The sequence below is a fragment of the Ictidomys tridecemlineatus genome, chromosome 3 (genome assembly GCF_052094955.1).
Source record: "Ictidomys tridecemlineatus isolate mIctTri1 chromosome 3, mIctTri1.hap1, whole genome shotgun sequence".
NCBI classification, from domain to species: Eukaryota; Metazoa; Chordata; class Mammalia; order Rodentia; family Sciuridae; genus Ictidomys; species Ictidomys tridecemlineatus.
In genome coordinates, this window is record NC_135479.1 from 71967060 (window position 1) to 72111238 (window position 144179).

The 144179-nt window shown below is 34.0% G+C and overlaps 2 protein-coding genes and 1 non-coding gene across 17 annotated transcripts; 2 read left to right on the forward strand and 1 right to left on the reverse strand.

The window, feature by feature from the left end:
• Window positions 1-23394: 23394 nt before the first annotated feature.
• Window positions 23395-67284, reverse strand: LOC144376238 (transport and Golgi organization protein 1 homolog). 5 transcript variants are annotated; one of them, XM_078043121.1, is made up of 23 exons: window positions 67146-67284; window positions 58349-58485; window positions 42499-42630; window positions 40215-40236; window positions 39203-39291; window positions 38885-38959; window positions 38686-38796; window positions 37403-37474; window positions 37118-37222; window positions 36148-36253; window positions 35081-35136; window positions 34902-34992; window positions 34592-34730; window positions 29785-29886; window positions 28882-28942; window positions 28733-28768; window positions 28590-28657; window positions 28374-28474; window positions 28055-28192; window positions 27012-27088; window positions 26812-26883; window positions 25240-25402; window positions 23395-24225 (listed from the first exon to the last, which is right to left on the reverse strand). In XM_078043121.1, exons 2-23 carry the CDS (start codon window positions 58349-58351, stop codon window positions 23906-23908), a joined length of 2139 nt encoding a protein of 712 aa, XP_077899247.1. In that variant the 5' UTR covers window positions 58352-58485; window positions 67146-67284; the 3' UTR covers window positions 23395-23905. The 5 variants fall into 5 exon arrangements, with proteins under 5 accessions (XP_077899247.1, XP_077899245.1, XP_077899248.1 ...); XM_078043119.1 differs by lacking the exon at window positions 58349-58485; XM_078043122.1 differs by lacking the exons at window positions 58349-58485; window positions 67146-67284 and adding an exon at window positions 43728-44027.
• LOC144376558 (U6 spliceosomal RNA) lies at window positions 55204-55310 on the forward strand. The gene has a single exon (XR_013437143.1). It is a non-coding gene; the product is annotated as a U6 spliceosomal RNA (small nuclear RNA).
• Window positions 67285-67443: 159 nt separating the features above from the next.
• Window positions 67444-110274, forward strand: LOC120892872 (TATA box-binding protein-associated factor RNA polymerase I subunit A-like). 11 transcript variants are annotated; one of them, XM_078043132.1, is made up of 11 exons: window positions 67444-67583; window positions 69125-69257; window positions 72279-72448; window positions 76470-76583; window positions 78127-78325; window positions 83659-83789; window positions 86589-86627; window positions 105185-105399; window positions 106030-106130; window positions 107170-107284; window positions 109864-110274. In XM_078043132.1, exons 2-6 carry the CDS (start codon window positions 69137-69139, stop codon window positions 83712-83714), a joined length of 660 nt encoding a protein of 219 aa, XP_077899258.1. In that variant the 5' UTR covers window positions 67444-67583; window positions 69125-69136; the 3' UTR covers window positions 83715-83789; window positions 86589-86627; window positions 105185-105399; window positions 106030-106130; window positions 107170-107284; window positions 109864-110274. The 11 variants fall into 11 exon arrangements, with proteins under 11 accessions (XP_077899258.1, XP_077899259.1, XP_077899254.1 ...); XM_078043133.1 differs by having other exon boundaries at window positions 105185-105323; XM_078043128.1 differs by having other exon boundaries at window positions 105185-106194.
• The last annotated feature ends 33905 nt before the right edge of the window (window positions 110275-144179 follow it).

A 144179-nucleotide genomic window follows, 5' to 3' on the forward strand; every position in this document is an offset into this window, starting at 1 on the left:
CAATTTCACACCTTCTAAGCATAAGGTGAATACTAAGTAAAATCACTACTCTAATATCCTCACATAGGTCACTTTTATTACCTATAATGGAACAATGAGATGAACTTGTAGTTTCAAATTCAAATACTCCATTACCTGCACTAATGGAGGGGATAAGAACAACAGATAATCTGAGACAGTGTCATTTAGGATTAGCTATGGAATATGTTTTGTATTTTCATTCCTTTATGTTTGATAGTGTAGGAATACATATCAATTCAAATAATAAAATTATCATATTTAAAACAACTACCCAACCTCTGAATCCTACCATTGTATGTCTATGCCTAATAGTCTTCATAATATTCTCCTTGCAGTGAATTGAATAATACAATATATTTTAATTGGCATATTTTATCAATTTAATTTTAGTAATATTGGTATTATTTAAATGACATATGTCATTTATCAGACCACTCCAGGTCCCAGGGCTCCAATAGATATTCATTGCTTAATTGTTGCTAGTGCCAGTCAGTTGATTTCCCAGCATTAGAGTTACTGATCTTAGTTAAAAACAGGAAAGGTCATTATTTACTGAGACTCAAATGTCTTTCTCACCTCTTTCATAGCACAAATTAGCATACACATTAGTTATTAATGCTAGAAAATAATGAGGTGACTGCTTCCAGGGAAACAGGATGCATGTTTAGTAAGTTATAGTAAGAAGTATGGGCAACTGTAATTTTTTGGTAAAACAAATCTAAGGTTCAATTGCAGCACTGATCTTAAACCTCACTCTCAAGATCTTCTCCATAGAGTATCCACTGAAATAAACATCAAACACCTGACCTATTCTGTGATTCCCTTCTTTGAACCTATAAATGACTTCATTGCACTTAACAACAACAAAAATAATAAAAATAATATTGAAGTTTTTCTTTGGCAAATTTCTATTTAATATAACCTCTGAATATTTGTAAACCAACTTTGTTTTGTTTATTCTTGTTTGTATTCATTTACTGATAATTATTGAGTATCCTGAGTACCAGATTTCAGAAATACAAAAAAATGTGTACAAAAGTGACATTGGACCCATAATACTTACACTTAAGAATGGGACATGATGATTGTGCAAGGCAAAATATTTTAAGTGCAATGGTAGTCCTGAAGAGGGAAAAATTACAACTATTCCAAAGTTCTGTGAAAGAGGTGGCTTAATGAGGATTCTAATAAGAAATGTGAGAAACAGAGATATTTAGATAAGAAGGCAATTTAGGTTGCAGCAACCATTTGAACAAGGATAATGAGACCCAAAAATATTGTGAATAACTTTCCTAGATTGGCTACACCATACTAGTAAATGCTAGCATTATGTAAGCACTGTGCTCAATTTTCATATGTGATATTCTTTAACTTAATAATAACCAAGTTAGTTAAGTATTATCTTCAACTTGCAGATAAGTAAACTAAATAAAACATGAAAGATTTAAGTGCTCTCTTATTCCAGGTTTTTCAAGAAGCAAGAATCAAGAAAGGATTACATGTGTTAAAAAAAATTATCAGGGGCTGGGGATGTTGCTCAAGCGGTAGCGCGCTCGCCTGGCATGCGTGCGGCCCGGGTTCGATCCTCAGCACCACATACCAACAAAGATGTTGTATCCGCCGAGAACTAGAAAATAAATATTAAAAATTCTCTCTCTCTCTCTCTCTCTCTCTCTCTCTCTCTCTCTCTCTCTCTCTCTCCTCTCTCACTCTCTCTTTAAAAAAATTATCAGTGGAAATATGTGTCAGTTAAGGAGGTGGGGGACTAAAGAGGGGGACTGTCAAATTTGAAGGCAGTTTCTACCCTGAGTGAAGGGAAAATTAAAGGAAGAAACGTCAAGTGAAACTCTCAAAATGCAGAGCAGTTGGAGAAACTTTGGCAAAACCATGGGGTATTCTTTAAGCCAGAACCACACCAGAGAAGTCACATATCTTCCAACAATGGACCTGCTTCAATTTCCCAATTTTTTCAGTTACTGGCTGAAGCAGCCAGTGGGAAACTGGCCAGCACACCCACCACAGGGAAGGGTCTCTTGAGCACAGCAGCTAGGATCTAAGTCAGTTAGTTCCCTTCAAACCCTGGCAGAAGTATTCCCAAACTCTCTAAGGTAAGAGACCCAACAAGTGACCAGTCTAATCTTCAAACCAAGTCTATGCAATGACTTTAACCAAAATACAGAAATATAAATAAAAACAGCATTATGTAAGTACTTTCCTCACATGGACTACATATGTCAATAATAATCTTGGTCATAAGTATTTTCTTCACCATTAACTTAATCATGATAAAATATTGATCATCTTATTAAAATTTCTTCTTACATGGCACTTCCTATATTTTGCATTTAAAGTCTTATCAAACAGCAATAGATTTTAAGATTTTGAAATGTATCTACAGTTCAATTAATCCAATCCACTCATGGTACAAATGAACTAATTCAAGGTTATGACTTGCTTAGGGTTATTTAAAGAGTTAGTGACAATTAGAATTGACTGTACATGTCCTAACTCGTGTTTACAGGGTTATCGTAACTAGTACCAGTTTTCTCCCATTTTTTTTCTCCCATTTGTTCCTTTTATTTGGCTTCAAGTTTCTTTATATATAATTATCCACATCATAGCATTCATATGAATTCATTTGCAATACCTGCTTGCAATTACATAAAACTAGTAGCCATAAAAATGCACTATAACTTCCTTAGTATTCTCCAATTTTCAGAACTTTGACAATTATTAGCTTATCTGATTTTTGTTTGATATTTGATTTGGTTATTGTTTGTTTCTCTATGGGACCAACAAGGTATGGGAAATCAAACAAGGTATAGGGAATTTGGAGTATTGGCAATTAGCATTATTTACTTTTATATTTTATGGTTAATCTGACTAATTATGAAATAAATATGACCTCCTGAATTGTATTAACAACAGTACTAGCAGAGCAAGTACTAAGGAGATGCATGTTCCCCTCCTCATTTCTATCCTCTTTCGGACATTAGAGAACTATGAATGTTAAGGTAAACACATGAAATTTCTGTGACTCAACAATTTTGGACCTACAAAACTGGCAATTTTGTACAGTTTAATATAATGGATTCCTGTCTTGAACATTGAAACATTGAGGCATTTTGAAAATAGTTTATCATGAGGAAATATCTTAAATTCACAGTCTGTCAAAATTATGGGAATCTATAGGGTTTCATCATTCAATTCTGTACTCTGGTCATGAATCTTCAACAATTTCTCAAGCAGGTTGTTTCACCTCCCCCGCCCGCCTTCTTTAAGGCATCTAACAATGGGAAAACATTCTAATTTCAGACAGCTATAGTTCTCAGGGAATTCCATCTCATACTGAGTTTCCTAGTAACATTATCCTCTAATCTTAGTGGTTTCTTGTGCTTTCTAGACTCAGTTTAAGTATCAACCACAGGATAATGTGTTCAATATCTTAAACCAACTATTCTCTTTTTAAATTGGAAATTTAAATCTGATCATTTATTCTATGGTGTTCTGTATGTTTTTTCACTGTCCCAGTCATTTTCCTATGGGTATACTCCAATTTCTGTGAGAATGTAAGTACAATGATTAAACATAATATTCCAGATATGATTTTACCTGTGAAGATTTTAATTCAATACAACCGTTAACTTCCTTACCATGACACATAACTGTTGTCACAGTTTATTATAAACATATACCCTAAATGTTCAACTAGTCAGACACCAAGATACTTCCAAGGATTTGAACTGTGTGTTTGACATTACAGAGACAAACATAAAAGGGATTGAGTCTTCACTTCTGATTTCAATATGTTAGCATTGACAGACCATGGCACATTGAGATGGTGGTATACAACACTGCACAGATTGGTCTTTGTCTATATCCTGAGGAAACATGTCACCAATTTCCTCCAAAAAATATATTATGTTAGAGACTACATCATGTATAACATCAACAAAATTGAAACTAATTGGCACTTTTCACAGTTAAAATCTCAGGAACTAAAAATGACCTTGAGATTGCCTCAAGCTTAAAGACAACATCTTAAAAATATACTAGTATTTTGTTAGAAAACATAAATTTCCAGTGGGTTTCAGAAGTGTGGAAAACAAGTGCATATATTTTAAAAAAACAGTCAAAATCTGGGGCTAAACAAACATAATATGATTTTTTATTTCAGCCATCTTTAATATAATTATTAATATTTCAGGGTGGAGATACTATTTAATAGAACACCCATTTATTCAAAATTCCATGAAGCTGAGGATGAATTTAAGAGAATCCATGTGCCTCAAGCTTTAAGTAGTTGTATTAGTATAATATCATGTTTCTACCTCCATTAAAATCCCAGTTACTAAAGTGTTCTTGGCCAATATGTTCTTTCTCTTACTGTCAAATGAAATATAGTTTCTTTATGGAGGTGAGGTTGTGAAACAGTAGTTGTTTTGGTATCACACAGTTTATAAGAATATTTTTAAAAAATCAGTATCAAAGTCACTCTAGCATATAACCAATTTTATTTATTTTTTTTAATAATGACTACAATTTTCTTTTCACAGTAGCATAACAGGAAAATGTAGTTGCTTTTAAAGCTTAGTCACTAAATTAACTCTCTTCAAAATATATGTTGAAAGAAGATACCAGGGTTTTCATATAAAAATAATGTATATTTAGGCAGAGTTGATGGCTACTTTTAAAGTGACAGTTACCTAAACTTCCTATTGATAGCACTGTGACATTGCAAGTGCAGTTCTGCTTTGAGTTGAATAGTTTTGAAGTGAATATTTTACGTTATGACAAGGTCAGTGTATTTTTGGAGTCTATTTCCTAGGGCATTACATTTAGTAGTGGAAGAGTTTCTTAATACATTACATTTTACTAATGAATAAGTAAATAGCTAAATAAAAATCAAAACAAAGTAAAGTATAAAGGCTCCCTGATTAGGAAACAACGTTCTATGTTATACAAATACATGTATTGCTTGCATTTGGAGTGTTGGGCAACACTAATTCTTTCTGTATTTGGATATCATATTATTTCTTTTACTAGTAATTCAAAATAATCACTAGGAATTCAATATATGATACCTTCCACACATTCTATGTTCTTTATGTTCAAATTGCAGTTAGAATAGGTCTTCAAGGTTTATAAAAATAATCATACATTTTAAATAATCATCGCCAAGTTAATCATTGCTTTTAGGCTTAAAAGTATATTTTTTTGTAAGTTTCAACTATGAAATAAGACAGTCTAGGCTGCATAGATAGTCAGTAAGGGTAACTAGGTTAAAGTCCTCTGTTATCAGTAGTAATTCAGAATACCTATAATTTGGAAAGTTGTCATCACTGTATAAATGCACACACTTTCGTATAAAATATCCAGCTGATCATATATACCTTACCTTGGCATGCCCTCTGCTACCTCCTCTATGATGGCTCTGGATCATCTCAAGGGGCTGCCTGCAGCATTCAGAGGTTAAGATGTGATGCCATAATTTAAACACAAGGCCCTCTGCACTAGGAATGAAGTCCTGGAAATAGAAGAGCCTGCTGCACCAGAAATGTTGCATCATTATAGTTTGATGCCTTGCTTATGATTTCCTAAGATCTTTGATTAACATTTAAACAATTGTGAAGTTTCCAATGATGTTCTTTTTCATTTCTAAGCTATTTTTTTATATTGTTCTAATAGCAGATTTAGCTAAGCCTGGAATGTGACTCACTTTCAAGTGGCATCTTATCTACATAAGCTGGTGCACAATTTCCACTTTTACATCATTGTGAAAATAATATATTGCATTTTGAATAGACTATTGCCTTATTTAATAAACTATTTTATATTACAAATAAAGTAAATTTGATTTGATTATCAAGTGGCCAAATTTATGAGCAGTAATCAACTACAAAAGCCTTTTGTTTTGATTGAAACACTCCTGAATGTTTGATTGTAGATGCACAGATGAATTCTTAATTTCCAAATATACAACAACTTTAAGAAGAAAAAAATAGATCATTACTAAAAATCATATGAAGGATTAAGTAAGTGTCATTTCTTATCATTGATTTCAACATGATCATCTAAAATGGAATAATAATTTATGATCGTTACATTTAATTATTTTTTAATTCCCATTGTCATGGTATTTAAGCAACATTTCTTATTTTCCTGAAAATTGAGGCAATAAGACAGTCTTCTATAATTCGGAAGTATTACAGTTCTAGAGACATAGATAACACTAACTGGCCAATATTTATTCCCCAAATGTTTGTGATTTCTCTGCTTTACTGTTTTAAATAGCTGCCAACAAATCATGTTGGCTTTAAACAGTATAATATTTTCATGCAGTGAAAAACTATTTGTTTCTATTCAAAGGAAAATTCCCACAGATTTAATACATAAATGTAGGTGAATTGGTATTAATAATTTCTAAAAGATTTCCACTTTCAATTACAAATTATAATAAACAATTGTTTTCAGGTCTAAATGGATGCTACTTAACTTAATATGTCTATGGATTAAGATATGCTTGATGTGAAGTGCTCACATACTTTGTCTCTCTCTGTTTCGCATGAATTTATAATGACATTTCTAGTGCTTTTCTATATTAATTTTAGTTCTGTCATGATATTAATGAAGTTTGCTAGGTTTATTTTATGAATTTATTCAAATAAGCATGTAAAAATGTTTGCTCAATAATTCCCATGATTTTCTGTGATGTTATGGGTCTAAAGTAAAGGTATATATGAATAGATGTACATGCACCTCTCTTTATGAACTATTTTGTTTAATAGTTTTGATGTGCTATGATTATCTATGAAAATTTACTTAATAATTTACATATTTCTGTGTTAATATTAGTTCATTCATCAATGTTATATAATATGTTATTTGAGAAATAATGAATTCTAAATTTAATTATATGTATTTATTTTAGGGAAATTACTTAATATAAATTAAGTAATAGATGTATCTATGTAAGTTTTGAGAAAAAAGTTCTAATTATAACATCTCATCACTATTTTCCTTTTTGTTTTATTTTCACTCTTTCTTACAGAGAATTTATTAATTATACTTGACCACTCCATTAAAAATCACATGTTCTCAGCAGCTCTGGAGACTGAGGCAGGAGGAGTGCTAGGTCAAAGCCAGTGGCTTCAGTAACTTAGTGATCCCCTAAGCAACTCACTGAGACCTTGTCTCAAAATAAAAAATTAAAAAGGGCTGGCATTGTGGCTCAGTGGTTAAGTGCCCCTGGGTTCAATTGTTGGTACCAAAGGGGGGAAAATTACATATAAATGCTAGTATAAACAGAACCCAACCAACAAATATGCTGTATGATTTCATGAGAAATAAATTGTAGATTTATACTTTATCAGTTCACACACATAATATAATCATCTCCCCTTACTAGTAACTCAAATAAAATTTAGGTTAGCAAATCACCAAGCTTTTGTTGCTCTAAGGTTCTAGCCCCTCTATAAAAGAACACCCATGAGAGAGATGATAAGTCTATGAATTCCTGAAAAGCTTACATGTCTGAAGAGTTATAGAATTAAAAAAAGAAGAAATCATCTTAGTTCTTAGGAAATTCAAAATAAAAATCTCCCTACTATTTAATAGAATATAAATTGAAGTAAGTTCTCATAATTTTCCTCACTTTTTTAGCAGTAACCTTTTTCATTTTTTTTAGCAAGAAAGCAAGATTTTCTATAACTTTCACTTGCTTCATCAAAAAAAGGAAGTATAAATTCACTTTATTATATCAGGCCACAGTACCTTGTCTGATATTTTAATACTTTTATTTTCATAGGTTAAGAAAATTTAGCCACATTGGTACATAGGGACTCAGTAATGTTGAGCCTTACAACATTTCTTGTGAAAACATATTTTCAACATATAGTCTAAATGGAAGAAAAATTGAGCAGCCTGATTGACCTATTATAAGAGACACAACAAAAATACAGACAAATTAAGGGACAGGACCAATGTCAAACTGAGGAAACACAGTTTTAAAAATTCTAAAAAGAGTGTCCTTTAATATATAGTTTATTATTTTAATTTATTAATCAATGAGATAAAGTACATCAATTTTTTTATATTTAATGAAAAATGATTAATAGAAGAAAAAGTAGGCCCTAATCTTCTTCATGGGAGATTAGGCCCCAACTTCCTTAATAAGACTCCTATAGCACAAGAATTAAAACCAAGAATCAATAAATGGGATAGACTCAAACTAAAAATTTCTTCTCAGTAAAAGAAAAAATCTGTGAGGTGAATAGAGAGCCTACATCCTGGGAGCGAATTTTTACCCCTCACACATCAGATGGAGCATTAATTTCTAGGGCATTTAAAGAACTCAAAAAAGCAAAATACCAAAAAACCCACAAATAAACCAATCAATAAATGGGTCAAGGACATGAACAGACACTTCTTAAAAGAGAGTATTCAATCAATCAACAAATATATGAAAAAATGTTCATCATCTCTAGCAATCAGAGAAATGCAAATCAAAACTATTCTATGATATCATCTCACTCCAGTCAGAATTGCAGCTATTTTGAAGACAAACAACAACAAGTGTTGGCAAGGATGTGGGGGGGAAGGCACACTCATACATTGCTGGTGGCACTGCAAATTGGTGCAGCCAAAATGGAAAGCAGTATGGAGATTCTTTGGAAAACTGGGAATCAAACCACCATTTGGCCCAGCTATCCTTCCCCCTCATCCATCTATACCTAAAGGATTTAAAATCAGCATACTACAGGGACACAGCCACATCAATGTTTATAGCAGCACAATTCACAATACCTAAACTGTGGAACTAACCTAGATGCCCTTCAGTAGATAAATGGATTAAAAAAATGTGGCATATATACATAATGGAATATTACTCAGCAATAAAAGACAATAAAATCATGGCATTTGCAGGTAAACTGATGCAGTTGGAAAAGATAATGCTAAGTGAAATTAGCCAGTCCCCCCAAAAAACAAATGTTGAATGTTTTCTCTGATATAAAGTGACTGACTTATAGTGGGGTATGGAGAGGGAGCATGGGAGGAATAGACAAACTCTAGATAGAGCAGAGGGGGTGGAAGGAGAAGGCAGGGGGCAGAGATGAAATGTTATGGACATCATTATCCAAAGTACATGTGTGAAGACATGAATTGGTATGAACATACTTTATATACAGAGAGAGGAAAAAATGTGTTCTATATGGGTAATAAGAATTGTGATGCATTCTGCTATCATGCATTCAAAAAATAAAAGCAATTAAAAAAAGAAAAATTATGTCAGAGGTGATGGTCCAAATGCCACAAGATCAAAGCCTGGGTCCACAGTGTTCAACAGAATGAAATTATGATCCACATAAGTGGCAATGAAGTGATGGGTGCTTCTTGTGACTTAATACAGCTAAAGTCCCCATTCTTCAGAATCTTCTCAAATATCATTTTATGAATGCTAGACTTTTCTCTAATATAAGATAATACACTTTTTCCATCACCCATTTTATTTTAATTCCTTTTTTTTCTTCGCAGACTTCATGAATTTTGGAAGTGAGAGATTGTAAAAAATTATTAAAATCATAAAAGTAAATATGATATGTTACTGGATGCCTCATGTTTATTCAGCTACTACGTGCTGTTTTGTGTTTTCTCTGTTATGATCCTGTAAATTATATCTTTTTTACCCAGAATTGTCTAACAACATTAGAGTGCCTATACATAAACTACTCAAAGGATTTGGGTAATACAAAATTAGTAGAACTCTATATTAAGTCATTAATTCATATTCAGATTAAGGAGAAGTGAATGTAATAGAAAATATGTAATATGTTTCAAGGAAGTTTTATTATTATTATTATTATTATTATTATTATTATTATTATTATTTATAAAGCTGCCTGAAGAAAATCCATCCTTAAATTTATCAATAGTAATACATAGTAACAAGCTATGAATCTTGATGCTTTATTTACACATTATACAGTAAAATGGTTGGGGAGGGTATTGAGAGTAATATCCATGCATTTAAAAATTTATTCCATTCCTTTTATCCAAATAAGGATTGAGAAATAACCTTTACAGAGACATTTGGGTACGTAAATAGAAAATCTTGAATTACTAAAGAACTTGAGTTTCTTCTAGACCTTGGGAAATCAACTTAGCTTTTTTAAGACTTCAGTTACTTTTCTGTGAAGTAGATAAAATATTTTCCTAGTAGAACTTTAATTGGGAAAAGTAAATGCACACAAAGCACTCAGTACGATACTTGCCTGAGTGCCCTGATGAACATTTTTTTCTTTCCCTAACTCTGAACCAATATATTTAGAAAGCTATATACTTGAGAAGCCTGAAATTGTAGATATTAAATATCTTTTTGAAGAACAAAAAATCATGAATACTATTCAAATATTTGACCCAGTTTATAGTATTTTGGATAAGAAAAAATCAAAGCATCTTTATTTTCATTAAACTGAATAATTTAAAAGAAACTCTGTATACAATTTTCAAAATGAAAGTGTTCCTTTTCTGTTTATGACTTTTAGAAAGCCTAATATAGTTAATATGTTCAAGTTCCAAAAGATTATTTTAAAATTCATGATATAAATATGTAGCACAGGTTTGGAGGTGTTAGGATGAATACCGGAGAGTGTTCTCTCTGATTGGGAACATCATTTCTTATCTGGATTGATATCAGTTGACACCCGTGAATGTTATTTTTAAATCATTGGATATACTTGTTGTTCCAACTGCACCAGTACCTGGTGAAATATGCAGCTGAGGGGATTTGGTAATTTTAAAATAAATGAATCCAAGATTATTATTAATTTCCATTTCAAATGCTATAATCACCTGTATTAATATTAGCCATATTTAGACAAGCTGCCTGTCTCCACTTCAATGCATCCTCTTTACCTCTGTCATTCTGCAAGTCAACATTTTAACAGCTTTCTTTAAATCTGTAGATTTATCTTCTCCCATGGCTGGGTTGTCATTAAAATTATTACAAACTAATTATTTATGTATACCTATTTATTACTAAACCAGCAAAATCTCACCCCCACTGACTCTCTTTTCCCAGGTCACCTTGTGAATAAAAATTTGCATTTTTTATATTTTCTTTCATTTCCTGTCTATGTAGGTATTTACTAAATACTGATCTGCTTTTCCTTACAACAAATCTGTCTAAGTCACACATGTTCCAATATTGTCATCATTTTGGTATAAACTTACCATTGCACGTTCACTCAAATGTTTCTAATAACCTCACATGAAAGAGTATAAAGGGTGCAAAGCATCCTAAAGATAATAAAATTAAATTTGGGTTTGTAAAATCCATGAATTGATATAGACCCTGGAAAATTTAGGTCATATATAGAAGAAAAGTTCAAAAGAAGCAAAAAATCATTAGAGTAAAAGGTACAGTGCAATTCACTCTTTTCTCTTTTTTTGAGATGCTAATATGTAGTGCCTTTAAAAGACAGTATACTCATTATTTAGTGTTTGAATATCCACAATATGTGATACATTGTGTGCTTGGTATTATCAAGGAGGCAAAGATGAAAAAATAGTCTTTACTCCTCCTAGGGTCGTATAGTCTACTTAAAGAATTACATGTGTATCTAACTGTAATACATGGTGACAATAATTACTATTAATATAACAGAAATACACAACATGAGGGAGGAAACAAAGGAAGGAAAGAGGATTTTCTTATGACCTAATTAAAAAAAGAAAAAGTCCTTCCAAGAGATAAAGTTTGTCAACCTGTCAAACTGTGCTTATAATAACTATAATAGACCAAATATCTGTCAAATAGAATAAGACTCAAATTACAGTTATGACAAGTAATTTTCTTACTTGGAAAAAAGTTTCTTCATTTTTTGCCCTTATCTGAACTTAAATGTTTTTATTTTGTTTTACCTTTTGAAAACCATAGTCACTAATTTTTTTTTCAGTCTTGCCATTGAATGAATAGATAAAACTACTTTGCCCAAGAATGTTTGAGTGTACTCTATAATTTGGGTTTACTGCTAAAAGATTAGTACAAGATTTAGGATTTTTCATGGAAGAAACATAGAACCAAGGCAGCTGATAGAAAGACAAGAATTCTGAGCAATCATAAAAATTGTAATAAAATATAATGTTTCACTTAAATAAACTAGAACTCTCAGAAAAGGAATTGTCGGTTACAAAATATATAAAGCAGAAATAACTCTAAAAATAAATACAAATATTTAGGGGGTGAAATATAATCAGGGATGGCTCCTTTATTTACCCATACCTGAGATATTTGGAACAGTTTGGATTATTATCATTTATATAAAAACTGTTTCTTTTTACAAAGGAAATATGAACCATCACAGATCATTCTGATCAAAAGTTATATGTTTTGAATTAAAATATGCTTATTAAAATATTTTAAAAACATGGACTACAATCTCCTAATTTTGAATAATTTGTTATTGTTATCTGTATGTGTATACACACATATATGTAAATGTATTGTTTTCACGTGACTGAATCTGCCTTGTAATCTCTTCTTTCACATTTTTTTTGTTGTAGGATTTTTAGTATTATTTACCTAAAGGAGGACAAGAAAATGAGTGACTGAATCTCAAATCATTTCCAATATTATTATTATGAAATTTATTTAAAATATTTCTAATAAAATTTTTATTTTAACCATATAATATTTCAATAACTTTTTAGTTTCCTTATTACGAAAGCCAAATAATAAAAAATGCATTTTAAATGCTATTATTTTTTGAAAGAAATTAAATAAAATTGAAGTTTTAAATTAAAAAGAACAATAAGAAAGGCTGAAATTTAAAAAAAATGTTACTAATTTACCATGAAAGTCTAGAAGAAAAAAAAATTAGTTTATAAAATAGTGTAAATTCTTCTTTTATGGTTTTATGGTGTGTTTGACAAGTTAATATTTCATTCATAATACAATGTTTGACCTCAGTGATTGCATATTTCCTTGTTTTCTTTGACAGCTGAGGAAGGTGAGATCAATAAAATGCAATATTATCTATGACAACAAAACAAAACCAATCTGAGTGACAGATAATTGCTGATAGGGGAAAAGAGTTTGACTTAAAATACAAACGTCTTGATGATACCACATTGGGACAATTTCTTAAAATATCTGTGAACTCATTTATATTGAATGTCATAAACCTGATTGAAAACGTCAAAATTTTATAAGGCACACAATGTTTTAAACAAACAAGCAAAATACTTAGGGTTTACTTAAATGGCTGTTAACCATATAATGATTTAACCACACTAGACAAAGCTTTTTGTTCATTTCAATTCTAGTGAACCGATCACTTTCATTTCTACAAAACCAAATTGTTTAACCATTTTATTGTTGAATTTCAATGAGAGTTTTGGAATTTCTTATAGTATTTTCATTTCACAAAGATAATCCTTTTGCTGATTATCCATTAAGAGAGCTATTAAATAAAAATATGTAAAACGTGTCTTCAAAGGATCATAAAAAGTCTTTATTGACAATCTTCCATTAAAATGAGGAATAGTATCCTTTTAAAAGAGTAAATAGTTCATATTAATTTTAATATGTCTTAGAACCTATTTCCTAGGGTAAAGCTAATAACAACAATTACTAGACTTGAAATTAGCATACTACAGTGACACAACCACATCAATGTTTATAGCAGCACAATTCACAATACCTAAACTCTGGAACCAATGTCAATGTCCTCCAATAGATAAATGGATAAAATATCTATGGTATATATACACAATGGAATATTATTCAACATTAAAAGAGATATTCTTTTGCTAAGAAATTTCAGTTACCAGAATTGCCAAAAGATCTCACATTTAAAGAATCTGCATTGTGGGTCAAGAATAGTGGTATGTGCCTGTTATATCAGCAACTTGAGAGGTTGAAGAAACTTTAGCAACTTAATGAGACATTGTTTCAAAATAAAAAAGTGAAAAGGGCTGGGGGTATAGCTCTGTGTTGAAGTGCACCTGCATTGAATTTTCAGTGCCAACACCTCCACCCCTAAAAAAAACAGTAAGAAAAACAATTGCATGTTCATTAAACATGGGTTTGTAAATTTTGTTTTAAAAGTTTGCACCACATGGAAAAATTAATCTCAATCTCACTCATTTAGCCTCTTTAATTGTGTAGGTTTCATGTGACCTCACTCCATCAATCTCCATATTTGGCTTATAACCTGGATTCTGCTTATTGTTATTGCAGATCTCATTACATAGGATAAAGGACACCAATTATTTGGAAACTAATCACTTCCAAAAAGCTTTTCATGACCACGGTACTCTCATACCTATTCTGAGTGAATTGCACATCTGGCCTTACTTCTAAGCATTTTTTGCTGAGTGACTTTCATTCTCCACCAAATTGTACACTCCTTGGTAGTTTTTAGTCTCTGGTAAATATTAAACACTTGAGATGCTCACTGAATAAATGAGAATATTTTCCCAGAATCTTACTTAATGGCCAAGGGAAAATAATAGTTCTTTATATTAATGAACCCAGCCATGCTTCTTTCATATCCATAATCTCATGTGCTTTTCTCAATAAAACTGCAAGGAGGGTCTTTTTTAATATTTATTTTAGCTATGAAAAATCTCATTTTCCAAGAAATTAGAGATTTGCCTAAGACTATATGTAATTCAAAGTGAAGAGAAAGTCACATTGATCTTTACACTGCTCTTGCTTTCAATTAATCCTCCAAAGAACATTTAAGACATAAAAAGAAATACTTCTAATTTTAACATCAATTACTTGCAGTTATTTATCTAGAGTTTATCCAACAGGAACATGTGCATCATGCAATTTTAGCTGCCTAAGACACCTATACTTTTGGTAGACACAAGATCATAAGTACATATTTTTCAAGAAGCAGCTAAAGGTGACTTCTACCCAATTTCACTGATTCTTTCAGAATTAGTCATGTCATCTTCAAAAGTGCAATTTCAGTGTGTGTGTGTGTGTGTGTGTGTGTGTGTGTGGAGAGAGAGAGAGAGAGAGAGAGAGAGAGAGAGACAGAGAATGAACTTGGACTCAAAATTAATTATAATTTTTGGACTCCAGTTTGTTCCCTCACCTGATTATAATCTGTTTGATACCAGACATTTTATATACCTTCTTATTTTATGAAAACAATTAAAACCATAGTGCTATGTTAATAAGGAAACATGCTATGGTTCATATCTTCTAAATATTTGTAAAGTTAATTCACCTACACTCAGTAAATGTTTGTCATGAACATGCATAATTGTAGACACTGAGGTGAATTTAAGGATATAATTATATTTAGTATTAAAAGTTTATAAACTTTATAAGTATAAACTCTTGAAGTATCTAATGAAAATTATTATTTTTGTTAATTTCTGTTGACTCCTTTTTTATGCCTCCCTTTTTCTTTCTCTCTCTTTTTCTTACACACACACACACACACACACACACACACACGACAGAGAGAGATAGAGAGAGAGAGGAGAGAACTAATGCAGAATATCCATTCTGAACCCTGCTTCCCACACTGATAATTCATTGTGAAAAAAAGTCACAGAAATAATAGGGCAGATATATTATAACATAAGTATATGTAGCTATTTCTATCAATTGTTCATGTATATTATGATATTTCTTGCACAGTAAAGTCTTTATTTAAAAAGTCATGAAAAAAACAAATGTATCTTGGTGCTAACAAATGTAAGACAACATGAGTCATAAAAAGGACAATATATTGTAATGGATCAGTAAAGATCAACTGATGGAAAAGTATAATAGAAATTAAACCTATAAATAGCTGGGTTTCTTTCAGTAAAGGAAAATTAAGCACATAGCAATTAAAGAATGGAGAAGACAACATTTAACTCAAATTTTGAAAAATATGTGAACTTGGCTCAATGCAGTCAAGAACAAGAAAATCAATATATTTAAGCTAGAATGTTCTAAAATTATTTGATGTTCCAATGCTTTGATACAGAAAAGTTCAATTTTAAACACAAAAAGCCAATAACAAACAAGAAGTACATGACTAGGAAGCTGAAAAGAAAACAATCACAACATAGAGAATGTAGAAAGACAATTTAACAGTGATAATGACATGGTCAGATAATCAATGTGATTAATGCTTACTATTCTTAGTTAAATATATATAAATGTTTATTAAATACATATTATTATTTGAGTATAATTAAAATATGAATCATATTAAATTATTTTAAAAACCAAACTACAAAGTCGCCTGTGAAAATTAAATGACATTTCCTACATGGTGTCATATGAAGTTAACTAAAAGTTACTAATAGTGTGATTTATGACTAACCAAGAGTATAATATTTATCAAGGAGAATCATTTCAGTTCAAAAATAAAAATGATGTTACTCACATTATGGTGAGCAAACAAGAAAGGTAAATTGGGTTGTAAACAGACACAGAAAGGCATATTTTCATACAAGCAAATGTAACTAAAAAAATAGTAAATGTCATTTAAAGTACTACTCAAAAGCATTCTAATGTTGCTAAAATTTTATACCAATAATTTATAAATATGAACTGATAAATAGATGACAGATGTTTATGTAAAATGCTAGAGTATTTTACAATATCACTGCTTCTCTAAATATGAACACTAATGAGAATGATAATTATAAAACCACAAGTTCTATGAATGAAACACTTTGTTTTAATATATGTGTATTGAGGACTACTGCATTCAAAGCACTATGTCAATATCAAAAAGAATAAACATTAAAGTGAAGCAGAGTTGAATAAATCATCTCATTAGCTGCATTGGGGTAACTAAAGAGAGCAAGCCAAGGAAAACGTGAACTATTTACTGAGGTAAGCAGTGATAGGAATTGATGGGAAAACCTTTGTGATTAACAATGAAACCTGATTTGAAGACAAAAACTTCACAGAGATGGTGAATCTAATACCTATTTTTAGCAGCAACTGGCCCTACACACTGCAAACAATCTCAAAATCAGATTACACATTTAACCATAAAATACATTCTATGTACTTGTAGGGGTATCACTTAGAACAAAAAATAAAGCAGCACCACTTTTGAAATAAACAGATATTATGCAGTTGAACAGTAAAACCTCAGAACTAGGTAATTCTCTTAAGCTGGCTTGTGTCGTGTATAAAGAATATCAGGATCCCCCGAATCCAAGTGTCTCTAAAACACACTTGTTCAACTTCAGTATCTAAGTGACCTAGTACAAATAGCATAGTGAACTCAAGCCTACCTGAAATGGAATCCCAACTAGTTACCTGTAAGGCCTTGGATATGAAACCTAACCTCCTTGAGCTTCCAATTGCTAATCTGTAAAATGGGGACAATATGTAGACATAAGTGTTGTCTCAACCACCATGCTAGCCTTGCCTACTTCTATAACCCTCCTGTCATTCAAAGTAACACAAAGTATATACTAAATAAGTGTTGTTTAAAAACACATGCAAATTCTTCTTACATTCTCTTCAACTTTGTAAGATGTGTATTTGGATTAACACATCCACCTGACATTGCACAGTTAGTGGACAGCTGTGATTACAAAACTATTTACATAGCACAGTTCTTGTTTTTCTTTACTTTTAACTAGACACAATTGTGTAAGTATAAAATTTGTCTATTTTTCAATAACTCAATAAATAAATGCTTCATCTACATGATAGGTACTTAATAATATGATCCTTCTTTTTGAGATGTAAAACAAATAAAACAAAATTATTGCTAGGTAATTAAGTTTATAAAAGTTTCTATAATTGGCAATTGACATTGGTGAACTTAAAATATACGGGTTTTTCCTAGACCAAATAGAGTAACCTCCTTTACTAAAACTAACAAAATATTTCAATATATATATATACTTTCACTGTAGTATTATAACTTGAGTCATTCATTCATTAATAAATATGGAAGTGCCATTTTCTCTGAGAGAATTAAAGCAGGATGATCCTTGGCTACATCTTGCCTACCCTTGGTAGGAAATAGGGTCATTTGATTATTCTAGAGCCTTGTGATATAGGACAGCCATTTTTAGCAGCAATGTACAGATTGATGAACAAAAACTCACTTAAATGACTTCTTTCTACAAGATAATTAATAGTGTCAAGGTCTCCGAGATTTTTATGTCTATCCTCAACCAAAGCAAGACTTTCTGTACTTCAAAATAGAAAGACATTGCTTTTTCTTTTGTAGGATAAATAAAACAATTATTTTAAATCTGAAAACCTCTTTATAACTCTCCTATATCCTCTTAGCTTTTCCACATTTGTTAAAATTGAATTACTGTCCTGAGAAGTTAAACTTTAAAATATAAGCCTTTTATAGATTATAAGATAGGAATTTGATTATACTTGGAGATAGAACTTGTGTCAAACTATGATGGAACAGATCCAAGCAACCAGCAGTCACTGCCTTTTTAAAATATGAATATATTGAGCAAGCTACTAGAAAAATGTAATTTATTTTTATTTTTGTTAGCATAGAAGAAAAGCTCATACGCGGTGTTTGCCCATAACAGTCAATGCATGAAGCCACCTCATACTTTTGGCACTCATTTTAAATCATATTCAATAACAACATGTTTAAATGAAGGCAAGCTGGAGGTAGAAAAGAGTTTGGCAATTAAAAATATCCAGCACATTTACCAATCTGAATATTCAACTATGGTAAATCATTAATCATAAGAAACCACCTGCTGGGGACACTCTAACCCAGCATAAGATTTGCCATGTGCATTATTGTCAGTTTCAGATTGAATTTTTATACAGAGAATAGTATTCAAGTTGACTTAGGTGAAAGTGTTTTATTAATTTCAAAAATAAAAACAGGTAAATTCCTTACAACATTTCAAATATTGCAATGGCTATATTTAAAATGATAATTGTTTGATTATATTAAGATATTATTTCATACTCATTACTTTTTATCAAGTATTAAATAGAAAAGTATTATAGATGATGAAATTATCTTTTAACTATTGTATACATTTAAAAAAACTCTACATCTATTATTGCAAGTAGGAAAAAAAACTGACTCCATAAGTAAGTAAGCACATAACTTGTCGGTTTCCTTGATATGTCTATAATGATATGTTGATATGTTATCAACAGTTGTGTCATCAGACTGTTTGACACATGTTACTTTGTAAAATCATAGGCTTCTGGTGACACATAAGAAATGTGTGGTCTCTGGCTTATGTTGTTTGTTTTAATTCCTTAGGTGCAGCTATCTTCTTTGAATTCAAACACTAGAAGCTTAAAAAAAGGTTTACCAGCACCAAGTGTTTTGCTTTCATGGAGATGGATGAGATTAAACCTGGGCCAACTGTAATAGAACTGTGAGTGATATACATATAGGATTCGTACTGTTCTAATGATTACTATTTCATGTTTCTTCTTAGTCCCTCTTATCGAGAATGTAACATTGGAGTAGATCAATCATCAAAGTATTTTAAATCTATTGTGGTTACAGATACAAGAAACCCACTGACTTTAAAAGAAAGAAATTGCAGTTATTGACCAAGAAACCACTTTATCTTCATCTACATCAAACTTTGCACAAGGAATGATTGACATGAGTAATGTCTAATTTCTGTGAATTTTACCACTCAGTAGAAACCATCATAGCTCTGTGTAGCATATTCATCCTTCAGGAGGCAGGAAGTGAGCCATACCTATAGGCCAGTGAGTCCATTGCAAAGCTGTACCACAGAACTAAAGTCCAGCACCTCATTGTTGTGACTCCTTTGGATACAGGTTTATTGTAGATTTTGAAACTTGTTTTTACTTTTCTATTAATTGTGCAATTAATAGTCTGTTTCCTAATTTACCACTGTTCCTACCCTGCTTCCTGGAACAATACTGCTGTGGTAGGTATGCTCATCTTCAAACTTAATACAGCAATAAGAATGTGCTAGAGTTTACACATTTGCTCACTTTTGCTCCAATATGGTCTTTTGATTTGAATTAACTTCAAACTTTTGAATTGAAGTGGGTAGGATAGTACCAGATTGCTTTGAAAGGAAATTGGATCAGTTATGGTCTGTCTTATAGGCTGTTCCTTAGAGCTGGCCTAAATTCACCCTCATCTGATAGTTCTACTTAGAAATAGTGTGCCTTGATCAGATCAATATCCTATATGGGAGTGTTCCCCAGATTGTAGCTGTGATTTTTTTCCAGATGACCAGATTGTTTTTCTGAAAGTGAGCACATTTTTAGTCATGTTGATTAGTTGTTCTACATCACATTGCTATTGTTTCTAGGGTTAACATTAATGATTCTAGAGTTAACATTAAAACCATCTCTCTCAGAATAATTACAAATTTTGGGGAGGGTTTACGTCTTCTAAATCATGTCATCTAAAAATAATTAAGTCAGATGCTAATAAGATACTTTAGGAACAACTGCTGTTTTTCTGACAACTGATTGTCAAACCTTAAAACCTGCATACTTTGTCTTTATAAAGTGATGAGTATGCAAAATCTGGAAAGATATTCTATTTTTTTTAATATAGGTAGATATGACTGCCATTTATTCCCTATTTAGATATATTGACATTCATATGAAAATATTCAGGTCATTAGCCTATTATAATTTCACTATTTACATTACTTTTAACTTGATGAGACATAAATAAAACTTTCATAGTACACAGAACATAAAGATTTGTGAGGAGCTTTTTTGTGGGTTACATGTAGAACCCACGTATTTTAATATTCACTATTTTAAATGAACAATGCATGAAGGGAATGCAATACTTGGCCTATTTTTAAACTAGTGTAAACCCTAATCATACCATCTGTTTGCTTTTTAAAATGAATAACAGTTGTTTTAGCCCTTGCACTTCAAGAGATCTAGTCTTTAATTTTTCAGTTCTCTGCTAGGTCAGTTTTGTTTACTAGATGAATGTTAATAAAACTATATGAGCCTGAAAGAATTATCAACCAAATTTAGTCTTTTCTTTCATCTGGATTGGATTAATTTCACAAGTGCAAAAATAGTTCAGTCTACAGTAGTTCTAAGAAATGAAGAATTTGCCTTAATATAATGTTCACTCAACTGAAACTCTAAGTAGTCAAAATTTCCAGACTGTAAACTTCTCAAGAGAAGGACCTCATCTTCTCCATGTCATGTAAACTTTCCAAGGTGCTTGGCAGCACTCTGTACCCTGTGGAGTACTCAGTACCTTTTTGTTTGATGTTACTGATGTTGCTCCCTTAAAATCTACTATTAAAATGTAGCAAAACTGATACATTGTTCTTTCTGTTCTCTAATACTATAAAACATGTATATCAAAGTGATAATTTAAAAAAAAACCTTTTTTTTTTGGTTGTAGATGGACACAGTACCTTTATATTTATATGTGGTGCTGAGGATCAAACCCAGTGCCTCACATGCAACCCTAGCCCCTCAAAGTGATAATTTATATGAAACATTTAGCATCCTTCACATAAGAATACTTTTTTTTAACCTCTATTTATTTATGTGGTGCTGAGGATTAAACCCAGGGCCTTGCCTGTGCTAGGCAAGTACTCTACCACTGAGCCACAACCCCAGCTGCCACCAAAGAATGGGGTTATATGAAAAAAGAGGATGCTTTGCATGAATGTCTTTCATCAGCATTAAACAAACTTAAATTGAACATTGTCATCAGCTTAGCTTTAATTCAGACCTGAATGACCAAACCTCCCCCCCCCAAAAAAAAGGTGATTTTATCTTGAAGCAATTAACACAAAGCAATCTGTATCTCACAAATTAGTTGTTTAAATTTACTTTCTAGTGTGGGAGGGGATGAGTTACTGGACAGTAATTACAACTATAGCAATAATACTTTCAGGTTGAAACACTACTGCTTCACAAATGAAATGATTTTAGTAACTAAACTCAAACACAATTTGCTGGAGAGGACTTCTAAAACTTTTGAGATACAAAAGTATAATTGAATCAAGGGACAGTATTCTCTACACAACTTGTATATGGGCAGCTACCTTGGGCTTTGCTATAGAAGTGGTATAATCAGATGGATGTAAGGAGAGGCAACTATGGGTGGGTTCAGAACTGCTCAGATAAACTACATAGAATGCATTATAACTTACTAATAGAATAAATACAAAAAAGGCTTTAGAGTGAAAACTACTGTTGCTTTTAATAAAATAATAAATCTGCCTTTCCTTGAAAATCTATTTTCCTAGCTGACATCATCTTTATTTAAATGCTATTTTAAAATTAGAAGTTATAGTAACTTCAGCATTGCCTTGTGTCCTGTAGAGGTTGAAAGATACATTCAAAATGTGTTTGTGACTTAAATTTTATTTTACATGGTTAAAAATGGCATAAGCTATAATATGGTTTTCCTCTTACACACAGCTGCTGCTTCTAATATTAAATGGAGGTTATGTAGATAGAATTTGAGTCCTTAAGGAAGAATTCATTTTGATTCTGAGTTATCTTCAGTAGTTTAGAGATTTTGTTTCACAGAGATTTTGTTTCACACTGAAGCTTTTGCCCCTATTTTGAGAATATTTAGGGAACATAAAAAAACAATGATATGTTCTGTTCTAGGTTTCAACAATCCTATTAGTTTCTAGAATTTAAAAGAATGGAAGAATATGGTCTAGCAGTAAACAAAAGTACCTGGCTTTTATAATTTTATTTAAATCTTAAACCTCTTAAAATGTACTGTTAAAATTGCTGTAATTAAAATTACAGTTCTGGAGAGCTAGTTCTTAGAAACATTGTTTTAAAGACAGTAGTTACAGATTCAGGACTTGCTTTAATTGATTTTTAAATAAAATATATTTGAGTATCTATCAAAAAAAAAAGAATTTAATTCAGCCCGTAGTTGCTGATTAAAGACATTATAAGCCTTAGAGTTTCATTCATTCTTAGAGGATTATACTTTTCTAATTTTTTTATCATATTCCTTGAAAATCAGTGGCAAGGTATGGGAAAGAGAAGAGTGTGTTGTGTACAGTTTTAAAAAGAAATTTCCTTATTTTTTATAGACACAACATACCACCTTATATTTTACTGTTATAATGCAATAATGGCAAAAGCAGTAGCTCTTGCTACTAATGTAAACTCATTCTCAGAAAACCATTCTCACATGGACAGTGGTTAGAAAAAAGTACATGAATGTGCTACAAAAATACAGCCACAAGACTTCTCACAAGTAAAAGAAATCCTCTGTAGAAGTCCACAGTTGACCAAGGTCCAGCCTCCTTAACAGTGAGCAACAGGGAATATGCTGCCAAGTCACCATCTTCAGTTCTGAGAGTGAGTTTACATGCTTCCCCAATGGTACAAAGTCTCATGATGATCCAATGAATCAACAGACACTTGGGAAATATTAATAAACAATTTTTTATGAACTATTACAACAAAGAACTTCAGCAAGAAGGAAAATGAAGTTTATGATCTTTGAGTAAACATTTTTAGCGTAACAGTCTCTGCGACCAGATATTGAAAGAGAAAAAAATCAAGCTTATAAAACACCATTTCTCTGTTATCAACTGGAATACACTAAAAATAGGATAATGGAAATACATGTTCTTAAAGCATTTCCACAGGAAATGTCCATAATTATGACATTCTAAATCATTTAGCAATTGTATATGCTACATTAACTAAAACAAAGGTATTTCTTATTGCACATTTTAAAATTGAAAGAATACTCTAGCTTAGGTGGGGGATATTTAGGGGGAAATTATTTAGGCTCAAAATGTATACTGCGCCAAGGCAGCTTCATTCTAAAAACATAAACCATTTAAAATAAACTTTTATATTTTGAAGCCAATAATCCTTTAACTCGATGAATAGTTCATAGTCCATTTTCTGACTAAGTGTCAGAGGTTAATTTTACAGGCCCTGTTTTAAGGCCTGTGAACATCCCTCACTACTCTGAGAATCAAGTGTAGGTGGAGCTTCATCTTTAAAGCCTGAAGGCATTAAGTCTTTTGCAGCAGGTGGTGGCCCATAGTCTTGGGGTCCATGAGTTGGAGGTGGTAATGGGGCACCAGGAATGAAGTACTCTCTTGGGCCAAATGAGCTTAAAGGTCTAAATGGTGCTGGTGCGGGTCCTGGAAAAAAATCACGAGGGTCAAAAGGCAAATCCCGTTTTCCAGGTGGAACACCTGGTGCATATTCTCTGAAGCCTATTGGTGGACGAATACCAGGACCTGGAAAATAAAAAGGAAGTTATGTAAATACCCAGAAATTTCTGAACTAGGGTGATTTCAAGTATGTTAATATAGTCTTTAATTTCTCCCAAGCCTAGAATATCAGCTGGTGAACATCCTGACTTGCCAGATGAGGCAAACTGAGATGGAACAAGTTTAGGTTATAGCCTTTGGCCAACCAGCCATGAAGCAACATATTAAGGATTTAAACATGGCTCTACCTAGCTCCAGGCTTGTCGTTTTTCTTTCCCTACTATATAATTGCAGAATTATTTCTATCTCACAAGAGCTCCATTTATATTTGGAAGTACTATATTACCATGACAAGATGATAGATTATGAAATAAGAACTTTACTACATCAAAGAAATTTTGATAAAAGGAAATCCCACTATTTATTACTGTATCCATTAAAAATTCATGAAGTATTTCAGCATGGACTTTACACATGCCATCAGAATCAAGGTGCATGCCCTCCAGGAAAAGGCCTTCCACAACCACCTAATTAAATCAGCAACATTTATTAGGTCACTGTTAAATCCTCCTCTTTAACACTTCCCTCTGACTTTTCTCAAGGTAAGGAGGATTTGACTTTTCCTTTTCTATATTCTATAACCTACTGCTTATGCTTTCATTATGGGTGATTACAAACTTTATGTTATAAGATTTTCATATCTGTGACAAAATTTTAAGTTATGGCATGCATCTCATCCACCTTTCCATCTATTGCAGTGCATATCAACAGATTTTCAACAAACATCTGCAGAAGTAATATTTCTGGCTTTTCTGTATATAGCCCCTTATCCTTGTCTATGAGAGAGAGCTATTGCCTATCTCAGTATAAGATTATGTAGTGTCCCATATGTCCCAGAAAACTGGAGGAAAAGTTAAAATGTACTCAGCTTTATCCTTTCATTGTTAAGACCTGAGATAGCAACCAACTGTTTTAGCAAGCAATAGAAATGAAAGATGAATGTGATTTATAAGTCAATCACTACTATTCAGATCATCATACCAAATGGTGGAGGAATTGGCTGAGGCCCAAAAGGCCCACCGAGCTGAAGTGGCGGTCCATACCAAATGGGAGGTTGTGGAGGCCGTCCCATCGGGGGTCCCATGGGGGGACCCATGAAGGGTACCCCTGAGAAAGGAGGGGGCCCTTTCATAGCCATATGAACCTGAAATTTAAGATTTGATAGCAGTTAAAAGTTTTAAAATTCCTATGTATTAAGACAAAGTACAACACCGATAAAAGCTAAAACCCAAAACAGGCACCTGTCCAGAGAACACCATCAGTGCAACAAAACTCTACCCACCCCTCCTGTGTATTCCCACTGACAGCTTACAGAAGTTGGAAGGATGCCACAAGAGGGAGCAGTTTGTTACTGATTATATCTGCACAGGAAAGGGAAAGGCAAGAGGACTGGCAGAGGTTATTAACAGAGGTGATTTTTGACCCGTATGTCATGCTGTATTCACTACAATCTATTTCAAAGGGAGCCCCCCCCCCTCACCATCACTTCCCTTTCATCACAATAGCTCATTACTTCCATATTAAGAATGAACAGAATAAAATGAAAAATCCGTCCTCTACCCATGTAATAATAGCTACTATTCAGAGTATCTTCAGTAAGTCTTTCATATATTATTCAACCTCTGAGATCTTTAAGTAGACTGTCTTGTTTTAAATAAGAGGGAACAAAAGCAAATGGAATATCATAATTTGTTGAAGGCCACACTGCATATTAAAGGAACTCAATCCCAGGTTTGCCTCCAAGCCATGCTTTTCCCACCTCTACTCCTCTCTAACAATGGGTCTTTGCTCTCTTTTAAATCTTCTACTACAAAGGGGTTTGGGGTCTTATCTAAGCTGCCCTTAGATTTCTCCAGAGATATATATTCCTGGAATATATATACACTGGAACTTGAGAAGTATTTTCCATCACAGTGCTATATACACAAATTAGGAAGACAAGGCTTTAATATTTACTTTCATTTACTGTACACCATTTCAGATATTGATTTATCATTTCCTATGAGTAGTGGGTTTGAAACTAAACAATTAAAAATTTATTTTATTATAGAGCTGCAGAAGACCTACCAGATATAATAGCAACACAGTTACAAGAGAATACACTTATGTGAACAAATGAGACCATTGCTTGGGACTGGCTCAAGAGGTCATTTCAGATTATCATTGTTTCACTGAAACAGTATTTCACTTTCAGAAAATCTGATACCAATCTAATTCAAATCACTCAAAATAGGGTTTGCACAAATGGAGGAATTCTTAAATAACATTCTTCCAAACAAAAATAAAAATGATGAATTATATAATTTATAATGAATTTACTTTGCCTTAGAAGATTCAACACAAAACACCATATAAAGTTAGAGTCATAACTTTTCACATTCTGTAGTTCATTATAGTTGTACATACTTAAGCAACATTCCCAAGTTAAGGAGAAAAGTAAGCTCAATATTGCATGCAGTTTAAAGCAAACAAGATCAGTGTCATGCTCTGAATATCCTTCCCAGAAATGCACAGAATAAAACCCAATTCAGTTCTCAACCTCTAAGTACTTACTCCAACTGGATGCTCAGTCAAGGAAGTAATGGTGGAGTCTGAGGGGGTCTCAGGTTCTTGGGGAACAGTTTTCTTTTTAAAAAACAAATGGGATAGTACAAATAGAACACAAAGAAGGATAAAGCAAAAAGCAAGTACTGTAGGAAAGCTACATGTTCCTGCATGACCACATGATTCACAGTAATAACTACAGAACTTACCTTGCCCTCATTCGTCACCTTAGCTGGAGAAGAACTTCTGGAGCTGCTGTTCATGTGAGCTGGACCACATCCTGGGTCTATTAGAGATCAAAGAAAGGATTCAGACTTATTCTAACATGAAAAGAATAAAAATCCTTCATCTACAATTACAGATTCTTTGAAATTACTTGGTCCCTTTACCAGAGGCAATGGGTTTCCCAGATGCCTCAGAAGACCAGTACGAGGTAAAGGTCCATCCATTGACCCTTGGAAAAGAAAGATCAGAGCCCTTGTATGTATTTTTCAGAAGAAATAAACCACTGGTGGACAGGTCAGGGTTCAACAATAACTAGAAAGCAACATTAAAAATGGGTTGCCCAGGGGTTGGGGTCATAGCTCAGTTGTAGAGTTTGCCTAGCATGTGTGAGGCACTGGGTTTGATTCTCAGCACACATTTAAAAAATAAATAAAGATATCATGTCCATCTACAATTAAAAATATTTTTTTAAATGGGTTGCCCAATACGTAAATCACAATTTATGAAGAGACTTAAGTAAAATAAAGAACTGCCTTGGGTTGTTAGAACAGCAGATTAATAAGTACTGGTCCTAAATTTTAAGCTATAGACTTGAAGTATGTGTAGGCTGGCTTTTCTTTAGTCTGTATAACCTGACTTCCAATCTTACCAAGACTACAGTCCTATTTAAAATTGGAAATAAGACTCAGTATTTCATGTTGGAAATATGTATGCTACATAAAGTTTAAGGCTACTTTTATAATATTTGGGAAAGGAACACCATAGAGATTTAATTTAAAGATAAAGGTTTACGCTTCACAGTGTAAAATTTAAAAGAAAAAAACAATACAGGGACCTCCAGGAAAAAAAAAAAATGTTTTCTATTCTAGAACAGATTTTACAGAAAACATTCACTAAGATAAAGTAAGAAATTACCTTCAATATATTGTACAGGCCCAAATTCTATGTTTTCATTAGAATATTCAAAAGGGAAAAAAACCCCAAAACCTTGAAGCAGTTTACTATAAAGCAACATGTGAATGCTCACCAAATCCGTTTCTAGGCATATCTTTTTGATTAAGAGTAGCAGAAGGAGGTCTCCCAGCTGGCTCTGCTGTCAGTGGAGGGGAACATTCTCCACCACTCACGGGGGATGGACCAAAACGGCCATTATGGCTCAGTGGAACTAAAGACAACAATGCCCTGTTACTACTTTAAAGAAGCATTCTCCCTGACACCAACCCTCACCTCCCGCTTTAGCAAATCATTCAGATTATTTCATAACCATTACACACAGAAATAAAAAGTAATTTACATACATTCTGCACCAAGAAATCAAATAGCTCCTTTTACAAAGTGCCCCCTACCTCTCCCAGGAGGATTTTGTAAATTTGGTCTTCCCGGCATAGGTTTTACAATCATGGGTTCATCTTGCCGCACTGCCATCTTTTGGGTCATTTCCAATAGTCTTGAATATTGAGAAAGAATGGGCTGAATTATGAAACAGCAATCTATTCATAGATAATATCTAGCATAACCTTAAAACACTATAAAACATATAGTAAGATACCAAAATCACATACTTCTGTCTCAAATTAGCAGCTTCCCTTTTCTCTTCAGCTATAGCTCTTTCTGCAGAACGAGCTTTGAGCTATTAAAAAGAAAATATTCAAATTCAGTTGCAGTAGGCTATGCACAAAATAAAGAAAAGGGGGAAAAATCTTACCCAATTATCGTGAGCTTTCTTTTCATGCATAGCAATCTGAAAAAGACAACACATTAAAATATGTTTTTAGGGACTCATTATAATAGCCTATAATTGTCTGTATTAGATATCAAAGAATTCTGCAACTACAGGACAGTATTAATTACTACCTGGTTTTTAAATGAGCGCTTCGTTTTTTGTAATTCTTCTTCCATCTCTTCAATTCTCCGCCTAAGAATTACAACAATTGAATAACATTTGAAACATTCTGACCATTTTCCCTTTATTCCATCAGCTGTACTTTTAAAGACTTTATCATACATAAGAAAAACATTTCTATAGTTATATGAATCCAGTGTGACCAAAACTAATACTACAGGCCAGGTGCAATGCCACATGCCAGTAATCCCAATGACTGGGAAGCTGAGGCAGGAGGATCACAAGTTTGAGGTCAGTCTCAGCAATTAAGTGGGATCCTATGCAACTGAGACCCTGTCTCAAAGTAAAAAAAAAGGTCTAAGGATGTAGCTTAGTAGTAAAGCACCAGAAATAAATAAATAAATAAAATAAAAACCTAATACTAATAACTTCTTTATCATTTAATTGCTAGAGATTCTGAATGATAAATTATAATTTCCTTAACTGTTCATCAGTGTGTTCTCAAGTAATTCTGCTAGAAATATCTTCCTCCTTAAAACTTTTTTCTCTTTTTCAAATTATATCCATAGAAGATTTCCAAGGTCTATCAAATGCCACACTTTTGTGGGTCTTGATACATCACAAACTGATTTCTTAAAGAATTACTACAACATACAAAACCCCCAGAACTGTTTGCATTGACCAAGTTCCCTATGGTCTTGCCCATTGGGTATAAGTAAATTTTTGTTAACATTTTTCATTTGTAAAGTTGAAATTTATTTTTTCTCCTGTGTGAATTGAATGTATTCATATCCTCTCGTTATTTATACTTTCATGCTATTTTATTCTATCCACATAATGTAAAAACAGATTAAAAAAGAAAGCTAACACTAGTTCATTAGACATTGACACCCTCCTTTAGAAACTGAACTCACTTGTAATTTTTAACTTCCTGTACAGCGGAAACCACCTTTTCATCTTCAGCTGACAGCCGCTGCTCTTTCTCTAGTCTCTCATATTCTTCTTGGCTTAGTTTCCTAAAATAAAGCCAGTTATCAAATCAAAAGTTTCTCTTTGTGAATATCACTTCCCACAATTCTATAAAATGCTTAGGCACATAAAATAGGAACTCAAACCTGCAATTTTGTAAATCAAACTCTGGCAAATCACTTACATTTTCTAACTTCTCCTCTTAATTCTCTACTTACCAGTAAATAAAATAAATGTGAAAACAACATGTGCCCCAAGGGCAAGTCTCCTGTGTGTAAGATAATAAAAACTCACTTTACTTCAATGTGAAAGATCAGGACTGATCAACCTAACATAATTAAACATATTAGGATAAAGCAGGGGATAATTCTTTTCTCGTTTCTGCCATGGGTAGGACACTAAGTATATCTTTGTCATGGAGGAACTCTTTTCTCAATCCAAGACTGGTTCCATAATAAAGATATAGTCAGTCAAAGAAAAAATCTTCTAGAATATGTCTTTTAGCTATGCAATTAACCACAGAACATTTTTCACACTTTAGATATCTATTTCAAAAGAATTGCAATTAAGCAAAAAGACAAATCTGAGTTTTGATAATGTCTGTCAACCAGAAAAAGAAGCCAAACTGACCCACGATCAGAGTAGTATCTACTGACAAGTTTTAACTCTGATCATCTACTGAGACAAAGGTAGCCACATTTAATGATTTAAAAAAACACTATTTTCTGCTATCTTTGTACTACTTTAGCCATAGTTCCAATTCAAAAGATAATTAACTTGAAGCTTAATTTTCCATAAATCAGAAGAACTATAATAAAAAAGGATTATTGATACAAAATAGAAAAGGGGGATTATATATTCTTATATAGCTTCTCATTTAATTCTTCAGCAAGTATTTTATGAGTGGCTATAATATACTAGTTACCTTGTAAGATGCTAAAGAATAAAAGAGCTCACTGTTTCAGGTATGAATGACGCCTAAAGGAATATAATAATTTTCCCCACTGGCTTAAGAAGGAATATGGAAAAAACTGAATCTTGAAGGACAGAGAGAATTTTGTTTCCAATTATCAAAGAGTTAGTCTGAGAGCACTAAGAACAATCAAAACATCTTTATAAGAATATAAAATTGTGTTTGAAAGCATCCAAGCTAAAAAGGCAGTGAAGATATATGTATGTGGCCAAGATCCATTAGAAAAATGAATCTCAGAATTACAAGTAAGGCTGGCACTTTAAGGTACTTTTCTCCTAGGTTTACCCACATATTGAAGATAACACAAAGATATAATGAGTCTGAACTAAGCCTTCATCAAATTCCTGTGCTTAGAGGAAAAAAGAAGTGTTTGGGGCTACAAATAAAGGGACCCTTAATAAAAGCCCTAGCCTTTGAGTTTAGATTAGAAAGTACTGCATACTTAAGTGATGAACAGGCAAAAAATCCAAAAGGAACAATACTGAAACATTGAAAAGACAAGTCATTTTTGAATTATCTTAATTGCTGACTAAGTTTAAAGTGACAATCTTACTCAAGTAACCTCAACACTTTTCCATAATAAGATAACTTCATCTTAGTCCTCAAATTTCATCCATAATTATCACAACAATGTTAGCCAATCAAAATTGACCAGGCACTCCATAAGACAAAATTCTGTGAGAAAAAATCCCACAGAAAAGGAAACCACCTAATGGGGTTATGCGCACATGTTTTAAAATCACTGTACTTTATATAGTCAAAAAAGTAAAGTCAAGATTATGAATTTCAGGGCTGGGAATATAGTTTAGTTGGTAGAGTGCTGCCTTGCATGCACAAGGCTCTGAATTCAAACCCCAGCACCACAAAAGAAGGGAAAAAAAGATTATGAATTTTGTCAAAGGATTAGAAACTATAAAACCAAGAAATAGTTGGATGTGGTGACCTACCTACAGTCGAAGATACTCAGGAGGCAGAGGCAGAATGATGAGATTAAAGATAGTTTGGAAAGCAGTAAGACACTAGTCCCTTATGAGAAAGAGCAAGGAGTCTGGGGAGGTAGCTCAATAGTAGAGCACATGGCTCAAGGTCCTGCGTTTGAGATGTAGTACTGGGGTTGTGGCTCAGTGGTGAAGCATGTGCCCCCCATGTGTGGGGCACTGGGATCAGTCCTCAACACCACATAAAATAAATAAAATATTGTGTCGGGCTGTGGATGTGGCTCAGGTGGTAGCGCGCTCGCCTGGCATGCGTGCAGCCCGGGTTCAATCCTCAGCACCACATACAAACAAAGATGTGTCCGCCAAAAACTAAAAAATAAATATTAAAATTCTCTCTTTCTCTCTCTCTTAAAAAAATCCTATAAAAAATAAAATAAAATTATGTCCATCTACAACTAAAATAATATTTTAAACCCTGAACTTTTTAAAATCTTAAACTCAATGAATGATTTTAGCAGCAGATTTGGGAAGTAAAATAAATCCTAGCGCTTTTAAGACAGGTCAGAAGAAAATATCCAGAAGAAGTAAATCCAGAATGTAGGAGGCAGGGGAAATCAAATTCTAATATGCATTATTATAATCAGAAGAGAGAATGAGGTAAAATCAACATTTAGAAAAAGACTCAAAAATTCAAGAAATGTTTAATGGTCCCAAGCAACATAACTGCAAGAGGAAAAAGTGGGTGGGGTGGGGAAAACTACACCTCGGCACTTCCCAATACAACTGTTAAAAAAAACAGAGAAATGACTACAGGAACTAGGGGAGGGATAAGACCAAACAAGAATGATAATGGACTCCTGAAAGAAAAAATTTAAAACAGATGGTAATTAATTGGATATTTTTAAATTGCTAAAACTAAGTAACAGTCAAAATTCAGTAGCCAAAAGAAAGATCCTTTAAAAATGGAAACTGGTTTTAACTCTAATCATGAAGTTCATGTCAACCTAATACTGATTATAAAGGTAGCAATATTTAGTGGATAAAATACTATTCTCTGTTTATCCTTGTACTACTTTGATAAACTAATCAAATCTATCATTAAAGGATAATGTTCAAATAGAATGAAAATAATTTCAAATAAGAAACAGTGTAGAATGCAGAACTACAGAAACTTTAAATATGTGTATAAATTGAATGAATGTCTTGTGGAGTTCACAGTATATGAAGTACTAACATACAATGCCACAACAGTTATCTGATTCAGGAGCTACTTAAAGCCCATAAAAAAAAATAATAAACCTATTAATCTATGTCAGGTTTTTATTAAATCCAGAATATATACCAAGGCCTTTAAATTATGAGAAGATGAATAAAATTATAATTATAATTATATAATTCCATTATAATTTATGATTACATCAAGCTTATACAGGGGATGAAGAAAATAATTAAAAATATTTAAACTATTAAAAAGATACAAGGAAGAAAAAAAGAACAGGTCATCAAATAGAAAGCAAATTCTTCATAAACCACAGGCACATATTGACATGGACAGACTTATATTTTAGAAAGTCCACTCAAGCGGCTATAGAGAAAATTACTAAGAATTTGAAATAAATTATATAAAAATATAAATAATGGAGAATGAAGACAGATGACCTAGGTTAGAAACAGAAAAGATGACACAGGCATGAACTAACATAGTACCTGGGGAAGAGTAAAAAGAGTACAAACCACAGATGATGACTGACTGAATTTTGGAGGAGTTGAGGAAAATAGTGCTACAATTTAACTGCATTACAAAGAAAATTAATTGCCATTTAGGTCATTCATATTACTAGTAGGGACAGAGAAAACAAGTGTTCTTTTTAAAAAAAAGTGATAAAATGAGAAATGTTTCTTTGAAACAGGCCAGGCATTTAGAACTGGCCTGAACAAAAATTTGAGATTCTAAAAAGGTTGCTTGGAGATCACAGAATTTTAGAAAAGTTAATGGAAAGGTTTCAATATTTAATGCATTAATCAGGCAACAGAAGTCAAAATACCTAAAAATAGTTAGGTCTGTAAGAAGGTCTGTCTTTGCTTTAACAAGATATATATATGTATATGTGCCAAAGAGTAAAATCAGGTGCAAACAAATAAAATCTGACACAAAAAACCTATTTTTAGAGAATTCAAGTAATTTTGTGGATTAAAAACTTCAAATGAACTTTCAAAAAATAACTAGCTCCACACTGAGAAGATTAATATATAAATATATACTACAAACAAGTACTTCTGTAATCATAACTCCTAAGGTCCTTGCCACAGTTCAATTTTTAGTGTGAACATCTGAGATATTCAAGTCCAAAACTTGTACCATCAATAAGTAAATATTATTCCTTTTTGAAGTTTTTATTCTACTAAAACATGTCATTCCAAATCACTCAGTATTTTTAAAGGTCCAGAATTAGAGATACAAGTTCAAAACAATAGAATTACATAACTGATCACAATGAAAGGTAATTAAAATAAATAGTGGGATCATAGAAAGGGTCTAGATCTTTGAGAGGTATTTCCACATCAGTGACTATTAATACCAGTTTACCACTTCCTGCCTTCATATGAATTTGACAATTGATTACGATGTCCTCACAGCCTTAGTTTATGGTTCCAACTACCTCAGGACTCTTAAGACTGACAATGAAAAGAAAAATGCAACTTATAGGAAACAAAACACAAAGGAAAAAAGACAAATCTCTACTTATTACAACTAGAAGAAATTGTAAATAATCTTAAGAAAAGATAAAATTATCTGTTAGTTCACACAGTGATAACAATAACAAACAATGAAAATCTTACTTTTGTAGTGCCATCTCATTTTGCCGGTAGAGTTCATTTAAAATCTCCACTTTCTGCCTAAGAGTTTTGCATTCCTCTTCCAGTCCAACTTTAGAAGACCGTAGTGAATTGCAGTCACTTTCTAATTTCTTTATTTGGTCTGTAAAGGATAAAACAGCTTATCTCTATATGTATACAAGGACTTAAGAACTTGTTTGAGGGAGTAGTGCCAAGAAAAGTAAGAAGCATGAAAGCAAGAAGCCATTCTTTATCTTTTTAATAAAATTTTAAGTCTTTCCAACATGGCAATTTCTTCTCAAGAAGAACCCACCTTCTAGATTACATTTTGTGGACATCGAGGGTCTTAGCTTAAGTTGTAAAAGTTTTAGATCCTCTTCAACTACTGATATTGTAGTTTGTGTCTAAAAATTGCAGAAAAGAGAGGTATTCTTAAAAGTGAGGCACAGGAAGAATTCACAGGCACAATGGGACTCTTAAAAGGAACTATACCAGAGAGACATCCATCATCTGCTTAATTTGATCTTTGATCTTCTCGTTCCGATCACCTAAAAAACAAAAGACTTTAGCTTTTTCTTTCCTTACTTTTAACTCTATATTCTCCTAACTTCCCCAAACTAAAGAATGATTGTGTTCAAACACCGGAAGAAAAAAAAATTAATTAAATAATTAAACTGATTAGACTAATGACTTTTAAGAGAATTGCAAGCTTAGATTTAAAAAAAAAAAAAAGAGAGAGAGAGAGGCGAATTTCAGACTGGGGTTGTGGCTCAGTGGTAGAGTGCTCACCTAGCATGTGTGAGGCATTGAGTTTGATCCTCAGCATAAAAATAAATAAAAGTACTGTCTGTCTTAAAAAAAAAAGGTGAATTTCTAGTTTGCACAACTAAAATGTCATCTATGCTATTCTTGTAAGATAAAAGCTTTTCTTCTCTCTCAGATCTCTCTTCACCTGGGCAAGTAAGTGTCTTGTTTAGAAAGATTCAATCCTCTATTTTCTCCCTGAATCTACTACCAGGTGTGGTTTGAAATACTTGCTATGTAAGCAATATCCAACTTGGGAGAAAAAGATCTGGAAATACTTTCCTCATCAGTAAACACTGTTACACTCCCTCTATAGCTTTCTGCTAGTCTCTAGCCTCTGTTCTCACAGCCTTAGTTTATGGTTCCAACTACCTCTGGACTCTTTAGACTGACTGTGGACCTTAAAACCACAGAGCCATAGAGATGATAAGTATCAAAATCAAGTATCATCTGCATAAGTTAAGAAATAAATTTCTCTTACTGTACAATGTTCAATATGTGACTATTGTAGCTGCAGTGTACTTACTAGTTTTCAATGGGATAGAAAAAGTCAGTGTTCTTCACATGCCTATTGCTACATTATACCCCAGCAACCCACCTCTGCCAATGCAACAGACATATCTATAGATCCGGTGATATGTGTCTACAACCCTGAAGCTTAAGAAGAAATTCAGCCAGCTGAAAAGTGGCATCTGTATACTTAATTAAAGACAGGAAAGCAAAAAAGGATTCAACCTCCCTGAGACTGATCTTACCTGCTACCTCTCCATTGGTTAATTCATCTGACTCATCTCTACTTTGATCCTCAGATTCAGATTCACACTGTAACCGATCCAACTGTGTAATGTAATTAGTCAAAGCCTAGAAAAGAAGCAAAAGGTTGGAAGACTCTCAATTTTAATTCAGAAGATTTCAGGAGAATTCATGAGATGAAACATGTATTTGGAGTATAAACTTAGATTAATAGTATCATCTTTGTGACTAAGAGCCACTTGTAAATCTTTCTGGGACTTCTCAAATGATTTCATTTGTTCACTGAGCTCAGCGTGTGATGTACTCCAGTCTTTGACTTCTTGCTGCAACTGAAAAGTCAAAACACATGAATTCCTATGGGTTAGGGAGGGGTTTCTGCACTGGATACATCAGGACTACAAGACGTAGACAAAGAAATAGAGAGCCATACTCCTCGGTGGCCTGCCTCAATCGAGGGGGTTGAGACCTTGGTTAAGGAAGAGGGCAGAGTGGCCCCAACTCTCACAGCTGCAGTAAGAACATCAGCGCTATCAGGAAGTTGACCTTGTTTATTGCATTCCCCAGAAAATTGCTGCCAGTTCAAATAATTTACCTCCAGCAGGAATGGCTGGGCACATATGACTGTCTCCTAAATTTAGATTCCTTATCATGTAATCTTCCCTTGGCCGGTGAATCAGTAACTACTCAAAAGAGGATCATAAAATACTTAATTTTCTGGTTTAAAAAGTTTCTTTGAGGCTATGCAAGTTAATAACTGATTGACATTTGATAAGAAAAGCAATAATCTAAAAATCCAAAACAGATGGAGACCATATATATGCACTCAATTTGGGGAGCATTGTTTAAACTTTGCAAATCTAAAAAAGGTCCTACATGAATATTCCTTACCTCAGAAACAGATCCGAGAAAGATACAAGATAATGGTATTTACTTCTCTAGTTTACATTATGTATGACATCAAATTTTCTTTACCTGCTCTTTCTTCTTCTTAAGCATGGTATTTTCTTTCTGAAGCTGACAGCATTCCAACTTCACCTTCTCTTCACGAAGCTTAGCTTCATTAAGGAGAATTTGAAGCTAATGCAAAACACTACAGTTAGTGAATTAATTCCAAAGAAAAAACAAAGTTATACTTTCCCAAACCAGACATCATATAGTTCTCATTTTTTTGCACATTTTAGCACACCTCAAATTTTTGGTCCGCAACAAAACTAAGATGTAGTATTAATATCTGTTAGCAAGAGTTGGCAGCTTTACCTCTGAAAGTTCAGAAGTATTCACTGAAATGACATCTTTAAGCTTCTCTATAGATTTCTTATTTTCCATTATCTGCCAGGTGAAAACAGAACACAAAATATGTATTAGGATTTCAGTAGAAATACTGATATATATATGTGTGATTGTGTGTACATACACACACACACATATATATATATACTAAAAAACAAACACAACAAAATTTTTGTCAAGCCATCCCATTACATTTCAGGTAAATGCAGGGGATCCAGCTTTGGACTAAGCAAAAAATCAAGAACTGAAAGAGATGAGGGAAAATGAAGTCATAAATATTTCATGGCATCCACAACCTTACTGTTTATGAGATAACCAGAAAAAAGTTCAAAGTATAGAAAATCATAATGCAATAAGTAAATAAAATGTTTTAAAGCATAGAAAATTAACTAATTAATTACTGTTTCAAGTAAACCAGTTCAAATTAGTAATTTTTTTTCTAGTGATAGAGAAAAAAATTTCCCAAGATCATTTTTAAAATTTTCTTATCTGAAGTAAAAAATGATAAAATTTAAGAAAGAATAGACTAATCTCACATACAGAAGAATTCCAAAAAAATTATAAAGATACTTGCTCCTTAAGGAAGTGGACATAACTCTGCAATCTTTGTTTGCAATGCCTGGGATTGAATCCTGGGCCTCATGCATGCTAGACAAGTGCTCTACCATGAGCTGCATCCTGAGCTTGTAACTCTTCATACTTTAACTGTGGGCTGTGCATGGTAACTTCCAAAGAATACAATATGAAAAGGATTGGAAAGAATTTTTAGAGTGGAGAAATCTAATAAATACTACCTCAGCTAGGTGATCAAGCTTACTTGGGGGTAGGATATTTCAGAACACACTCTCTACTATCTTTTGCAACTTTTATGTAATTACAGAAACTTATAGAAATTGAAAATGAAATATGTAAGTAAAATTTTTTTAAGTATAGAAAATTCATTAATTCATTACTCCTTCAAGTAAAAAGTAAACAAATACTGTTCAACTGGACAATAGTTTTTTAGTTGTTCTGCATGTTTCCAAGGGCAGAGCAAAGCAATATGAAAATTATTCAAGGTTGAGAATAAAAATATTTCCTAGGCCCATAAAAATAATTTATTGTATCAGTACTTAAAAGTTCCACAAAATGGGCAGAAGTGGGACTCCTAATCTTACTTTAGTTAACAGCTGGACTAAGTTCAACTTAACCAATTTTACAAAATATTTCAAAAGCCAAATTGCAGTAACACTTAGCAGCAAAACTCTTACCAAGTCCTGATTCTTAGCTTTCTGTTCTGTCTCAAATTCTAACATAACATGAAGAAATTTAGCTCTCTCATCCAGAAGTTCTTTAGCTTTTTCAAGAAGCTTCATTTTATCCTGGAAAAAAAAAGGTGTCAAGATTACTCACTCATTACATTTACTTTTGAGTTTAGAATGTAATTCCCCCCAAAGAAGGTTTTTTTACCTTATACGTTGCTTCATCAGAAAGAATCATATTTTGTTTCATGGTTTCTTGGACTTGTTTCTTTGATTCCTTCATCTATGTAAATAAAGCATTCAGAATTAAGATACACAAATTATAGTGCTACCATACAAGTTACTTCCAGACAAGTGACCCTTTCCAGAAGAAAGCAGTACTTAATACATATAACTGCTTGGAATTTGGATGATTTGTAGGAAATAATGAAACAAAAATTTTAAAATATGATTTTTAAATTAAAACAGGTAGAAATGATTCAAGCTAGAACCAAGGGAGAAAGAAACAAAAAAAAAATAATTATACCTTCTGTTCATAATTTGACAATTTCTGCATTAGTTCTTCATTTTCTTTCATGAAATTGTTCACCTTTTTGGAAATTTGCTGTTCATTGACTAAAAGGGGGAAATACACAAGATTATTACAATCACTAAATGAAATTCAATTACTCAATCTACTAAAAGCAAAGACATGTTATATGGTACTATGAGGAAATATTTCTTAGCATAACTATTATGCTTTTAAAAAGCAATCTATGCTTATTAGCAATAAGAGTATAAAAATTATTAAAATTTAAGAAAAATATAAGAACAATGATTTTTTGCTGGGCGCAGTGGTGCACACCTGTAATCCCAGTGGCTCAGGAGGCTGAGCTAGAAGGATCCCAAGTTCAAAGCCAGCCTCAGCAAGAGCGAGACACTAAGCACCTAAGTGAGACTTGGTCTCTAAATATAGGGGGTTGGGGATGTGGCTCAGTAGAGTGCCCCAGAGTTCAATCCCAGGTACCCTTCCCATCCAAAATGATATTTCAATTTAAGCTTATTTCACAGATGGGAAATACAGTAAAGTGTTGTAGCTTGATATTCCTCCCTTCTCAAAACACTTTCTTTTCAGAAAATGGAATCATTTAATTCCTTGCAAAGAAAAACAGAAATGAAAACATACTGATTCACATTACCATTCTTTAAATTATCTACTCAATTACTTAATGCATGATTAAATCATTAGCATAGAAATACTCTTCAAATGTAATACATCTGTATTACATCAATATTCAAAGTTAATCTGCCCCAAATTAAAATTTATCATCATCTCCCTATCCACAATTTGTTCCTCCTCTTTTTCTCCCATCTCAGAGTTGGAACCATCATCATCTACTCTATTATTCATGCTAGCAACCTAGGAATAGTAAAATTTTCAGGAGGTAAAAAAGATAATAGACATTAAAAGTCACTGTATCTACTTCTAACATACATAAAACACACATCAAACACCAATACAAAGGGTTATTACAAGCTTAAGAAACCTAAAAATTTACCTTGATATACTCTATCTTTTACCTAGAAGAGAGAAAAAAGATTAAATTTGATGTCAAACATCTGCTCAATAGAAACAGCATTCCTAAAACAACAGTCAGAATCATAACCAAGTGAGAATTTAATAACATTCTGGTTCAGGATAATAATTTATAGGATTAAAAATAAGTAAAGGTTAAAAAGCCTTTTAAATTTAATTGGTAGTGATATTTCATAAATAGCCTCTGACATAAAAACACTAAGATATGTACCTTATTTCACAGTAAAGATGTGTGTGTATGTGTGTGTGTGTGTGTGTGTGTGTGTGTACTCAAAATCATTTACTTGACAATTCTAAATAACCAGGATAAAGTCTGGAAACAATGACTATTCAAAAGGAATCTGAGGAAACAATATTAAAGGCATAATCTTTGTACTAAGATATGCCACTTTCACTCACCAGAAAACATCTTAGAACTCCAATTTAAATTTCGCTATTGGCTGAATTTAGAAACTAAGAGGCCTCATCATCTTATTTCTGCAAACCACTAAATATATAGCAAGAAATCTGAAAGGGAAGACTGCTAGAAGAAAATGCAGAAGCAACAAGAGAAATGATAATTAACATATTCTGGAAAGGACAAAAACAATCATTTCCAAAAGACAGCAATAAACTGCCTGATAATAAAACCTAAGCAGAATTTTTTTTAAAACATCACTAAATTTCTTTGTAACTTAGCATATTACTTGTCCTTTCAAATGTTATAAATGGTGATGGGATACTCAGATGTGTCTATGGATCATCCATGGGATCTTTGTAATAGGAAATTGCATTCAGAAAACTCCAACACAGAAAGAAATGAACATTTCTTTAATGTCATAGCCTTGCTAACCTCAAGTAAAACTCAAAATGACAACAGAGGAAAATGGGAAGTGGCATAAAAGCAGTCATCTAAGGTAGGGACTAAAGTTCCAAAGTCAAATGCTGAAACTGAGGAGCAACAAGCTAGGAACCAGATCCCACATAACCTAGTGAAAAGAGAAACAGGTACCGGGGTTCTTGAAATGAAAGAAACAAGAGAGAGAAATATAAAATGTTTTCATGTTTTTCCCTTCTCTTTATCCTTCTATTTCCTTTTTCCCTTTAGCTGAGAAAAAGTTCAATAAGATTAGAAAATTCCTCACAGGAATCCAGGCAAACGATTCTTCTATTTAAGAAGGGAATACTTTTTAAGAGATTTTACACTCAATTGTACAAGGAGAGGAAACTTATCTTAACAATGATATGTCTGATATAATTAAGAAATCAGAAAAAGAACACTCAGATTTGAAAAGATTTGTATCCAATGCTTTTGGCCTCTTTAACTGTTAGGCTTTTCATATGCAAAGTCCATTTACCTAAAATAATTTTCTTCCAATTATGTTAAATAACTATGAAACAGAATGACCTACAGTACAAACATAAGCATGCATAAGCACACACACATATACACACACACACACACACACACACACACACACACACACTTATACATATATGTACACACATACACAGAGATAGACTAATTCTGCTCAGGAAAAAGACTTAATGAACAAAACATTTAATGGATTTTTGGACAACACATAATCTATACTTCCAAATAAAAAGGTATTTTCTGTACATATGATCAAATCATAAAATCTGGGAAAAATTTATATAAAAGACTGGAAAAATTATCTCATCTTCTTTTTCTCATTTTACTGTATTTCTTTGCAGCATTTCCCCCTGTTTATATGTGTTTATATTAACATACAGTTCATCAACATTTAAATCTTAGTTTCTGCTTTTTTTCCCACTTCACATTTAATTGTGAGCATTTTCTGTACCTCAAAGCTTTGAAATAAATAAATCTGCCTGCTATTCCATTAATCGAACATACAATAACCCCTAAATGAATCATGTTGTGCTATGTCTTCAATCTAATACACTGTTCCATTGAAAAACATTACCAAAATCTTCAAAGCATAGTTATTTCTTTAAGATAGATTACTAGACATATATGCTACATAAAAGGATATTTATCTAACCTATCCCATCTTTTATCCCACTTTTAAGACTTCTGATACATATGAATCTACTGGTCAGGATGGCTGTAAGAATTACCAGTTCTACCAACTGCACCCACACTAAATTATTTTATAAGGTTAGTTTGACTTAAACCACTAATTTGTGTTTTAGCAACTGAAAAAGAAAAAGGGGGGGGCAGTGACTATATAAAATAATCCTTGTGCTTATGTGCTAAGGTATAAGTAAGTTAATTTACTCACAACAAGAGCAGTTCTCCAAAAGAAAATGGCAAAGGATACAATCCCAAAGAAAACAGTGAAAACTACAGGCTTCCATGGTAGTCCACAAAAATCAGGCCCAGGTTGAGTATCATCAGGCAATGTAGTAAACAGCTGAAACAGACAAATTAGAAGAAATGGAAAACCTTAAATTTATAACAAAACAGTCACAAAGAATCATGGTAATTCTAAATCAACCTCCTCATCAGAAATCCACCTCCTCAATATTTTCCAATAGCTTCTTCAAGAGAGAGGATACTGGCAGTCTCATATTTTTTGTTCGCTTGCAGTGTTTTCAAGTATAATGAATCTAAATATTTTTAAAAAAATATTTATTTATGTATCTTTAGTTTTAGGATGGACACATTGTTTAGTTTTTATATGGTGCTGAGGATCGAACCCAGTGCCTCATGTATGCTAGGCAAGCGCTCTACCACTGAACCACAACCCCAGCCCGAATCTAAATACTTTAAATTGAGCATACATTTCCAGTTTGTAACAGGCCCTATATCATCATATTGTCTAACACCTGGCTAGAATCCCTCTGGATCATTCTTTTCTCTTAGTTTAACCTGGTTTTTATAATTTAAAAAATTCATTTAAGACAAAAACTTAAATACATGAAAGAACTAATTAATTTTATGGCAACAAATAAAAACAATGATGATATATGTATAAGATTTTAAATCTTACTTCCATTCCACTCTTATATAAACACATAAGTAACATGTAATTTCAGACAACTCTTGAAAACTGGCTTAGATAAACTTCTCTGAATTTAATATCCTTCTATAAAATTCAAAGCCTAATTTTAAATGGTTGCTCAAAGGCAGTGCAGTAAACACCTGCCTACTCTTCCCTGTTTTCACCGCCCTCTACAGTAATACGAGATAACTGTCATTTGGGCCCAATTCCCCAGCAGTCTCCGTAGGGAAAAGACCTGTAGTAACGTTAGCTGTTTGGATTGTTGGCTGCATTTCGGAACATACCATGAGGTTGTCACCTCTATTCCATCAAAAAAAAAAGTGCAAGTGGGGAAAGCTCAAGTACACTCTCACCAGCCTCGCTTAAGAATACAGTCACGTCCTGCCTGCCTTGGGCCTGACACATTCCATTTCTCCGTCGCCACGACAGTCAGTGCACCCACTCCGCCAGTACTCAGCCACCCGCCTGCCAGAGCTGGGGTCCCTCCCTGGGAATGGGACCGTCACCTCCAGTAGCTTGGCTATGAGGGCTGCGTAGAGCACAGGGGTCCCAGGAGCTCCGGGTCCCCCGGGGAAGCAGTGACAGAAGGCACAGTGGCAGGTACTGAGTCCATGGTGTAGGGACAGGTGAGTGGAAGCGATGCTTCCCTGCAGAGCAGCACAGGACCCTCTCTTTCACCGTTTCCTACTTTGGAAGGACCCAGCGCAGGGGGGCAGGTACTGGGAGTGAACTTTGCCTTCCTCCACCTCAGGCGCTTTCCACCCAACACATGTAAAACGCGTCATCAGATGAAGCCCCTGGGCGGACTGCAGTGAGCAGAGGGAGGATGGTAAGGGGCGGGGCCGGGAGCGGAAAGAACCAACTGCGAGCCCGCGGGGGACAGTGCGAGGAGAGCCGAGCTGAAGAGTCCAAATGAAAGGATTCCAGAAGGAAAGAGGCTCACCTGTCCCCGGAACTGGGAAAGGACCAGCGATTTAGAAGGCCCTGGAGGAAGCCAGGGAACTAGCAGAAGGGGATTAAAGGCAGAAACTAGGAAAAAGGAGAAAGTCAGGCCTCCCAGCCCCTCCCAGAGCAAAACCCTTTTGTCAACGTGTTGAGACACCAGGTACCTGCCCCAAAAGTGCAGACAAAAGAGGAGAAGCTTCTCCTGCTCCCTTCTAAAGGACTACTGCTCAGACTGGGCTTTCCTTCCCTGCTCACTCCAGTCCTGTTACTTTCTCCAAATGTGGATGACACTCTTTTTAAAAAGCCTTACCCTAAGGAATCATGTCATTATCACCCCACGCCGGTGGCTTCATTTCTGGATGCCACATTTTAAGGTTGCATGACTCGTGGAAAAGAACAGAATCCTGAATAGCCCCTGAACAGCACGTGCTAAAAATTGAAGAAACTGGGGACGTTTAACTTGGGGAGGGAATGAACATATGTGGATCTTTAAAAATCTGTCGTCAAGTTGAATATACTCAATTCAAAAGAATAAGAATAAGCAGGAAAGCACTGAAAAAGAAGAGCAATGAAGGGAACAGGGAGGGCAGACTATATAATTCATTCATGTACCCTCGTCCAAGCCCCGGAATACATAGATTGGTAGGACAGAATAGAGAATCCAGAAACAGAACCAACTGGACATTTGGGGTACAATAAAAGTTAGTTTGGGGAAAATAGACTTTCTAATAAGTAGTGTTACCACATGGAAAATTATAAAATTGGATTTTTCTCTACTTATTCAAAAGATAAACTTCAAATGGATAAGAAACATGAATGTAAAAATAGAAAATAAACAAGTAATAGAAAATATTGGGTGAAATTTTCTATGTATTATAGGTGGGCAAAACCTGTCTCATTGAAAAAATCTTTCCTGGCTGTATCTAAACCTGCTACACACACACACACACACACACACACACACACACACACACGCAGTTTGACAATAACAACCTGAGAAAAAATATTTGCAACATATTATTGTCTAAAGAATCATGTTCCTGAAATATAAAGAACATTATAAATAAAATGGCCAGCAAACCTATACAAAAATGGGCTGAAGAAATAAACAGATCTCAGGAAAAGAGATCCAAATAGCTATAACATATGGAAACATGCTCTGCTTAGCTCATAATGAACAAAATACAAATTAAACCACACCAAGATACCATTTTTCACTTGCATTGGCAAGATCCAAACGTTTTACAACATACTCAGTAGGTGAGAGAATGTGGGGGAATACAAATTCTCAGACACTGCTGATAAGTATACAAAATGATTCAACCCTTATGAATGAGATTTTGCAACATCTCCCAAAACTGCTTATATATTTACCTATTAACTCAACAATCCCACTTTTTTTTTTTTAACTTTTTCAGTGCTGGGGAAGGGTATCTAGGGCAAGTGCTCTACTGCTGAGCTATAGTCTCCCATCCCTAACTTCTAAAGATACTGGGAATACAACAACAAATGTTTAAAACTTGTATTTACAAAACTATGTAATTCAAGCATTAATTATAATAATACAAGATGGTCACAAAAGGCTGAAACAACCGTCATCAATGAAAGTTGTTGAATAAACCAAAGAAGAAAGAAAATAATTTTAAATACTGCTAAGAGCTGGTTTCCAGAATACATTTTTTAAAAATGAAGTAGAGAAAAAATATTTATAGAATACTATTTGTGTCTTAGAAAGTGAAAAAAGATGAATATATTATTTCTTATAGCTTTGAGGTAAAATTGACATGCAATAAATTACATGTATTTAAAGTGTGCAATTTGATAAATTTTAACATGAAATTATGAAATCACCATTATACTCAAGATAATATACACATCCTTTACTTCCAAAAATATTCTCATTCTCTAGGTAATTCTGCCCTTTGTCACCCTTCCTTCTTGCCTCCCACTTTCCCATTCCTCCAGCAAAATGTCTATCTTAATAGATTGCTTTGTATTCCTCAAGTTTTATGTGTATGGGATAATATATTGTATTTTCTATGGCTTCTCTTATTCAGCATAATTTGAGATTCATCTACATCAGTTTATCTATCATCTATTTTTATTGCTGAGTAGCATTTCATTATATGTAAGTACCGCAATTTGTCTATCACCTATTGATAGACATTTGGATTTTTTTTTCCAGTTTGGGGCTTTTACAAATAAAATAGACAAGAACACTGATATAAAATTCCTCCTATTGCTATATAACTTATCTTTTCTTTGGAAAAGAATGGTTGGATATGACTGGTGTATGTTTACCTTTTTAAGAAGGTGATTCTACCACTTTATATCCCCACCAGCTGTGTACCCATCCAGTTCCTTCATCTCTTCTCCAACCACTCAGCACAATTGTCTTTAATATTAGATATTTAATAAGTGTGTAGTGGTAACTCTTATGCTTCAAAATTTCATTTCCCTGATAATTATGTCAAGCATTTTTAATGTATTTACTATCTGTTTATCTTCTTTGATGAAGTGTTATTTTACAGGAATATATTTTTTCTAATGAGTTCTAAGAGTTCTTCATATATTCTTTTTTTAAATTTTTTTTTATTTTTTAGATATTGGTGGACACAACATCTTTGTTTGTATGTAGTGCTGAGGATCGAACCCGGGCCACACGCATTCCAGGCTAGCGCCTACCGCTTGAGCCACATCCCCAGCCCTCTTCATATATTCTTGATGCAAGCTTGATAAATGCTTTACATTAATTTTCTCCCAGCTTGTGTTTTGTCTATTTCATTCACTTCAAAGTGTATTTTGAATTACAGAGGTTTTAGTTTGATGAATCCCACATTATCAAATCCTCTTTAATGCTTTTGTTGTCAAATTTAAGAAATCTTTGCCGAACCTAAGTTCAAAAAATTTTTTTTCTCTTATTTTTTTCCTAGAGGTTTTGTAGTTTTGAGTTTAATATTTAATTCTGTGAGTTAATTCAGGTGTCTAATGCAAGGAATGGATCAATATTTTCCATATAAATATGCAGTAATTTCAGTACCATTTGCTGAAAAAACTTTCCATTCTCTACTTGTCTTTCCATCTTTGTCAATGACTGTTGCCATATATATTGTGTATCTATCTCTGAATTCTTGGCTCTATTCCAATGTTTTGTCTGCAATCCTGATTACTGTAGCTTTAGAATATTTTTTCTTTTTTTCCTCTTCGTATGGTACTAGGGATTGAACACAGGACCTTGCATATGCTAGGCAAGTGTTCTACCACTGAGCTACATCCCCAGGCCTAGATTAAGTCTTGAAGCCACGTATTCTAGGTCTGTTACAATCAGCTTGTCATTTTCTACAAAACTCTGCAGGGATTTTGATTGGAATAATGTTGACTCTGTGATTAAACTGGGATGAATGGACACCTTAGTCTTCTGACTCATAAATTAGGTATATTTCTCCATTTAGGTTCTCTTTAATTTCTATCAGCAATATTTTATAGTTTTTAATATATACATTTTAGTTTTTGCCACGTTTATGTTTAAATACTTCATATTTTTATTCTATTGTACATGGAAATCTTTAAAATTTCAATTTCTAATTATTCATTGTTAATGTATAGAAAATATAATTGCTTTTAGATGTAAATTTTATCTGTCAACCTTACAATAGCTTTTTTCTAGATCATACCAGATTGTATCTATATATATTCATGTTATCTGAAAATAAAGAGAATTTTATTTCTTCCTTTCAAATCTGAGTGCATTTTATTTCTTTTTCTTGCCTTAGTACACTAGCTATTTCCTTACTGTACCCCAGTACAATGCTGAATAGATGTAATGAGAGTGGACATCTCTGTTTGGTTTCTGATCTTGGGGAAAAGTATTCAATTATCAACCATTAAGTATGAGGTTAGCTGCATTTTTTCAGAGGATGTTTTAAGCTCTCTTCTATTCCTAGTTTGTTGTTGTTTTTCTACATCAATAATCAATGCTGAGGGGCTGGGGTTGATACTCAGTGGTAGAGCACTTGCCTATCATGTGTGAGGCAATGGGTTCGATTCTCAGCACCGCATATAAATAAGTGAATAAAATAAAAATCAACATCTAAAAAAATTTTTTAAATAATAATCAGGGCTGATTTTTTATTTAACATGTCGATGGGATTTATTGTCACCTACTTGTACATGCACACAAAATAACAATATAATTTGGCCAATATTACTCCCCAACATTTCCCCCCTCTGCTATATTTTTTAAATGCTTGTTTTGTATCTCTTGAGCTAAACACAAAGATTGTGCTTTTAGGTACATCAATGTGGTAAATTTCATTGATTTGCAAATGTTAAATAAATTTTGGATTCTTGACATAAATCCCCATCATCAGTCTAGTTGTTGTCTATGATGTATTTTCCTTTTACATATTGTATTTGACTTAAATTTTGGTTTAGAATTTCTGTACAGATTCATTGGAGATCCCATGAGAGGTATGTGGTTTTCTTTTCTTGTTATATCTTTATCTTGGTTTGGTGTAGTGATAACACTGGCTTCATAGGAGAAATATTTTCTTGCTTTAATATTCTATAAGGGTTTAGTATTACTAATACTATTAGGAATTAGTACCATTTCTTCCTTACAGGTTTAATTGGATCACCAATAAAGCTATCTTGGTCTTATATTTTTTTCTTTGTAGAAAGGTTTTTACCTATACCTTCAATTTCTTTAATAGTAAACAAGGTTTATGAAGTTGTCTGTTTTTCTTGAGTGAACTTTTGCAATTTGTGGCTTAAATGGAATTTCTTCATTTCAACTAAATTGTCAAGTTAATTAACGTAAACTGTTCATAATATCCCCATTATCAGTCTAGTATCTGTGAAATCTGTAGTTATATCCCTTCTCTGATTGCGGATTTTGGTAATCTGTGTCTCCTCTTATATCTCCCTCACTAGATGTTGATCAATTTTATTCATCTTAAAGAACTAGCTTTGGGTTTCATTGATTTTCTCTTATTTTCCTTTTTAAAAATTTCACTGACTTATGGTCTTTATTATATCTTTTTTTCTTGCTTACTTGGAGATTAACTTATTTTTCCTTTTCTAGTTTCTCATAGTAGGAACTAAAGTCAATGACTGGAGATTTCTTTTTTAATAAAGCTATCTGGGCCTGGTAGTGCTATAAATTTTCCAATAACGCTTTAGTGACATTGCACAAATGGATATGTTGTTTTCAGTTTTATTCAACTCAAAATCTGAATTTCTTCTCTGATTTATTTGACTCAAAAATTATTTAGCAGTGGGGGCTAAGGTTGTAGTTCAGTGGTAAAGTGCTTGCCTCACATGTGTGAGGCACTGGGTTCGATCCCCAGTACCACATAAAAATAAATGTACTGTGTGTTCATTTATAATATATATAAACTTAAGTGCAGCCTTGCACTTAAGTTTTCAAATATTTGGGAATTTTCCAGATTTTTCCATTATTGATTTCTCATTTTATTGTGTTCAGAGAACAAGCTTTGACTGACTTTGAATAGTTTTATATTTACTGATAATTTTTTTAAGATCCAGAATATAGTTTATCTTGGTAAATGTTCCACGTGCACTAAGGTCTTTGGGAGTTTTCTATAAATGTCAATTAATTTCAAATGGATGGATTGATTATGTCATTCACACTTTCTACAGCCTTACTTTTATTTTTGTTTTCTGCCAGTTGCTGAGGAGAGGATATTGAAATCTCTAAATGTAATCCTATATTCATCATTTTCCTCATAATTCTATCAATTTTTATACTTCAGGTATTTTGAAGGTCTAATATTAAAAGTACAAGCATTTAGGTTTATTATATAATCTTGACTGATTCCTTTATCATTAGGAAATAACTTTCTTTAGTCTTGATGATGTATTTTGCCCCACAACCTCTTTTGGTTTAATGTGGCTACTCCAGATTTCCTTTGACTAGTGTTTAACATGAGATACCTTTTTCAATCATTTTAATTTTGACTTCTTTGTGTCTTTCTATTTACAGTGTTATTCCCTTAGACGTCTATTTGGGTCTTGCTTCTTTAGGCAATATGACAATCTCTGTTTTTAACTGATGTATTTAAATACTTTCCACTTAATATGATTACTGCTGTACATAGGTGTAAGCTTAATATAATCTTCTATTTGTTCCTTCTGTTCTTTGTTCTTTTTCTTTTCTTTCTGTCTTCTTTTGCAGAAATACCACTATCGGTATTTTGAGTGATTCCTCTATTGGCTTATTAAGCTATAACTCTGTTTTCTAATCTTAGTGCTTCAGGGTTTAGAATATACATCTTTAATTTGTCACAATCTACCTTCAGATGATACTATATTACTTCACATATTCAATAATAACATTACAATAGTTACTACCCTTCTGAGATTTATACTGTTGTCATGTATTTTACTTTACATGTTTTCTAAGTCCCATACTACACTGATATTTGTCTTTGAACAGTCAATGACTTTTTAAAATGTTCAAATAAGAAAAATTATTTTAAACATTTATGCACACAGTAACCATTTTCTTTATTCCTTTATTCCATTATTTCCATCTGCTGTCTTGGTGCAAGTGTAGGGTGAATTCTTTCAGCTTGTATGTCAGTACAAGTCTTCATTTTAGAAAGATATTTCACTGGGCATGATATTATCGGTGAACATTATTGCTCTTCAAATATATTAAAGGTATCACTCCACTATATTCTCTTATGCCTAATTTCTGACAAGAAATATGATGTCATCCTTAGTTCTTCTCTACATAAATGTCTTCTTTAACTGCTAAGATTGCTCTTTATCACTGGCTTTGAGCAATTTATTTATGATATAATATACCTTGATATAGCTTTACATGCTTTTTGTACTCTAGTTCCATTTAATATCTTGGATCTGCAGATGTACAGTTTTCACAAATTTTTGAAAATTTTTGGCCATCATTTCTTAAAATATTTTTCTGAATATCTCTTATCGCTCAACTTGAAACTGCCCCACAGCTCACTGATGCTCTGGTTCACTTTTCTTTAACAGAAGAAATTTTCCCTGTGTTTCATTTGGGGTACTTCTCTTGCTATGTCTTCAAGTTCACTAACAATTTCATCGCAATGCTTATTCTGGCATTAATCCCATCCACTGTATTTATCATATATTTTCAACTCTAGAAGTCTGATTTTCTTAAAATATATCTTCTATATCTCTTTTTACCTTTTTAACACACGAAATATAATAGTAATAACTTTTTTAAAAAATGTCATTACCTCATTCTAACATCTCAGTTGGCTTTGATTGGATGATTCTTCTCATCATTGTGGATTGTATTTTTCTTGCTTCTTTGCATGCCTGGTAAGCTTTGATTCGATGCCATACATTACAAATTACTGTTCTTAATATTTTGTATACAGTTAAATTACTGGAAACAATTTGAGTCTCTTGGGTCTGAATATTTGTTAGGTATGACATAAATTGTAATAGTCAGTCTGAGGTAACACCCTTCTGATTATTCTACCCAACTTCCTTAGATAGTTTTTTCCAGGTGCTATTCTGGTCCCTGTGTTAGGACCTATTCCTTCTAATCACTTAAGATTGTTTCTCTGACTTGCTAAGCAGTTTCATCACACTTATGTGCTGATCAATACCCTGCTGAACACTCAGAGAGCCTTTCACAAATTTCCAGAATTGTTTCTCAATGTAGCAACCTTCTTTTGTTACTGCACCCTGTGAATTCCAGTCACTTTGGTTTTCCTGGAATCTCAGCACCATCTCTCAATTCATGGTATCCTCTGGTTCTGCCTGATTTCCCCTTCTTTGTCATGGCTTGGGAATCTCTTAACATAGTAAAAGCTGGGACAACTATAGAGCTCATAGCATTTGTTCCTTATGTTTCCAGAATCATTCTTTGTTGCTTGATCTTCAATGTTGCTTTATCTTCAAATTTTATATGTTTGTGGGTTTTTTTCATATTTATTTTAGTTGTTTCAGTTGGGAAGGTGAAGCCAGTACCTATATAAAGCTACCATAGCTAGATGTAAAAATCATTTGCTTTTCTTTTTCTTTTTATGGTGCTGGGGATTGAAGACATGGCCTCTTATATGGTAGGCAAGTGCTCTACCACTGAGCTACATATCCCTTTTCTCATTTGCTTATTTTTTAATAGCAGAATACATAATGAAATAAATTTTTAAAGTTAACTATAAAAGAGAGTAACATCAGGATAGACATAACTGGGACAAAAGCTAGAGTTCTTTCAAAATCAGGCAGGAGAATCACAAGTTCAAAGTTAGCCTCAGCAACTTAGCAAGTCCCTATGCAACTTAGTGAGAACTATCTCTAAATAAAAAATAAAGAGGCAAGGTATGTGGCTCAGTGGATAGGAGCCCTGGGTTCAATCACCAGTACCAAAAAACAGAAACAACTTATTTTTACAAATTAACTTTGGCTCTTCTAAATATTTAAATAATTGTAAAATAAATTAAAAAATCTTAGAAAGTAATACCTAAATATTGAAAGCAAAAATGAAACAACCTGTGATATCAAGTTGGTGACAAACCACAGATATGAGTTATTTCAAACACACCTTAGTGGTATATAGCTTAAAGACAAGAGAATTTCATTTCATTTCAGGAATACATTCCTGAAAGTATTTTAAATAACATAAATATAGTCATATGTTGCTTAATGATGGGAATAAATTCTGAGAAACACATCTTAGGCAATTTCAGTGTGCAAACATCATTGAGTATACTTCTACAAACCTAGAAAATATAGCCATTTCCACACGTAGGTATTCATATATGGTATATCATTGCTTTGGGGATAAAAACCTATAAGATATAATTATACTGAATATTGTAGACAATTGTAACATTGTAAATGTTTATATATCTAAACATATCAAAACACAGAAAAGATATTAAAAATACTAGGTGACAAGAATTTTTTAGCTCCACTATTATGCACTAATGACCAAAATGTCATTAAGTGGCACAAGACTGTAAACAATTATATTGATGTCATTGAAAACTGGAACTCCAACATCAGAGAAAGAAAACACAAATCTAAGATAGATGAAGTGAAATAAAATCTCTGGCATCCTGAATTTTCATGGAATTATCTAAATGACATGATGAAAAACCCCCACATATTTCTGAGCTTTGTTCACTAAAAAGGCCTACAAATGACAGTCAATTTGAGCAATAAGCAATCCTAGTACTTGGAATGTAGCCTCTAAATATCATTTCCTATTGAAAGGAACCAAAGTTCTTTTAGAGAAATAGATCCTTCAAGGTCTGGACAGGAAATGTTTAAGATGAACTTGGAACATCTCATACTTCAAAAGCAAGGGAAATAGGTAACAATGACCACTAGGTGGTGGCAAAGGGTCCCAGGAGCCAAGATAAAGAGGCTTCTACAAGGCAAAGGGGGGAGAAATTGAGCATCAGGTAAGAACAATTACTATTCCTAATTGGATTAAACACACCAAATATTTTTAAATGAATGACATCATATTGACAAATAAAAGTTAAAAAGATTTCAAGCCCCTTTGCGTATCATTTGATAATGCTAGAAGAATACCTTACTATTCTGAATTGAACCTAAACCTGACTACCAATTTCCAAGAAATATAAAGCAACAGAGAGAGGCTGAGGTTGTTAGCTCAGCACTTGCCTAGAATGCATGGAGCCCGAGGTTCAATCCCCAGCACCACCAAAAAAAAAAAAAAAAAGGCAATAGAGAAAACAGGTTAAATTGTTGTACCAGGGGGATGTCATTTATTCACCAAAACTACAATATATCCTAGAAGTCCCACAAACATATTTTTTTCAATTATTGCAAAAAGTTACATATATATATTGGTACCAGGGATTGAACTCAGGAGCACTTGATCACTGAGCCACATCCCCAGTCTCAGCCCCATTTTGTATTTTATTTAGAGACAGGGTCTCACTGAGTTACTTAGCACCTCACTTTTGGCTTTGAACTCGTGATCCTCCTGTCTCAGCCTCCCGAGCCACTAAGATTAAGGCATGTGCCACCATGCCCAGTCAAAATATATTTTTAAAGAGCTATTTTTCAGATAGAAAGCCACAAGGGACATGCAACTGTCACCCCTAAGAGCAGGAGAACAAATAGGCGAGCATTCTACCTGGAGGCACCCTCTAGACCTCAGTTTGGGAAGGGGAACCCAAATGGGGGATAACAGTCTCACTGAGGAGAGAGAGACCAGAGTTCCAGGAGATTAAGCAGCCAAAAATATGTAGAGAAAACTACCAGAAAGATGGAAGCCACAAGAAAAAGAGTTCCAGAAATCTGCATGGAGGCGGTCTTCAGTTTGGGGCTACATTCTAAGCAGTACCTGTGAGGGCCAAGAACAACTATAAGCTAACCAATCCCACAGTTGGCACTGAGCTGGGAGAAGTCTGGATTCCAGCTAGCCAGAGAGAGTTGACATACAAAAACAGTAAGGTCAACAAGCTCATGAAGAAGTATTTGATCCAGGCATCATGGCACATGTCTGTAATCCCAGCAACTCAGAAGGTTGAGGCAGGAGGATCCCAAGTTTGATGCTGGCAACTTATCAAGGGCCTAAGCAAGTTAGTGAGACCCTATCTCAAAAGAAAAAAAAAAGTTCACTCAATATCATTAATTATCAGGAAATAAACTCACAAAGACATACCCACTAGAATGGCCCAAGTGCTAGTGAAGATGAAGTCAAGTGGAAGTCTCCTAAATTGCTGGTGGAAGTATAAAATGATTGTGGTTTTTTAAGCATGGCTTGACAGTATCACATAAAATAAAAACATATATTAAATGTAGGAGGCAATTGCACTCCTAGATATGAGTCCACTTATAGTGGTATATATATATGAAACAGTACTGTAGGAAAAATGAATCTATAGTTTAAAAAAAAAGTTATCAGTGGTTGCCTGGAACAGGTGGTAAAGGCTCTCACTGGGAAGGATCCCAAGGAAACCCCTTTTCTAGTGAAAAAACTGTTCTATATCTTGATTATGGTAGTTTTTACATTGGTATCTACATTTGTTATATGTGCTTGCTTTGGCAGCACATTTACTAAAATTGGAAGAATACAGAAAAAATTAGCATGGTCCCTGAGCAAGGATGACACCCACATTTGTGAAGCATTCCATAGTTTTGTGGAACCAACCCTTCAGCAGATGAATGGATAAAGAAACTGTGGTACATATATGAAATGGAATATTACTTATAGAGAAAAAATTATTAAAAGAGAAAAAAATTATGGCATCTGCGGGTGAATGGGAATATCAGGTTAAGGGAAGTAAGCCAATCCCCAAAACCAAAAGCTCTATGTTCTCTCTGAAAGTGGATGCTGACCCATAATGGGGGTGAGGTGGGTGGTAAGGGGCATGGAAAGAATGGAGGAACTTTGGGCAAAGGGGAGGTAGGACAGGTGAGGGAGCATAGGGATAGGAAATGTGGTGGAATGAGATGAACCTCATTACCCGAGGTACATGTAGGACTACACATGTGTTGTGTACAACTAGGAAAAGTTTTGTTCCATTTATATACAATGAATTGAAATGCATTCTGCTATCATGTATAACCAATTAGAACAAATTAAAAAAAAACTCACTGATATTGGCTATCAAGGAATTACTGTTAAGTTGGGTGATGGCCCGTGGGTTCATTATACTATTCTCTATGCTTTTCTTTAAAGCTTTTCTAATTAAATTTATTTTTTAACTAGTACATAGAAACAAACATTATAATTATTGAAGTAGGTAACATGACATTTTGATGCATGTATACACTATGTAACGTTTAAATCAGTTAAATATATCTACCTCCTCAAACATCATTTCTCTATGGTAAAACTTTCACAATCTTTTCTTCTAGTATTCTGAAATGTACAGTATGTTATGGTTACCTATAGTCCTCTACTATTCTCTCTGCTTTTATTTGAAAGTTTCCATGATAAAAATACTAAAAATAATTTTTAAATTAAGATATAACTTCAGATATTTAAAGGATTTCTATGTAGAAAATAATTCAGTTTTATTGAGGAAATCATGTGGAGGAAAATTTGGAGTCAATACAAGGATGAACTAGACAACAGAAGAACATATAGCCTTGTAAGAGAGTGACTCATGCTAGGAAATACTGGTGTACAGGCCTCATAACTACTCGTCAGGGCCACAGTAAAGAAAATAAGAGCAATGAGTGAGAAACTAGACTAACAGCCTTCCAAGGTTTCTTCTAACACTAAGATTCTACTAAGATTCCATTGATCAATGAATCTGATTGGTGCACATCTCCCAAACACATCAGAGCCTATTACTCTCCAGTCCTATCAGATATCATACTACTTGTTTAAGATTTTACATTGACTTGTTCATAATTTTTGCATATATTTGTTAAGTCCTTTTCTTAAGGCTTTCAAAAATCACAATCATGCCTTACACCTGTTAGACTCTTTTAGTCCTCGCACAATGTCCTGTACATACTGGGCCATCAAAATGCCTTTTTGAAATCTTTCAAATCAGTCTCATAACATTGTGCCTCTTCTTTGCCACTCATGTCTATGTCTTACCTATCACCGTACAATCACTGACCACACCTGCACCACATTCGTGTCCCCCGACCTAGACCTAGAGGAGGGCTCTGTGCATACCTAAAAATATGAATAAAGAAATCCTTCCCTTATCATGAGGCTGTTAACTTTCCAAGTGATGCTGATTCATTCTGATAATCAAATTATGACTGTGGAAGACTGCTTTAATCACTGGAAATATCATTATTCTAACTGCCTGGCTTGTACATACCCCTTACCCAGGTGGCTGCCACCATCATGAACAAACATGGAACCAACTGAAAAATGATTTGTTTCTCCCCACCACATCTTTTCCACCCTGGTGGTCTTTCCTCCCCAGGTATTCATTGTCTTTATACCACCTTCTGACTGCCTACATGAGAATTAGGGGGTGCGTGGGGGTAAAACCCTTCAAAATGCCAGACACCTCACCAGACATTTTACCTTGTCAAATCATTTAATTCTTATGATTGGAGTAAGCATTATTTACATTTTTCAGATGAGGAAAACTTTTTTCAAAAGTTTAGTTATTTGCCCAAACTTCTAAATGATAACCTTGGGATTTGAAACCAGATCTACCTGGCTTCAAAATCTATACATTTTACAAGGAAAACAACAACATCATCTTTCTTACACAAGCCTTGAAATAACACAACCTACAGGAAACAACTTCAGTTGAGGAGGATTACTGTCACAATGGCCCTAGGACCATCTTATCCTCCAACCTCTAAAAGCTTTCTCATTCCTATAATTAAACTCTAAAAGTCCAATATCAACAAATACCAATGGGGGGGAGGTAAGTCCTAAAATGCTTAGATAAGCTTCTAGACAGATTAAATGTCTTGTTTGGATCATGATTTTCTTTAGAAAGATCAGCCTTTAGTGACTCTTTCTAAGAAACAGATCTAACCTAATTCCTTTCATTCTTAAAACTTTCTAAGGATCCCCACTATTAATGGTCTAATGCTACTTTGGCTCATGACTTCATTTAAGATTTGCTGGCCTCTCCAACAGGCCCATCCCCATCCAACTTCACACTTTACAACACCAACTATTCACATTCTCCTGCCCTCCCCAAATATCCTTTCTTCATGTTTCCATTTCTCTGAACACATTTCTTCTGACTGCCAGCTTCCCCCACCACCCCAGCCTGTCTAATCAACAACAAACCACATGTCAGACTCCTGTTTGCCCTTTGCCTGTGCTTCAAACACATCTCAACCACTTTCTGACCTTATTGATCACCCTTCCAACCATAATAAATGCATTTATGGACAATAATGTTCTACCATCGAATAAATACCTCTCTTTCTGCCATTATCTTACTATGTTTCAAGTGAATGCTATTATCTCCCTGCCAGAATGAAAGGTTCTGAGGGGAAGAACCAAGTTTTTACAGGTGTGCAAATGTCCAGCCTTGGTAGACAGCAAATCTTCCTCATGTGCTAAACCAAGTAGCCATTAAAGCCACACCCCTATGGCTTTTGTTTCAGGAGCTACCTACTCAAAGGATCAGGAGTCATTTTCATAAAGACATTTTAATTTCTTCACTTCATGACCAGAAGCCACTTAAAAACTAATAAATAATCAACATTCTAATTGAAGAAACTATGTCAAACTTACCATCTTAGACAAATAAAGCAAGAATGAATGTAACAAGAAAAGTATGGTGGTGGCATCTTCTGGCTCTTCCACCTTTATCTCTAGTTGGTTTTCTGGATCAGCAGCATCAACAGGAGTACCTTCTGTTATAAGTAGCTCTAAAATTGAAAGGGGAAATGGCTATTTTATTTTATGCTATAGAATAAGAATTGCCTCTCTTCAGTTTCAATATTCATCGAGTGTTTCACTAAATATATGAGTCACAGTGCCTGGAATATGTGGCTCTCCTAAAGACAATTAACACAGAGAAGAAAACTTCAAAATCCTAATTAGAGCTATTAGACCCTTCAGTTATAAAATGAACAATCTCCAGTCTACTCTCCACTACCTCCATGGCCATACAACTGCTACCAGAACAATATTTACTCAAGGGAAAATTTTAAAACCAGAGATATATAGACAGGGTCACATTCAACAAACATGGATTTAGTGCTGGTGAAATCTTGTGTTTAAAATTTTAGGAAAGCTGAAAGAGAGGGAGTCTTGGTTTGCAGATTTACAGGTGGAATGAGCCAAGGCTTAACACAGTATCTGGCACCTGGCAGAGATACTCAACAATTATTTATTGAATGGACAGATGACAGCTATTTAAAAAGAACACAGTAATATCAAGAGAGACTAAAGGGAATTGGATACAGACCTGCATTGAGGCTCTGTGAATGAGGTAGAATTCCAGTAAGAACTGAGAGCTTGTAGGGGTGGAATTTCAGTATGAGTTACATGAGCCTGGGGTACGTTTGATTAAACAGCAGGAGTCCAACATGCAGTTATTAAGAAGTTGGACCAGTTGCTTCTAAGGTCTTTCTCAACCCTGAGATTCCCATTCACTACTATTTTTTTAAGCTTTTGCCTATTTTTTTTTTTTTTTAGTTTTTGATGGACCTTTATTTTATTTATTTGTATGCAGTGCTGAGAATCAAACCCAGTGCCTCACATGTTAGACAAGCGCTCTACCACTGAGCTACAACCCCAGGCCCTCCATTCACTATTGGTCTATGAATTTGACTGCTGGTGAAGTCTGCACCATTGGCTCAGCATCTCAGCAACCTGAGCGGGCTGGCTAGGGCGCCGGCAGAGCTGGAGGGGACACACGCAGGGTCCTGAGGCTCTGTCACTCCTGGGCCCCGCCCGTCATCCTACGACCCCCTAGCCCAGCCCAAGGGGCAGGGGACCGGGGGATCGGAGCCCCATGCGGCCCCAAAGAGCCACCACGGAGACCCTGGGCTGCCCGCCCACCTGTGCACTCACTGCTGCATTCGTCGTCTGCACAGAGTTTGTGCTTCCACAAGGGCCAGCCGGTGCTCGGGTCCAGTTGGCCCGGCACTTGCCAGGTCAGCCACAGCACGAACAGCCAGAAGAGCAGCACCGGCGCCGCAGCCATGTCGTGGTCACCTTGGGGAGTCGGTGACGGGGTGGAGTAGGCTGTGGCGGGCGTCAGGGGGCGGAGGCAGGGCTCAGGGGGGCGGGTGGGTAGCGAAGCACAGAGGGGTGGTGCCCGGGAAGGCTTAAGCCTTTCCCGGGTGACACCTCAGCAGGGATATCTGGGGGTCCATCCACAGACTCTACTGGAGAACGCACGGAGCTGGAGCTCCGTCCTTCTCTAGTCAAGACCTTCTCCTGGACTGAAGACCTTCTCCTCTAGTCGCTGCCTTGGCAACTAGGACTCTCCTTCTCGTCCAATCACCTGCCTTTGCTTCTGTGCCCTCACAAGCGACCCTCCACAAGATTCTAGTCATCACCCACCCATCCCCCCCCCACTCCGCGAACGGGTCCTTTCTGGCTTTCCTTAATGTCTCATTTCTGGTCCATCCTAAACTAGCCCACTCCACTTCACCATCACTCCCATCCCCCATTTCTGGTCTGGTACCTCCTTTTGTGAACTACCAAATCCCACCCATGACTTGTCACAGCTAGTCTAGGGTTCCAGGCTCCCTCCCCTTCAAACTCCTTGAGGTTCCTTGAAGCCCCACCCCAAGATCCCTCTGATTAGGAAAGGGGAAGGTGAATGGAACTGTGAGTGAGGGTGTAAACTGGAGACAGTGGCCTGCTTTTTTTTTAAGGCGGGGACAGGTGGGGGCAGAGAGATGGACATTAGTCTTCGGGCTAAGATCTTGAGATTCTTATCTTTATCCGTAAGGGAAGAAATTATTTAATTCAAAAGCATATTTTTAATTCTCATTTTGTGCTACCATTCATGCCAGACACTGGACAAAGCCCTAGCATGGTGTGGGAGTGGATGAAAATCAAAAGACAAGATATCCGGTCCTGGTCGGAAAAAGTCCACAACTTAGTGGAAACCAACTGACAAAACCGATTGTCAGAGAAGAAAGCCAGTAGCTAACTTTTCTTGAATGCTTTATGTCCAGTTTTATTCTGAAGGAAATTTAATTTTATTTTTTCTGACCTCTAAGAGGAATCTTACATTTTTCTACTTCCCTTTCCAAGACTATTCCCTCTTTTACACTGTATAATCTTGAATTTAAATCTGAATTAGTTGCATTGATTTTCCCTTTTGTTAATAGTCAAATTATGATACAATTTGAATTATTGAAATGCATATGGAGGGGTTTCTTTTTTATTTTTAATGAAAACTCACATTTTTTAAAATTAGCACCTAGGGGACTATAGGTAGAGACTTAATATGTAGAGTCATCAGCATGATAATTGTAATTAAATAAACACAAATCAGTTCATGATAGATGATTTCACTTACTATTATAATCAGCTTTCTCCTCTATAAAACAGCACAATTAGTCCTAAATTGACATTCACTAATTGTATATTAGAGTTTCAAGGAAAACAATGAAGAGTTAGTGACTATCATAATGATTGAGATGTGTTTTGACATCAGTAATTATTATTATTTTTAAGATGGGGGTCTTGCTATGTTGCCTAACCTGATCTCCAACTCTTGGACTCAAGCAATCCTCCTGGCTTGGCCTTCTGAGTAGTTAGGACTACAAGTCACCAAACCAGCCCAGTAATTATTGTTTAGTAGATCTCTTTTGGGAAACTAAAATCACTACTAATATGATTGTATATGTTTGAAATTGGTTTTATGAGCAACATACAGATTTGATGCAATTCCCATCAAAATACCCACGAATTGGTGTGAATATACTTAGTATACAACGAGAGATATGAAAAATTGTGCTCTATATATGTAATATGAATTGTAAAGCATTCTGTTGTCATATATAAATTTAAAATAATAATAATAATAAATGTCATTTTTCCAGAACTAGAACAAACAGTCCTGAAATCCATTTGGAAGAATAAAATATTCAGAATAGCCAAAACAATTCTAAGTCAATAAAGCAAGCTGGAGGCATCATCACAATACCTGACTTCAAATTATACTACAAAGCTATTGAAATAACCACTGCATGGCTCTGTCATAAAACCAGATACATAGACCAATGGGAAAGAAGAGAAGACACAGAAAAAGATCCAACACAGTTAACAGTCATCTGATTCTTGACAAAGATGCCAAAAACATATTGGGAGAAAAGACAGGCTTTAAACAAGTGGTGCCAGGAAAATTGATTATCCATATGTAGACAAATAAGATTAGACCCTGTACAAACTTGAAAGAGATCAAAAGCCCAGGAATTAGACCAGAAACTATGCAAATCCTTGGAAGAAAATATACATATGAGACTCCAGCATACAGGTACAGGCAATGACTTTCTTATTAGAACTCCTAAAGCTCAGAAAATAATGACAAAAGTTAATAAACAGAATGGCATAAAATAAAAAAGCTTCTGTACAGCAAAGGAAACAATTAGTAACATGAAGAAAGAACCTAAGGAATGGGAGAAAATATATTTGCTAACTACTCTTTTTTTTTAAGAGAATGAGAGAGAATTTTTTAATATTTATTTTTTAGTTTTTGGCGGACACAACATCTTTGTTTGTATGTGGTGCTGAGGATCGAACCTGGACTGCATGCATGCCAGGCGAGCGTGCTACCGCTTGAGCCACATCCCCAGCCCTGCTAACTACTCTTTGACACAGGATTAATGTCCAAACTATATAAGAAACTTTAAAAAACTTAACACCAAAACCTCAAATAACCTAGCTTAATTGGGCAAATGAATTAAACAGATACTTCTCAAAAGAAGAAATAAAAATGGACAACAAATCTATGAAAATGTTCAACATCATTAGCAATTAGGGAAATGCAAATCAAAACTACAATGAGCTTTCATCTCACTCTAGTCAGAATACCAGCCATCAAGAATATGAACGATATGGGCCTGGGGTTGTGGCTCAACAGCACATTGCTTGTCTAGCACGTGCGAGGCGCTGGGTTCGATCCTCAGCACCACATTAAAAATAAATAAATAAAAATAAAGGTATTGTGTCCAACTACTTAAAAAAAAAAGAATATGAACAATAATAAATGCTAGAGAGAATGTGGAGAAGAAGGGAGACTTTTTTTCTCTGTTGATAGGATTGTAAATGAATATAACCACTATTGAAATCAGTATGGAGGTTCCTTAAAAGACTAGGCAGGAAACCACCATATAACCCAGCTATACAACTACTCAATGTTTATCCTAAAGAATTAAAGTCATAATACTAGAGTAGTACATGCATACCCATGTTTATAGCAGCACAATTCACAGTTGCCAAACTATGGAACCAAACTAGGTGCTTATCAAGGATAAATAAATAAAGAAAATGTGGTATATACACACAATGGAGCTTTATTCAGCCATAAAGGTGAATTATGTCATTTGCTGGAAAACGGATGAAACTTGAGAACATTCTGTTACACAAAATAAGCTAAACTCATAAGATCAAGGGAGCCTATGTTTTCTCTCGGATGTGGAAGCAAGAGAGGAAAAAGGAAAAAAAAAGTGAAAATCAAATGGAGATCAGTAGAGTGTAGGAAAGGGACCAGGAGAGGGAGGAGTGAAGGGAAAATACTGGGGAATGATATTGGCCAAACTGTAGTGTTATATTATGCATGTGGAAATATGTAACGACAAATACTGCCATGATTTACGACTATAATGTATCAACAAAAAAAATGGAAAAAATAAAAGAAAGCAAACAAAAGAACAAAATTGCTTTCATGTATATATGTATGTATGTATGTATGTATGTATACAGCCTAGCCAAACATCTATTGTGAGCATAACATTAATACTCTGGAACAGTGATGAGCAAATCATAGCTGTAAGCCTGACACTGTTTTTTTAAATTGTTCTCTTTATTCCTTTTTTCTCTTTCTTTCTTTCTTTCTTTCATTCATTCCTCTCTCTCTCTCTCCCTTCCCTCCTTCCTTCCCTCCCTCCCTCCCCCCCCCTCTCTCCTCTCTCTCTCTCTTTCTTTCTTATTTCCCAGGCTGGCCTGAACTCCTAGGCTCAAGTAATCTTCCTGCCTCAGCTTTCTGAGTAGTTGTGACTGTTGGAGCACACCACGGTGTCCAACAATGACACTTGCTTTTGTAAACAAAGTTTTATTAGAACACAGAAGCTTATATTATTTACCCATAGTCTAGGCTGTTTTTGTGCTACACTGGCATTTGAGTGGCAATTAAGACTTGCCTACAAAGTCTAATATGTTTATTATCAGTCTCTTTTCAGGAAAAGTTTGTTGATCCCTGATTAGATTATAGACTAAAGTCAGCAGAATGAATACATAAACATTTCTTTTCTTACGACTAAAATTGGCTGTATGAAATGAGATAAATGATCTATTAATTGCCAAGATATATGTCTCTTCCCTATAGAAAGTGTGTATTCAGGACTAGAAATCTTGGCACTGTGTCATGTCAAATGTAGGAAAAAACCTGGCAGTTCATTTTGATGAGACTTAAGAAATTTCTTTTCCAGGGCATTTTGAGGTGTATCTATACTTTGTAGATAATACAGGGAAGAACATTTTAACCTGCAAATAGATTATGTTCGTTATTAGTTTGTAATCATTTCACAACCATCATATAATATTAAAGCATCATAAGAGACTGCCTATCATAATAGAAACTTTTATGACTCTAGCCATTAACTTGTATTTTTCTAGTTATTGTAGACCCATACTTTTAAGCTAGTGCTATTGGTAAAATATATGATTATTTAACTCTGATTGCTTTACTAATTTTGACCAGTTTATTTTTCAGATATCCATTTTGGGGTTTACTCTTTCAATTAATTTTGGGTTCCATGGGCAATGAAATTGTTGTTGAGTATGTAAGATGTTGCAGTTTCTATGTAAGTTCACCTAAGTGCCTCTACCACTATTGATGGGCAAGGATATAAGTAATTTAGTACTTTTACTTGAAACTGTTATAGTTCTACTGTACGAGATTTGTTTTCCTGACACAAAAAAGTATAAAACTAGAAAAACTAAACATTTTCAGGTATTAATTTCAGAGAGATGAAGCTCAAGTAAGATGGTGGTCATACTGAGTTAAGGAGAAAATTATCAAAGTGCAAGATTATCATAGTGGTTGGAATTTTGTGGACAAGAATGTCTGAGCTATTTATGGTGGGTGCAATGTGATTATGTGTGTGTTAGAGAGAGAGAATACTAAAAGCCTGGAGGAAATTTATTTTTGATATGAATGTACCAGATGAGACTCTTTAAGGCTTAGCAGAGTTTGACTGCTATAAAGGAGACTGAAGATGATGCTAAATGGCAATGTTGGAAGAAATTAGGTTTCCAGCAGAGTCAGGTTGCAGCAGCTTCACTAATATATCAGGTACTTAATTAAGAGTTCATAAATAAGCCTTAGCAAAAAGAACCACACACAAAAGAGTAAAGGGAAAATGGTAGACCTAAATTTCAAACCAAAATTGATTCATGCTGAAAATGTATGAGGCAGCCAGAAAGGAAAAAGGAAAAGAAAGGTGTGTGTTTTTGAAAGGAATCTGAGGACAATCAAAGGGAGATCAGTAGAATAGAGGAAAGGGATCAGGGGAGAGAGGAAAGCAGGTAAAAGAGAAATACTCGAGAATGATATTGGCTAAGTTTTATCACTGTATTGTACATATGTATGAAAACATAACAACAAATCCCACCATTATGAACAAGTATAATGCACCATGAAATATGGAAATAAAGAAAAATACCAAACCTAGTGAGGCACGGTGGAATATGCCTATAATCCCAGTGACTAAGGTGGATGAAGCAAGAGGATCACGAGCTCAAAGCCAGCCTTAGTAAATAGAGGTGCTAAAGCAGCTCAGCAAGACCCTGTCTCTCAATAAAATACAAAATAGGTCTGGGGATGTGGCTCAGTAATTGAGTACCCTGAGTTCAATCTCTGGAACCAAATAATAATAATAATAATAATAATAATAATAATAATAATAATAATAATAATAATACCAAATCTAATATGATCAAAACAATTCACCAGTAATTAGCCTGTATGACACATAAAACAGAATATCCTTTATAGGAAGAAAACATAATCTAGACTTCCTATGATGTATCATCTATAAATGACCAGAATATAATTAAAAAATTTTTTTTGGTACCAGGGATTGAACCCAGGGGTGCTTAACCATCTCCACAACCTCAGCCCTTTTTTGCATTTTATTTAGATACAGGGCCTCATTGAGTTGCTAAGTGCATCCCTTAGTTGCGGAGGCTAACTTTGAACTCTTGATCCTCCTGCCTTAGCCTCCTGAGTCGCTGGGATTATAGGCATGTAGAATATCATTAAATTTTGCCAGAATGCAAAGAAGATAGAAAAATGAGAACCACAAGAGAAAATATCACATATAAAAAAAGTTCCTTGAGCTGACCCAGATGTTAGGATTAGCAGAAAAAATTTAAATAGTTTTTATAACTAATTTCAGGGAGTTAAAGAAAAGCTTAATCATAATGATAAGTAGATATGGGTGTCAACATATAAATGAAAAATTTCTTTTAAAAGAAATAAAAAGTATAGTATTTGAAACGAAAAATTCATGAAACAAATCTATCATCAGATTGTATAGTGCAAAAACAGCAAAAAATTAACTTGGAGATAGACCAATAAAAATTATCTGGTCTAAAAATCAGAAAGAAAAAAATAGAGACTTGGTTACTATCAGTACAAAGTGACCTAACATACATATAATTACATTTCTAGAAGAATAGAGGCATAAATTGTACAGAAAAAAATATTTTAAGACAATGATGGCTAAAATTATTCCAAATTAACAAAAAAGGTTAACAGATTTAGGAAACTCAGTGAATACTAAGGTTAGTTACAAAGCAAATCACATCTAGATGCATCAGAGTCAACTGTAAATGATCAATTAGAAGGAAAAAGGTCTTGAAGGCAATTAGAAAAAAGTGGTGTGTTATGCATTGGTAAAAATGACTAAAATGATAGCTGACTTCTTATCAGAAATGAGAGGTTAAAGTTAATGGAAAGGTTTAAGGTGCTAGAAGACAAAAACTGCTAATCCAGGATAAATCTCTTCAAAACTGAAAGCAGAATAGACATTTTAAAATAAATAAAAAGTAAGAAAATTCAATACCAATAGATCTCTACTATTAACAATGCTAAAAGAACCTCTTCAGGATAAAAGGAGATGATCCATCAGGTAGAAACAGATGCACTGTGTGTTTTAGTTAACTGTGTAATAAACTTAATGGTTTTAAATAAAAATTCTTTGTTATTTCTCCTTATTCTATGATTTGGCTTTACATAACCTGATGAGTCCTTTGCTCTAGGTATTTATTACTGCTTATGTGGTTTCCTTTCGCAGGGATTGTTTAACCAAAGGTAGAACTGACAAAATCCTCCTACCTCAGCCTCCTGAGCCACTGGAATTACAGGTGTGCACCACCACTCCGTCAGAAAGCGAAGCAAAATCCAAAGGACCACCAAGTAAAGTGACATCTTACTCCCCTAGTCCAGCCGCCGTCCCCTCTCCACAATCTCTATTTGCAATGGAAATCTTACACCTTCTGGATGGGACAGAATGATGCAAATCTCTGGCCAAACAAATGGGAAGGCAGCAGCCTATAGTCAGTTCCTGGTTCATTTCGGTTAGCCGGTACCGGCTCAAGGGGCGGGCAACTTCGTTCCAACCTTCAAAGGAGGAGTTGGGGAGGGGCTAGGTTTTGCGCATGCTCCCAAGGCAGGTTTTGGGGCATGCTCAGAGCAAGCGCACGCTAACAATTTCCGGTGAGAGCTTTCTTCTGGAGTGGAGGCGGTTTCCTGCGGAGCTCCGGCAGTAGGTGGGTAAGTGCTGCGAGTATAATTGGGAGCTTACTTGTTTAGAAGAAGACAAAAAGGGTGTGCTTGGATTTACCCGTGTTTTCCTTGCGAGTTTTTTCCCCTTATGCTCTAAAACTTTGGGTTCTGGGAAATGAGAGCCAGCTGGAGAAGCTTTGGTTACTGTGGCAACCATGTGTTACTGATTCTTGTTTTTGAGGATTTGAAAAGAGAATTTGTGTTATAACTCCTCAAAGTACATTCTGGGTCGCATTCAGAGTCACATATTATTTCAAACTCAGGTGTTTAACCACGGAAATTGACTTTAAAGGATTTAATTCTGGTAGTAATGTGGAAAAGCAGTATTTTAGGCAGGGTAACTAGTTAGAAAGCTAATGCAGTGATTAACACAATTTCAGGGTGTTGTAGAATTCCAGAGAAGAGGAAATATTGTAGAAATTCTAGGAGGTAGGATCAGAAGCTTTAATGCTTGGGTCGATGTGGGAAATGAGGGAGAAAGACACTGAGCCTCTTGAGGATTAATTCCAAACTCGCTTTGGCATTTGTATTTCTAGTTTCGTTTGCCACCTGAGATATCATTGCCTCCTACCTATCCCTTGTCCTAGTTCTAGTCATGCCTAGTAGTTTTGTGTTCTCTGAATTTCCTTGTCCTCATTTTGTGTGTGTGTGTATGTGACCTTGGACAAGTTTCATAATTTCACTCCCTTAGTTTTTTTCAACATAATGTGGAAGAAAACAATTAGTATGTAGTGTGAGTGTGTGTGATGCTGTGTGGGAGGGATAGAACCCAGGGCCTCATGCACACTAGTCAGGCACTTTACCACTGAGTTACATCCCTAGCCCCAAATTAAATAATAGACCAGGTATGTAGTAAAGATCCAATAAATATTAGCTACTACTATTTGTACTGTATTTGTTATTTGCATTTTGTTGTTTCTTTCTCTAGGCTTGAATTTTTTAAAATTAAGGGGAAATATCTATGTGCTTGGAACATAGTAATAGTTGAGTAATGGATTATTTATTTTGGCTGCTTCTGACATAATTAAATGCTTTTTGGGTGTGTGTGGGGGGGTACCAGGTGTTGAACCCAGGGGCACTTAACCACTGAGCCACTTCCCCCAGCCTTATTTTGTATTTTATTTAGAGACAGGGTCTTACTGAGTTGCGTAGGGCCCTGCTAAGTTGCTGAGGTTAGCTCTGAACTGTGATCCACCTGGCTTTAGCCTAGTGAGCTGAACAGATTACAGGCCTTGGCAAATTTATTCTTTACTTTAAAAGAACTGCCAGTTGCAGGTTGGAGTTGTTAAATGGGTAGAGTGCTTGCTTAGCATGTGTGAGGCACTGGGTTCAATCCTTAGCATCACATAAAAATAAATAAATTAATAAAGGTATTGTGTCCATCTACAACTAAAATATATATATATAATTTAAAAAAACCTACAATGCAATGGATCTTGCTGCTCAAGTCATATTTATTATTGGCTGTTTTTCTGTACAATTCAGAAACTTGTGGATTAAGATATACCAAAAGTAACTGATATTCTCAGTTTGTAATAGGTATGAGTGATTTCAGTGAAGAATTGACAAAGACCATTTCAGAGGATGACCAGGTGGAAACATCTGTGCTCATTGGTACAGGAATGTATTTTCCTTGGCTTCAGAAGCATTTAGAAACTGTAGGTAAGTAAAATAACAGAACCATTTTAACTTTAGTGCAAGGAAGTAGTAGATTCAATATGTATACAAAATGAACCATGCTGGTTTAGTTTTTAAGAATATATAAGTTGTTTTCTTGTTCTGACTATAAGCAGAAAGGGAATCATAAGAAATATTCTTTTTTGTTCTGGAATCCTTTTCTTTTGAATTAATATACAGTCTATATTATGTTGCAGCCACATTTTTTTTCAGCAGTGCTTTCTGAGCACTAATATCTAATATATAAGTCTAAATATTGGGGACTTATACATGAAAAAGATATAGTCTCTTCTTTTGAGAAGCACATAGCTTTCAAAAAAATAATATTTTCCCTCATTTTTATCTAATGTAAATACAAGCAAAATTTTCTATAGGATACATTCCTTAAAGATATATACAAGAATCAGTTATTTGTACATTGCCATGTTGGGTGGTATAGCCCCAGGAATACGTTTGAATCAACACTTTCTTTATTGCATCAAAATGTCTTTCTTATCCCAGCCTTCTTTCCCCTTTGGCAGTGATTCCTTGGATCCTAGGATTAATTCCAAATTCACTTTGGCGTTTGTCTTTCTTGTTTAGTTTGCCACCCGACATATCACTGCAATGAATCTTGCTGGACAAGTGATATTAATCAGATGAAAAGGTGGCTGTTTTTCTGTACAATCCAGAAATTTTTAGATTAAGATAAAAAGTAATTAATATTCTCAGTTTGGAATAGGTATGAGTTATTTCAATGAAGAATCCTAAAGTTTAGCTCCCATTAAAAAAAAATTTTACTCTTTTTATTTGATGATCTCAGTTAATCCTCAGTAAATTTATGTGCTAGGCATTTTAGTATGAAGAAACTGAGTTTCTCAAACTTATACTCTTAAGTATTGCTATTAGGAATCATGTGTATCTGATTTTAGAGCATTCACTTCTAACCACTGAGATGAAGGGAACTTAACCTGAGTATAATATTCTTTTAGATGAACAAAGAATATTTCAAGGAAAGTGTGTTTTGTTAGTTTTCTGGGCTAGTTGCCAGGGATTGTTGCTGATTAAACAGCTTGAGTATAGATGTTGTTAAATGAAGTCTCTGATTTGGAGATCTGGATGGGGCATTGTAGTCTGCATTTCTAATTAGCTTCTAGGTGATTCTAGTGTTGCTAGTTTCAGAACCACATCCAGTAGCCAGGCTCAAGATCCCAAGGTGATTTATATGTACCTTATTAGTGATTTATATGTACCTAGATCAATATAGTCTTTGACCTTTTCCACTGTCATATTTCTTTTTTTTAAACTGTGTCCTACTTTGCACAATTTAAAAATTTTAAAATTTGTCTTCTAAAAAGTTTATCAGTTGCAAGAGATAAATTTCCAGCACATGATGGTGTTTTAATTACATTAAATTAAATTACTTTAAAAAGTAGATCTGGTAGAATCTAAATAGCAGAGATGTAATGTCCTTCCATTGCCAACCTTAAAACATTCAATGAAAAAACTTTTTATAAATGGAAATTTTGTATTGTTCCTGTTTTTGTAGTACATTTTGCAGTAAAAGTATGTCTGTATTTGCACTTAATTTTAACGTCCTATAAATTTTTTAAGTTTTAAAATTTCTTGTGGGTTGAGATATGTGTTTTAAGTATTCAAGTAAATTTTAATTTTTTAATCTTAGCCCAGTTACTTCACGTATCATTAGGAATGTTAACTTTAGAATGAGAAAACATCTGGCATTAATTCTATATTTTAATGAATGTAAACTCTGAGAAACTTTAGTCACATAGGAAGTAGAATGGAGTTTAGTTAAGCAAGTATCAGATCTTCGACTCATGAGTTACTCACAAAAAATTACATGTTCTATTTAAAATTATTAGAACATTCTACAGTTTTGATAAAAAAATTGGGAATCACTTGACTTGCAAAAGTAAATATTAGAATCATTCAGTTTTCATCATGTGTTGAAAATACCTTCAGGTAATATGTAATGATTTTGATTGTGAGACCTTGATTATGGGCATAGCACTCTAGGAGATTAATTTCAGGAAACAATATACAAGGAGGTAGAATCTGCAAATTGATTGCTTTAAGAGGATCTTTGCTTTAAGAGGACCTATTGGTCTATTGTATTTGCAGGGCTAAGGGTACCCAGCTAGAAGACTGCTAGCCTAGAGGGGTCTGGTAGTTGTATAGGAAGGAAAGCATAGTAACCAGTCACTTATATAATGAGGTTGTTAACTAAGTCCAGATATCCTTTAAGGAATTGCTAATACTTAAGGGATACAAATGCTAATGTCTATAGCTGTTTTAATTTCGTGTGCTTTAATATCATTGTGTTACTGGGAAATTCGTACTTAAAATATAAAAGCCCAGCTAGGTGAGGTGGCACATGCCTGTATTCTCAGATAGTTAGGAGCTGAGGCAAGAGGAGGGCAAGTTTGAGATTCAGCCTAGGCAAGTAAATTAGCAAGACTTGTCTAACAAAAAAAAAAAAAAAAAAAAAGAAAGAAAGAAGGAAAGACTATAACTGCTCAGCAGTGGTAGAATACTCCTGGTTCAATCCCTAGTACTGTAAAAATAAACAAGTTTATTTGGAATTTTCAGAATATTGGTGGATAATAAAGACTGTGCTTGCATAGGGTGACTGGTGATTTTTACCTATCTAATTACCAGGGCTTGTGCTTTGGGGGATCTTATTGAGAGATTCTCCTCATTTCCTCCATGGGTTGTGTACTTGTTTTCTACTCTTTTGTTCAAAAAATTGCTTAATGCCAAGACGAAAGGATGATTGAATGAGATTTGAAGGATCTGGTGATTGTAGTAGCCCAAGAATGTAATTTAGATTTTTAGAAATTTGCTAAAAATCAGTATGTGTGTAAGAGTTTGTTTCAAATGAAGTTGACTTTGATACTTGGGGATGGACTGGGTCAAGTAATACCTACTGTTCTATTTATCAGAACTTAAGTTTTTGTAATAGTTGAATTGGAGTCACTGGGTGACCCTTATCCTTCATCTTTACAGTGACTGGAGGGAAAAAGAAGAAAGATTTTGCTCAGACAACAAGTGCTTGTTTAAATTTTATCCAAGAAGCCCTTCTGAAGCACGAGTGGCAGCAAGCTACGGAGTATATGTACAGCTATTTGCAGACCTTGAAAGATTCAGACACCTACAAAAAGCATGCTGCACCAGAGGTAAACAAAGTGTGAGTCTGCTGAAAGAAACAGCAGATTTCTGAAAGATTTTGCCTCTAGCTCCATTCACAAAGCTTTAGGGGGATTTCAAACTGAATTTACTAAAAGCTGCTAAAAGTAATGTTGGATGTAGAAATTATATCAATACTAAAAATAGTCTTGAGTTGTGCATTCTCAAATTCCCCAGTATTCATTCATTCCAATAATAATTCCTTCTTACCTTGTATTATTTTACCCTCTGTATAGGGTAAAATTAACACCTTTGTAGATGAGGTTAAGAAAAGATCAAATGGGAATGGGTGAGCACATCACACAGGAACCCTGATTACAGTGTTTTTTAGCAGAGGAGTGAATGAGGACTTAAGGTTTTAAAAGGTTCACTCTGTATCATTAGACATTAGGAAAACAAAAATTTTAAAACCACGATAAGATATCACTTTAAAACCACCAGGATGACTAAAATCAAAAAGAGACACTAAGGCAAGGGTGTAGAGAAGCTGGAACCCTCAACACCTTTCATCTACAAAGGTGTTAATTCTTTTTTTTTTTTTATTAGAAATCATTTTAATTCCCACTTACTCCACAGGTTGTGCACCTGTTTTGTACTCTCGTTCAACAAAACTTGAAAGTTTTTTTCTCCAACCAGAGTGTTCTTTTTGTCTTTTTTTAAAATAGCTTTATGGAGACATTAGCACACCATACAATTCACTGACTTGTACAATTTAATATTTTAAATATTTTCACAGAGTTGTGCAAACATTAGCCACAATTTAAATTTAGGATATTTTCATCTTCTACAAAAAAAAAACCTGTACCTATTTGCAGTCTTTCCTCATTGCTTCTCTACTGACTCATAGCCCCTGGAAGCTACTAATCTACTATTTTCTATGGTGGACATTTTATATAAATGGAATCTTATAATGTAACGGTCATTTGTGAATGATTTCTTTTACTCTGTAAAATGTTTTCAAGATTCATTTATGTTGTAGTAAAAGTATTCGTGCTTTTTCCTTTTTATTGGCAAATATTTTATATGGACATACCACATTTTATATATCCATTCATCAGTTTGTTAGACATTTGGGTCGATTATACTTTTTGGTTATTGTGAATAATTCTTCTATAAATATTCATGCACAAGTGTTTGTATGTGGATGTTTGTTTTGATTTTTCTTGGGCATATTCCTAGAGTAGAAATTTAGATCATGTGGTAATTGTATTTAACTTCTCAAGAAACTACCAGACTGTTTTCAAAAGTGACTCCACCATTTTATATTTCCATCAGTAATATTTGAGAGTTCCAGCTTCTCTACACCTGTGACTTGTTGTCTCTCTTTGATTTTATTCATCCTGGTGGTTTTAAAGTGATATCTTATCGTGGTTTTAAAATGATTTTTGTTTTCCTAATGTCTAATGATGTAGAGTGAACCTTTTAAAACTTTAAGACCTCATTCACTCCTCTGCTGAAAACACTGTAATCAGGGTTCCTGTGTGATGTGCTCACCCATTCCCATTTGACCTTTTCTTTTCTTAATCTCATTTCCTGTTACTTGCTCACCTGTATTTTCTTTTCCAGTCTTACTAGCCTTGCTCTTATTAGAATAAGCCAGGCATATTCTGCCTCAATCTTTACCTTATTCATTTATTTATTTTACTTGGAAAGATCTTTCTTCAGCTATCATCATGTCTGCCCTTCTGTATGACCACTTTTCTGTGACTTCTGTGAGGTCTACCTTGATTATTTAAAATTACAACTGCATTTCTTGCTTTCTTATTCCTACTTTGTACTGGCATTCTTGAACTCCATGTCCTTCTCACACTTTTCCAGTAATATTTGTCAATATAATTATTTTTCTTGTGTCTTGTGTGTCTCTCCATATCAAATGTACATTTCTGAGGGAAGGGGTAAAACAGTGCCTGAAATGGTGCCTGGCATATACTGCTAAATTTGTTGAGTAAAAAGCAGTTTCTCCACAAATAACTTTACTTGACTATTTCAGGTGCTTTTACTAATATAGTAACCAGTGCATCAATCTAATGGAGCCAAAACCAAAAATACCAAATAGCACATACATGCTACTTGGGGTGTGTGTGTGTGTGTGTGTGTGTGTGTGTGTGTGTGTGTGTGTGTGTAAAAAGAAAATATAATTATTGACAAATTTTAATTTAGGGACTAAAGTTACATATATCTGTAAATCATTAGTAATGATTTACATTACAGAGAGGCATTATATACCTCTCTTTTGTCCAGATTTTGTTTTATAAAATGAAGAAATTAAATGAGTGGCTTCCAGATACTTGTTTGAATCCTTTTGAACTACCTAGGGCGTGTATTGAAAATACAGATTCCATCAGTCACTGTGGAGTACAGCTGAAATCCCAAGCAGCTCAAGGCTGAGACAGGAGGATTGCAAGTTCAAGACCAACCTCAGCAACTTAGTGAAACCCTGTCTATCTATCGCATGCACGCGCGCTCTCTCTATATATACACACACACACACACACACACACATACACATATATATACATATGTGCGTATGTATATTTATTTTTGGTACTGTACTCCTGGGGCTTTTAACCACTGGCTTAGCCATTTTTATGTTTTATTTTGAGACAAGGTCTCACTAAGTTGCTTAGGGCCTTGCCAAATGGCTGAGGCTGGCTTTGAACTCATGATCTCCTGCCTCAGCATCCCAAGTTGCTGGGATTATGGGCATGGTGGCTTAGAATATTTATTTTTAATAGGTGCCCCAGGTAATTCTTATGACTGGGTTTAAGAACAACTGTAGATAACTATAGATAATGGATAATCTTTAAGTTTTTGTTTTGGTGGTGCTGGGGATGAAACCTAGTACCTGCCTTGCTAGGCATGCTTTTACCACTGTGCTACTCCCCAGCCCTCTACAAGTTTCTTTAAGCTCCTCAATTGCTACTTTTGATATTCTACAATGAAGTCGTGATTTTTTTTTTTTTTTGTAGTTGCAGATGGACAGAATGCCTTTATTTGTTTATTTTTTATGTGGTGCTGAAGATTGAACCCTGTGCATCATGCATGGAAGGCAAGCGCTCTACCACTGAGCTGTAGCCCCAGCCCTGTTGTGTTGGTTTTTTTATTTATTTTTATTATTTTTTTAAGAGAGAGGAGGGGGGGCGGAGAGAGGAGAGAGAGAGAGAGAGAGAGAATTTTTAATTTTTTAATATTTATTTTTTAGTTCTTGGCAGACACAACATCTTTGTTGGTATGTGGTGCTGAGGATCAAACCTGGGCTGCACGCATGCCAGGCGAGCGCGCTACCGCTTGAGCTACATCCCCAGCCCTTGTGTTGTTTTTTTTTTTTAATTGGAAATATGAAGTTATTGTACCAAACAACCAATGTGTGCCTTCTAGAAATAATTGACTTTGAAGTTCACTTTAAAGTTGGTATGGTTGAAGTACTTTAAATGGGGGTAAGAGAAATAGACATTTGCTTCCATGAAAAAAGAACTCCCAAGTTCTTTCACCAGGATTGGTGATCTGAAAAGAAAATATTTTTTATTAAAATTTGTTTATATTTGATGAAAGTTCTTAAATTTGTGTTGTAAATATTGGAATAAATATACTCAATATTGATAAGATCTTAAGAAACTAGTCTGTTGCACTCATTTTGCTGAGAATAAAGATGAGGTTGAGACCAGTTAAGAAGCCAATATTACCAAAACCTAGTTTCTGACTTATTCTTCCTATACTAATTAAGTTTTATACTTAATAATATCTTAACTGCCTCTTCCTCTTTTAGACTGCTAATCTAATAATGGCACTGTTATACTTACCTGGAATTTAAAAACTAGTATTGAAAAGATTTGGTCATGTGAGATCTAACGTTATTTTTACTGGGTAAAGTACGATAACAGACAATTATGATATCTAGGGAAAGGAATTTTAGGTTGTTTTTATATGTAACCAGAAAAACAAAACTTACAGGAAAAATAGAATAAAAGCAGGGTTGGACTTTACATTGGGTAATAATTTCTGCTTTGACAGGTTATTTGGAGGCTTGGAAGTGAAATTCTCTTTTATCACCCCAAAAGTAATGTGGAGACTTTCAATACCTTTGCTGACCGGATGAAAAATATTGGTGTCCTGAATTATGTAAAGGTAAGAATATAGACTTTGTGAACTTATATTTCCAGTGTTCATATTGTTTTCTGAATTGTTTGTATCAGTGTAAAGTAAACAATAATGAAGAAAGGGTAAGATACTGGGATAAATAAGAAAGAAAGCAGTGTTGTGCCAGCCATTCCTTAGTTTCTGATCACCTTCCATGTTGTCTGATGGGAAATACCTCCTCTTTGTTTATCTCTGGTTGCCAAAACCAGTACATCAGATGTTGAAGTTGTGCTTCTACTGTTTACCCAAGTTATTTGTGCTGAGTTGGTATTTTTGGAAAAAGCGAAACAAGTGGGGAATTTGAATGTGTAAAAACATTTTAATTCCTATTTGCATTGAACCTTGTCTCCAAGTTAATGTTTTATTAAAAGTATTACCAAAAGGGCTGAGACATTTCCAAGATTATCTCTCTCTCTATCTCTATTTCTTTCTCTCTCTCTCTCTCTCTCTGTCTCTCTCTGTCTCTTTAACTAACAGAACACTTTTCAATAAAATTTTATAATTTGCTTTTAATTATTTTTCAAGGCCATAAGGTTTTACTGGAATACAGCCACACACATTCATTTCCATATTGTCAATAGGTGTTTTTTAATGAAAATGAGTAATTATGAAGAAGTCATGTGCCATGCAAAGCCTAAAATATTTACTTTGTAGCTAGTTTTAAATTTTGTTTTGTTTTTACTTTTCCTGTTTTCTGGAATTTTAAATTGTGATTGTATATAATGGACCATGCTATCTTAACCATTGTAAGTATACAGTTCTGTGGTATTAACTATATTCACCATGTTGTAAACTATCACCACTATTTCTAAAACATTTCCATCACTCCAAATAGAATCTTTATATTTATTAAGCAATAGTTTCCCATTTTCTCCTCCTCCCCATGCTACTGACAGTCTCTAATATCTTTTCTGTTTTTATGAATATGCCCATTCTAGATGTTTTAGATAAGTGGAAGCATGCACTTTCCTTTCCATTGGAATTGACATCATTCTCCAACACTCCCTGTTAAGGTGTTTTCTTTTGAGCTGATTTAATATATTTAAAATAGTTATATTATTGGTTGTCTACTGTAGCCCAAACTAGGAATTAGTAGTATGCAAAAGTTAAATCTCATTTAATTTTTTAAATTAATATTAAATCTCATTTAACCCTAACAACACCCTTCTGAAGGATTAAGAATTGCCTCATAAAACAGGTCAGACAAAAGGACGAATTAGTTATTCAGATTTATTTAGCATTTAATTGGCATATGAGCCAGGTCACTGTCTTCAAAACCCCTTTTATTGTTGTTTTTTTCACTATTGTACTGTCTTCTCTTTGTAAGTTTACATAATTTAGCTTTCATTTACATAGTGTCATTTCATCTGTCTGTCTTCTTTGTTAGGTTGAAATTGTTGATGACAGGGACAGTGTCTTATCTTTCATATCCAATCAAGGACTTAGTCCATCATATATTTACTGTGTTTTTTGAGTAATGGTTATCTTAATGACTTCAGTGACAGTGGGCTTTTTCTTATTACTGGTGCAGATCTCCTTACAGCATGCATTGTACCTTATGCATCATGGAATGCTTGAGGATGCAAACAGAAATCTAAGTCAGGCAGAGACATGGAGATATGGTGAAAAATCGTCTTCCCAGGAAATATTAATCAACCTTGTTCAGGCCTACAAAGGGCTTTTGCAGTATTATACGTGGTCCAAAAAGAAAGCTGAATTGTCAAAGCTTGGTGAGTGAATATGAATAAATTATTTTCTTATGGTGAAGAGACTGAAGAGCAGAAGGGATCTTAAGGAGTAATGTAGTAATCTATCTACTGACTTCATTCAGATAAATTCTTGATCATCCTTTATGATATTTCTGATATATCATAAAACTTCTAGGTCATAAATGAGATGATTCATTGCTAAATTCATGACCATTTTAATGATTTTTAAAATTTTGGTCACAGGTAAACAGCTGGATCTCAGTGGTGAAAACACATTCAGTAGGTTAAGAGCTAAGCTCCATTGCAGTTTGTATAGAGGCGATTCAGTATCTTAAATAGAAAAGTCGGGGGGATGACAGTGCCTTGAGTAGAGTAAGAAAAGTGAAAAATTCTAAAGAAGGGTAGTCCATGTGAAACCCATCTGGATTTACTAACTGGGTTTATGCAAGTGAGGCATATACTCTCCCACAGAGAGTCAGGAGCCCTATCTTTAGAAGTGTTGGATAGAACAAACTAAATTCTTTAGGCAGCCTTGAGTATACCCTTTAAGGAGCCCTAATGTTATCCTAGGGATATAGCCTCGCATTAGAAATTATCTTAGTGTTTCTTGGGGCTGGGGTTGTGGCTCAGTGGCAGAGCACTTGCCTCACACATGTGAGACACTGGGTTCAATCCTCAGCACCACATAAAAATAAATAAAATGAAATAAAGATATTGCATCCATCTATAACTAAAAAATATTTTTTTAAAAAAGAAGAAATAGTGTTTCTTAAAGTCTTTATAGGTAGGCCAGGATTGGGGCATAGTCCAAAGAGGGACTAGGCTTAGAGGAGCTGGTTGGAGTTTGATCTAGGAGAGAGTCTTTGAATTTATGAGAAAGGTTATAAATTTTCTTTAGCAGCCATTATTGCATGTAATAAACTCTTCTTCTTGTGTGTTTAGAGTTTAGTTTGTTCCATATTATTGTTCCCCAGAATAACGTTTAAAGAATACGACAAGATAAAAAGTAATTTCTGTACAAAGGTTATAATGCAATTTTTTTGATTTACTGGCCATACCAAAAATTGAGCACTCAGTTCTCAGGCTGAGTTCCCCTTCTCTTAACCTTCTTCAGTGATATCATCCTCTTCTACTCCCAGATATACATTCTTTGAAGCTACATGATTCTCTGCACTTTTCTTTCCCTTGTGTAGTTTTCCTCCATAGCTTCTCTAGAATTAAGTCTTTTCTATTTTCACATCCTTCATCCCAATTTTAGCCCTGGTATTTATCACCTTATAGGTGATAAACACTATTTCCTTATTATCCTTATGTAGTAAGTAATATTTCTTTTGTCCCTAGGCATGTAGATTTCACCAATCTCGGTTCCCATCCTCCTCCTTGTGTTACCTCTTCTTGTCTCCCAAGATTCTTCTCGAAGGCCCTAATGTTAATCTTGTGACATTTTTGCATTTTCTTCATCTATCATACCCTCTGTCCTTTAAGATTCTTCGAAACCTGCCCTGGCACCTGATTCATAATACTTTAAACCTTCTATATCAGCTGCCTATTCAGCCTATGTCATTTTGCTTTTCATCTCTTGCTTTTTAATTGTTCTAAGTTTTTTCAGGTATATTTTATGCTGTATCTTCTTATTTAGATTAAGCCATCTTTTGATGTCACGTGTTTGTCTTCTATTTCTTTTAACTTTGCTATCATTTCTGATATAATTTTCTTTTTTCCTCTATTTTAACCTTGCTGTCATTTCTGGTATAAATTTTCCTTTTAAAAAGGCTTGTTGATATTAATTTATTAGGTGAGTTTTACAATCATTATTTACTTTTTTTATTACACATGGTTAGAAAAATCTTGAGCAAATATTTGACTAAAGCAATTGTAGTATGACATTTAGACTGTCACTCTCATGACTAGATTCAGTACTTTTATGCAACTGACATTTTGTTCTCTGGCTACAAGAGATGAAAGTGAGATACTGTATGGAGCAATATGGAGTCCATATTGGTTCACTTAGAAAAGAATATCAACACCTGTTTTTATTGTGGTATTATGTTGTGCTTCTACTAGTTGTTGCTGTTTAAACCTTAATGTTATGGAATATAATGTAGACAAGAAAAACATATGAAATAAATGAGTGCTGTAATGCATAAATTTAAAGTTGCATTCCTCTAACTACTATCCAGATTAAGGAACACAGCATTGCTGTCACCTTAATGTAAAAGTTTTCTATATATGCTTTCCTGATCATACTTCATCCCATTCTGTATCACGAAAATCATTGTAAGGTCTTTTAGGGTTTTCATTCTCTTGCTTTTCTTTAAATGGTAAACAAAATTGGTTTTGCTTATATATGAATTTCTTGGCATTATATAGTTTTTTTACTGTGTTTATTTTTTGGGCCTTGCATATTTTATTCAACATTGGTTTAAGACAATTGTATTGTTGAATATAACTCTAGTTTATTTTTACTGCTAAAAAATGTATGTTATCGCACTAATTATTCTTTCTGTTATTGATGGCCTTTAGTGTATTATAGTTTAATGCTGCTTTGAAATTAACCCTTCATAAGCATGCATTGCTAGGAGTAGAATTGTCATAAAGTATATGCATCTTTGTCACTGTATGAAATACCTTAGGAAGCTAACTTTACAAAGAGAAAAGGTTTATTTAAGTTTATAGTTTTGGAGATTCAGTGTCCAAGATTGGGTGGCTCTACAGTAGGTAGAAGCAAGTGGTCACATCTTGAATATGAGTGCCACGGAAAAGGAGGGTGGAGCCAGGCTGTTTCTGTTCTAACAATCCTCTTGTGAGAACACAGGAGGCTACATGAGAATTGGCCTGAGGACCTGAGGACCTCCCACAAAGCTCCATCCCCCACTGTTTTCATCTCTCATAGTACCACACTGAGGCCCAAGCCAGTAATCAAGTGTGTCTTTGGGCAACAAAAACCATGGCAATATATAATATGCTAAACTCTTTCCAAAGTAGTGCCAATTTATATTCCACTGGTAATCTGATTAGGGTTTTCTTTTGTCAATATGTTCCTTAACATTTGTTAATTTCAGAATTTTTTTATATCTGTTAGTTTATTGGGTATAGTGGTATCATATTTTAAAAAAATAATAGCTTTATTGAAAATTGAGAATATAGTTTATATGCCACATAAATATACCCACTTAAAGCATATAGTTTTTAATATATTTATAGAGTTGCCCAGTAATCTTCACCACAATTAAATTTGGAACATTTTCATCACCTCAGAAAGAAACCCTGAACTCTCCATTTCTCCATAAGCTTCTAGGCAACCACTAATCTACTTTCTGTCTTTAGAGATTTATTTATTCTTGGAATCTCATGCAAGTGGAACCATCTGTACAATATGTGCTCACTTAGCATAATGATTTTAAGGTTGCAAGTAACTGTATTTCATTCCTTTTTGTTGTTGAATAACATGCCATTGTATAGAGATACCACATTTAACCATTCCACGTTTATCAATTGATAGACATTTGGGTGTTTTCTACTTTTTGAATAATATTGCTGTGAATATTTATGTACAGTTTTATTTTTCTTGAATATGTTCCTAAGACTGAGATTTCTGGATTATATAACTATGTTTAACCTTTGGAAGGAGCACTAGATTGTTTTCCAAAATAGCTGCACTATTTTAAATTACCACCATTATCAATGGAAGGGTACTAAAGTCCATGGTATCTGTGATTTTAATTTGCATTTCTATAGGGACTAATTATGTTGAGCTCTTTTTATGTGCCTGTGAGCCATTTGTATGCCTTTGGAGAAATTTTTATCTTTGCATATACTCTTATTAAACCATTAATTTTTAGTTATTGGGTCATGAGTTCTTTATATGTTCTAGACAGAAGTCTCTTAATAGGAGATATTTTCTCCTATTCTGTAGTTTGCCTTTTTACTTTCTTGCTGATGTCCTTTGAAACACACATTTTTTTTTAATTTTGATGAAGTCCAATTATGTGCTTTTGCTTTTGTTGCTTGTGGTTTTGATGGCATATCCAAGAAACCATTGCCCACTTCAAAGACACAAAGATTTTCACTTACAAGAGTTTTATAATTTTAACTCTAGCATTTAGGTCTTTAATCTATTTTGAGTTAACTCTAGTGTGTGATATGAGTTAGGAAACAATCTAACTAAATTATTATGCATGTGAATGTCCAGTTGTGCCAACATAGTTGTTGAAAACAAGTATTTTCTTACTGAATTGTCTTGGTACCCTTCTTGAAAATCAGATACCATAAACATGAAGGTGTTGTTTCTTTACACTCAATTTTCTGTCATTGATCTATGTATTTTCCTCCTTACACCTATATCATACTGTCTTGCTTACTGTAATGAATTTGTAAAGTCATGGTATGAATCTTCCAACTTTGTTCTTTTAAAAAATTTTTTATTCTATTCTCAGTCCCTGGGATTTTCATATAAATTATAGTTAGCTTGTCCATTTATACAAAAAGATTACCTGTGGTTTTGATAGGAATTATAGGACTCTGTAGACTAGTTTAACAATAGTGGTCTTCCAACCTGTGTATCTGAGGTGTCTTTATATTTATTTGGATCTTTTGAAATTTGTTTCAACAATATTACTTTTCAGATGGAACTTTTCATCTCTTTCGTAAAACTTACACCTTTTATTTTTAGTTTTTGATGCTTTTACAAATGGCATTGTTTTCCTAATTTCATTGTTTGCTTCTTCATTGTAAATTCATTTTTTGTATTTATCTTGTACCTGGCAACATTGATGAATTCATTTATTAATTCTAATAAATTTTAATGGAATTTTAGAATTTTCTAGACAGAAAATATAGTTTTCCTTTTCAGTCTAGATGTCTTTTCTATAATTTGCTGAAAGCCCTAGCTAAAACCTCCAGTATAATGAATAGAAATAGTGAGAGGGGACATTCTTATCTTGTTCTTGATTTTAGGGAAAAAAGCATCCAGTCTATCACTATTAAATTTCATGTTTACTGTGGGTTTTTCATAGATACTGTTTAATCAGATTGCGGAAAGTTCCTAGATTGTCCATGGTCACAAGATGATCATGTAGTTTTTGTTCTTTGGTCTGCTGATTTGGTTTAGATCAGTAGATCTTTATTTACATTAATAGATTTTCAGTTGTTAAGCCAACCTTGCATTCCTAGAGTAGATCCCACTTGAGCATGATGTATTATTCTTTTAACAATAGCTCAGTTTACTATTGTCTTAACAGAAGTTCTCAATACTAAACGACTTTTCTCTCTCTTTTTTGTTTTTTTTGTGATGCTGGGTATTGAACTCTGGGCCTTCACCAAATGACTTTAAAAAATTTTTTATCTTCGGGCAGGTGAAAATGATTATGCATACAGTTCAGCAACTCAAAGTATGCTCAGTGACAGCTGAAAGACATCTGTAAATATTTGTGGATTGATTAAAACTCCTGGAGTTTGGGACCCTTTTGTGAAGAGTTATGTAGAGGTAAGTAGACTTTTCATAAAATTGTATTGGTTTTATTTTTGTCTTAAGCCTATGCGAGATTGCATTTCTAATTATCTTTATTGATCAGGAGGAAATTTAATGGAGAAAATTGTTAGAGTTAGGGGTTAAGGGTTATGGGTTAGGGGGTGGGGGTTAGGGTTAGGGTGTTAGGGTTGGGGTTTAGGGTTGGTTAGGGTTAGAGGGTTAGGGTTAGGGGTTGGGTTTAGGGGTTAGGGTGAGGGTGGGGGTGAGGGTTTAGGGTTAAGGTTAGGGTTAGGGTTAGGGTGGTTAGGGTTAGGGTTAGGGTGGTTAGGGTTAGGGGGGTTAGGGTTGGGGGTTAGGGGTTAGGGTTGAGGTTGGGATTAGGGCTAGGGGTTAGGGGCTGGGGCTAGGGCTTAGGGTTGGGGTTGGGTTTAGAGTGAGGGGTGAGGGTTTGGGGTTAGGGTTAGGTTTAGGGTTTAGGTGAAGGTGTAGGGGTTAGAGTTTTGGGTTGAGGGATGAGGGTGAGGGTTTTAGGATTAGGGTTAGGGTTTTAGGGTTAGGGTTATTGTTAGGGTTAGTGTTAGGGGTTAGGGTCAGGGGTCGTGTTTAGGGTTAGTGTTAGGGTTCGGGGTTAGGGTTGGGGTTAGGGGTTTAGGGTTAGGGTGGTTTTGGTGGTTAGGGTTAGGTTTAGGGTTTAGTGTTAGGGTTAGGGTTAGGGTTGGTTAGGGTTAAGTTTAGGGTGAGGGTGAGGGGTGGGATTAGGTTTTAGGGTTAGGGTTTAGGGGTTGGGGTTGGGTTAGGGGTTATGGGTTTGGGGTTAGGGTTTGGGTTTAGGGTTAGGGTTTGGGGTTAGAGGTTAGGGTTTCAGGTTAGGGTTAGGGTTGTTAGGGTTGTTAGGGTTTAGGGTTAGGGTTTAAGGTTTAGGGTTAGGGTTGTTAGGGTTTAGGGTTAGGGGTAGGGGTAGGGTTAGGGTTGGGGTGGTTGGGGTTAGGGTTGGGGTGGTTAGGGTTAGGGTTAAGGTTAGGGTGTTAGTGTTAGTGGGTTAGGGTTAGGGTTAGGGGTTATGGGTTAGGGGCTGGGGCTAGGGCTAAGGTTAGGGGTTAGGGTTGGGGTTGGGGCTAGGGCTAGGGGTTAGGGGCTGGGGCTAGGGCTAAGGCTTAGGGTTGGTTGGGGATGGCGTTGGGGTTGGGTTTAGGGTTTAGGGTGAGGGTGAGGGTTTGGGGTTTCGGGTTAGGGTTAGGTTTAGCTTTAGGGTTTAGATTGAGGGTGTAGGGGTTAGGGGTGAGGGTTCGGGTGAGGGTTTTAGGGTTAGGGTTTTTGGGTTAGGGTTTTTGGGTTAGGGTTAGGGTTTTTGGGTTAGGATTTTATGGTTAGGGTTAGGGTTATTGTTAGGTTTAGGGTTAGGGGTTAGGGTCAGGGGTCAGAGGTTGGGTTTAGGGGATAGGGTTTAGGGTTTAGGGGGTTAGGGTTTAGGATTTAGGGTTGGGGTTAGGGTTTGGGGTTAGGGGTTAGGGTTAGGGTTAGGGTTGGGTGTTAGGGTTAGAGGGTTAGGGAATACTCTCATGGACAAAGCAGATAGCAGGCAGTCTTTAAAAAATTTTTAAATTGAGTTATAATTAGTAAATTGGAATATACGGACAGAATGTGTCAAAAATGCATTTTTGGAGATCTGTCAAAAAAGCAAAGTATAATTCACTGTATCAGTTTGAATTTAATCTTGATTTTTCAGATGATGTCTAAATGTTTATTTTCATAATAAGCTTCAATTTCTCATTTTTTGTTGTCTATGTGAGGGGAAATGCTGAAATATTTAGTTAAGAAAAACACTTTCAATGGAAAAATGTTAGACAACCAGTTTGGATTGCATGCATATTTTAAAACCAACATTGACATGATTCTTGGACATAAAATGATTCAAGCATAGAAACCAGAACTGTTATTACCCAGACAAGGGATTTAACTGCATACTTCCCGTGATACTTCCTAAGAAGTATGACAACTATTTGTTTTCAGCTCTGACCCAGTGTTCAGGACTGCCTATTTCTTCAAAAAATCTCCCCAGCCCCTCAAGCAAGAGAATGTTGACCACGAAGGCAACAAGCAAAAAGCTCAGAAACAGAAATTCAGGACCTGAAAGTCCTCAGTTACATTACTCCCAGAGTGCTAAATACCTGGAGGCCTTTAGGTGACAGGAAGAAAGTTCAGGAGGGCTGCATCCTTTCAACAAGACTGTCAGCAGCATATTTATAACCTGGATTTCTAGTTACTGTAGACCAATAAATAGACTGATGATTTTTTGCAATTAATTATAAAGACCTTGATATAGAGAACAGAGCAGCCCCATATTAGACAGCACCAGACAAGAATGGTTTAAGACACACCGAACATAACCCTAGACCAGAGTCATTTAAACAAAGACACAAATCCTAGCCCAACCAGAAAAGATACAAAAATATTAGTACAAAGATGTGATTGTACATCATACAGATGTCTCCTGAAGTGGAGGTATTGTAGTGCACTAGTCTGAGCAGAGTTGGCTCAGATACCAGCTTTGGCATTTTCTAACTATTGAACCTGAGAACAGGAAACTAGCTATTGTGTGTCTCACAGTGGGACTTACTTTACTTTATTTGAAAGCCTCTACTCTGGTACCCACCAGGTTGCAAATGGACAGCAAGTAAGACCTATTTTTCTTATGTTCCTCATTCTCTTGTTGCCCTAGTTACTCCTTTGAGATGAACGAGTAAGATACTGTATATGGTTTTCATTCTGCTGTGTCACGTTCAAATAACCTTTATGTTTTCTTCCTAACCGCAGAGTTTAAAAAACTCCTCTGGTCAAAGTCAAGAAGCAAAAGTAAGTAAGCAATACCTACTCCAGAGAGGTGGCCTAACAAACCAAGGTCTTTTGGGGGGTGCTAAGAATATAATGTTTAGTACTTAAAAGAGTTCGGGAAACAGGAGATAATTGTTTGAAGTGGGTCACAAAAGTATTACTTTTACTATAATTTCTATATCAAAGAATACTAGACAACAGGATCTTTAAAACATCCCTTAGAAAGGGTTCAATATAAAGTATATAGTGGCACTCTAGATTTATTATATCGAGTATATGTGGAATTGAAAAACAAATAAAATAGGAAATGAAAAAGGAAGTACAAAGTAAGTACATACTGTTTTATCATTCACAATGAAAGAAATGAAAATGATGTCTACCAGTTACAAAATAATCATTTTACTTATTAAATGAAACCATGTACTGGTCTCCTAGTGACACTAAATACAGCTAAATTCCAGACATTCTAGCTAACAGGAAAATAGAAATTATAGCAAAATATTTAAGATTAGGATTACTTTTTAGCTTCTAGGGATCAAACCTGGGTCTCAGGCATGCTATACTAACATTTTTTTCCACTGAGCTACACCCCAGTCCCAAGATTGGGACTTGACACTTTGAACACTTTAATGAACTTATGCCATTTAATAAGTGAAGCAGCAGAATTACTGTAACTTCACTTGATCTGGTGCTACTTAAATAAGACATAATTCACAGGAATGTTTGATTTTCACTGTCACTAAGTATATACTAAGAATATGTTATTCACTTCTGAGAAGAAGGGGAATGAGAGGGTCTGAAGCAGAGGTGACAAACAGCATCGTGAACTGCTGTCACATCCACATCTGCATCCCCTGCTTCCACCTCACTATTACTGTCCAGAAGGGAGAGGTGTCACTGCAGTGAATCATTTGGGCCCCTGAAGCACAATGCTGAATCCATGAAGAGGGTTTTTCCTCCTTGATTTTTTTTGGTCTGATAAGCTCTTCAAAAATAAAATATAAAAAGACAAAAAAAAATATAAAATACTAGAATAAGTGCTAGATCATAGCCACCATAAAGAACAGTTCTGTGTTGCTGTGTGTGTGTGTATGTGTTTCTTATTAACTGCTCTTATGTTCCCATAGGTAGTCTGGGTTCAGATTTCTTTACATATGAAAACCTACAAGCTCAGAGATGGAAATATGGCTCAGTGGCAAAGCACGTTTAGCATGTGCAAGGACCTAGGTTTGATTCACAGCCTCTCAAAAAAAACTAAACCAGATATAAATACGCAAACACACCCCACATTCTATATATATGTGTATATAATTTTAGTTAGCTTTTCCGTTCTTATGACCAGAGATCTGGCAAGAATAATGAGAGAATGAAAAGTGCATTTTGGCTTATAGTTTCAGAGGTCTCAGTCCGTAGACAGCTGGGCCTAAGGTAAGGCAGAACATCACGGTGGAAGGGCATGGAGGAGGAAAGCAATCAGAAAGAAGGTGCATTCTAAAAGAAGAGGGTGCTTACTGTTACCATGCAGTCAATCCATATCAGTGGATTAATCCACTGATTAGGTTATAGTTCTCATGATCTAATCATTTCACCTCTGAACATCCTTGCATTGTCACACACATAAACTTTTAGAGGACACTTCATATCAAACCACTATACACCACACATTTGTAACATATTTTAATAAGCATTTCTCAAAATGGTCACCAGGTTAAACATCAGTGGAGTGATTGTTTTCTGCCCAGTTACTCATACTTTTAGATATCCAATGCAGTGCCACCCTTCATGTTTCTAAAAATAGAGTTGGGGATATTATTATTTTTTAAAATACAACTACAAAAGCAACATATGTTTTTACTATGTTGACTGTGATTTGTTACAGAAAATAATACATGTTTTCAAAATTTCTTAAATCTATCAAACAGTCTATAAACACTCTTAACAAATGGAAAAATATGACTTACTCTCACACTCTCCACAAGCTTCTCACAGATGTTAGAACTAAGAGACTTTTTCCCTGAAATTCTTTAAAGAAAGTTCGAAAAATTGGGTGAAAATGATTGACAGACTGTTTCCTTCAAAATAATTGACCTCCACATATAACTCAGTGCCATTCACATGGAAAGACCTTAACAAATGCCTATGATGGATGTGTATGTTTTAAGTACATACTCCATTATGATCATCGATCCACATTCTTAGCACCATAATGCTTCAATTAAACAGAAGTGCCAGTGTTTTACAATTCTGGTTTAAATTTCAGTTAGTCATCCAGTCACCTGCTATTTATTTATTCATTCAGCGCCTACAATATGCCTTTGGGAGAATCAGCAGTGAATCCAATTGACAGTTTCCATTCCCCTACTGTCCTTTGCAGATGAATGAGGACAGGGGGCAGGGAGATGAAAATAAATGCACCTGTAAGACCATTTGAGTAGTGTTAAGTACATAAAACAGGAAAATAGGATAGAGTAGGACTTGAAGGAGAGGGAAGAACGATTTTAGACACAAAAGTGCTAACTGTGTAAGACAGCGAATGGGATAGAGTTCGACTTGAAGGAGAGGAAAGAACCTATTTTAACCTTTCCTCAGAGGAAAAGATTTTGACAGATTGACTTCTGAACTAAATGTAGTCAGCCATTCAAATACCTAGAGAAAGAAATTTTCAGGCACACCAAAGAGTTAGGGCAAATAGAAAAAAAGTATTTTGAATCTATCTAATTGCAATGAGAAGACATCTGAGAAAGGATTTTTTTTAATTATATATATTTTAAAAATTATAAAAAATATATAATTTTTAAATTTTATTTGTAATATATATTATACACACACACAGTGGATTGAACCCAGTTCTTCACACGTGCTAGGCAAGCATTCTACCACTGAACCACAATCCCAGCCCCTGAGGAGGATTTTAATTCAAGTTTATTGAAGAATAATTTGCACACATGCAAAAATTATCACACACTGTATGGATGTGATGTGATGAATTTTGTCAAATGTATATAATCTTGTAAACACCACTCCACTGCCACAATTAAGATATGAAATATTTCCATCACTCCAAAAAGTTGCCTCATGCCATTTTTGCAGTCAGTGTCTTCCCCTGCACAAGCCACTAGAAATCACTACAATTTGCCATATAATTGGAATCAAAAAGGCTACCAAATAAATTGCCTCATGTAAGTATACAATGTGTCACCTTTTGGCCTCTTTAACATAATACTTTCATTCATCTTATTGCATAAGATAACAAGCATTGGAATGATATGGAAGAGAGAAAGCCTTTTTGGTGGGGATGTAAATTGGTGTGGCTATTGGGAAATTGTATGGAAGCTCCTCAAAAAGTTAAAAATTGAACCATCACATGATCCAGAAATCCTGCTTCTGGGTATATCCAAAGGAAATGAGGTCAGTGTGTTGAGGAGACAGCTGTGCTTTCTTGCTCACTGCAGTATCATTCAGAATAGCCAAGAAATGGAATCAAACTAAGTAAACATCAGTGGATCAATAAATAAATGGTAAAGTGTTTTAGTCAGCTTTTTCACTGCTGTGACTAAAAGACCTGATAAGAGCAATTTTAGAGGAGAAAAAGTTTATTTGGGGGCTCATTCAGAGGTCTCAGTCCACAGACAGCCAGCTCCATTCCTCCAGGATTGAGGTAAGGCAGAACATTATGGCAGAAGAGTGTGGTGAAGGCAATCATCTCACATGATGATCAGGAAGCACTGATAGACTAAATTCAGCTCACCAAATATAGACCCCAAAGACATGAAACCCAGGAACACATGTCTTCCAGCTACACCTTACCAGCCTACAGTTAACACTCCATTAATCCCTGTTAAGGAGTTAATTCACTGATTGGGTTAAGGCTCTCATAAACCAATCATTTCACCTCTGAATATTCTTGCATTGTCTCACACCTGTGCTTTTGGGGACACCTACTATCTAAACCATACCATGATGTAGATATGAAATTAAATATTATTCATCCTTCAAAGAGAAGGATATCCTGCCATTGATGACAATATAGATGAACCTGGAGAAGTTTATCCTAAGTGAAATAAGCTATGTACAGAAACAAATACTGTGTGCCCTCACTACAATATGCCATCTGGAGAAAAAATCATACAAAAGGAGAACAGAATGGTGGTAACGGGCTGGTGCTGGGGGAAATGGGAGATGTTCAAATACATACGATTTTCATTTGTCAATCATACTTGAGTAAAGCTGGAAAAGAATATAAGTCTGGGCCTCAGGATAAAGTTAAGATCTAGAGAAAAAAATCTGGAGTCTCAACATCAGGATAGTATTTCAAACAATGGGATTAGTCATCATCCAAGGGGAAAATGGAGGACCAAGTATGGAGGCCTTCAGAGTATTACAATGAGGTCAAGAATCCAGAACATTGGGAAGAAATACCCAGTAAATAAGAAAGAAAATAATGTTAAACCAAAAAGGAAGCATTTCAGAAAGGAAAAAGATTGGTCAACTGTGCCAGTTATGGTGTAAAATGGGTTCTTATTAATTATCAAACTGGAAACTGTCAGTTACCTTGATAAGTACTTTTTTTAATATCCCTGTGCCAGAAATTTATTTAAAAATTGGGAAAACTATGGAGACAGTAAAAAAAATAGTCACTGGTTGCTGGGGATTAGAGAGGGAAAATCAACAGGTGAAGCCCAGGATTTAGGGCCCATCACCACTCTATGATAATACAATGTTATTTTAAATTTGTCCAAACCTATAAAATATATAGCACCAAGAGTTATCCCTCATATAAATGGTGGACTTCAGGTTATAATGATGTAGCAATGTAGCTTCATCAGTTTTAATAGCTTCATCAGTTTTGGTGGGGGATATTGTTTAACAGGGAAGACAGAGAATGGCAAAGGATGTTATGAGAAATCTCCATATCTTCCTCTTAGGTTTGTTGTGAATCTAGATCTTCTCTAAATAATATTATGCCTTTAAGTTTTTTTAAAAAAAATAAAGTACTTGAAATGCCACAGCGAATAAAGCAGAAGTGATAATATGTTGGAATTTACAGTCTAATATGAACACCTTCAACTTGGTTATTTAACTGCATACAGAGATTGGGAATTGAACAAGTAGTTAATGGTTCAAAAAGAGTTTAGAAGTTCAGAGAAAATTTGAATTCTTTGGCTTTTCTTCTATTTCCCCCTCAACAAACTTTTAATACAATTACACTAAAGAAAAATAAAACATAATTTTTATGTTAACCATAGTAACATTATATTTAAAGAGATATTTACACTTTAGTAAATTAATAATTTAGAATGTATTTGAAGACACAACCAATTAGCTGCAAGTAATTTGCATTTTTGTTTTTATTTACTAGATTCTTTTTCAGTGTTTCTATAATGTAAATATTATCTTTCAAAGGGAAATGACTTTTTTTGTATTTGCCTGGTAATGAGCTTTCTTTAATTATCAATTGGCAAATTTCATAAATTTCAAAGTAAATATAGCCATTAGTGTTGAAAGACTAGCAAACAAACCCATGTGTATTCACCAGGGTTCTCTAGAGAAACAGAACAGGATATATACAGAGGAATTGATTTTAAGTTAGCGTTCATGAGATTATGCAGACTGGAAAGTTCAAGAGCTGCAGGGTGAGTCAGCAAGCTGGAGACCCAGGAGAGCTGATAGTGGGATTATAGCCTGAACCTGAAAGCCTACGACCAGGAAAGCCAGCGATAGTACAGTTACCAAAAACAGCAGGCTCAAGATCCAAGAAGAATCCATATTTCTGTTTGAGTCTGAAAGTAGAAAAAAAAATAACATCCCAGTTTGAAGTAGTCAGACAGAAAAATAGTGTTTTCCACTAGTTGAAGGCTGAGCCTTTTTGTCCTAATCAGGCCTTCAATTGATTTGATGAAGACCACCCACATTAGGGAGGGCAATAATCTTTACACAGTCTATAAATTTAAATGCTAATCTTAACCAAAAATACTTTCACAGAAACCCCCAAAATAATGTTTGAACAAATCTGGCAATCTCCTAACCCAACAAATTAATGCATTGAATTAACCATCACTCTGTGCACAGCATTGTTTCATTCCTTAGCTTAGTATCAAATTATTTTTCCATTAAAAATGTGTTGCCGGGCTGGGGATGTGGCTCAAGCGGTAGTGCGCTCGCCTGGTGTGCGTGCGACCCGGGTTCAATCCTCAGCACCACATACCAACAAAGATGTTGTGTCCGCCGAGAACTGAAAAATAAATATTAAAAATTCTCTCTCTCTCTCTCCTCTCTCACTCTCTCTTTAAAAAAAAAATGTGTTGCCAATTTTTCTTGTTTCTGTATTTTATTATTGTGATTATTTTTTATTTTATTGCCTTTTTTCTTTTTCTTTTTTTTTTTTTTTTTTTTTGAGCATCTACACGTACTGAACACAGACCAAGAGTCATCTAGCATCAACCATGAACTCCACAAAGCATTGTAGACATGATTTACTTCATCCACACCACAGGGAAAAAAATCTCATTATTCCTTCCACCAAATGCACACAAATTTTTATTCTTGGGCTTAGTCTACCAGGGGCAAAAAAAAAGAAAGAAAAAACTGAGATGTGTAGAGTGTATTATAAATTTAAAAGAAAAGCTTTAAAAATATAAATCCATCATTATCATTAATAAATGTTTGGCACATTGGAAACTACATTAACCATCTGTGGTTTAATTGTTAATTGTTCAGTAAGCAAACTTTCACTCTAAGTGGTATCTTTAAGCAACTTAGGGGGCTCCTCTAATTACCTGGTTGATTAAAACTGGAAGGCAAAGGCTAGTTGCAAATATGTATAGATTTATGTTAACAAAATAAGTCTCCTAGTTCTTTACAGCAGCATAAAAGAGAAAGTATAAGCCAAAATAAAAATTGAAAAGGACAGGCTCTTTACAAAACAGTAACTCAAAATGGATCATATAGACCTAGGTACAAAACACAAAACTCCTAGAAGATGACATAGACAAAACCCTAGACAAATTTGGGTGCTGTGATGATTTCTTAGATACAAAGAAATCATCAATAAGCTGACGTAGTTAAAATTATAATTTTAAAAAGTTAAAAGTTGCTCTGTAAAACATACTGTCAAGAGGAAAAGGCTAGCCACAGACTGGGAAAACACATTTACAAAACACATATCTGGCAAAGGACTGTATCCAACATATATGTGAAACCCACCCTCTAACCTATTCAAGACTAATAGCAGATGAACTACTTTCATTCACATGGATTACTGAGAAGCTCAATTTGGTGATTCTGATAGCACTTACCTTATAATAGCCAGTTCTGACCAATCGTATAATGTCCTCTGCTAGGGGGTTAGCAAAACAGTATCGTTTTTTTTTTTTTTTTTCCAAGTGATACATACTTATCTGCTGCAGAAGGAACGTGTTTTTTCAAGGATCCTAGGGATCTATTCTAAACTCTCCTATCTGGGGCTTGGCCCAGGCTTCAGTGCAGCCTCCTTCAGTGCAGCCCCACCCACAGACATCTCTAAAACTGAAGTCTGCCTGATCATTTGGTCAAACAGCAGGTTCACCTGTGCTACAGCCTCAATGTGCAATGGAATACTTTCTTGCTCTTAGCCCCACACAAATTTAGCTATCTTTCACATCACCTGCAATATGGTTGCAGCAGTATCTAAAGTGCAGAATGTGCTAACTCCAAAACCTGAAGAGGCTTACTAAGTATTATCCTATTTTCTTATTCATATAGTGGGCCCTGAATGTATTATGTTATGCCTTCCACTCTCTGCAACACAAGTATCTTACTAAAATTTCCAGAGTACTTGCTATCTATAGCTCTTTGATGGTTAATGTTAATGTGTCAACTTGATCAGGCCACAGGGTGCACAGATATTTGATTTAAAATTATCCTGGGTGTGCCTGTGAGGGTGCTTCCTGATGAGATCCAACTTTTAAATCAGTAAACTGATTTTCCTCCCCAAAGTGAGTGGTCCTCATTCATTTCACTAAAGGAGTGAATTCAATAGAAAGACTGAGTAATGGAGCCTTCACTCTCTGTATCTGGTGTCTTCTAGCTAAAAGACCAGTCATCTTATGCCTTTGAACATGGACTCAGACTGGAACTACACAACAGGCCTCCTGAATCTCCAGCTTGGTGCAAACTGTGAGACTTAGCCCCCATAATCACCTCAGCCAATTCCAATCAATCAATCAATCAATATTATTAATTCTGTTTCTCTTGAGAAGTCTTCCTAATTCAAGGGTATACTCTTACCCTGGAAATATCTTGCACTCCTGGAAGCACACACCCCTGGAAGATATTTAAATAGCAAATAAAACAAATAAAACAAAGTCAAAGAATTGTGGAAGAAAAAAAATGTGGTTTTTTTTCTGTTTTTTAAACAAGAATCCTAGATGTTTTGTTTACCAACACTGCTCGGTAGTTCAGTTCTATAGCAGCAACTCCTGCTGTTAGCTCAGCCTGCAGAAAGAAGTGTCTACTAAGCTTCTTAATAATGCCAAGGTCCCCCTCACAGTGCATCTCTTATCACCTCAACAGAATATCCCCTGGGCCTCCCAAAGAATACAGTCATCCTGTGAGTTCACTGTTCTTCCATTTTAAAGAGACCTTAGCATGACTACTTCTCTGTGTCTGCTTGAACCCTTCTTCTACAGTGTGTTTTGACATTTCTACTTCATTTCATGAGGACCATCACTTCTTCCAAGCTTCTAGATATCTACCCCAGCAACATAAAATAAATCATACCCTGGGGCTGGTCATAGTGTCACATACCAATGATCCCAGTTACTCAGGATGCTAAGGCAAGTTTGAGGCCAGCCTCCTCAACTAACTGAGACACTATCTCAATAATTAAAAAAAAAAAAAAGATAAAAAGGATGTAGCTCAGTAGTAAAGTGTCCCTGAGCGTTGAAGAAAGAGAGAGTGCACCCTTTCCAGGGATTAAATGCTGTATTATGAGAGAATGCCCCCATAATGACAGTTCTTTATTATCCAGCTTTATATTCTGACCCATTAACCCAGAACTCTCAGGAGCCATTCTTGAACATACCCTCCACTGATACAGATGATCGAGGTCCTTTAACAGTCCCAATAATTTCCCAGTTGGGTCTTGCTGAGATAGATCCCTGGTAATTGCTCCAGCAACCAGGAGAAAAGTCGGGAAAAGTCCTGAGAAAAACAGCATAGTTTTATAAAACATTTATTTTATTTGAGGCTTCTCCATATCTTTGAGTAAAGGGATTGAGGGATCCTATCTTCCAATAAAGGGGAAGACCCAGAAGTTTCAAGAAAATCTGTCAGTTCAAAGTTCTCATCATAAACCCTGGGGTATAGTCTTCCTCTCAGGCCCTGACTTTGATTCAGTTTTTAAAAAGCTATACCCTATAGAATGCATTCAAACACTATCAGAACTAATTATCATACTTACTATCAGAAGATCAGCCAGCCAGCAGCTCAGTCTACATAGCTCCATGTGCAAAATTAACTTCTTCATTTGTTACACAGACCTTGAGGTCTCCTGTTTCAGAGCTGGGTGGCTAACACCCCTACCCTTACAATTACCCAAGCTCAAGTCTCACATTTTTCTTCTGACTCCTCTTTCTCAATCACTAAACTCTCAGTGTTGCACTTCCATTTGTAATTCCTCACAGCCTCTTTGGCAATTTCTCATTGTCATTGTCACTTCTTTCACTCCAAGTTATGTTCTCTGTTATTGATTATAATCTCCTTAACTGGTCTTGCTACCCTCTATGCAAGTGTCATATCCATCTCGCATGTGACTGTTAGATTAGTCTTTCTACAAACCACGTATGTCATAAAATGAGACCTTTCAAAACCCGCCAAGTATAAAAAGTCAAGACTCACCCTTTAGAAAGTGACTTGATTTCCTTTATGACCTGATTCTAGCCTAGTTTTGTGTTAAAAATTTTCTTATTTACAATGTCTTCTCTTCGTATATCTCTCTTTCTAAATTGTGTGATCTTACTTTCTTTGCTCTCAGAAAATCAAGCCTTATCCTTGTGGAATGGATTTTTCTTGTTGAGATGAAAATTTTCTCCTCTTTAGTGGAATTTTTGTTAGTATCCTTTTATTTTGAGAATAATACTAGTGTTAATCAATGCAACTCTCTGACCTCCAAGCATATATTTGGAGTCATAGCCATTTTAAAATTAAATATATATATATATATGTAATATTTCTATTTTTTTCTTGTGCATAATGGCTTTATTTTGAGTGAATAAAAAACACAATCAAAGTATAGATAGCTCAAAAAGATTGCTAGTGCTTTAGGCTGTGAAACATAAAGTGCTTTGATGAGAACTTCTAATTTATATATTGAAATGTCAATTCTTTCAATGCATTAAAAGAAACAGAAGACAGCAGTTTAAAATTTTATACTGTTCTTAGATATATTGGATACACTGAAACAAAAAAAAAATGTTAGTGCTCACAAATTTATAGTGAGGATACAAAGCATTTAAATTCACCAAGGTATGGTATTGCCTTTTTCTTAAAACTAAACCCATATAAAATATTCATGATCTTTTCTCTCAGTGCTTAATGCCTTGACTGGAATCATAGACTTCCACCCAATAGAAAACTTTCAAAAGTTTGTCTTATTATTTTCTCATTCTCAAATTCTTCTCTTCATCCTATTTGCTGTCAAAATTTAAGTTTATAACTCCAGCTAAAAGTCCCTAGAATAGAACATTTTAATGTGGCCTGCTTAACTACTTACTTCCAATATTCTCCCACCCAAACTCACACTACTTTGTCTTTAATCTACTTAACAAAACAATTAGGGTGGTCTGTTGTTCAAACCTTAAATGTCTCTCTCACAAAGGCTCATGTTTTAAAGATTCTGTTGAGAATTGGTGGAACCCTTAAGAGGTAAGTCCTAGTAAGAGTTCTTCATGTCTTGGTGCATGGCCCTTAAACAGAAAATGGATGCCCAGCCCCCTCCTCTTTGTGTTTGACTCCCTGATCATGAGATGAGTGGTTTGGGCCTGGCACTCACTTCTGTCATGATATGGAGTCTCACCACAGGCCCAAAGGCAGTGAACATCAGTAGTTTTGTTCTTGAATCTCCCAAAGTGTGAGCCAAAGCAATCCCCCACTCCTATCTTTGGTACTAAGAACTGAACCCAGGGGTGCTTAATGATAAGCCATATACTCAGCCATATATATATTCACAATACCTTTGTTTTTGTTTTTGTTTGTTTTGTTTTGTTTTGTTTTAATGTGGTGCTGAGGTTTAAACCCAGGACCTCATATTTGCTAGGATGATGCTCCACCACTGAAACACAGCTTCAGTCCTTATATTTTTTTAGTTGTCAATGGACCTTTATTTTTTTATATGTGGTGCTGAGAATAGAACCCAATGCCTCACATATGGTAGGCAAGTACTATCTACAATTGAGCTAAAACCCTTTTTAAAAAAAATATTTAGAGAGAGCCTCGCTAAGTTGCTTAGGGCCTCAGTAATTTGCTGAAACTGGCTTTAAACTCATGATCTTCCATCTTCAGACTCCTCAGCCACTGGGATTTCAGGCATGCACACCATGCACGGGTAATCTTTTCTCTTTATAAGTTGATTATGTTAGGTATTTGTTATAGATGTGAAAAACTGACTAACATGGCGTGATAAGAATATCACATTCATTTAAGAAACCTTCACAGGACATTTTCAGAGTATGATACAGAAGATAGTGGCAAAGAAATAAGTAAGAGATTTATATAAAGTAGATAGAAGTCTGGGAATTATAAATAAAGTGAAAAATATAGTTCTGAAGTATAATAGTAATAGTTCTTTGAAATTTCAGAATTCTAAAGAATGAGAAAAGGCAAAAAGTTTTCTTTTAAAAATGGTGCAGACTTTGTTTTTGAAAGGTGTGTGAATAAAAAGAGTGTATTTGTCTCTTTTGTATGTTATAACAAACTACCTGACACTAGGCATTTAATGTGGAAAAGAGATTACTTAGACCATAGTTCTGGAGATGAAAGAGCATGGCACAAGCATGGGTTTGGTTCTAGTAAGGACCTCAAAGTGGGAGCACCATGAATGGGAGCACCTTAAGAAGAGGAAGGAGGAACATGCCTCAGAGGGACTTCCTGTGGTGGGACAGAAAGAAGAAGCAGGGAAGGGACCAGTCATGCTCTTTTATAGCAGCTTGCCCTCCAGGGAAGTAATTCAGATCCCCAAGATATCATTAGCTCCTTCAGAAAAGTAGAGTACCCAGGATGCATTTCCCTTTCATGTGCCTACCTCTTAAAGACACATTTCAATAGTATTGAGGACCAAACTTTCAGCACATGAAACTTGGGGTAGAATTCAAACTAGATCTAAACTGTTACAGCAATTAAGTTCATAATCTGAGGCCTAATGTGTTAAGCTTTCCAATGAATATGGGTTGGGGAGCCACTGCAGTGCTTCAATCATTATGTGGGCTCCAAGAATCTAGATCACAATCACACAGTATCTTTGGCAGTGAGATAGTGGTTGCAGAGACCAAGATAATTAATAAATCTGAGATGTATAGAAGGCTGAAAGAACACACTTGGTGATGGGTTGGAACTGAACTAGAAAGTTTGTTTGTTGTGACTGTTTATTTCTACATAGACACAGTAAATTGGTGGGCATACTTACATATTCAGGGAAATAATAGAGACAGCTACAGGAAAGTGACTTAATTCCATATGGTTTTGGAATTGAGAACTGTAGGTGTGAATCATGTTTCAATTGTTTTCTACATATGTGACTTAAACTATTTATTTATATTAGTAATTTCATAGTTGGGCTTACTGTAAAAAGGAGAAATAATCATGCTTAAACTTATTGAATTATTATATGGATTAAAATATTTGAATTGATGCCAAATTTGTAACCTCAAAGAAGAAAGCAATAAATAAAGGAAAGCTATTGTTATTATTGAACTAATATTATTATTTCTGTTACACTCACTGTACACATGTGTCTACTTCCGGCACTCTAATTTCAATAAGATCATGGGGTTTGCTTCTTTTCATTTTCTTTACATTGCCTAGTACTTAACATTCATTAACAGTTATTTATTTCAAATGAATAACATTTTTATTAATTCACTTCATAATTGAATTATATCCAGCCTTTTAAGTCAAGGACCAGTAACTCTTAATAGTGATATAAGTACTTTAATATTTTTATTGGTGCATTATGATTATACATGAGAACAGAATTCTCTGTTACATATTTGTACGTGTACACAACATAACAATACAATTTGGTCAATTTCATACTTTCTTAGGTAATAGAATAGTTGTTGGCTTCTGAAATCTATGGCTGAAAACTTATTTGCTTATTTTTATATCCCTCATTGACTTTTTAATTTTTTTAATTAGTTACATATGACAGCAAAAAAAAATGAGAAATTATACCTCATTGACTTTTTATGTGTCTATCTGAGTCACCTCAAATAATCTACATAGAGACTGAAACAGTGTTTTAAACGTTTTTCATATTGTCTAAAGTGACAGGAATTAATTCAGTGTATATAAGAAATTAAAAATATATGTCATGTAATTACAGCACATTAATGCTGTTGTTGAATTTGGAGTGGACTTTCAACTTTCATGTGTTCAGCAGATGAAGCAGTGGCCCAGAAAGGCTACCTGTCTTGAATGAGTTGTAATGTGAAGCAAGGCAGAGTCAGGCCTAGAATGAAACCTTATCACCTCTGTTTCTCATTTCATCATAACATATTGTTATTTCACATATATTTGTGAAATCAGAGAGTAAGCAATTTGTTTAGAGAATAGTAGTGATGGGAAAGAATTCTATAGGCATAAAAGCAATGAATGTTGCATTTACTCTAGAACAGCCAAGTGAGGATGACATTAATCAATGTGTTTGTTACCAACTTCTGCTATAAATGATTACCACAAATGTGATGTCTTAAAAACACATACTTGTTGTCTCAGTTCTGAAAAAACATAAGTCGTCTTGTCTTGACTGGATCTCTGCTTAAGGCATTACTGGGCCAAACTCTCTGTATTGGACAGGGCTGTATTTTCATCTTGTCCTTGAATTCCATTCTAGGATCACTGATATTGGCTGAATTCTCTTGGGTTTAATTATACAAATAATGTTCCCATTCTCTCAACACATTGCCCCTTTCCTCTTCAAGCCCATGATGACACTTAAAATTTCAATGCTATGAATTTCTATGCCTAATCTCTATAACTACCTTTACTGCCACATAGGGGTTGAAATATCTGTTTTAGAATGTGATGAGTTTGACTCCACCCATGTAAAATGCATAGCAATCCAAAGTTATATGATTTACCTAATTTCTCTCTTTGGGAGAAAGAGATATGCAATTTATTAATATCCTAGGTTTTATCTTGTGTGTATCAACAGACAAAAAGGAATCATTTGATATTATGTGCTTTCAAATAAAAGGATTATGTATATGCTAATTCCATACATAAACCATAGTACTACTCTTTCCCAAAAGAGAACAACTTAAAAAGAAAAAAAAACCTTTTATTAATAAAGAACCTTATTATTAAAAACAAAAATTTAGATGTGCAGTTTTTCTGAAAGCAGTGGTTACATAGTATCTTCTGATCCTTTATGCATTAAGCAAAGTATTAAAGCATTGAAGAGATTGCTTTTATAATCATTTTCTAATTTAATCTCTTGTGGCTATTTTCTGTAGTTAGCTAAAATTTTTTTTCTAAAATTTATTTTATAGTGGAATGCACTTTGACACATTGTACACAAATGGAGCAAAACTTCTCATTCCTCTGGCTGTAAATCATACAGAGTCACTCCATTAGGATAATCATACATGTATATAGGGTTATAATGTCTGTCTCACTCTACCAGTTAGCTACACTTTATGTGTCTTAAAAAATTGCACAATGCTCTGAAAGCATAACAAGAGGTGAGAGGCTATATGCCCAGAGTTAAGAATGAAGACATAATTTCTTTTTGGGGGGAGGGGGAGGGGCACTGATGGTTGAACTCGGGGGCACTCCCCAGCCCTATTTTATATTTTATTCAGAGACCAGGACTCATTGAGTTGCCTAATGCCTAAACATTGCTGAGGCTGGCATCGAACTTATCCTCCTGCCTCAGCCTCCAGAGCTGCTGGTATTTCAGGTGTGCACAACCATGCCCAGCTCTGAAGACATAATTTCATATCATTAGAAAATGATATGTTTATATCATGTAGAAATAGTCTGCAGAGTAACGCTTCAGCTACACACAGTATGAATCATACTCTAACCAGAAAAAAAGACCATTAATTGAATTTGAAACAATTCATCACAGATGATGAAACATGTAGGTTCTTCTTTCCTGCTGTAACAATGGTTCTAACATCTTAAATTGGCTTAAGCTAGGGAGGGAATTCAATTGACAAGTATTAGGAAGTCATCCCATAGCACTCTCATCAAAATTGCAAGGTGTAATCCATGGATGGATATGAAGGCAGACTGTTTAATGACTCAATGATGATCTAGATCTTTGGGCACATTGTTTAACTCTATGATTTATTTTTTTGTTTTTGTGCCACTACAACCTCCACACACACCCAGTCTGTATGTGTATGTCTGTCTGTGTGTTTCTGTGTGTCTCTATTTCTCTCTTCTTAACTATAATAAATGGAAAACCAATTGATCAAGATTAAGTAAAATATTTTACTAGCATGAATGAGACTCTAGGCTCAATTCAAGACATCATGGAAGAATGGAGAAGAAAAGGAAAGAGACAGATTCAGACCTTCTAAGTTTATTATTTTTGCACAATTGTTTGTTCTCTCTGTGTGTGTTGGGATAATATATGTTCATCCCTGATACTTCAAGTGTCTCAACTATTTCTTTACATTTTAACATATATGGTTATAAATTGTTAGCAAAAAAACAAAACAAAATATTGCCTTCTCCTAAGAATTGTTATCCAAGTTAAACAAGGCTAAAATATATAAGAAACTACACATAATAAAGTGAAAACATCAAAAATCCAGAAATATCATACAATATTAAAATATTAGCAGTAATTTACTCAGTATGGTAAGCTTATAAAAATGATTTATAAATTTTACTTTGTGCTATGTTTGTAAATAAATTTTGCAAAATGAACATTCACCAATTAATAGAAAATAATTTTATTAGAAATCAGCATCCATTTGTTTGTATGTGTGTTCTTTCTTTTATTGAAGTACTCATAAAATGCAATGTTTGGGGTCTGGTGATATAGCTCAGTTGGTACTGTACTTGCTTTCACATGCACAAGGCCCTGGGTTTATTTCTCATCACCACAAAAAAGAAAATGTATAATACTACATGTAGTAAATATTAAAAAAGAAAGATTACTGAAAACTAGTGCTGAAAATATAACAAACAGCAATGCAATAAGTTTGCTAATATTTGTTCTTTTAGATGGAGAACTTCTCCCCTAAGGAAAAAAAAGCCACTACAAAAGCAGACAGTAGTGGAAGATTTTTAAAATAGGCATCCCTACACAGTCTCAGGGAATACTATAATAAAGTAAATAGAAAAAACACAGAGAATGAGGGACTAATTCTCTTTTCATCAGCTTTTTTTGCTGCTGTGACTAAAAGTCTTGATGAAGATAACTGTAGAGGAGGAAGTTTATTTGAAGTCTCATGGTTGCACAGGCATCAGTCCTTAGAAAGCTGGCTCCATTCCTCAGGGATTGAGGTGATGCTGAACATCATGGCAAAAGAGTGTGCTGGAGGCAAGTGGCTTATGTGGTTATCAGGTAGCAGAGGGAGATTCCACTCCCCGGATACAAAATATATGTCCCCAAATCAGGCTCCCAATCACTCACCTTTTCAAGCCACACCCTACCTGACTGCCTTTAGTTACCACTCAGTTAATCCACCAGGGGATTAATTCGATGATTGGGTTATGATTCTCATAACCCGATTATTTCTCTTATAAAACCTCTTGCATTGTCTCCCACATGAGTCTTTAGAGGACAACTCATATCCAAACTGTAACAGTTCTGTTGCAATGTTGCCTTTGGTTATAGTTTAAAATTATATCAGAATAATACTGACTGTGTTCTATTGACAGCCTGTCCTGTATCATGGGCAGAGCTTATGTATTTGCATATATATTCTCACACACCATGAGGTAAGAAGTTTTATTTTAAGGCAGCAGAACATACAGGGGGTGGCATAGATATTTCTGGTGTCTTTTAAGCAAGTTTACTGTGATGTTCAGAAACAGAAAGAAAAGCAAAAAAAAAAAAAAAGAAAAGAAAAAGCTATCATTTTGGCCAGGAAAGTGCAAGTGAAACTGGGGCTGAGAAAGCTGTAGTCCTTAAAGTCATTACAGTCACTAAAGAGATGTTAAGTAGTTTGCACAGAGACACAAGGAATGGTGCCTGGAGGGCATCTCAAGAATTTGCAAGACCATACCCATATCAGTTTCAAGGACATAAAAGTAAAACTTCTTTGAGGAGGGAGCTGAGCGCATTTTGTTTGCACAAGGTTGCCTAAGAAGTTTTTCCAGCATGCTTAATTTCCTAGCAATTCAAAAACTACTGCAGCTATGGTACCAGCAGGTATATGCTAATTGAGATGGCAACAAGCTGTAGTGTTAATTCTATGGTGAATGTTCTGCAGGATATAGGATGCTGAAATTAGAGGGTCATGGAAGCTTCCAACAAGATTTCAAAAGAAAGCCTAGAGTCAGGGTACAGACAAAGTCTAGCAAGATCAGAGCTCCTTCGGTCATCCCCTAAGAGGGTGATGTATAAAGATATGAGATAGAAATCAAAGCTGCAATGGAGATGAGAGAGAGACAGATAGATAACACTAATAACAAGGAATGTCTGCTAAGGAAAGCTGCAGGAATGGAGCAGAAGAAGAGAGAAGCCATCTAGCCTGTAACTAGCAAGGCCATAGGAGAAAGCTACAAGAGCCCTTTAAAGAGAACATCACAAAGCCCTGTGCTCCAGATCTTGAACATGGAGCTATAGGACTTGTTTGCCCAGTTGAATTTCAGTCTTGCTTTGTTCCCATCCCATTTTTATAAGCCCCCATTTCTCCGTTCTGGAATGGAAATCTTTGTATATTGGATATGTACAACTTGCTTTTGAGATTTTACAAGGGCTCATGCTGAGAGTTTGCCTTTGAGTTTCTGAGAAGACTATGAACTTGGACTCTTGGACAAAGCTGGAATAGTTGACTATGGGAACTCTTGGAAATGGACTAAATATATTTTTCATTGTGAGATGAGAATGAACTTTTGGGGATTAGGAGTGGAATATTCTGCTTTTTATATAGAGTGTCCTTCAAAACCTCATGGGTAAAACAATGCAAGAAATTTTGGAGGTAAAATGATAAAGTTAGAAGACTTTTAACCTAATCAGTGGATTGATAAACTGATATATTAACTGGAAGGTAACTATATGAAGGTAAATTGTAGCTGGAGGAAGTAGGTCACTGGGGGTGTATCGTTGGTGGTTTATATTTTGTACCTGGTCATCTGAGCACTCTCTCAGTCTAGCTCTCACTCTTATCTTTTTTATCTCTCTGCCTTTTGATTACCAGATCCTGAGCTGCTTTCCTCCACTATGCTCCTCCACCATGATGTTCTGCATTATCTCGGGCCCAGAGTTATGGAGTCAGCTGATCATGTACTGAACCTCTCAAACGGATACACTTTTCCTCCTATACATTTTTTTGTAAGGTATTTTGGTCACAGCAATGAAAATCTGACTAACATAGCGGCTGGCCAATCACCAACAGAGCTTAAAAGAAATTAGGTAACCAGTCATTGATCAGATTGTGCCTCTGTTTATGTACATAACAATTTGTATATTGAACAGTAATAGTATAGTTTGTGCATTATGCAGTTATAGTTAATATAGTGTGGAAACTGAAATTTGATCCATGTTATTGGAAAATTTCTTTTGAATTGTGGTGGTTGATATTTATAAATGTTGGAACTGTGCAAATCAAGACTGTCTGTAACAAAAGCTCATTTATTGTTCTGAAACCTAGAAAAGCTCCTGTTAAATTTTGTATTATATTCAACATGTTTTGATGCCTTAGAACGTTTATTTAGACGTAATTTTCCTGTTTATATATGTAATTTTCCTGTTTATATGTAATTTTCCTGTTTATATAAATTTATACTTTTTTTTCTTTTCAAAAATATTAAGGTATAATAGATTCTAATTTTTAATGATACTGATTTTGAAAATCAGATATAAAAGATAATTATTTTACATTGAATTCACTAATGCAAAGCTTTTAATGCAGAGATTTTTTCAGTAATGAGAAGTCTCAGATGGAAAGGAAAGGAAGATAGAACACGAAAGAAGGGGAAAAACCTCTAAAAGAGAAATGGGGCTCTAAATCACAAAGTATCTGGCTTTATCTCTCTCTTCTAGTTTCTATAGAAGACAGTGATGAAGAAAAGGGTATCTTCATATGTGAATTTTTATCAAGTATTGGTCCTACTAACAAATTTGAAGCATATAATGCTTCTTCGGTAAGGAGTGGCTTGATTTAAACCTTATACCCTTATGAAGAAAACTCAGAAGTAGGGAAAAGAGGTAACCACCCACAACCTTTAAAAAAAAACACAGTATTTCTCTACTTTATTGTTTTCTCAACCCAGTTGGCTTAATTCCCAATATAAAGTATTTGGTATAGTTTTTAGATGATTTGCAACAATTTCCAACACATTATTGAAGTAATATTTCCAGTTCTCCAGAATCTAAAGAGCAATACCATATTCAATTCATTCATATCCTTTGGGACTTTATAATACTTAAATTATTTTATCACATAGATACATTGTGACCAATTTACCTACTCAGGAATTGCTCTATATGGCATTTTTCACATGCTTATTTTTTTCCTTTTTTTTCCCATTTCCCAAGGTCTTTAATATCTTTTCTTTTTCAAACTAGAGAAGTAGCTATAACTCATGGTATTGTTCATATCAAAACATCATATTTTATTACATGCATAGAGATAATAAAATAAATATTATTTATAATATATTTACCTGCAATATAATCTTAATCTCTCTATAATGATAAATTAGAATCAATACTTTCCAAATTAATCTGTATTTATTCCTAAGTCAGTTTTTCCCAAGTTATATCTAAAATTTCAGAGCCTGTTTTATATTAAAATTAGGTTATGATTTGAAGTTTCTTATTACACTGAAGTTCACCTTCCATTTTCCATACCACTGTCAATACCAAGAATTCCCTGGAGTTTATCATTATCAGCTTGTTATTTCACTAGCTGGAAGAATATATTGCTGCTTTAAACATTCCTTTTTACTATTTACTCCCAAGCCTTTAAATTAAAAATTTAATAATAATGCAGTGATTCAACCATCAAATTATTTAGACTAAAAGAATCCAAGGAATACTCTGATAAGAATACAAGTCTGGGGATGCAAATTATTTTTATAGATAAAAGTGGTTACTTTTTATCAGTAAGTAGCTAAAGTCAAATAGAAGTACTGTGATCTAGCATTGTAACAAGTGTTTGTATTTGACCTTGTATCCTAGCTTACATGTACAGTTATGAGTACAAAGATATCACTACTAGATAATTGTCAAGGAAACAGGAATGTGGCTATCTGACCAGTCAAACTTCTTTTAGAGTCATGAAGTATATTCAGTGGTAAGAATTTTTTTGTTCTTATAAAAAATTAAATTTATCTTTAAATGATAACTGATACATTAAGCCATAACTTATTCACATTTTGGGATACTGTGTGATGTTTTGATACATGTGTATGTTGCATAACATTTAAATTAGGTTAAAAAAACTATCTTTTCACACATTTATTGTTTATTATAGTGAAACATTCAAACTGCTTTCTTCTAACTTTTTCTAATATGCAGTATGTTATTATTATCTATTGTTATACTATTGCGCAATAGCACATAAGAAGATTTTACCTCTATCTGTATCTAAATATCCATTGATCAGCCTCTCCACTTCTTCTCTTCCCTCAAAAAAACTCTCAAAGGCAAAAAATTCTCAATAGCAAAAGTCAAATTACCCAAGTAAAAACAAGCAGTAGAGCTAAATGGCATTTCTTTAAAAAAAAAAAAAGACATGCAAATAGCCAATAAGTAAGAATGTCTTCCATTAAAAAGACTAAAGATAACAAGTGCTATTGAGGATGTGGAAAAAAGAGAACCTTGCACACTTTGGTGGGAATATAAATTAGTAGACATTACCATCATTTTCCATTTCCATAAAAATGGAAAACAAAAAATTGAAAATTAAGCTATCAGGAAACTCACTCTTTGGTATATATCTAATGTAAATAAAATCAGTATGTTGAAGACACATGCACTGCTGTGTCCATTGCAACACTATTCAAACCAGCCAAGAAATGGAAACACACTAAATGTTCATCAACTGATGAATAAAGAGTACATAGTATATATTTGTACACAATTGAATGGTATTTATTCATAAAAAGGAATCAAACTCTGTCATTGGTGACATTGTGAATGGAATCAGAAATTGTTATGTTAAATGAAATAAGCCAAGCATAGAAAAATAATGTATTGCTTGATGTCTCTCCTTCATGGAATTTATGAAAGTTGATCTCATAGAACTTGAAAGTGGGGGGAAAGTAGCACATTGAATTGTAAATCTTAATTATGGCTTTAATCCCAAGTTGTCTAAAGAACACATTCTCATTCACCTCATTAGTATACAACTATTTCAGGGTTTAGCAACAGAGAAGTAAATGAGCATAGGATCTGATGGTAATTTGTTCAGGAAAATATGGAGTAGTTTGAAGGTGGGGCTGGATCTCTCCAAGGGCAGAATCTAACATATTTGTGTTGGAGTACAGAATAGTGATTTTCTTAGTATGTTTTCTTTTTAGCCAAGGATACAATTGCTTTAGTAATTCTTTCAACTTGAGTTAATTATTATGATGATGATGACTATTTTGTTCTCAGAAGTGCCTCTTACCAAATGCATTACTTATCCCTCTGTTCATTTGACAGGGTAAATATTATGTTTCACAAATTATATTGTGAAAATCCTACTTTCAAAGAATAAACTAAAAATTAGCATTTTGTTTCACTACTCCACTTTAAGCTGACTTTCACATTATATGCATTGATGTTATGGTTTGGATTTGATGTCCCTCAGAAGCTCATGTGTGAGACAATGCAAGAAAGTTTAGAGATGAAATGATTGGGTTATAAAAGGTCTAACCTAATCAGTAGATTAACCTCCTGATAAGCATTAAATTGGTTGTAACTGTATGCCTGTAAGGTGTGGCTGGAGAAGGAAAGTCTTTGGGAGCTGTGCTTCTGGAGTATATATTTTGTCTGTGGCAAGTGGAGTCTCCGCTTTTTGGTGGTCAGGTCCTAACCTGCTTTCCTTTGCTACATACTGGCTCACCTTAAGTCCGGAGGAAAGAGCTGGTTATCTATGGACTGAAGCCTCTGAAACAGAGAGCCCTCCTCCTCAAAAAATCTTTTCCTCCTTTAATTGTTTTTGTCAGGTCTTTTGGCCACAGCAGTAAAAACACTGACTAAAAACTATTGGTTAACTAAAATAACTTTGATGAAATATTCCAGATATTCTTCTCTGTTTCTGTTCACCTGGAATCACATTGAAAAACAAAACTGAGATCTTTTAGCAGCTCTGGTTTTTTATTTATTGTTAGAATTTAGCCATAAATAAAATTATCTTTAGTTGTACTTTAGGAAGTTACTACCATAAGCTAGGTGACTGTTCCTTTGATTTGGATAACTCAACAGCTTTCAAATCTGCAGTAGCTGCAACGTTGGAGAAGTTATCTAATTACTTTTCTTATGAAATGAATCCTACATATTGATTTACCTTGAATCTTTTGAAGTGCAAGGTGGTATATAAAATAAATATTGATTTTATATGAACCTAGTAAAGAGAAAATCTGGCTATAGATCCACAGTACATAAAACAGATCTGAAAGATGCCTAGAAAGGATATAGTTTAGACAACAGTAAATATCAAAAGTCCCACTGTTTGACAGAACCTAAGGTAATTTTTCGGTAGCTTCCTTCACTTTATCTACCTGTAGGATGCAGATGTATGTATCCCCTTCTAAAAATCTAAGAGTTATAATATAATATTTGAAAAATCACTGTGAGCTCCTTGAGAAAAAGTGACAACTACATTTAAACAAAAATGACTAAGTGAATAAAACCATTTTTGACTCTTTCCTTTTTCCTCTAAACTAGGAAAATGTGATCAAGCTCCTACCTTGTGATCAATGGAGAGAAAGGATCCTTCACTGTGACATAAAAGGACTGGAAGTAATGGTGGCTTTTCCATTAACAAATTCTATGATCTTGTTTAATTGTCTTTCTCTGATGATTAATTTCTGCAGGGGTAAAAATGAGAATAAAAATTCCTATTACTGTTTAAGACTATAAAAATTAAATGAAATAATGATAATATATGTAACAGCTCTTTTGAGAAATGGTGCCAATTTGGGATAATAAAATAACGAGTGTCGGGGCTGGGGATGTGGCTCAAGTGGTAGCGCGCTCGCCTGGCATGCGTGCGGCCCGGTTTTGATCCTCAGCACCACATACAAACAAAGATGTTGTGTCTGCCGAGAACTGAAAAATAAATATTTTAAAAAATTCCCTCTCTCTCTCTCTCTCTCTCTCTCCCTCTCCTCTTTAAAAAAATATAAAATAAAATAAAATAATGAGTGTCATAAAAAAACTATCTAATGAAACAATATCTAGGAGAGTTTTTTTTGAAGACTTCAAATGCTTTAGCTAGTAATTCTGAATTTATAGAATAAGAAAACCTTGACACTGTAATTGCTTAAGAAATATATAAAACAATGATAGTTCTGATCATCATTTAAAATGATTATTTTAAACAATTATTTTCCAAAACCTAAAAGTTGGGTAGGACATTTTGTAAAGGAATACCTATAGAGGAATACCTGTGAGGAGGTGCATAAAGAACAGGCACATACACAAAAGTACAAGCAGTCAGACAGGATGGAGTTGAGAGAGAGAGAGTGAAGGGAGTGGTGAAGAAGAAGTGCAGAAGTGAAGTGTGCACTCCTCCATGCCTGGGAGTTTACTGACTCAAAGAACACATACCTCCTGTTACCATGACTATATTCTAATTAGTACCACTTTACCCTAAGTCCTAGCTAACTGAGATAAGGTCCAGGTTAGAAGTAACACGGGGCTCCTACCTACCAAGGGCATATCATGGAGACCAGATAGTGCCTGCATAGGTGGCTCCATAGCTCAGAGGGAGGAGGCTGGGCATCCTAGTTCTGGGAAGCAGGGAAAACTAGTGAAGGACATGCTACGGCAGCCAGGCATCCTGTGCTTTTGCACAGGAATTTCCTAGCAGCCAGGCGTTCTGAGTCTTTGCACAGAAACTTCCTAGTCACCAAACATATCACAATCACAAAGTTTGTAGACTCCAATTCCAAACACAGAATTCCTACAAAATTGTGTCTGTTTTGGTAATTTGTTGCAACTGCTTTTCTCCTCTTCTAGCACTATCAAAGTTGACTTTGTATTTACTATAGGAAGTCTACTTTGTTCTTTAAAATATGTAGTAAAATAATATGTCCGTAGACCATAAGTCTCCCTATCACCAGACCTTAGGCAGTAGTGAAATAAGATGTGTAAATGATTGCTAAATGAATAAATAATGTAGTAAAGGAATGTGTCAAGAGACCAAAGTATTCTAGATAGATGTGATCCTTAAAACAGAACCCACAGGGTACTTACCCCAAACCTCACTTTTCCCTCTTCCAGGAGAAGATGAAGATGTTTACAATGAAGGTCACAACTTGGGGTTCTAACAACAGGCATTCTTCTCTGGGTTACTATAGATTTTGAGTAGCCTCAGCATCGTAGGGCCAGTCTGGGATAATAGGGCTAATTTTTCTCTCCAAAAATTTTTTTCCCAGGTAATATTTTATGAGTCCTGAGTTGCAATTTGTAACATCAAATACATATGAAACTTTACTTTTAATATCTGTCATAATTTATTTTTCCTTCTAAGTGACTTCATAACAAGACCCCTTATAGTTAATAACATCTTAGATTTGATGAAGAAATGAATTCCAATTATACATTGCCTGCTAAGGCTTCTCACCTTTTATTTTCTTTTTTGATTTCTTGATGCTAGAGATGTTGGAAAACCTCAGATTCATTTATTCACTGATTTATTGATTCAACAAATCATAACTGAGCACTTATTTTGTAATAGATATTCATTTTGTAAGGGGTAAGATCTATAATAGGAAGAAAACAAGAACAATTAAGGAACTCATTGAGATTTCTTCTGCATATATTTTACTTACCAAAACTTTACATGATGGATATTATACTTATGCACATTTCAAATATTTTACAAATATTTTTAGTTAATTCTTCAAAATAAAACAATTTAAGTTTTCAATCAGAAAAGGAACTCAGAGGAGTAACTCACTTGCCCAAGGTCACAGAGCTACTTAAGGGATGCAACTGAGATTTGAATCCAAAATCTATTCTCCAGAATATACTCTGAGCAGCCTTTGAGATCGAGATACAAATTTGGTGGAGATTAAAAATTGGTTTAAGGATTGGCCTCATCTAGTATGTCCAAAACTTTATGCTTTTAAAAACTTTGCAGGGGGTGGAGTACTCTTGGGATTTCAGAATTTGCCCTGACATCAGAGTAGGAAATTTGTGCTGCTATATATTTCCCTACTGCCACTTTCTAGTCATTTTTGTAATATCAGGCAGACAGTAATGTTATCTGTAGCCTGTACAAGAAATGACTGGAGTCAAGACCTGCCACTTACTTATTGAGTTAGTGTTCCAGAAGGCAATAGATTCCTTGGGAAGACATTTATTAGTGTCTGAAGACTCCAGGTTCTTTCCTACAGGCTGTGTATAGCACATGGAATGATGTCATGTGCCAGGAACACAAGCTTTTGTAAAACAAAAGACTGAAAAAAGGAAGAGGTGACAGAAAAATGTCAAAAAAATATTCAGGTGTTCCTTATCACCCTTCACAACTTTGATAAGGTTGCTCAGATCACAAAACAGCACATGATTGAATATTTTTGTGTATAATAACATTCTGGAGAAGTGTGAAGTATTGCTCTTCTGGTGTTGGGAAGGTGACTGAGCAGATGACTTTAGATGACAGAGCAAAGGTTGAGAAGAATGAAGGATGCAAATTATTTGAGTGCAAGCTGTGAAACTAGACATCTGGAAGCTCACCTAAGTTTCCATGAGTTAAGTAGTTTATATTTATCTATGTATAATCTCTATGTTCTTTTGCTCTTCTCCTCCCATTTATGTACCTGACTTTACCCACAGAGACTTTGAATATCTATTTTCTACACCTGTATCCGTTTGACTGGTATCATGTATACTCACATAAAAACTAAAAAATACGAAATAACTGAGATCAGACACTTTTACGAGGTGCAAACTCAAGTGGTGAATTTGACAGTAGCATCCTTGTGATCATCTCATTACATCATAGGCTCAACATATAAAGTTAAATCATGAAATCAAAATTTGCTGTGGTATCTGAACCTTAGATTTTCATATTTGTACACACACACACACACACACACACACACACACACATTTTATTTAACTTTAAAATTCCAAGCAGAGAAGCATATTTCCAAGATAGAGCTAAAGTGGTATATTAGGGTTCAATGGAATTGAATTCTTATAGATTACTAGGATGGACAGAGGTAGGAAATTAGCCGCAGCAGAGAGCCCATTATTACAGTCGGGAAATTGGAAGAGGAAAAAGGAGGGTTCTCTTGAGCTGGTACTCTTGCCAAAAAGTGAAAGTGCTTCAGAAAATCCACATTACTGCACAAACAGTAATGCTAGTCATGGAGGTGAGTATTTTATGGTCAGGAGTCATATGTTCCCTTTTGCATCACCTGATACAGAGGGAAAACTTCAAACAAGAGTAGTGTTGTACTCCATTTTCAATTTGTATTGACATTTGGGGAAAATATTACTTGACTTCCTGTCTCCTTATGCTAAAAATTCCACCACAGAGGTATGTACAAGGGAGAATGTGTATGTGTGTGTATGTTTGTAGAAGGAGGCTCTTGGGTGAAGCTGATAATTGACTTTCAGGGAGATTATACAGTGAGGCTCTTTTCCTTTATCCCTGAATGCAGTTGGGATAAATCAAAGAGAAAGGAAGTCTGGGAGTGAAAACATGACTAACAGGAAGCGTACAGCTAAAGGCTATGTCACAGGAGGGTAAAAGGAAGGTAGTTATCTGTATTCTTAACTGGTGGAATTAACTGATGGTGTATAATCTTGAATCACAAACCATTTGTAAACACCAGTTACCAGGACTGATTCCTTCTTTAATCATGCACTTCTCTTGCTCTCACAGGCAGGGAATCTTCCCAAAATATATGTGAATAACATTGTAGGAATTAGTCAAGCTGAAACTACCCAATGGTGCTTTGAACTTCATAAAATCTAACCTAAATGAAATGATGCAATGAAAATATTGCTGATTTTTACCACCAAAGCTCTACATACTTTTATAGATGTTTTCACTAATATGAATACAAAGTTTATCTTCTATTTCTATAATTGTTTGTCCTGGAAAAATTCTGTTCTTAATTGGAAATGTGTGCCATCGGTATGATTCATTTTACTCTATAACACGAACTACTCTTCAAACCTATAATTTGCCAAGATTTTTATTCTGTCATTACCTTTGCACCACACTTTGATTCTAGAATTTCCTCACAGAAGAGGAACTGTAATATTCTAAATGGAGCACTTATTTGGACAGCGTCCTGTATCTGAACCCTCCTACTAACACAGTCCACTTACTCATATCTACTAATAGTTCAACTTGTTAGCTACTAAAATTTTCATCCATAAACTGTTAGTGGACACAGGGCTTCTAGTATTTTGAGAATGTCACTGTGTGAACAGAAGTCTTTGTAACCTAAATATTGCTATTAAGCAGAGGGACACTACTATGACTTTCCAAATCAAATGAAATTTACCTTGATGCTGTTGTAGATGGAAAAGGTGATGCCTTCCATTTCTTTTATGTTCAAAAATACAATTTGTTTTACCTGAGGAACAACTTTAAAGAACCTTTAGCATGTAAAGCATGGGTAACAGTGGTTGTCTCTAATTGCTTTTACAGTTTCTGCACTTTCCCAATTGTTTCCTTCAGAAATAAGCTGGAGACTCTTAACTAACACATTTATCCAAATCAAAGATATAATTAGCATTCTGAAAAACATGGTAATAGCACAGGTCTTTATTACACACTATGCTATTTAAGCCTGAGATATTTTTAACTCTTCCCACTGGGACATGTTCCTATTTTGGTTTTCACGTTTTATTAGATCTTTACTGCATGAAATACTCTGAAAAATTGGAGATATTTATGCAAAGCACAACAGTTTTAATTGTGCTCATTTTACTCTCTTATATATTTATTGATTTTTCTCCACAAATATATTCATGGTTTTAGATGCTGAAGATACAGTGATGCAGGAGATAGACAAGTTCTCTGCCTTCATAGAGTGATGCTTTGGTTGGGGGACAGAGAAAATAAACATATTAAATAAATAATAATAAAATTATCAGATGATAATACATTATATGCAGGACAAAAAAAATGTAGGTATCTATGAGAGAGTGACACTTGGCTAGTTTAGATTCAGAGGTCAGGGAAGTTGTGTCTTGTGTTACGAAGCAACATTGAAGTTGAGATCTAGATTAAGAGGAAATATGTGTGCAAAGACAAGGAGACAAAGTATTCTAGAAAGAGGAAGTAACTGGAGCAAAGTTTCTAAAGAAGAAACAAAGAATGTACACTCCAAAACCAGCATAAAAACCAAAGCAATGAACATGTGATTGGTGAGCAAGAGATAGGTCCAAGATGGGATTTTTCCAAATTAGTGAAGGCAGCTGCATTTCAATCTGAATGTGAAAAAACAAACAAAAAAACAACAACACACATACACACAAAAAAAACATGGAAGACTTTAAAAAGTGACACTAGAGCTGCTCTGTAAAGAAAAGAATAGAGAACAGATAATTAAGGAAAGGACAGAGACACAGTGGTATGAAGCTATTGTGTTAGGAAATGATGTGTTTTGTCAGTACCTATCCACTAATGATCAGGTGTAGGAAGCAACAGAAAGAAATCAAGACTAAAACAAGATGTTTTGAAATAAGCAACATTTTGTGCAAAGCAATTTTGTGACATATAGCAATGAATCTGACATGAATCTTTTAAACCTTTCCATGGCATGGTGATATTTTTAGGGTCAACACTAAAAATTTAGACTTAGACTGATTCAGTATACATGGCTAATGAAATCTTATTTTATCATGGAAATATTTTTGTGTGTTAAATTGAAGCATTTTACAGTGACTCTTAGTCCAGACTGCACCATAATGAGATAAATTCAGGAAAATTGTTGATAAAGTTGAATAATAGATATAATACTTCAAAAAATTGATTTCAAGGTTAGTTGTTCAGAGAAGCAGAATTCACAGTATTTATGCATGTCGTATCTAAGAAAATGTACATTTCTGCAAACTTTTAGTTTACGATAATGCACTTTTGAAATGTTGAAAACAATATCTTAATTAATTTCTTATTTGGACAAAATATATAGCTAAACTCCTAAAAGTAAAAATAAACTTCCACATGAGAAACCAACAGGGTATAGTATTTAAATGTAAATTGCAAAGAAATCTATTTTAAAATAGCATAAGTACTTTTCAACGTTTCTGCTTATTTTACGAATATATGCACTTTCTTGTGTATGAAGAAAATAACTTAAACTGTAATGATAAAATAATAGGAAAGCAATATAACAGGGACACTGTTAGAGTTTGATGGAGGAATGATTTCTGGCTTTCTATGAAACAGCAGGGAGAATATAATTAACAATAATCAATTATATATCTCAAAATAGAGGATTTTATATATATTCACCATGAAGAAAGATAACAGTTTAAGGTGATGAATATGCTAATTACCCTAATTGTTCACTACCTAATATATACATGAATCAAAACATTGCATTGAAACTCACAAATATATACAAATATCATGTGACAAAAAATGAAATTTTAAACATTTAATGCAATTTTCAGAATAATAGAATAAAATTGTTTAAATTTACATTTCTATGACAGTTAAAAGTTTTGATAAACTTTTCACAAATAAAATATTGTTTAATAAAATAAATATTCACATTCAACTAATCCATAATTGAGAAGGAATTTTATAAATTACATAAGAAAAACTTGGATACAAAAGATACATAACTCAGTCTAGCTATTTCAAATTTCAAAAGGAAATTTTCAAACTTTTGCTTATGAATTCATGTTACTATTAAGTCATGTTCTCTTTTAACAGGGCCACTTTAGTGCTGCCCAGAAATCATCTTATATTATGTTGGCCTGGGTTTTCCTCAGAAACCAATCATAAGTAAGGATTGGAGCTCAAGAAATTAATTTGGAGTTGAAATAGGGAAGTGAAGAAAGTTGCAAATCCACCTTACAAAGAGCAACCACAGCTCAGTCTTCCTGGAAAACTTGGAGACTTGTGGAACCTGTCTCATAGTCATTGCTTTCACGTGCCCTCATGTGGCCCAACAGGGAGCTGGACAGTGGCAGATGATTTGGGAGAATACAATCATCTTTATGAGAAGAGATTTTTTTTCTTTTCTGTTCTTGATTGTATCAGAATCAGCGTTTTGTATAAAACTATCAGAAAATGATGCCATGGGTTTTAAGGTCTGGAACACAGAGTTGACACTGACTGGCCTGGGCTTTATGTCTGAGTATGCATATGGGAAAGAATGTATGCAAGTTGGACACTGTGGCATGTCTGATGAGGACCAATGGCTAGTGTGTTTAAATAAAATTACATGATGAATATTTAATGAGGTATCAAAAAAGAAAGAAATATACTTTGCATTCTAAAGCATAAATATACTTTGCATTCTAAAGCATTTATGCCTTTGATGTAAATTATATTATAAAATATAAAATTATAAATAAATATATAAAATTATATTATAAAATTATAAAATATTATAAAATTTAGTGAACTACTATCCCAATATCTATGTATCTTGTTCTTATTGTGCACTCAAAAATATTTTCTGAATAGAGAAATAGTGGCTCATTTTTCCCCAATACACCAAAGATGAATCATGTAATGTTTTATAGCTATTATTTGCTGAGTTCCTTAACTTTGGAAAGCATTAAAATTATTTAATATGTATTACATAACCTGAAAGTAAACATTAACTCCATTTACCTGAGGAAATTAAGAAAATCAGGAGTTTTTGAATTCGCCATTTCAATATTCAAAGTGATGTCAGGACAAAGAGATAAGGAGCAATTCTTCTTCCAGAATGTATTGCTGAAAGTTCCAGCTAAAACACGTGCCCCCAATTTTGCAAAATCAAGATTTTTTTAATGCAGCATTTTTCACCACTTTAATTCCAGTTACAACTTATCTTCAGATTCCTTCTTTCCTAATACTTTCTCAATAGAGTCCTCCAGATTTTGCCCCAGGATGCAAATGAAATGAACATATCCCTACAATTCAAGATCACACAATCTATTTTGAACATATTAACACCACATCGGAATGTTTCCATGTAATATAAACTAGCAAAATGCTAACAAAACCACTCAGCTAAAAACTACCTAAAATTTCTAACTTCCAATTATATCTGCAATGCCAAAAGCATTGCCCATACCAAAAAATAATAAATGTTTGCTAAATAAATAAATGTATGAATAGTGCATATTGGTACTATAGGAAATAAAGGCAATCACATGAATGTTGATCAGCAAGTCTATCGTAGTCACAATTTTATGTAACATTATTTAATGGGGGAAAATAGCATATATGTGTGACATAAGAGTGGTGGGCATGTGGGAAAGTTTGATAAAGGTCAATGCATGGAGAGATCTCTAGATCTTATAAAGCATGGAGAGATTTCTAGATCTTATAAAGACAAGGAGAGCTACAGTTGGGGTAGATAGTGATAATAGCAAAATAATATGCCTGGGAAAGGAATGTTTACAGAAACAATAGAGTTAAGGGAGAATTTTAAATATATTTTTAGAGATAGTAGAACATTTTTGAGAAAACAAGGTCATAGAAGCCTTAAAAATATTTATAAAAGATGACAGGAAGAACGTTCACTTAGAAAAATGCACACCTGACTCTCAAGAGTTTTTTTCCCTATTAGTAATATAAAATGTGAAGTGACTTGAACAGATAGTGTTGCCATTGATAGGATTTGGGAAGGGGTGATCAGAGGGTCCCACCAGTCACTCAGTGCAACATGACTTGTCCTTACATTTCTGTTCTTACAATCACTCTTTCTCACATGTTAGGCCCTTATTTTCTTTTAATTGAAGAATAGGCCTGAATAACATGCTCATTAGTACTGATGAATAATGATTTAATTGCTTTCTTATTTGCATCTAATCACATAAAGGTCTTTAGCACATCCAATATTTAAGATTGTCATTTTTGAGGGAATTAAAGTTCTAATCCAAGTGTATTTTCTGTTGTGTACATAGGAAATGCTGTTATTTTAATAACATTGGGCTGCCTAAGAGGCCCCAACAGGAACTTTTACAAATAGATTCTTTTATTGACTAAGTGGAAATTTAGTAATGAAATTCAAGTACTCAAAGGTTCTTATTAGAAAGGCTGGTGGCCAACTGTTCTCAATCTCTGTAGAGGATGCAACCAGGGGACATGTGTTTTGTTCGGAGCATGAAGAGTTTATGCATAACATAAGGAATCTAAGCAATTTTTTTCTGTGAATGGGATTATTAAATCATGGGTGTGTTGTTAAGGGAAGGTCTGAAATTTATCTAAAGACCTATATAATTTTATTTTTTAAACTAAAGTGATTCAGGGAAATTCTGTTTAAAGGATGACTGGATAAATTTTTACTAAATATTTAATAAACATTGATCTTTTTAAGGTTGATATTTTAATATGGAAGACAACAACCATGAATAGACTAAAATAAGACAAATATTTTTCTAAATAGAATTAAATCCTCAATTCCTTGCTTGGAATACTGAAACACAAAAAATTTAAACGATTACAAGTTATAAATACAACAAATGTGTGTTAAAGTCAGCTTAAAATTGTATATTAAAATAGCCACCTCTTAAAATGTATTAAGCATATAAGCACTTTGGATATAGGATTTTTAGAACACGAGAATAGTTCATTCTGTGAAATTAAGACCAATAGTTTTTCTAGCAGCATAAAATCAACCATTTCTCAGTTCTCTGAAATTTAAATCATATTAGCATATATTAGTCATATTAGAAACCAAAATTCAATTTTGTTAGTCAGAGAACTTGTGTCAAGTCATTATCGGATGTAACATTACTGTTATTGCTCAGTTATGTGTGCATCCTATTGAGAAAGGAATGCTTATATTAGAAGGAAATGTAAAGCAAGAATATTGAAAATGGCAATCAAAAATCCATTAGAACCACGATATTTTTTCTTTTAGCTTTGTAATAGTTCCCTGTTTCTCCCTTTATATTCTGACTGTGCATAAATGGCACCCTACAGATAACACTTTTATTTTTACTTTGTGATATTAAAGGCCCACAACGACAGTGAGTAAAAGATGCCTTTTTTTTAACATTAGAAGTTAGAGTATGAAAAGAAAATCCTTGAATTTATAGCTTATCAACTAAAAATATTAGAATATATTTTTAAATGTAGAAATTTGAGAATAGGCTTTTAGATATTCATGGTTTATAAGATATATTGCCCCTCTTAAATGAATAATGAATTTTGTACCAGTGATATCAATCTCCTTTATGAAATTAATTCTGTTTTAAACAAAAAGTGAAATATCAGGTGTTGGATTTTTAACAATTAATGAAGGTTTTTTTTTTCTTTTGTGTGAGTGTGTATGTGTGCACATGCATGTGTACGCGTGTGCATGCATGGAAGATGGGAGTATTATAGCAAAATTGAATGAGAAAAGATGATGTTATTATCTTGGTAGAATATATCTATCAAGACACAGTTTTGATGCAAATACATGAAAATTCATAAAAATTTATTTCCCATAGATAGTTCATATAACTACCATCATACTTGTTAGATTACAAATGCATGACAAACTGCGATGGACTTCAAAAACTTTCAGAACACTGAAAATTCTGACAGCAGTTATTTCTACTCAGAGAAAATGGAACCTTATAAGTGATACAAGATTACTAAATTATTATCATCTGTGAATTAAAAACGTGTAGTTTTAAAATACTGACACAAAATGATCTAAACTGGACAAGCAAAAATATCTCTTATCTCCATTTCTGGGGATGATTTAAAAAATTGAAATGCATTCTTCTATCAGGTATAATAAATTAAAATAAATAAATTTTTTAAAATTGTGAAATAAAAAGAATTCTCTATACTTTGTTTTGTACAACCAGCTCTTCTTAAGTTGTATTTAATAATTTATTCACAAATAAATATAAGTTTATCAATTCACCCATTGGCACTTTGTTTTTATTTATTTATTTGCTCCATTATCACATTTATTTGTATTTTTAAATAGTACATCTTACAGAATTACTTTTAAAGTATTATTTTTTAAGCAATTTGTATCTTTCTCCTACGCCACTAAATATTCAATTTTTTGCCCTAAAAACTGTCACCTAACAATATGGCTCCTTGAAAAGAAGACTTAGGAACCACTATATGCAATATGGAGGTGAATGAAGTGTCATTCAGTAGAGAGCTCTAGGAAACACACATTTAACTTTGCAGCTATAAGGGGAGCATGTAATGTGTGCATAATTTTTGTGAGAAATCTTAAACCATGAGTATTGTGCCAGCCTACTACTAAATCTTCAATCTTGCTACTAAAGAATAGTATTGTGCCTGCTCATCTAACAGGTTTCCAGTGGGGGAATGGACTATGAGGATAGTTTTGTTTAAAGAGGTTATGTAAAAGCCACAGAGCTCCTCTATAAAGCTGAACTTTAGCTGAGAAAAATATACATTTTGATCATCGTTAAAAACTTATAGTGATAGTAGGGTTTCCCTATCATCTTGACTAAAGTAAAAGAACTCTTCTAAGGCAAGGACTGAAATTATTGGTGTGAATTATGAATGTTTGGTAGTATCATTTTAAGAGAGAATTTTCTTATTGCTTTCATGACTCATTGTAAAGTTTTTTATTAAAAAAATTTCATCTATTTCAGAAAAGTAAATTCACCTTGGTCTTGCCAACTCCTTATTTTGTAAGTTAAATAGGTCTTATCTGACTTCATGTGTAACTTATTTTATGCAAGGTTTTTCAAAGCCCTTGGTGTGTTAATACACCACACAGAAATTGTAGAGGTTTATAGCATTTTAAATTTTACTGTCTTTATACAAATTATGTTTAATTATGTTTATAGCATAAAATTTTACTGTATTTATACAAATTCTTAATTCTGTCTATTTTAATTTACTTTTAATTCATGTTTACTTAATTATTTTTAGAAGTTTTTGGTAATGTTCTTTCTGCAAACAGTATTGAAATCATTGCTAAGCATTTGTGAAGCTCAATGTCAACATAGTTTTTTTGGGTAAATGTTAAAATTACTGAAATATCTTTTCTATCATAGTGCAATGTAAAAGGAAGTTTTAATATTTTCTCTATAATTTGCATATTATACTTTAGAGGATATGACATTTTACCACTTTCATTATTATTTTTGCTTATTCTATTTAGAAGTAACAAAATTACTATTTCTCAGGCACTATTTTAAGTGACTGGCAAATGTTACTTCATTTAGTCCTTCTGTGCACAACCATTTTATGTAGTTATTTTACAGAAGAAGAAACTGGGTTTGAACAGGTTAAATTCATTGATTACCAATGCTGCTAAAAATAAAAAAAAAAAAAAACAGAAGACATGGAAGTCAAACCTAGCAATTCTCTTCTGAATTTGTAATCTCGATCATTTTCCAGTTTTAGCCACATGTTTTAGCTTATCATCTACAAATCAGATGAGGTACAAATGATTCCAGGATTTAAATCTAGAACATGTTGTTCAGGAACAGTATTTTGCTAGTGAATCTGTCAATTTGAAAATGTTCCTGAAATTGAAAGGTAGTTCCTGTGTCTGCCTCTTCATCCCCACCACCTCATTTCCTTAGTTTTGATTTGACTTCATCAATGCTTGATTTAATTGGGGAGACAATCATAAGCCATTACTTCATGAGAATAAGTAATTCAAAATCAGCAAAACGAAGCTTGGCATTTGTAGAAGATGATTTTTCCTAAGTTCTTCTGATTTAGCTTCTAGGAAAATTTACATGTCTGGTCACCATTTTATATATTATATCTGTTCAAATTGTTGAGCACTTACATGGCATTGAGTAAATAATACCATGTAAGTAGAAGGTAAGATAAACTAGAAAATATGAACATTTTCTGTTCAAAATATTAACTACAAAAGACAAATTTTAGTCACTTGTAAACCATTGCATGAAAAAGTCTGAGTTTAAACTGCAATTTAAGCTTTAATCCTGAGATAATTGAACACTACATTATGTTCTCAGTAGACATATAAGGTATAGCATGTAAATTCCTGAGTGTTACCACTTTTTATTAAATTCTTCACTTAGAAAATTCAGAAGAACATCTCAAATGACATTTTTTTTTCTCTTCAGTTTCACAATATACTAATGATATTACTATTACTGGCTTATTCTAACTTGACTATTTTTTGCAAAGTATTCAGACATATGTGCTTGGTTGGGATATAACAGAAGCAGACCATGTGATAAAAACTGAATGAAAATATAGCTCATTTGGGAGCAAACATAAGTAAGAAAGTTAAAAGGAAAGAGAAGAAAGTCAATGTGTTTTACCAATCCTGTTACCACTGTTGGGAATGGGAGTTCAATCCCCCAGGAGAACTCTTGTAAAGAGCGTGGAAAACAATACAAAGTAATCCAGCAGAGTGGTGAAGTGATATATTTATCCATGAAATCCCTGTCTGCCTTCCTTCAGGGCTGCTTCTGGTGCCATTAACTATCTGCTTGTCCTGTGCATGATTCAGATGTTCACCTATGTCTAGGAAGAGAGGAAGGAAAGAAGAAAGGAGATAAGGAAAGAAGGAAAGGAATGAGGAAGGGAGGGAGGAAGAGAAAGAGAGATGGGGAATGGTCCTAGATGTTTACTAGAAACACCCTTCTCTGTGTAGGAGCAAAGCTAAGAGGATCTGAGCAGGTTGTCGAAAGTGGCTATGAAGGAACCAAAAACCCCACAGCAGATGGAAAGAAATTTGTACTTCCCTTAGACGACTAAAGCAGGATCTTATGAGAGTGAGCAGCTTAACTCCTTACCTGGCCTCACACACTCACCCTACAGAGGTCTCCAGTAAGGAAAGTGATGCATCTTGGGCACCAGAACATGTCAAAATTTTTGTGCAAACAAACTTCATCATCACCCTCCATTTTTTTTAAGCCAAGAACCTCATGTTTTGTCAAAGCATTTTATAAAACTTGTCTATGGCAATTCCATGAGTTATTCACTACTGAGTGTTTTCTATGGATGTGAAAAAACCTGTCTCTCTTTCCAGTTCATCTACTGTCAGTCAATTCACAGACCCATGGCAATAGAGATGGAGTAGAAGGAAAGCTTTTCCTAACAGCTAGTAAATGTATAGACTGTCAAAAAAATATTTAATACAACTATAGGCTGTTATTATTTGAAACATATATGCATATATGTCCTGTAACTTGTTCAAATGGAGTTGAGACTCTGTCATAGTAATTTAAGTATAATGTCCTTTTCAATAAATAGAAGTGCTGATGCAGGCAATCCTGTAAATATCCTGTGCCTGTGGTGAGGCTCCATAAGGGCAGAGGTGGAGAGATGAAGGTAACATTGTATAGAGTGCCTTGGAGCTTCCTAGAGTATCAAGTGCACAGCCCAGGTTACCTTTTTGCTATATAAAAACTGCATGAGCAGGGAGTAATATAAACATAAGAAGTTTTGCAAATATTTAAAAATTCCGTATAAAGAAATTGTGAATTCGCCTCTTTAAGTTTTAGCATTTCTAATAGAGACTACAGGAATCCACTCCAAAAGAATAAAGTAAAAAGAAAACCTTGGTCAACAAGGGTCCAATTATAGTCAGAAAACTCAGTCACAGACTAATTTTGATCCCATCTTTATTAAGACATGGGATAGTTTTTAAGTATAGTCTTTTAAAAAAATAAAGCAGAGATCAGGGCATGGTGGCCAATGCCTCTAAGTCCAGTGACTCCAGAGGCTGAAGAAGATGAATCTCAAGTTCTAGGCCAGCCTTGGAAACTTAGAGACACCCTCTCAAAATAAAAAGGGCTGAGATGTAGCTCAATGGTAGAACATTCCTAAGTTTAATCCCCAGTACTGCAAATAACTAATTGAAATAAATAAAGCAGAGAGTTGTGTAATTAATACCCTGCTTTTAAATAATTTATTAATTGAAAATAAAAAGTATTTTGATAATATAATTTTGAATTTATATAAAAGGTCACTTAAAATCCTTATTACTAGGCTTTTGAGTTAAAACATAATTGAGTATAAAAAGCACAATTCTAAGATATAGAATAGACCAGTTTGGAAATGTGTTACTACACAAAACTAAGATCTTGATATATAACAAGACCCCCAATTTCCCTGGGACCCATTTTCAGGCACTCCTGAGCTGCAATGAGCAATTGCTCATTTGATTTCTATCACCAAATTTTCTATCAATAAATTTGTTCTTATACTTCACATTGATGAATTCATGAAGCGTGTGCCTTTTTATTTTGTTTCCTTCTGTTCACATATTTAAAAAATATTCTTTGTGTTGTGCATATCAGTCATTGTATTTGTACAGTGCTGAGTAGTACTTAACTATAAGCATCTGACAGGACTTTTAAAATCTATTCTTCTCTAATCATGCATTTGGTGGTTGTCCAGTTTGTTACTATTCTGAATAAAGTTGCAGTAAACATTTTTATGTTCTTTTGTGTACATATGTTTTCATTTTTCTAGGTCATGTGTTTGATGTATTATAACTTTCTAACAAAATGTCAAGCTACTTTCCATAGGAACTGTACCATTTTACCTGCCCCATAGCGATATTTGAAAGTTCATATATTATCAGAGCCTTGTTCCCATTTGGCGCTGTTTGTCTTCCTTGTAGTAAATCATCACTATCTTTTTAATATGCATTGTCTTGATGGCTAAGGATATTGAGAGTTTTTTGTTTATGCTTACTGCTTATTTGTATATATATATTGAAAAGAATCTAAGTCACATGCCAATTTTAGTTTTTTATTTGATATTTTTTAAGGTTGATTTTACTGATTTATGTAAGCTGTTTTATATTCTGGGGGGGGGGGGGAAGAACTTTTCCAGGTAGAGGAATTATAAATGTTTATTCCATTTTGTGACTGCTCTTTCATTAAATAAATAAATAAATAAACAAGAAGACATGTGTTTTATGAACCAAAGTTAACACTTTGATAAAGATTAATCTCTCCATGTTTTTTCTTTACAGCCAATTATTTTCTATTATCCCTAAAAAAAATCTTTGACAATTCTAGCATAGAATTATGCTCTTTTTACACAGTTTTTTGGTCTGCTATCTATCTCAAAAATGTTTTGTTAATATTAGGTGAGGCAGGAGTTCTCATGTTTGTTGTTTTGGTGTTTTCATTGTCCAAGAAATACTTGGTCTCAGATCTTTTTGTTGTTGTTGTTGGGTTGGTTGAGGGCAACCAGGAGCTAGGGATTGAATCCAGGACCTTTCACATGCTAAGCAAACACTCTATCAGTGAGCTACATCCCCAACCTTCAATAAATACTTGTTAAAAAGGCATTTATCTTCCTTCAAAATGCCTTGGTGGTTTTATTGAAACTCAATTGACCACATGTGTATGAACTTATTTCTTAACTCATTATTCCATTCTGTCAATGTGTTTGCCCACATTTAACATCAATATACACATTATTTTAATTACCCAATAGTTATAGTAAATCTTTAAACCAGGTAATGAAAGTAATACATTATCACTCTTCTTTCCCAATATTCTGAGGCTATTACAGGTTTTCTGCATTTCCATATCAATCTTATCAGTATTCTATCACTTTCTACAAAAACAATCAAAAACAAACAAACAAAAAACAACTCTTGGGATTTTGATTAGAATGGCATTAATTCTATAGTCAGCTAAAATTAATAACTAATAGTTTATAGTTTCCTAGTTCATAATCACCTTTTTCTTTCCATTTGTTTGGATTTTCATTTCTCTCAACAATATTGTATAGTTTTCTATGTAGAATTATTGCACACATTTTGTTAAATATCATCAAATTTTGTGGTTTTGATGCTATATTCCATTTCATTTTTTCTTGATATTATATAGAATCACAGTTCAGTTTATATATTGACATTATACCCAATAGCCTTGCCAAGCCCATGTACTCTTAGCTCTGCAAAATATTAATATATCTAATCTAAAAGTTATCAGTTCACTGCTTGCTTTCTAAAATATTTATCACAATGTTTAGGCAGACTCTTGACTTGAAAAATGAACTCTTTCAACTCTATATGGTGATATCTGCACTTGTCCTTGTTAAGGTTTTTTTTTGTTTGTTTTGTTTTGCTTAAATTATTAATATATCCAGATGTATGCATCTGCCCAGTTGTCATGTAGAAAACATGGTAATATGTCTTCTCCAAGTTACGGGAAATATTTTAAGAAGTCTCCAAATTTGACATAACTGACACACACATAGATATATCACTAACATTTAAAAACATTTTAAATTGTATTTGCTTTTCCATCTATATTAAGCCATATGATTTTGGTATTCATTTATAAGGATTTGATTTGATTATTTCTAGTTTTTCTGCAGGCAGTATTTTTCTCTCAGTATTCATGTTATCATCATTTTTTTCAAATTTTTTCCCAATTTTGCTCTGTGATATATGATCCATTCAACCTCCGTAATCTTTGATTCTCAGCAAAATTTATGGTTTTTCAGTTGCTTCTGGGGTGAATCCTGCGTATTCAGTTCCACTCAGCTGTGCATTCCAAAATGCAGCTCAAGTAGTTAACAGCTAGAGTGGGGAGGAAGCATTGCTAAAGAGCTGCTCATGCTCATGTGCTCCCCGCTTGCCCACTTTGTATGTATGGTCTGTGGTAATTTGAAAGTGAAGTATAAGTACATGCATCAGTACAGAGGAAGGCAGTGGAGACTGGAAATTCACTCTCATTCTAGAATGGGTAGTTTTTTTTCAGAAAAGGAATTTATTTATTATACTCTGGAGGCTGGGAAGTCCAAGGTCAAGGGGCCATATTTGACACAGGCCTTTTTTGCCTCAGAAGAAGGTGGAAGGATCACAAGACCAAGTACTATGCAACTGAATAGTTCTGAATAGTACTCAGCCATAAAAGAGACTGATGGCACATATATCAATATATTGATATTAATCTATATATCAATATAGATTAATCCTAACAGTATTAAAAATATTCCTTTTTTCAGTGCCGGGTGCAGAACCCAGGGCTAGGCACATGCTAGGCAAGTGTTCTAATTCTAAGCTATCTTCTGAGCCCTTAAAAGTATTATGCTAAGAAAAGAAACCAGGATTGAAAAAGCTATATGCCCTCTGATTCTATTTATATAACACTTGTAAAAGACAAAAGTAGCTCCGTTTTCAGTGAGACCTGGGGAAGAGGATCAACTACAAAGGGACGTGCAGAGTTTTTGCAGGTGGTACAATATTCTACACTCTGATTGAGGTAGCATTTCATGAGTTATATACATTTGAAAAAACTGATGCCTTTGCACACCTAAAAGATTGTGAATGACATAAGCAAATTAGACCACAATAAAAATGGATTTTAATTGAAAACCTATATATGTCATTGTATATTTTTAAAATGTAATTTGTGGGTTTAAATATCACCAAGTACACTCTAAGAGTGTATTTTGGGCTGAATAGTCAATGACCTCACTTTCGACTGCTCAAAAATATGTAAGCTTTCAAAGAACCTATCACAGAAGTAAGATGTATAACTTTAATATTAGGACAGGGGCTAAAGGAATTAGAAAAAATTTTGTAATTAAATATTAGAAAATTAAATTTAAAAAATTAAATAGAGTCAATAGGCATAAACACATCCTTAGGAAAAGCCATGCCTGGACAACCCAGAAGAAATTGCAAAAGAATTGGGCCCAGAAGATTATAATAAATTTATATATAGCATGTCCTTCAGGCATTTCTGTTATAAGTGAAAGGTCACAAATGCCTCAAGGCATCCATGGTGTGTTAATTTTTCTTCATGCATCTCTATGGCACTGTTGTATATCATCCTAAGAGAAAAGTTAGAAAGGAATCATCTTTCTTTTTCTTCTAAGAAGTTCCTTCTGGAAAAATCCCTCTTTTTTTCTGCATAACACAATTCATTAATTTCCTCAGTTTCAGTGTATTGGTGGCATATATAATTAAATTTTATTTGATACTATCTTTTCCTGGTTTCATGAAAAACAACAATGAAAAGAAATCTGTTTCACTTCACTGATTTTATTAAGTACATCTGTGATAACCAAAAAGCAGAAGTCTTTTTATTTAGATTACAAGTAAACAGTGTGTACCAGAATCCTAACCTGATAGTTTATCAAGCTCCCTTGCATATGGAAAGTAAGTGAAATATGAGAAAATGAAGTATATTCTATGTTGGTAATAGTGCTGACTTTATATATATGATAACTTCTAATAAAGTTGATAACTTGGGTGATTTGCTGCAGGAGCAATCTAAGATAGAATGGGCTCACCATTGAGCATTTTTAAATGATTCTGAATGATTCCCAGCATGAATCTTGTGTTTAAATGAAGTAAGATTAGCTGAAGCTCCTAAGCAAAAAGGGAACCAATCACCTTGGAATAAGATTTGTAGATGACATATATTCTGTTGCCATTAGTGCTAACTAAAGGCAAATTTTCCCATCAGTAATCTATCTATCTATCTATCTATCTATCTATCTATCTATCTATCTACCTATATCAGACATTAGAAGAATTACAATCTATATTTCAAGAGGGTAGTGATGACACTGGTTTTTAAATACTGTATCTAGTGGTTATAAAAGCAGAAACTGAAAATCTCTGCCTTCTTTTAAATTCTCACTTTGAAATGTATAAGCCTTGGGACCTTGAGCATGCTATCCATTTAATCTCTATGTTGTGAATTTCTCATCAATAAAATGAAAATTATCATAATACCTATACTTTCTAGATGTGTTCTAATTATTAAAGTTAAAAATCTTGTAATTCAAACATTGCTTGGCACCAAGTAAGCATTATATAAATAATAAATAAAATAAAGTGCAATGAGATGATTTTGGTTAAAGAAATATTTTTTTTCTAAATATCTTGTATTTAGGTAGGACAAACTACATTTGTCCTTTTTCAAATCATCATTGATCTGGGTTTATATCAACTACAAAATTATATTCATTATTAAGCACTGTCATAGTTATGCCTATATATTGATGAGGTTGGTGAGAAAAATGCCACACTAGAACAATTTCATACTTGCTATTGGTAATTCAATAATCAAATATTTCTGAATCAACTTATTTTGTGTATGAGATAGTGCTAGTGGATACTGCAAAAAGAATGAAACCTACTTGCAGATTTTTAAGGAAGTTTTATATCTAGTGGAGTAAATTGAGTGTTTGTACAATATGGTTGATGACTAATGCAAAGTGGAAAGTTGATAGTTCCATCAGAATAAGAGAGTAAAGAGTGACAGAGGTTAATAATATTTCCATTGTTTGGAAACATACAAGACAATTGACTCATAAAATTAGCATTTTTATGTAAAATAAGCATTATTGTTATTCTCCTTAAACATTTGTAAGCATATCAAATCTAATTTTAAGGCCACTTTCTGCAAGTCACAGAACTCCTCCAGTCACAGAGCCATACTCAGACTGCTCTGATTCCAAAGCCTGTAAGCTTTACACATAAAAAGATAACAAATAAAAAACAATTTGAACTTCTGTTATTGACATTGCTTTCTTTTAGCTTCTGTTATGCCTGATTTATTGATCCTAAGTTATGATAGAGTTTGTTTCATTCCATTTTCTGCATATATGGCCGAATATTATAAACTGGGTAAAGCATAACCAACACAAGGTTATTTGGCTCCTGGTATTAGAGGCTGGAATGTCTAAGATTCAAGGGGTAGATCTAGTGAGAGATTTCTTGCTGTGTCACAACATGGCAGAGAGATAAGGAACACTGAAGAGACAGAGGGTAGGAGGAAGTGAAGAGAGAGTTCACTTCTGATGAGTTATTATGGTAATCTCTTCTGATGAGTTATTATGGTAAAGTATATTTCCTACAGATTGTCAGAAATGTTAGAATAAATAAACTCACTATCAATTTTACTGCTTTACTATAAAATAATTTCATTTTATAACATATAAATAGTATAATTGCTAAAGAAGAAGTAATAAAATGAGATAATCACTTAAATATCTTAATGAAGAAATGTTAAAAAAAACTTTACAATGAGAATTTACTTCCTTTTAGCCAAGGATGTCAAATAACCTATTCTATCACCATTGTAATAGGGTTGTTTTTTTCCTCCAACAATGAACCTTTATTATTAAGCACCTACAATGTGTAACATGTTATGTTTTACCTGTGTATCTAATATAAAAGAAATGTAGGGTTTTTAAAAATTTTTTCCTGGTACAACTATGCCAGTTCTCTTTAAGATGATACACTTATCTCCTTTACAGTAGATGGGGTAGAGAGAGAAGATGTGAGGGAAGGGGAGGGGGGATAGTAGAGGATAGGAAAGGTAGCAGAATACAACAGTTACTAATAGGGCATTATGTAAAAATGTGGATGTGTAACTGATGTGATTCTGCAATCTGCATTTGGGGTAAATTGGGAGTTCATAACCCACTTCAATCTAATGTATGAAATATGATATGCCAAGAGCTTTGTAATGTTGTGAACAACCAATAAAAAAAAGAAATGAAAAAAAATAAGATGATACACTTAATATCTTTCCAAAGGGGTTGCCATTTGTATAAGGCTTAAAGGAAATGAATAATATTTCCATAAGTAGAAATGGTGAAGGAGGAAATTGCATAAACCCAGTGGAACACAGCATGAAAATCCAGTTTACTCTTATGAGTATACATATGAAATAGTTCTTATTTTTCATGTGACACAAACTCTATCATACCACTAGATATCTCAAGCACAAGTTTCACCATGTTTTTCTCTTCCAGTGAAATAAAAAATGCACCCCCCCTGAATATGTGATAAAATCTACATTTTCAGGATTGTAACCAAGATAATATACTTATCTAAAAGCTTACAAAATTTTGACCATATTAAACCAATAATTAGCATAAAGATAACTTCTTAAAAGTCCTAGTTCTGGTGCATCTACTGATATGGTGACAGTTATTACCATTATTACCATCATTACCATCACCATCATCACTATCATCATCAATAACTAGTAATTTAAAAGCCCTACTCAATGACAGGCATATTTATTGGAATTTTACATAAAATATTGCATTTAAGAGCCATGCTAATCTCAAAAATTTTTTTACATTGAAAGAAATATCCTCTTCTTTTGTCTGTAAGAAATTTAAAATGAACTTCCTTTTCTGAACTATGGTCATTGTATTTCTTCTAAATAAAATCTGTGTCAATTTGGTTTTAATTTATTATTTTGAAGAAACTGAGAATAAACTATGATTGTTTAATAGATAATATAAAGGGATAAGGAAATACTATTTAAAGATGTCATATTGATATAAATTTTTAAATTTTTCTCTATCTTTAAAATGTGAACTCATGAAGACAACATGTGGATATGAACCCCGTATGATATAAAAAGTAATAAATACAGTATTCATTCCTAGGCCACTCATTTCCCCTCCCACTTTTCCAGAAATTCTACACACACACACACACACACACACACACACACACACACACAAACACAATTACTGCACTATAATATATTTAACTAATACCTTTCTGATGGGCATTAATTTTAGTTCAAGTCTTTGTTATAGTGCAACATACATACTCTTCAGCATGTATCTGTATAAATAAGTTTTTGTAAATAAATGTGTAAATGTATGTGTATCTTTAATAATGAAAGATTATATAGATAGTAATAGTGGTTTGATACTAGCCATTATGTTAAGTAGTAATATGATGAATCATGGCAAAAAAATATATTGGGCTGGTACAGGATTTTTACTATTCCAATAACTTTTTGTGGAGATGTAATATTTTTTTCTATAGACAGAGGATATAATAAGCAACAGATAAGAATATTTGAGCTGAGTGTGGTGTCACACCCCTGTAATCCCAGTGGCTTGGGAGGCTGAGGCAGGAGGATCATGAGAAAGCTAGCCTCAGGTACTTAGTGAGGCCCTAAGCAACTTAGTAAGACCCTATCTCAAAATGAAATATTAAAAATAAAAGGCAGGGATATGGCTTAGTGGTTAAGTGCCCCTGGGTTTAATCTCTGATACCAAAGAAAACAGCTCAAAAAAGAATATTTGATAACAGGCCCAAATAGTTAAAAGAATTGCTAGATCTTCAAGCTGCAATGAAATGTGAAAACTTTACTCATGTTCACGATTTTTTTTTTGGTGGGGGATCTGCAAGGCAGTTGGTTTTTGATGGGTAAGTCCTGAGATGAACCTAATCAGTTTAAAATATTTCTTGTTTTTTTGGTAATCTCTTCATCAAATGAGTATTTCTTATTTTTTTCTCTCCAGGTAAAAAATATCATACTTCTTAGCATCTTAGGTTAATATTGTCATTCTTAAAACTGTAATTTCCAACAATCAATTGTAATGGTCATTGTTATGAATTTGGCTAATGAATACATTTCATTTTAATCTTGACCTTTAAAATATTAAAGCTAAGCTTTTTGGTACTGAATTTTTATTAAAGAATCCAATATTGGGGGGAAATTACAGCTGAACTTCCTGCTAGACATGTGTTGGCAGAGAGACAAAAATATTTCTGGGTAATGGACATTAAAGATTGGAGCACAATGGAGCATATTAATTTTTAAACTTTGTAGAAAGCCTTTGTGATTACAGCTGCCTAATGTAGATAAATAATTAGGAAACACAGAGTCATATGCTCTGTATTTTAGTCTGAATAAGTTTCTTCTCCTGCTCTCTCATTTCCTTTAGATTTTTTAAAAACGTTTTTATGTTGAGTCTATTTATTTTCAAAATATGAAGTTCAATATGTTTCCTGTTTATTTCTGTATCCACACACAATTTTGAATGTATAACTTTCACTTGTTGATATTCATCCATGTGTAAATACAGCTGGCCCTAGACCAAAGGATCCTATCTCCCTTTCCGCAGGATGGACTGCTGGGAAGTGCCTGTCAGGAGAGCTTATACAGCTTCCTATTCCCCTATTCCCCCTCACATCTTTGTGAGGTCTCCTGGACAGTTCTTAACATGTCAAACAGAATAGAGGTAACATTTGTCACTTCAGAGTCCCGAGGTTAACAAATGCGTGTGGCTGTTTCCTCTCATTTTCTACCCAGAGTCTAATAAACAAAAGCAAATTATTCTGAGGCCCTAAGGGATGGTATGACTAGAACCAAAAGAAACTTGGTTACCAGAATCACCATGTAAAAGTCATCCAAGGAATCGCATCAGTGACCTATTACATGAAGGAAAAAATTTTATTTCTGTTATAATAAGACACTGAAATTTTAAGATATGCAATAGCAGCATGGATTATTTCAATTAATGTAGTGTATTTGAGATTTACTATTAAAATTTTTCAGAATTACATTAACTTTGGAAAAACCATGGGGGGATGTGATGTAATCTCAGTAGTTAACTCATCAAGTTTTACATTGGTTCAAAGTGATTGAAAGGACTTGTCTATTGGGCACATAATCTGGGTATGACATAACATTTTCTACCACTGACCTTTTAGCATGCCATATGCACCAACAATTAAATGCATTTATTCTACAAAGTGGGTATTTTATTTACCATCACAGATAAAATAATAGCACATAAGATTTAAGAACCATTATTTGGAGTTTCCAGATGTTTATTAAAAATAACTTCAAATTATAGAGGCTCACAGAGTTAGAGGGTTGTGCCTTATAAAAGTTTATGTTAAAAACAGTATATAAACTATATTAATTTAAGCTTTCAGTTCATGAGATAGTTCCAAACAGATAATTATTTACCATGGTTGTGCATTAATGACAAATTCAAATAATACAATTCAGGGATAGAGGTCATGCTCTATCATTTGTTCAGATTATTATTTTTTCTTGTTTCAGTATTAAGTTAATTGACACATATCTAGGATTTAGTGTGACTAAACACTAGAAAGTTCTTTGGAGATAATTTAACTCAGTCATGCATTTCTAAATATAAGGCAATGATTGTTATGATTTGACAATGAGGAGGAGGTTAAATTAGGTTAAGAACCATGGGAATAGAGATACCTAAATACTTATTGCTCATACTTTACTAAGAAACTTGTAGACACTTTACATGCATTACTTCTTTGGTAGATATTATCATTGTTCTCATTTAACAGATCAAGAAATACATTGAAACTCAGTTAAAATATATTCTATTTTTCTTTGGTCTCCTTGTAATTTATATTGGGTAATTCTATTGATATCTGCAATTCAAAATACAACACAAGTATTGCATGAACTTGAAGTAAACTGGAAATTGAACGTAGGTCCATTGGCTTTTAAAATCTCTCACTATTTGCCACCTCAGCTACTTGCCTGATCATGGACTTGTCTGGAATCACTCAGCTCTCTATTTCTTAATGTATTTAAGACTAAACTCCAGGTCTTCTCTACCCCAGCTGCTGTTAATGAGACCTATAGGGCTGTAAGAATGGATGTCAATACAGATGGATGGTTTCTTACTCTTTGATGGTGCATTCAGACTTATTGGTGATTGTTTTGACATCCTGAGTCAGCATTTATCTGTATTCCTATAAACTACTGCTGTAAAACTCTCTATTCTTGTTAAGCTTAATAAATCACCACATTCCTTTTTGTTCTCTTTGGAGGAACTCACCTGTTTCTTCAAAAAGAAAATAGAAGGCATCAAGTTGAATCCCCTCTGACACTTTGCTTACTAATTACTGATGTCTCTATATCAGTTACAGAGACATTGATACTCATGAAACAAGTCAATGTCTTCAATTATTATTATTACTGTTGTTATTTTTTAATATTGTCATTATCATCATCAACCTTCATTATTCTCCCCTATATATCTCTAAACCCTCAATTTTTATTCTAGACACTATACCTATCATTTCTTTTCTTGCTCCAATAAGTATTGGCTTGCATAGAAGATGCAGAATTTTATTTCTGCTAGCTCATTGCTTAGTGTCTACAAATAAACTCAATTTTATGAAATATCTTATTTTTTCCTTTGGTCTTTTTCTAATTCCTATTAGATCATTCCATTGCCAGTACAAGCAAATCTCTTTAAAGATTTTTTTGCCTCTTATTTGCTTTACTACACATTGTAAAAATTATCTTCACATTATGTAGTATTTCTGTAAATAGAGATTTTGACTTACCTGATTTGCACTTCCTATCCTTCAAGATTAAGGCAGCTAAAGTAGGAAAAACACTTTTACACAGGGTATTTTGGAATTTCGGTGTTGCTAAGTTCACTGTGTACTCTTTCATTCTTATCTTACTTGAGATTTCCACTATATTATTTTATTCATAATCCACTCATTACTGAACACATATAGAGAAAATGTATCATAAACCAATGTCTCTGATAAGCATGCAGATTACAGCATTATAAAATTCAAGAAAGCTTCTAATCTTGTTATTTTCACAATTTGAAGTGGAAGATAGACAATAAATAAATTAATAACCTATTGTATAATATAATATAGTAATACAATTGAGGTGAGTATAAGGCTGATAAATGGGAGATAGAGTAGCAGAATGGCTAAGGAAGACTTCTCATAATAGATGATATTTGAGGTATTACCCAAATGAAAAGAAGTGAGTCATTTTCAAATATGACAGAAGAGTGATTCAAAAACAGGGAACAGAAGGAAACTGCAGAAGTTAACTTGACATGCATCTATTAAATAGCAGAAGGATGGTATATAGAAAGGAGTTAAGATACCAGGGCTGAAGAGAGATTGATTAGATATGAAAAGGCAAGAAGTCATGGAAGACATTTGGGTTTGATACCATGGGCAATGGTTAACTATGAGAGAACCTTAAACATTAGAAGAATAAACAGTTTCCTTTTCAAAATATCACTGCAGATGGTGAGGAACAAGAATGAAAGTCTAGGTTCAGGCACTTAAGGAGGCAGGTCTAGTGCCTCTCTGGGAAGATTCTGAGAGGTGGTACTATACAGAATGTGTGTAGAAGGAGAAAATTAATGGAGAAAATCAATAAGCTGGATAAATTATTTAGAAGTATGTGTGTAAGATATTTGTAAATCTATGATAAGTAATTACAGATAGCACTCTATGTGTTGTCATAGCTATGTAAACTCAACAGAATATTATCACACCATCCCAAATACCTTTTGTTGCTTTTCTTCTTGGGGATTGGGATCTCTTTCATTGATGCCTGAGTTGTTATCAAGTTCTTTATGTATAAGATGTAAAGTTATAAATGCAATACTGCTTGGAAGCATTAAAAATTAACCATGGGAAGGTGCAGGTTTCTAAGCCAGTCACCATGGATAGGCTGGGGGGGGGCAGGGGGAAGCAGTGTGACTGGGCTTCTGGAACAGAGTTCTTCTGTACCCAAGACTCTTGGTATTGAGTTTGGGTGACCCAAAATAGTCATGTGGAATATCATTCCTGCAAATAAGAAAAGAGATACTATCAGAAGAATCTGAATGCCAGTGTGAAGTGGAGTGGGTAACTGTCCAACATCTTCACTCTGAGCAAGAGACGTTATGGGAAACATGACCAAAAAGAAATGCTTAAACAAAGGAAGCAAGGTGAAAATTTGACTTTGAGATATGTCAAATTTTGACTTTGTAGCATTTCAACTTGGCTTTGAACTAGTGAGGGTCAATAGAAAAATCCGTTTTATAAACCTGGAGAATTTAAAATTTTCAATTTGCAAATTCTTTACATAATTCAAAATTCTACATATTTCGGCAAAAAAGAGAAAAGATAAGTTAAGCATTTAGAGTTTAGATAAAGAAAATCTAATGGTAATCTAACCCTTATCTGTTCCTTTTGTATGAATGTACTAAATTTAATTGGAAAGTTTGATATTCTTATGTTTGTAAGATTACATTTTTCCATCAAGAGATATGAAGTAATTCTTTTCTCATTTAGCTTCACATAATAAAATAACCCTCAATCAAGATCTGGGCTTTCTACATTTTAATGTGAAAACAAAGTCATCTACTATTATGCCTGAGTATGTAATTGTAGTACAAATGCTGTACCTGTGGTGCATTATGCTATTTTTAGACCATATTGAAATTTTATTATATTGGAGAATAGTTTCCAAGGATTGTGATCATTATAAGTGTATTTCCATGTATTAAATTCTAATTCTGAACACAGCATTGAGTTCCTGAATGCTTTCTACAAACAGAAAAATGAGTGAAATTGAACATATTTTCTGAGAGAAGTTTTTCTTTGAAAGAGGAAGAGAAATACAACTAGAAAGTACTATTCTATTACAATAAAATGCTTTGATAAAAATATAAGTTGACCCTGTAGCCTCCATGTCTACAAAATAACATACCTAGAACATTTGACCTGCTGCCTCTCACCTGCCCAGGTTATATTAAATCATAGCAAACTTACGCTTTTCAGAAGCAACTTCAAAGGAATTTCTTACTTGATGTTTGTTTCAATGTTGAATTATTGTGAGAAATTTCTTACATTCTTGGTTTCAAACAAGTTAAAACTACTTTGTGAGAAAAATAGGTTGGAACTTAAGTCAATTTTGTTCTCAGCTAGTGATTCAAAGATTTAATAAATATAAGAATAATGAAATTGTCAATTATAAAGAATAGAAGGTCCTAGATGCTTCCTATTGAAGCAAATATAAGTATATATATATCAACATATATTTTTGTATCTATATATGTATATATATCCATATATTGGTGCTAGGAATCAAACCCATGTTTTCATGCATTTTAGGCAAGTGCTTGAACTCTGTGATACATTTTTAGGCCAAAAGCATATCACTTTTTAAAAATGTAGACAATGCTCAGGCTGTTTACTGATTAGCTCCTACATAGCAATCACCTGTTTTCTAAATTCACTTCAGTGATAAAGTCCACATCTAAACTTGATTATTAAACACAAAATTAAAGAACTATTTTATGAACAAAATTATTATAAAGAAAATAATTAATTTTTAATGAAAACTTTAAAGAGGATACTATTATATAAATTTCATGGTGGAGTGGTATTATATGAATTCTATCATCTGCAGTTAATCATGTAGAAAAGACAACATTGCTGCTAATAGGCAAAAAATGAAGAAGTTACACATTGTGTACTGTCTTAGAAGAGAGGGTCCTGTGTATCACCTAGGCCACCAGTGTACTTTGGAACCCTTTAATATTGTCGCTGTTTCTCCAGGTTCTTCTATTGAGCTAAGCCTATTTCTATAACATCCATCTTATTTATCCTCAAAACAAGCAAACAAAAAAAATAAATAAAAGAGGAGGATATCTATCTACAAAAACAAAGTAACTTAATAACAAGCTTTTATAAAGTGCTATGCATTTACAAATTCAATAGTGATATCTTACCAATTTTGATACTGATTAAATTGTTCAGCTGCAGGAGAGATGGAAATTTATGCTGGGATCTAATTATCCAGTTTATCAAATTTAATGTTTTCTCAATCACAATTCTTTCCTAGAGTGGAAGAATTGATATCAGACAGTGGTGAAAGTAGTTAATTTTATAAAAAAATTGCACATGTTCATTAGTTAGCATGTAGTGGAAACATTGCTTTGAGAAAATCTTTACCTGCATCAGTTAAAACGTACCATATGTTTTGGGTTGTTTTCAATATTAAAATCCCAGTGACCAACCTCCTCAGATTGTAATAAGTCCTGAAAAACCAAACTATTTCTTTAGTAAATTACCAAGAGAATAATTAATAAATTTAAATGTTTGATTTGAATTATTATTTTAAACATAATTTCTGAAGGATGATTATTATAATTATATTACCTAAAGGTGATACCATTTTTTTTAGTTTTTCTAAAATTTTCCTTAGAGAAACCACCACTGCACTATAAATATCCTTGTCTTTTCTTACTCTTGCTCTATTATTTTCAACTAAATGGAGAAAAGGAGTCTCAACTTGGTACATATTTATTAAGCACCTGCTATATGTGCAACATATTGTTGGTCACTGTGGGAAATCAAAATTAGTAATGAAATGTGCCATCATCTTGATTCTAAAGCCGAATTAATTCAGTAGAGTTACATCTATATAATTCTACAATGAAAAAAATGTACAATTGAATAAATTTTAAACATTTGTGAAAAAATAAATTTATATTTTAGTTTCATAAACCTCTGTGCTATGTTACATATCAGAACAAAATAAGATAAAAAGTAAAAACTGGCAGGAATAGAAATAGTGGTCATTAAAATGATCTTTTTTTATACTATAGCACCACTAAATTTTATTGTTTTGATTATAGATATATTCCAATAGAAAAAACATTGAAATTTTATGATTGCATTATTAATATGCTAATTTATTTTATGTGTTTGTATAACCTTCCTTAGAAGAGCTCCATTTATTCTCATTGGGCAGTTACATTAGAAAGAGCTTCAAAAATAGGGTTAAAACATTCACAAATGTTGACATTTAACTTTTTCTAAGATTTATGACTATCCTAATTCTTGACAATGCATTATTTGAGTACAAATAAGGGCTCTCTACGTACATTCCTAATAAAATATCTAAACATTAATTTGGCTTTGGTTTTATATATTACATTTCTATTAGGTTTAATCTTGCCCATTGAGTGACCCAAACATACCCCCCCACCCAGAGGGCATATGGGAATGTAAAAGTTCAAATTGTATTTTCTGAAATTAGTAAAATTCAGAATTGATTTAAAATCCTTTATATGGACAACCCTGAAATATTATTTTACTTGTTGGTTCCAATGTTGTTCAATCCTTATATTATTGTGTGGAACTGCTAACATGTGTTTTGATTTTTCTTCTTAAATGTCACCAGAAATATAGACACCAAGTAACCAAAAGTAGTTGAATATTATCAGTTAAATTTGTATTGATGGCATGAAATATCTTCTTCTATAGTAAGCTGTCAGTTGACATGTGCAAGTAACTTGTGGATGATAGTAACAGAGGAAGGATAAAGAAAAAATTTTCTGTATCTCTTCATTCAACAATTCTTTATTATCTGCAACATGCCAGATATTCTAGGCACAGATACATCAGTGAGTAAAAGAGTCACATGCATCACTCTAGCAGAGGCTAAAATCTAGTATGATTTTTTAAAAGTGAATCATAAATATTTAAACACAGTATGAGCTCACCGTTGGGAAGTTTGTCATCAAGATGAACTGGAATGAGTTCAAATTCATAAACGTTGTCAGACCTCTTTGAACCTATATTATCAAGGCATGAAAATAGAAGATAAAATGGAAGTTGTCAGACAAAACATAGGGAGAAGTGTTTGAGGAAAAGAAAACAAAATGCACAAAGGAAAAATTGTGACAGGTTTGAGGCACTGAAGAGAGGAACGGGAATAGAAAGCTCTATTTTGAACATGTAAAATGTAAAAGGCCCAGGCGATAGCCAGCAGGACAGAGGAGCTTGCAATTATCAGAGAAGTTTGGTGTAGAGATAGATTTCAACCCATGAGTGGCATGGAAATTCATGGAAATAGATGAAAGCATGTGAGGGCATATTGAAAATAAAGAGGGTGAGAGTAAATCCTTGGGAAATTCCAATTCTTCAGAGGTAGACAACAAAGAAGATCCTATAATGGAGACAGAAGAATGTGGTAGGAAGAAAGTCAAAAGGTTCAGTTATAACAGGCACCAAAAGAAATACCTTAAGGTGAAGGAGATATTTGCTTGTCCATTCTTCAGAGAGCTTAAGCAAGATAGTTTTAAGAAAAAAAAATTACTGAATTTAATAATTTGGGATTGTGATTCAGAGCAGTGGAAAATGAAACAGTGAAGCAAAATATACATTTAGAAAAATTGTTTTAGAAAACAATGGAATATTCCATTAAAATTAGGGGATTTCTCAACTGTTGTGTTTTACTTCACTTTAAGATAGGAACTTATCACCACAGATGACTTGGTTTTGAGGGGAAGTTGAGTAAAAGGAGAGATTTGTGCTGCAGAGAGAATTAAAGCCTTTCGGATAATGAGAAGAGAGAGATACTGTATACATGTGGGACAGGGGAGGTTATTCTGTAGTCACAAGAGAGGCACCTTTCTGTCTTTCCAGAAATGAAAAAAGACAATGTGTGCAGGATGAATTTGGACCCACAGATGTTACATTGTGAAAGGGACTTTTTCACCCCAACAACACCTTCTATGTCCTGAAGCCAATATAAATAGATCATCAAAGTTCTTGGAAAAAAGTAGATTAAAAAACAGAATAATCATGATTGTTCTTATTGTAATTTGAATAAGGATACATTTGTGTGCTTAAAGATTCAAAATATTATTAAGATATATGTAGATAAAAGTCTCCTGTCCAACCTGTTCCAAGCAACTTAATTCCCTTTCCTAGATGTAAACTATATTTTCACTATCTTTTACATACTTCTGGAAAGATTTTATTATTTTCTGTTTCCTTTTAATTTCACCTTAGCTTCATATCGTGCACATGTGTATGTGTATGTGTATGAGATCAATTTAGTAATCAGTGCTTTCCTTCTCTCCTCACTCTTCCTCCCCTTCCTCCTCCTCCATCCTTATAGCTACGTTGTATTTCTTATTAATCTGCTGTTACATGTGATAATTTGTACACAGTGCATCTTTCTTAGCCAAGCATATGATGCAATATTGATTAATGTGATAATCAATATTAGCCTCTTTCCTTTTTGGCTATATATTGGAGGTGTTAGTATTCAAGCCGAAAACAAGAAACACTAAATAAATATGCTCATTGTTGTTTGCCCAGCTCTGAGCTTAAACTTTTATTCCAACAGCTGACATGTCATTTTCAAAACTGAGCATTGTTCCCATTCTTTTGGCCCTCCCCCTATTCTACTTGAAGGCCCTGCTTTGGTTTCTGTATTTTCCTTTCCCCCCATTTGAACTGCTCCTCTGCTTCCCCTTTTCCAGTCTTGTCTTAAACAGGGGTCCTAGGTTGAGATATAAGTCTCAGAAATCCTATCAGCTAATTTAAAAACAAATATTAAAAAAGCCATTTGAAAAGAAGTAAGGCTTCTGGAATGTAAGAGATCAGCTATATTCATATATGATGTATGATCATTTCTGATATTTCTAATATGGTTCTTGGCCCAGCTTTAGTTAAATTCTTCTTATGATATACTTCATGGTAGACTAAATCTGAAACCCTGGATCAATATCTTCTTCCTCGTTAACAGAAGATTCACCATTTGTTTCACAAGAGTCAATGGAGACTTTTAAACAGATCTGTAGCAATAGCTTTGAATCATGGCTAGACTTGAGTCAAGTGCTTGTGCTACTAACAGGAATCTAAAATCTTTGTGTATATGCATTTTCAGTTTTGCCAAGAGAGGGGAAATTGATGTAATGCTACACTGATTCAATTCTGTTTTACATCCTTCTTCTCAAAAGAGGAGAGCTTTGGCAGCCTTCCCAACTAATGGAGGATTTCCAGAGGAAAAGTCAGTGGCTCTCAGATTCTGTCTTCACTATCAATGGAACAATCACTTAAGAAGCATTAGGTTTAAATGACTTATACTAAAGGGTTCATTCAAATTTATCTGATGCCCAAATCCTCCAAAAATCCTTGAAAATTTGTATTTTGAATTTAGAAATGTGAGTATTCATTAATAATCCATATTATTTATGCATAACTCTGAAAATAATAGGCAAAAACATCTCTGAGATTTAAAATGGTAATCAAGATTGCATATTAAAACAACAGTATGTATCAGAGATACTCTAATATAAACTTAGACATATAGTTCCTTCTTTTTTACTTAGTAACTATCATAATAAATATTTTAAAACATTTGTGAGATTGACAACTCTTCATTATGTTTCTGGTTTTCATCATTGTATATAAGTTTTTATAACCAATTAAGTATAAATAAATATAAATCAATTTAATAGAATCCAAATAAAATAAGACCTTATTTTTTAAATAAGAGGATGAATTATAACTTGCACACCTTTACTAATTATAAAATTATATATATATATTAAA

Excerpts from the sequence above, each read along its gene's own strand:
- LOC144376238 (XM_078043119.1), bottom strand. The coding sequence starts at position 67,238 with ATGTCACTTTACTTGGTGGTCCTTTGGATTTTGCTTCGCTTTCTGACG. Across the intron at positions 34,731-34,901 it reads CACAAAATGTAATCTAGAAG|ACCAAATAAAGAAATTAGAA; the intron begins GTGGGTTCTTCT and ends TATCCTTTACAG. Across the intron at positions 26,884-27,011 it reads AGGTGACGAATGAGGGCAAG|AAAACTGTTCCCCAAGAACC; the intron begins GTAAGTTCTGTA and ends TTTTTTAAAAAG.
- LOC120892872 (XM_078043126.1), top strand. The coding sequence starts at position 69,137 with ATGAGTGATTTCAGTGAAGAATTGACAAAGACCATTTCAGAGGATGAC. Across the intron at positions 69,258-72,278 it reads GAAGCATTTAGAAACTGTAG|TGACTGGAGGGAAAAAGAAG; the intron begins GTAAGTAAAATA and ends TCATCTTTACAG. Across the intron at positions 76,584-78,126 it reads GTGTCCTGAATTATGTAAAG|ATCTCCTTACAGCATGCATT; the intron begins GTAAGAATATAG and ends TTACTGGTGCAG.